At 38.4% G+C, this 144,179-nt stretch overlaps 5 protein-coding genes across 10 annotated transcripts; 3 read left to right on the forward strand and 2 right to left on the reverse strand.

Annotated features, from left to right (window-relative positions):
- Window positions 1-12,887: 12,887 nt before the first annotated feature.
- Window positions 12,888-14,450, forward strand: LOC140158025 (uncharacterized). Its single transcript, XM_072181274.1, has 2 exons — window positions 12,888-13,251; window positions 13,627-14,450. Exons 1-2 carry the CDS (start codon window positions 12,888-12,890, stop codon window positions 14,448-14,450), a joined length of 1,188 nt encoding a protein of 395 aa, XP_072037375.1.
- Window positions 14,451-23,056: 8,606 nt separating this feature from the next.
- Window positions 23,057-77,141, forward strand: LOC140157511 (DNA polymerase theta-like). Of its 6 annotated transcripts, XM_072180731.1 has the most exons (30): window positions 23,057-23,247; window positions 24,684-24,970; window positions 26,225-27,392; window positions 28,035-28,487; window positions 29,453-29,823; window positions 30,606-30,762; window positions 34,134-34,260; window positions 38,092-38,465; window positions 39,623-39,775; window positions 40,304-40,516; window positions 41,464-41,606; window positions 42,449-42,662; window positions 43,130-43,281; window positions 44,474-44,792; window positions 45,626-45,869; window positions 46,835-49,668; window positions 50,241-51,236; window positions 52,582-52,713; window positions 53,880-54,046; window positions 56,879-57,032; window positions 57,636-57,796; window positions 58,835-59,014; window positions 65,460-65,666; window positions 66,268-66,358; window positions 67,731-68,006; window positions 69,803-69,987; window positions 71,184-71,295; window positions 72,529-72,653; window positions 75,286-75,424; window positions 76,788-77,141. In XM_072180731.1, exons 1-30 carry the CDS (start codon window positions 23,151-23,153, stop codon window positions 77,024-77,026), a joined length of 10,470 nt encoding a protein of 3,489 aa, XP_072036832.1. In that variant the 5' UTR covers window positions 23,057-23,150; the 3' UTR covers window positions 77,027-77,141. The 6 variants fall into 6 exon arrangements, with proteins under 6 accessions (XP_072036832.1, XP_072036829.1, XP_072036827.1 ...); XM_072180728.1 differs by lacking the exons at window positions 71,184-71,295; window positions 72,529-72,653; window positions 75,286-75,424; window positions 76,788-77,141 and having other exon boundaries at window positions 69,681-69,870; XM_072180726.1 differs by lacking the exons at window positions 69,803-69,987; window positions 71,184-71,295; window positions 72,529-72,653; window positions 75,286-75,424; window positions 76,788-77,141 and adding an exon at window positions 69,448-69,606.
- Window positions 77,142-84,698: 7,557 nt separating this feature from the next.
- Window positions 84,699-112,390, reverse strand: LOC140157523 (lysine-specific histone demethylase 1A-like). The gene is made up of 13 exons (XM_072180748.1): window positions 111,867-112,390; window positions 110,506-110,683; window positions 108,786-108,919; window positions 107,631-107,709; window positions 105,722-106,098; window positions 97,381-97,523; window positions 96,330-96,420; window positions 94,902-95,036; window positions 93,788-93,861; window positions 92,677-92,921; window positions 91,371-91,558; window positions 90,157-90,399; window positions 84,699-86,189 (listed from the first exon to the last, which is right to left on the reverse strand). The coding sequence occupies exons 1-13, from the start codon at window positions 112,257-112,259 to the stop codon at window positions 85,788-85,790; spliced, it is 2,682 nt and encodes an 893-aa protein (XP_072036849.1). The 5' UTR covers window positions 112,260-112,390; the 3' UTR covers window positions 84,699-85,787.
- A 4,045-nt stretch (window positions 112,391-116,435) lies between these two features.
- Window positions 116,436-123,572, forward strand: LOC140158026 (uncharacterized). Its single transcript, XM_072181275.1, has 5 exons — window positions 116,436-116,495; window positions 118,916-119,062; window positions 120,104-120,772; window positions 121,853-122,264; window positions 122,889-123,572. The coding sequence occupies exons 1-5, from the start codon at window positions 116,436-116,438 to the stop codon at window positions 122,996-122,998; spliced, it is 1,398 nt and encodes a 465-aa protein (XP_072037376.1). The 3' UTR covers window positions 122,999-123,572.
- Window positions 123,573-140,025: 16,453 nt separating this feature from the next.
- LOC140158027 (beta-1,3-galactosyltransferase 2-like) lies at window positions 140,026-141,711 on the reverse strand. The gene has a single exon (XM_072181276.1). It carries the CDS (start codon window positions 141,709-141,711, stop codon window positions 140,026-140,028), a length of 1,686 nt encoding a protein of 561 aa, XP_072037377.1.
- Window positions 141,712-144,179: the final 2,468 nt, after the last annotated feature.

Genomic DNA, 144,179 nt, shown 5'->3' on the forward strand with positions numbered 1-144,179 from the left:
TTGTTCATGTATATCTCTCACAATATCATTAACTTTTCACTCAACAACTCTATCTTCCTATACAATTGATTTGTACAGGAACCAAATTTTGTGTAAAATTTGTCATGGCTGGAACTTGTTTGTGTATACCAAATATACAATAAATCTCGTAAGCTGCACATACATGTATTTAGTTTTGGGAGCAACTGAACTCTGTTTAGCTTTTATTTGAAAAAAAATCTTATTTTCGTGAAAAGTTCGTGAAAAACATTTTCAAATACAAAACTCATGAGTGTTGTACGAACTAAACGTAAATTTTTTATATTTTACATAAAATATTATTATATTATAATTGACTTAATTATGTTCAATTTGAGCAGTGTACTGTTAGGGATATCATTTTGGTGTTCAGGCTAGCTACATAATGTACAGGAAACGTACTTATTATATATTTATTTTGCCTTATCGACTAACGAATGTTCAGAATTGATTAGCTTGTTTATAACCAGTATTGAAGAAGTTATTGAAGTAGCTTTCTATTGTTGATAGTGACAATACCAGCATTGATGAAGTAGGTATCTACGAAGTAGAGCTTTCTGCTGCCGATACTGGTATTTGCTGATTACACAGCCGTGACGTTAGTCACGGCTGTGTCTTTTTTCTTACAGGTTCTTTCTTCTTCTTTACACAGCCGTGACGTTAGTCACGGCTGTGTCTTTTTTCTTACAGGTTCTTTCTTCTTTCTTTCTTCTTTCTTTACACAGCCGTGACGTTAGTCACGGCTGTGTCTTTTTTCTTACAGGTTCTTTCTTCTTCTTCTTCTGCCGACCACTACATTTGCTCTAGCACTTACATGCTTGTACCGATTTTGACCTAACTTGGTCACAACCATCATTGACCATGCCCCTACATGTCATATGAAATTCGTGGGGTCAAAGGTCAAGCAGGGGTCATAGGGGTCAAAAACGTGATTTCAACTCAAAATGCTTCTTCTCTCACAGATTACGTAGGAGAGTGACACCACTCTCACACATGCATTGTTATTATCCAGTGTCTATGGGGTCCTCACAGATTTGGGGTCAAAGGTCATTAAGGGGTCACTTCCGGTAAAAAACGAAAAACCTTCAAACATTTTTATTTGCTAAGGAAAACATAGGACAGTAACGGTATGTTCACAAATAAATTGTAGTTACTCTGTGCATATGTGGTATTTTTTTATTTAGGGTCAAATGTCATTAAGGGGCTACTTCCGGTATAAAACGAAATTCCTTTAAAATGCTTCTTCTCCCACAAATTACGTATGACAGTGACGCCACTTGCACACATGCATTGTTATTACCCATTGTCTATGGGGTCCTCACAAATTTGGAATCAAAGGTCATTAAGGGGTCACTTCCGGTATAAAACGAAAAACCTTCAAAAATTTTTATTTGCTAAGAAAAACATTGGAGGGTGATGGTATATTCACACGTGAATTGTGTTTACCTATTGTACATGTGGTATTTTTTCATTTGGGTCAAAGGTCATTAAGGGGTCACTTCCGGTCTGAGACGAAAAACCTTCAAAATGCCCCTTTCTGCCACAAATAACATAGCAAAGTGGTGCCACTTGGACCCATACATTGACATTAGCCAATGTCTATGGGCGTTTTATATATTTTGAGGTCAAAGGTCATTAAGGCGTCAAAACACGGCTGTGTTCGTGGTCTTAGACCACAGCTAAGTCTAGTTCTTTCTTCTTCTTCTTTCTGCCGACCACTACATTTGCCCTAGCACTTACATGCTTACACCGATTTTAACCTAACTTGGTCACAACAATCATTGACCATGCCCCTACATGTCATATGAAACTCGTGGGGTCAAAGGTCACGCAGGGGTCATAGGGGTCAAAAATGTGATTTCAACTCAAAATGCTTCTTCTCTCACAGATTACGTAGGACAGTGACACCACTTGCACACATGCATTGTTATTATCTTGTGTCTATGGGGTCCTCACAGATTTGGGGTCAAAGGTCATTAAGGGGTCACTTCCGGTATAAAACGAAAAAACTTCAAATTTTTTATTTGCTAAGAAAAACATAGGACAGTAACGGTATGTTCACACATAAATTGTAGTTACCCTGTGTATATGTGGTATTTTTTTTATTTAGGGTCAAAGGTCATTAAGTGGCCACTTCCGGTATGAAACGAAATACCATGAAAATGATTCTTCTCTCATAAATTACGTAGGACAGTAACACCACTTGCACACATGAATTGTTATTACCCAGTGTCTATGGGGTCCTCACAGATTTGGGGTCAAAGGTCATTAAGGGGTCACTTCCGGTATAAAACGAAAAACCTTCAAAAAATTTTATTTGCTAAGAAAAACATAGGACAGTAACGGTATGTTCACACATGAATTGTGGTTACCCAATTCATATGTGGTATTTTCTTCTTTGGGGTAAAAGGTCATTAAGGGGTCACTTCCGGTCTGAGACGAAAAACCCTTAAAAATGCCCCTTCTGCCATAAATAACATAGCAAAGTTGTGCCACGTGCACCCATGCATTGACATTAGCCAATGTCTATGGGCGTTTTCATATATTTTGGTGTTAAAGGTCATTAGGGGTCACAACACGGCTGTGTTCGTGGTCTTAGACCACAGCTAAGTCTAGTTCTTTCTTCTTTCTGCCGACCACTACATTTGCTCTAGCACTTACATGCTTGTACCGATTTTGACCTAACTTGGTCACAACCATCATTGACCATGCCCCTACATGTCATATGAAACTCGTGGGGTCAAAGGTCAAGCAGGGGTCATAGGGGTCAAAAACGTGATTTCAACTCAAAATGCTTCTTCTCCCACAGATTACGTAGGAGAGTGACACCACTTGCACACATGCATTGTTATTATCCAGTGTCTATGGGGTCCTCACAGATTTGGGGTCAAAGGTCATTAAGGGGTCACTTCCGGTATAAAACGAAAAACCTTCAAAATTTTTTTATTTGCTAAGAAAAACATAGGACAGTAACGGTATGTTCACACATACATTGTAGTTACCCTGTGTATATGTGGTATTTTTTATTAAGTGTCAAAGGTCATTAAGGGGCCACTTCCGGTACAAAACGAAATACCTTTTAAATGCTTCTTCTCCCACAAATTACGTAGGACAGTAACACCACTTGCATACATGCATTGTTATTACCCAGTGTCTATGGAGTCCTCACAGATTTGGGGTCAAAGGTCATTAAGGGGTCACTTCCGGTATAAAACGAAAAACCTTCAATTTTTTTTTATTTGCTAAGAAAAACATAGGACAGTAACGGTATGTTCACACATGAATTATGGGTACCCAATTCATATGTGGTATTTTTTTATTTGGGGTCAAATGTCATTAAGGGGTCACTTCCGGTTTGAGACGAAAAACCTTCAAAATGCCCCTTCTGCCACAAGTAACATAGCAAAGTGGTGCCACATGCACCCATGCATTGACATTAGCCAATGTCTTTGGCCGTTTTCATATATTTTGTGGTCAAAGGTCATTAGGGGTAACAACACGGCTGTGTTCGTGGGTTAGACCACAGCTTAGTCTAGTTACACAGCCGTGACGTTAGTCACGGCTGTGTCTTTTTTCTTACAGGTTCTTTCTTTCTTTCTTCTGCCGACCATTACATTTGCTCTAGCACTCACATGCTTACACCGATTTGGACCTAACTTGGTCACAACCATCATTGACCATGCCCCTACATGTCACATGAAACTCGTGGGGTCAAAGGTCACGCTGGGGTCATAGCGGTCAAAAACGTGATTTCAACTCAAAATGCTTCTTCTCCTACAGATTACGTATGACGGTGACCCCACTTGCACACGTGCATTGCTATTACCCAGTGTCTATGGGGTCCTCACAGATTCGGGGTCAAAGGTCATTAAGGGGTCACTTCCGGTATAAAACGAAAAACCTTCAAAAATTTTTATTTGCTAAGAAAAACATAGGACAGTAACGGTATGTTCACACATAAATTGTAGTTACCCTGTGTATATGTGGTATTTTTTATTTAGGGTCAAAGGTCATTAAGGGGCCACTTCCGGTATAAAACGAAATACCTTTAAAATGCTTCTTCTCCCACAAATTGCGTAGGATAGTGACAACACTTGCACACATGCATTGATATTACCCAGTGTCTATGGGGTCCTCACAGATTTGGGGTCAAAGGTTATTAAGGGGTCACTTCCGGTATAAAACGAAAAACCTTCAAAAAATTTTATTTGCTAAGAAAAACATAGGAGAGTAACGGTATGTTCACACATGAATTGTGGTAACCCAATTCATATGTGGTATTTTTATTTGGGGTCAAAGGTCATTAAGGGGTCACTTCCGTGCTGAGACGAAAAATGCACCTTCTGTCACAAATAACATAGCAAAGTGGTGCCACGTGCACCCATATATTGACATTAGCAAATGTCTATGGGCGTGTTTATATATTTTGGGGTCAAAGGTCATTAAGGGGTCACAACACGGCTGTGTTGGTGGTCTTAGACCACAGCTAAGTCTAGTTCTTTCTTCTGCCGACCACTTCATTTGCTCTAGCACTTACATGCTTACACCGACTTTAACCTAACTTGGTCACAACCATTATTGACCATGCCCCTACATGTCATATGAAACTCGTGGGGTCAAAGGTCACGCAGGGGTCATAGGGGTCAAAAACGTGATTTCAACTCAAAATGCTTCTTCTCTCACAGATTACGTAGGACAGTGACACCACTTGTACACATGCATTGTTATTATCTTGTGTCTATGGGGTCCTCACAGATTTGGGGTCAAAGGTCATTAAGGGGTCACTTCGTATAAAACGAAAAAACTTCAAATTTTTTATTTGCTAAGAAAAACATAGGACAGTAACGGTATGTTCACACATAAATTGTAGTTACCCTGTGTATATGTGGTATTTTTTAATTTAGGGTCAAAGGTCATTTAGGGGCCACTTCCGGTATAAAACGAAATACCTTTAAAATGCTTCTTCTCCCACAAATTACGTAGGACAGTGACCCCACTTGCACACATGAATTGTTATTACCCAGTGTCTATGGGGTCCTCACAGATTTGGGGTCAAAGGTCATTAAGGGGTCACTTCCGGTATAAAACGAAAAACCTTCAAAAAATTTATTTGCTAAGAAAAACATAGGACAGTAACGGTATGTTCACACATAAATTATAGTTACCCTGTGTATATGTGGTATTTTTTTATTTAGGGTCAAAGGTCATTAAGGGCCACTTCCGGTATAAAACGAAATACCTTTAAAATGCTTCTTCTCCCACAAATTACGTAGGACAGTGACACCACTTGCACACATGCATTGTTATTACCCAGTGTCTATGGGGTCCTCACAGATTTGGGATCAAAGGTCATTAAGGGGTCACTTCCGGTGTAACACGAAAAACCTTCACAATTTCTTATTTGCTAAGAAAAACATAGGACAGTAACGGTATGTTCACACATGAATTGTGGTTACCCAATTCATATGTGGTGTTTTTTTATTTCGGGTCAAAGGTCATTAAGGGGTCACTTCCGGCCTGAGACGAAAAACCTTCAAAATGCCCCTTCTGCCACAAATAACATAGCAAAGTGATGCCACATGCACCCATGCATTGACATTAGCCAATGTCTATGGGGTTTTCATATATTTTGGGGTCAAAGGTCATTGGGGGTTACAACACGGCTGTGTTCGTGGTCTTAGGCCACAGCTAAGTCTAGTTTAGCTTTCTACTGTTGATACCAGTAATCGATGAAGTAGCTATCTACTGCTGATGATGGTATTGATGAAGTAGCAAGTACTGCTGATACTGGTATTTGCTGATTTAGCTTTTTACTGTTGATACCAGTATTGATGAAGTAGCTATCTACTGCTGATGATGGTATTGATGAAGTAGCAATCTACTGCTGATACTGGTATTTGCTGATTTAGCTTTCTACTGTTGATACCAGTATCGATGAAGTAGCTATCTACTGCTGATGATGGTATTGATGAAGTAGCAATCTACTGCTGATACTGGTATTTGCTGATTTAGCTTTCTACTGTTGATACCAGTATTGATGAAGTAGCTATCTACTGCTAATGATGGTATTAATGAAGTAGCAATCTACTGCTGATACTGGTATTTGCTGATGTAGCTTTCTATTGTTGATACCAGTATTGATGAAGTAGCTATCTACTGCTGATGATGGTATTGATGAAGTAGCTATCTACTGCTGATACTGGTATTTGCTGATTTAGCTTTCTACTGTTGATACCAGTATCGATGAAGTAGCTATCTACTGCTGATGATGGTATTGATGAAGTAGCAATCTACTGCTGATACTGGTATTTGCTGATTTAGCTTTCTACTGTTGATACCAGTATTGATGAAGTAGCTATCTACTGCTAATGATGGTATTAATGAAGTAGCAATCTACTGCTGATACTGGTATTTGCTGATGTAGCTTTCTATTGTTGATACCAGTATTGATGAAGTAGCTATCTACTGCTGATGATGGTATTGATGAAGTAGCAATCTACTGCTGATACTGGTATTTGCTGATTTAGCTTTCTACTGTTGATACCAGTATTGATGAAGTAGCTATCTACTGCTAATGATGGTATTAATGAAGTAGCAATCTACTGCTGATACTGGTATTTGCTGATGTAGCTTTCTATTGTTGATACCAGTATTGATGAAGTAGCTATCTACTGCTGATGATGGTATTGATGAAGTAGCTATCTACTGCTGATACTGGTATTTGCTGATTTAGCTTTCTACTGTTGATACCAGTATTGATGCAGTAGCTATCTACTGCTGATGATGGTATTGATGAAGTAGCAATCTACTGCTGATACTGGTATTTGCTAATTTAGCTTTCTATTGTTGATACCAGTATTGATGAAGTAGCTATCTACTGCTGATGACGGTATTGATGAAGTAGCAATACTGGTATTTGCTGATTTAGCTTTCTACTGTTGATACCAGTATTGATGAAGTAGCTATCTACTGCTGATACCGGTATTGATGTTGATGATGGTATTGATGAAGTAGCTATCTATTGCTGATACTGGTATTTGCTGATTTAGCTTTCTACTGCTGATACCAGAATTGATTAAGTAGCTATCTACTGCTGATGATGGTATTGATGAAGTAGCTATCTACTGCTGATACCGGTATTGCCGTTGATGATGGTATTGATGAAGTAGCTATCTACTGCTGATACCGGTATTGCTGTTGATGATGGTATTGATGAAGTAGCTTTCTACTGCTGATACCAGAATTGATGAAGTAGCTATCTACTGCTGATGATGGTATTGATGAAGTAGCTATTTACTGCTGATACTGGTATTTGCTGATTTAGCTTTCTACTGTTGATGATGGTATTGATGAAGTAGCTATCTACTGCTGATGATGGTATTGATGACGTAGCTATGTAAGGCCAAAAAAAAAATATTGTTGTGTTGCCCTCAAGTGGAAAAATGGGAAAGTTGGGTCGGGCGGTCGGATTTCTTTTTTTTTTTTTTTTTTTTTTAACCTTCAGATTTTAAAAAATCCCCTAAAATATTAAATAATGCTTCTTCAATTAGGGGACATTTGTCAATTTTGACTTCTGGATACCTGTTAAACATCAATTAAAGACTAGTCTTTCAATATAATATTAATTTTAAGTGAAAAACATTGATTTTTTTATCTTTTTTGTAAAAATCATCATTCAAAAAAAAAAAAAAAAATTGCGACCCTGATTTTTCAGGATTTAGGACCGGACGGTTGAGGGCAACACAACAATTTTTTTTTTTTGGCCTAATGCAGTACTGCTGATACTGATATTGATAAAGTAGCTATATCATGTTGAATTCAGTATTTTGGAGGAAGAAGCTAAACATTACCTTTTTATTCTGTATTTTTATTGCAGATAGCAATGACTAAGTGACATTCCTCATGAAATAATCATGTGAATTTAGACTTGTTGAAAGGGATTCAATCATGTTTTGCCGTTGTTCATCACTGTTTAACAACTCGCATTACTTCGCTTTACCTGCCTTGTAACCACACAGACGATGTTGATGTATCATTATTAAATGGTGATGAACAACGGCGAAACATGATTGAATACCTAATTAATGCACTTGTAATAATGACATACTAAGTAGTTTTAGTACAATTGTAGATTTTTCTATAAAAAAGACTTCATGCTGAAATAATTATAATATATATATTTTGATTCTATTTAAATGGTGCTGATCATAGTGTACATGTTTTACAATCTAAGTTTTAGTATACAGCCGTACATGTTAAAGTTTAATATATTATGTGTAATAAATTTGACTGCAATATACTTGCCGTAATAGTCTACTTTGAAGTTACTTGTTGATCAACATTTTTGTTCTCATGTATAAGAACTTAAAACTGCAATTAAAATCAAGAAAATATTTGACCTGAGTTTGCAGTGTATTCATTGTGGGTGCCAGTCAGCGGAACAACAATGCAATTGCTCCTCCCCCACAACCCCCGGAAATAACTTGCAATATGCTACCCCTACCCCTAAGAATTTTGAGGGTGTGAAAAAAGTAATGGATTTTGTTTAAAAAATAAGTCCTTCAAAACTGGGAGGTATAAGGCTAAACAAAGAACATGTTGCTCTTACCAATACATTTCTCTAGAGCAACATGTTTTTTGTTTAGGCCTAAGTATCTCCATTTTGAAGGACTTATTTTTTTAACAGAAATGTTCGCTCAAATTTGAGGGTTTGGGGCAGAAATATGCCTGTAGGCCTACAGTGCTATGGGGAAAATTTTTAAGTTGATGATTATGCATTTTTTATGTCAGATTCAGTTTCTACACAAAATGTCACCCTAGAAAATGTTCCTTTAAGTAGGATATCTTTCACTTTAAGTTTCCACCATTCTGTCCACCAAACGCAAGTCAAAGCTTGAACGCTGTCCTAAGTGGTAGCAGAAAAAATAAAATTAAACCGCTTTTATGAGCTGGGACAATTGCGCGCAAAAATATTTCAATTGCATAATGATGCAATTTTACCAAATTGGCTTTATTTTTCTTCTCTTCTAATTATTAATGGGAACCTTCCCCCTAGTAAAATGTAGGACCACCCCCTTCTCCCACTGAATAATGGGATTATTTTACAATTGTGCAATGTGCACCCTGCGATGCCTCATTCCAGTACAGTATTTAGCAAGACATGTGAAGTAGGCATCTACTGCTGATAGCTGCTGATGCCAGTATTGATGAATTTTTGCTATCTACTGCTGATACGGTATTGATGAAGTAGCCATCTGATGCCAGTATTGATGAAGATGAAGGAGTTTACTACTGCTGATACTGGTATTGATGAAGGAGCTATCTACTGTTAGCTACTGTTGATACCGATCTTGAAGTAACTATCTATAATACAGCTTATGCCGGTACGTAGCTGTACGTATACTGATGAAGTAGCTACCGGTATCTACTGCTGACACGGTATTATTGAAGTAGGTATATAGGCCTACTGCTGATGATGGTAATTGTTGATGTATACTGTGCCAATAAAGTATCCTTAGGCCTACACTAGGAAAAATAATCACAATCTCAAAACTGAACAATATTGGGGTAAATTTGTTTTTTTAATAGACGTAGGCCTACTACCTAATTCTGCACATTATGACACCACATTGAATCCCATGTGACCACAAGAAGTAAAGTTAGGCCTACAAGCAATTGAATAGACAATGGGGGGGGAGGCCGCACTTTAGAAGTGCAGGTAGGCCTATGTGCCTACCAGCAGTCCAATTCCAAAGTAGGGGCCTATCGGTACAAAACGTTCTAAAAAGGGGAGACACTGAAGGGTCACTGGGTATAAAATGGAAAGGGGATATAAAATGTCAAAAAATGGGTCATCGGGTAGAAATATTTTTGGAAAAAAATTGAGCGAAATTCTATTTCTTGTCCCAAATTTACAATAAAAATTTGCTGAAATAACAGAATTTGAAAGTTTGTGCATTAGGCCTATTTTGTGACGTTATGATAGAAAAAAAGGGGTCATAATTGGGTAGCCGGACACTGGGGGGGTATCGGTATTACTAGGAGGTACACTTCATATCATTGGTGGGCCTATTTTATGAAGTAGGGATCCCAAAACCTTTTTTGATCCTATGCAGAATGATGCACTAAAGCAGTCTATCTCACTTCCCTGACTAAAGAAACTTAAAAGTGGATATCCCTGCATGACTTTGGCAATAATTGATATAGGCCTCATTTTTTCATTTCGGCAACAGGATAATAATTTTCTTTTACGGATTTTTTTCATTTCGGCAACAGGATAATATTTTCTTTTACGGATTTTTTCATTTCGGCAACAGGATAATATTTTCTTTTACGGATTTTTTCATTTCGGCAACAGGAGAATATTTTCTTTTACGGATTTTTTCATTTCGGCAACAGGATAATATTTTCTTTCATTAAAATACCAAATGGAATGAGGAGTACTTCCAAAGGGCCAATGATAATGATAATTTCCATGCCATATTATCATATCCCATGAAGTTTCCCACTTTTCCTGTAGGAATGCTGTTTGTTTTTGAGCTTTTTTGAGCCGTACTGAATTTGGGACCAACTTCCAGGGGCTGGACCATTTCCTTTTAAAGGAAATTTTTATTATTTATTGCCGATCAGCTCAGCTGATCGATGGAGGTCATCTTTGCGTCACGGTCGTACGGTGCTGGCGGTTCGTTCAAAAAAACAAAGGTAATTTAATGTATTCTCAGCAATATACTAAACCAAATCAAATAATCAACCTTTATTAGGAGGAAGATAAAGGCAACAAAGTGAAAATAGTGTAGATTAGAATACGTTTACTCATTCCACGAGTGAGTTGAAACCCCCGGGATGAAATCGAAAATCTGTCATGGCTTCATTACTGTGAGTACTCTTATATTATTTACTACCATAATCCTGACTGTGGACAGCTTCAGAAATAAGATAGATAATAGCTACCATGACGAAGCTTGCATTGATTACATCATGTGTACCAACTCTACGATGACGAGCTCATCACCGTGCTTGTTTGATCTATGGCATGCGAGTTGCGGTTCGACTATGTTTGCTAATATCAAAGTGAATTTTGCCTACAAATATCTCCCGGCAGTACCCTCGGTGCTACGTAAGAGTTACAAACTGCTATTTCCATGTAACCTAAAATTTGATGGCAATAACTGTAAACTGTTTCTTGTGTATTATTGCATTATGATCATCTCCCAATCTGGAGACACTGAAGTTAATCCAGGACCAAGCACACACGGCAGCCTTGGTGACTCAAGTGAAAATCCTTTATTTCCATGTCAAATATGCCATCAACCATGTACGTGGGAGGACAAGGCAGTGCAGTGTGATGAATGTGATGAATGGTATCACTCAAGTTGTATGAATATGAACACCCTTGTTTATGAAGCCCTTGGTAGCAGTAAGGTATCTTGGGTTTGTTGCAGCTGTAACATGCCAAATTTTTCTAAATCATTCTGTACTCTAGACTCTATTAACATGTCTAATAGCTTCAGCAGTTTGGATGACGGCGAATATTCCACCACCCCTAGCCTCTTCATCACCTGCTGCCACCAGCATCCCCCAAGCTAGGGTGAAGGATAACAGTCCTAAGAAGTCCAAACCTACCAATAGACATCACCTGAAAGTTGTTATTATAAATTTCCAAGGTATACGGAGTAAAAAGCTGCTCTGCAAACATTCTTGGACATTAATCAGCCTGATGTGGTAATTGGTACGGAGACCCATATTGATAGTACCATCCTGTCAAGTGAGATATTTCCGCCTGACTACAACGTAACAAGGAAAGATCGTGACTTACATGGAGGGGGTGTGCTAATTGCTCTTAAGGGTGACCTTATAGGCACGCACAGACCTGACTTGGACACAAACTCAGAAATATTATGGACTCAGCTAGATATAATGGGGTCCAAACCCCTGCTTATTGGGGCATTCTACCGGCCACAGATTACTACTCTCCCAGAATATGAATATCTAAAGCAGCTTCGCAACTCACTGGATAAAATAAAACTGTCCAAAGGTCAACAGGTGTGGCTCGGAGGCGACTTCAACCTTCCAGGTATTAACTGGACCAGTGTTTCTACCACACCAGGGGGCTACAAACCAGGCTTGTCACGTGAATTTATTGACATTGTGAATGATAAGTGTTTTGAGCAGATGGTTACTAAGCCTACCAGGATCAACAATATTCTTGACCTGTTTCTCACCACACACTCTACCCTGGTGGAGAAATCAACCGTCCTGCCAGGTATGAGCGACCACGACGGGATACCGTTCATCATTGTCAACACAAGACCACGCAAGACCAAGCAAAAACCAAGGAGAATTTTCCTGTACAGGAAAGCAAATGTCTCCAGCTTGAAGGATGCGATCACTAAATTGTCTGACAACATCACCAGGGAGTTCGATAACAGTGACTGCTCAGTTGACGTTATGTGGAATGACTTCAAAGAAGGACTGACGGCTGCTATGAACAAGTCCGTTCCCTCTAAGTGAATCACCAAGGGTAAACAATCTCCATGGATTAATCAAGACATCAAGAGACTGCATAGAGCGCAAGCAACGGGCTTATAATCGTTATAATAAAACCAAAGACCCAGAAGACCATGCAAGATTTCAAAATCTTCGGAAGGAGGCTACAAGGAAGACAAGAAGGCATCATAGAAGTTATGCTAAGCACCCGTGTTCTGAAACTTCAAAAAGTTTTTGGGGATTCATCAAGAGCCTAAAACAAGACTCCTTTGGTATTTGCTCCCTCAGAGACAAAGGTGAACTCAGTATCTGATAGTACCCAAAAGGCTGAAATACTCAACACTCAATTTCGCGAAGTCTTTACTCAGGAAGATATGACCAGCATGCCTTCAATGGACTCTGAACCTTCCCCAGCTATGCCTGAAATTAAGATCAGTATTAAAGGTGTTCACGAACTTCTTGCCAACCTAAAGCCCAATAAAGCAACAGGTCCAGACGATCTACCTGCTCGCATTCTCAAAGAATATGCTCAAGAGATTGCACCCGCCCTTGCCTGCATTTTTCAGAGATCAATTGACACGGGAAGTTTGCCGGAAGATTGGAGAAGAGGAAACATCAGCCCCATCTTCAAAAAAGGAGATAGGACGAAAGCCTCCAACTACCGCCCTGTGTCCTTGACATCGATATGCAGCAAGACATTAGAACATATCCTTCATTCATGCATAATGGATCACCTTGACCAGCATGGTATTTTGTGTGATGAACAGCACGGCTTCCAGAAAACATTCTTGCGAGTCACAGCTCATTCAGACAGTTCACGACCTGGCTCAAGCGCTTGACAAGAGGAAACAGGTGGGACGAGTGATTATGGATTTCTCGAAAGCGTTCGATAAAGTTGCCCACAACAGATTACTCATGAAAATCAACCATTATGGTATCAGAGGAACACTTTCAAATGGTTATCATCCTTTTAAAAGAGCGCCATCAAAGAGTGGTTGTTGACGGTCATCACGCGGAATGGATCCATGTCGACTCAGGGGTTCCCCAGGGCACTGTTCTGGGTCCCCTGCTCTTCCTACTTTTCATAAACGATTTGCCTCATAACATCTCGTCATCTGTCAGACTTTTTCGCAGACGACTGCATTCTTTATAGAACTGTCGGTGGACCAGAGGACGCAGAGCAGCTGCAACAAGACCTCAACACGCTAAGAGCATGGGAAACTAGGTGGCAGATGGCCTTCAATACGGAGAAATGCTTCGTCATGAAAGTGATTCATGTTAAGAACCCATCTACCCATAAGTACATGTTGGGAGGATCCATCCTTCAGGAGACTTCAAACCACACCTACTTGGGAGTTGATATTACGTCTGACCTCAAATGGAACCATCACGTGGACAAGATCACTGCCTCTGCCAATCGTAGCCTAGGCTTCTTACGACGCTTAACATCTCCATCTGTTCAAGAAGAACCAAGGCCAGGGCTTTCACCACATTCAGTAAGACCTCATCTGGAATATAGTGCCGCTGTTTGGGATGCATATACACAAGATCAGATTACTCAGTTAGAAGCCATCCAACGCAGGGGAGCCAGATTTGTCTTCAATGACTACCAGTATACAAGCAGTCCTACATCTATGATCACCGCCTTAAAGTGGGATCCGCTCTCTTTGAGGAGGAAGGAGCGTCGCCTGAATGTGCTGTATGACGCAGTACACGGTCACCTATCCATCCCGGCAAGAACCATCTTACGCCCGACCACACGCTCATCTAGATTTGTCAACATAAACAACACCTACCACCGTCAGATATCTACGAAGAAAGACTGCTACAAGTTTTCTTTTTTCCCAAGGACCATAGTCGATTGGAACCAATTACCTTTTCACATCACATCAGCAACTGACCAAGAAGTATTCAAGCAACAACTCCATGAACACTTAAGAAACTAAATCATAACTTGCGCACTCACTAAACCCTGCTCGGATTACTCCACCTGCATACAGCAACAAGGAGTGTTGGGCAGTATATCAGCAGATGCAGATGCAGATGGCTGTCGAATTCGACAGTCTAATTATGTCCACCATACACTCCATACCCGGGCTCCATACAGGCTTACAGTGGAACATACAGCAAGAAAATGTAAGATATACTTTGATCAGCTCGTAATAGGCGGGACTCATGACATCGTGGAAGAATATAAACCTGAAATGCCATAAAATTAAAAAAAAGCCTGTTTTAGTGTTTACAATTACATGTAATGTAACAAGTAAAGTTGTTTTCTTTAAACTTCCGTGGTCCGGGTACGCGCTGGTGAATTGTGATCGCGTAGAAGTGACAAGTCGCCTACTACGCGCCGCGCCGAAGACCAATGGGTCAGCCGGCTTGTTGTCAAGTGCATTGATCAGCCAATCAGAGTGATTGTTTATTGCTTTTGTGTTTACGCTCGTGTACGCGATACGCACAGGCACGACCACGGAAGTTTAAAGAAAACAACTTTAGGTACATGTAACCCAGGCAAACCTTAGTTAACACATTTGCTAGTCAGCCAAATTCGCCGACAATGTCAATGCATATTTACATAGAAATTTAAAACAAGTGCCCGAAGAAAGAAACCTACATAAATATGTTCTCTATACTTCACTTGACCCAAATATATGATTTTTTATGGTGATAAGTCACCCGCACATGGAATTTTAGAGGATTTGGATAGCAGTTCCATTAAAAAAGCTGCTATCATAATGAGACTAAGATCTAGAAACACCCCCGAAATGCCATTTTGGGGAATTTTGCTAGCTGAAACTTTTTGATGAAAGTCAATTTTTGACAAGATGTAACTTTGCTACGGAAAGTGCTATGAAAAAATGGTTTTCAGTTTTGGCTTTGTTTACTCAAGGGCTTTGATTTGATATATAAAATGATGCAGTTTGATGGCAAATTTGAATTCACCTAGCATACCTATAACAAGTGTGGGCGAGATGGCCGAGCGGTTAAGGCATTGTGCTGCCGGCCGGGAGATACGATCGACGGGGGTTCGAGCCTTGGGCTTGCCTTAGGTGAAAATTCTCTTCCCTCCCAAAAAGTTCCTATATGGTCGGGAATCCTTCAATTAAGTTCAGTAATTTAATTTCAGAATTTAATTGAAGAATTTTTTCTAGCCCCCATACACTGCCTAGCACGTGCAGATATAGGTAGTTATGTGCGATGTCCGTGATTCGGAAGTCACGTAAAGCCGTTGGTCCCGTGTACAGGAGGATTCATCCCTGTGCACGTTAAAGTGTCAGAGCTATTCGAAAAGAGAAGGGGGATCAGCCCCGGTTCTGATATCTGCACTCAACCCTCTAGGTTCAAGAGGACAAGATGGGCGCGATACAACTGTACATAGGTTGTCTACCCATAAAATCCTGTAGAATGTAGAACATGAAGGTGTACAAATTGAAGTTGTAGGCTTTCAAAAAAGGGAATGATCACAAAATTTTTCACACGGAAATTAATTTGTTTAAAAAGGTAATTATTTAACTTAAAAAATGAGGGGTCAACCATGTTTGTAGCTCAAATATCAACAAAGTTATGGGCAAATGTCTGTTTTTAAAATTCTGCATTTTTCTGCGGCCATCATTGACAATCCCTTGCAATGACTTACTGTACAAAAAAGCAAGTAATGCATCATTTTTCACCACGGCAATCCGTTTTACACAAAGGCAATTTTATTTTATGAAATTTATGTTCTATCACTGCATGATGACTTGATTGACTTCTGTATTGATTGAGGATAAAGTACCAGCACTTTTTCGAGTACGTCTCCAAGTTTCTGGTGTCCAAATTTCACAATTTTGTATTTTCCTATGATGGGGATTAGTGGATTACACAGTTAAGCCATTTACTGTGGTCGCAACTTTTTGAGCTTTTTGAGTTGAACGTCGCCCTCTATAATAAGCAATGTGGACATATTAAACCTAGGCGTAGGCTTTACTCGAGAACTCTAGCTTCGAATTTGCACACGATAGTTTCGCATTCGAAGCTAGACTAGAGTGCTTTGCTATGGTTTTTCGGTCGGACAGCGGTGCAATTTTTTGCACCGGAGGTTATTTATTCTGGTAATGTTGAAATTTGGAAGAACACGTTATTTCGATGAGTCAACTCGACAACTATATCTTTTGAGCAAGATTTGCCTATTTTGGGCAGTCTAAATTTTTGCTGAAGTGTAATTTTAGCAACATTTTTGATGCAATCGCCTTGTGATCGGCTGTGTTTACTTCTGAACATCCATTGCTTTACACAGTGTCATGCTCCCGGTCCCCGCACTCCGTGCATCCGCGGGTATTCATGCTTGTCGGTGAACTTTAAAAACACCCCCTTTTGCACCTCATTTCGCGAAGTTTTTTGGGGAAAAAGACCCCCGATTTCACGAATTATTTGCCCTTCAACAATACCCCTATTTTCGCTAAAACGCGAACGATATCTCTAATATACCCTTTTCTGCCAGAAACGCGTAGGCTGCTCGATGAATATACCCTTTTTGTTTAATTTCGCGAACACATGGTTTGAAAAAAACACCCCTTTTTGTGTGTTTCGCGAATCGCGTTCTTCATCTGAAAACACCCCTTATTTCGCGAAATTTTCGACAAGCATGAATACCCGCGGATGCACGGAGTGCGGGGACCGGGGTCATGCTTCAGTGAAGCCGACTACATTTTGAATGCTACGGTCTCTAGCCTAGAATGTGAAGCTATCGGTGATGAGCAAATTCTTGGCCAGACTTTCCGAGCAACCTAGCCTACATGTATGACTGAGATACAGGCTACCTAGGGACTAGGGCAGTACTAGGGTACATTCAAAAGTTGCACATAATTTTATGACATTTAATATAAATTCTTATTCAATGGGTGCGTCTTGTAAAGAATTCACGTAATTTGATTGGTTTTCTGGTGTATAATATCTCACAATAGTTGATAGTGTGATGTGCCCTGAGTAATTTGATTTAATTTAATTATTTAACTTTGTTTACAAGCTGAAAGTATTTCATGAGATGGGAAACCCCTTGTATTTTGGAATTCCCCAAATTATTGTAAACAAAGTCAGAGCTATGTTTGGAACTTGGAAAGCCCTAGTTCATTATTGCACCATCAGGAAAAACCCCCAGGAAGTGATGTAATGTGAATGTGTATAATTAATCTTGGGAAATCCCAAGATTGCAGCAATGTTGTGAAAATGTGATTGAAGTAATGGTTTATTAATAGATGATGGGTTTTTTGCATGAGTACTGATATAAAAAGCTGAAGGCTTTTGTTGGGACTTTACAGAATGCCATGGGAGATTGAAAACTCCACATGTGTGTGATGGTCTTCGTGCTTCAAAAAGAAGTACATTTTAACCAGTTTATATAGCCAATAATTGAGCTAATTTTAATACAGCAACGAAGAAGACAGCGAGCACACAAAAGTGCTCTTCCTCATCAAAGGATTAAAAGTTCTTCTGTCAAATTGCTGGAGTTTGCTGGGTTTGTGAAGGCCACGCATCTGTCAAGAAACAGTGGAGCTGTGTTAAAGAAACCGGTTCCCTGGGAAAAGAGTGATTGGTGAAAGAAACACCATTTTTGGAGAAAGCAGCGCAAGGAGATATATTTGAGGAGAAAGCAGCGCAAGGAGATATATTTGTGGAGATAACAGCGCAAAGGAGATTGGAGAAAGCATCATCATTTTCGTATGAGGATTTTATATGCAAGGATTTATAAGCTTAAGTGTACACTGGACTTCGTGAGGACAAGCGAATAAGGATATATTACATCAGTCGTCCAGAACATTGCAAGAACTCTAGGATCACCAACAAGAAGACAGCTGGTTAAGTAGTCATAGAGTAAAACTGTCATTGTGTGATTTTATTGTATATGCGATATTGTTATTATATACGTACCAATCATACTCTGTTTTCAATTAAAGACTTAGATTTTGTTAGCTTAAATAAACAGTGTATTTGTGTTGTGCATTCGTGTGAGTTCGGGTAAAAGGTGATTTAGGCCTTGAGTCAAGTACGACTCGTAACAATAGTGATATTAGTCAGGGCTCGCGCCGCCACGCAACGGCGGCACGCTTGTTGCTCCTCAATGATCGCGCGATAATGCGTTCGCGTAATACACGTGCGAGAATTAAGAACGCGATTCGGCGGCTTAGATGTTCGTGATGGTTTCGTTCATTTAAAACAACAGGGATGTCCTCACAAAAGTAACTATATTTTTTTATGAAAAAAGGCAGTTTTTCTTGCAAAAATTACATTAAAACTGAATAAGAATGAGAATAAAAGATAGGATTTTGTCTTTTGCCTATCCAATATTGTGTCATAATGGATAGGCTGGCCAATATTTTGAGTAGTGGATGCCGGCGCAGCCGGTATCCACTACGATAAAAATATTGGCCAGCCCATCCATCATGACACGATATTGGATAGGCAAAAGACAACATCCTATCATTTATTCTCTAAATAAAAAGCATGTTTCACGTCCGGATTTTTGAAAAAAAGGAGGAGGAGGGGGCTTTTTATTTTTTATTTTTCATTTGCCAAATCGGTGTAAATACCAGAGCTGTTTTAGCGTACACAATAATGCCTGGAAAAAGGAGGAGGCCTCTTTTTATTTGTTGTTCTGAGAGTTAGGCTCCCTCTCATTATCTCAAAACCTTCCAAAAGTGTTTCTTGTATATTTTTAAAATATGTGATGCAATCAAGCAAAATGAGTCGGATGTTGGGAATATTGATTTTGAGCTGTAATCAATAAAAGTATTCAACTTCCTTTGTATTTTATTGTTCTGAGCAAAACTAAAATGGCCCTATCTCTGGAACCATACGCTTAATTATGATGGGGGTTTCAGCAAAATAAAGCTCTGAGTATGGATCATATAATGAGATTGAAAACTGAATTTTGATTTTGATCGACATGAGACTCATTTTGCTTGATCCCATCACATATGTGACCCCTCGGCACAACTGAGCCTGGATGTCGCCAGTGCAACTATTGAGATATGCTCCATCGAACTTAACAATAAACAATAGGAAACAAAGGATTTATTGACTGTTTTATTGATTTTCCACTACTTAAATGTCAAGTACTATAGACATGATATACAGCATTTTAAAGCTAATTTCAAGCAGAATATTTTGGTTGAATATCTCAAAAATGATGATTGGCGACTTCAGGGCTCAGTTGTGCCGAGGGGTCACATATTAGCAAGGCTATATTCTTCCTAGACATATGTTTTGAAAAGTTATAACTGAATTTCAAAAAATAAAAAAATAATTACAAGAAGAAACCTCAAAAAAGGAAGCGGGAGGGGACGTGAAACATGTTTATTTTTTTATTTGGCCTTAGCAACTTTTTTCCTCCATGCCCTACACAAAAACCATTTGAATTCCTCATCAAATTTCCTTCAAAAATATGTTAACTTAAAGGAGGATTTTGTGATCCTAGCATTCTTTTTTTATGACATTTTTTCAGTACCGTATATATCCACGAAAAAAGCTTATTCCAATATTTCAGTTGAATCCGATTTTGCGTTTGCGAGTTATGCATGATTTTAAAGTTAGGCATGGTCATAAATTTTGAAATGTAATAAATTCATCTAAAATTGCTTTCATTTAAAAAAAGAGAATCATTTAACTTAAAAAATGAGGGGTCAATCATGTATGTAGGCCTACAATTGGCAATGTTATGAGGAAAAGTATGCCCGCCTGAATGTCCCAAATTTTGTGTCCCAGCATTATCAATGGCTTCCTATGTCTTAACATTTATTTTATGGCTAAATTTTTGAGCATGAAGGGCCATTTAAATACAAAAATGTGCTAGCTAATGTTTCATGAAATGTGGCTTTTACTATGGTGTGTCAAATAGTATTCAAATTCCAAATTTTCTTCATTTTTCTATTGGATTTACAGTTAAGACATGATCTTGGTGCAAAAGAAGCATAATGAAGCCAGAGGTTTCCAGTGATATAAAAATCTCAACTTTTTTAGAGAAAAGTTGGGGGATGAGGCTGTGGATCACGAAATGCCTTTTAAACAGAACTAGTGTTACAACTCCTTCAGAACATCAGCTTAAATGCATACGGTAACGGTACTTGGTACAGTAACGTATCATACATAGGAAAAGCCTAGAACCCATTGCATCCCATATCGAAAAAACACAACTTTGCGGATACATATCCGCTACTCACCGGGTAAGCACCGGCTGAAATGACATGCAAATTAGGTAGATACCTGGTAAGCACCCGATACCTTTTAGTGGATGCCTCCATGGTATCTGGTCACTTGTGAATAGCCATCGGGTAAGTACCAGATAAGTATCGGGTGCCTATCGGGTGCCTACATGGTATTGTGAATAGCTATCTGGTAAGTACCGGATAAGTACCGGGTGCCTATCGGGTGCCTCCACGGTATTGTGAATAGCAATGGGATAAGTACCGGGTGCCTTTCGGGTGCCTTTTGTGGAAAACTTTTGAGAACCGTTAGTGTACGCTTACCGGATAACTATCCGATGGCTCATTTGGCACATTTCAATTGGCATCAATGGTTTTCAACAAACCGCACTTGGTCGGCATATATTTAGGGGCTGTGCAATAATTATGAGCCCCGAACGGCTCGCCAAAAATCGCTTGCCCCCCTCTCGGTCCACTAAAATTCAGTTGCCCCCCGTGCATGCCAAATTTTTGTGATCCCAATTTACAAACCTTAAATGGTCTAGATACATGTTGCGAGCACTGCGAGCAGGAAAATTTGCATATTTAAGCGTTTCTGTACTGTTTTCCTAAGCCTTTTTAGAGCGTTTTCTTTAAAAGGTGCCCTGTGAATGTGTGCCAAAATCGCTTTTCCCCCCCTCCCGGATGGCAAAAATTGCTTGTCCCCCCCTTCGGCTCGCATAAAATTTCTTGGCCCCCACAATTTTACCCTCCCCCAGGGGCTGAGGGCTCATAATTATTGCACAGCCCCTTAGGCAACATTCTTGTGGAAGTTCATGTAAATGAGGCAATACATTGATTGAGTATAACATGGATACAACAAACCGCGAACATGTGAGCTTTATTATCACGCAGTGCAGTTTTTACTGTAATACGACGGTACATTGGAATTTACTTTAACACAAAATCTGTAAAACACAATGAATTCCTGAACACTAAATGATTTTGAGTCCCAAGCATAAATTGTAGGCCTACATAATGACATGATAACACAAAGTAAAATGCAAAACTAAAATCCAATTAGGCCTGGACAATTTTGTTTTAAAGGTTTCAGACTCCTATAAGTGCCAACCCGGGCCCAGAGGTACACCACCCGGGGCACTCAACACAAATGACCATATGGGTATGCTCCCCGGAAAGACCCCCCCCTTTTGGGTTTCGCAGCTCGAAAGACCCCTATTATTTGACCAAAATAAAGCTCTGAAAGACCCTTGATTTTGATAATTTCAGCTCTAAAAGACCCAAAATTGCTTATTCCTCATATTTCTTGTTTTTTCAAGCGATTTTCAACCAAAAAGCCAAGAAATACCCTTGATTTTGACTTTTCACAGCTCCAAAAGACCCCATTTTACTTGTTCACAGCCGGTTCGCAGCTCGAAAGACCCCCTTTTAGTGCACGCCATCAGCTCCCAAAGACCCACCACCTCAAAATTCCGGGGGAGCTACCCACCAAAATATTTTGATGTGCCCCCCGGGTACACCACATGCTATACTTTGCGGCATTGTACAATATTATACCTCCGATCTCCAACCTTTTAGACATGTATCAGTAATAGCCAATGATATGAATCCAATTTGCAGTGGCTAGAAGCAAGGTTATCACAGAAAACTAATTTTGGATACTTGCAAGTGCATACTGCAAAATTCAGCAGCCTTTGCACACATTATGTACATGCAGTTGATAAGCTTATAACATTTACTGCTTGAAATGCAACTCTGCAAATCTTTAATTTACCTGTGCATCTACATGTGCATATAGTCATTGTAGTCATCTGTAGTATAAAATTCTCCATAAAGAATGAATGATTTGTGTGAAGAGACCAAAACACCACCATCAAGAGAACAGCTTGTTGCATGAATCCAACAGCAAATTTGAAATGGCAGTTGGTGATCATGTGACCTTAGTGGATACCTTTTGGATGCCTTTTTTTATTGACTAAGTTAGTGGATACCTTTTGGATGCCTCCTTTTATTGACTAAGTTAGTGGATACCTTTCGGATGCCTCCTTTTTCTTGACTAAGTTAGCGGGTGCCCTTTCGGATGCCTCCTTTTATTGACTAAGTTAGCGGGTGCCTTTTTGGATAACTTGTTAAGGCACTGGATACCTACCCGGTAGCTCCCAACTCTGACTTTGAGGCATCCGAAAACTAATCCGCTAGCGGGTGCCATTGGATGTCTTTAAAAATGACATCCACAAGGTATCGGATACCTTGCGGATCAGCACCGGGTAGGCACCCGCTACCTTATTTTTTTTTGATATGGGATTGCAGCACACTTGCAAGGCTTGAATAGCATTATATAGTTTAAATATCATTGTTTTACTTTTTGTAGATTTGTATGGCTTTTTATAACTGTACAGTCTCTGGGCACTATGATAGAAAGTTTTCAACCAAGGTGATAGCTATCAGCTAGGCAAGTCTCCAGCCATTATGAATAGGCTGACAAACACCTGGAGACAACAGAAGCCATTGGCAGGACGTGAGAATGTCAAAGCAACCATAGGACTACAGGCTTGTAATTCTCATGGTAAGTACAGACTGCATGTGGGGCCAGGGCCGTCGCTAGGGGGGTATGGGGGGGGGGCAAAACATGCTGTACACCTCTCGAATCATATTGGTCTAGCGACGCCCTGTGTGGGGCTGTAAATCAGCAGCAGAAAAAAACTCCCGCTGCTCTATTGGCCGATGGACCTTTCAAGTAGGGTCAGACATTTTTGTTTTGCTTGTTTTCAAATCATTAGGTGGATGCACCCTATTTAACGTTAGCTTTGGATATTTAATTATTTAATTTATTTTCCACCCGACTTATGCGAGTGAAAAATCAATAAAACAAATCAATAAAATCAAATGCCCAAAGCTAATATTAAATACATGTACGGCTCCTAATCTACAAAAATCACTAAAATCTGTAAAAATGTGGCATGTGTTTGTTCTTTACTCGCTTGCCTCGCTTTTTGTTCAGTCAAATCAATCTACTTTCCTTAAACAAGAACTAGGCCAGTCAGCAAAAGCAACTTTTCAAGCAGGATCGGATGGTCAGAATTTTTTTAATGACCCAAAAATATCATCGAAAGCTTGATAAATCTTTCAAAATTTGGGTTTTTTTGCATAATTTGAGTAATGTTCTGAATTTTTTTCAAAAATTTTCAATCTAAATCAATAAATTTTTGCCAAAAAATAAAAAATGGCTGATTTTACATGATTTTAGGTTTGTTAAGGGCTGGGGTATGAACGTTTGGACAGTATTTATTGTGGGACATTAGAGCACATCAGACATATCGAATTGCATTCTGAATACGAAGAATGTCATTCTGATATCAAATAATTTTGATTTTTTGAAATTCGCAATTTAATACACATTTTATGGCAAATCATTAAAATTGATATTTTTGATATTTAACAGTACTTGAAGTAAAGTTTATAAATCTGATGATTTATACTTAAAGTGTATGTAGGTGGGATGAAAAGCCGACGATCAATTGAAAATTTTGACCTTTCGTCTTGAAGATATGGATTTTTTTCCCAAAACACCAACAAAAATTAGGTCTTTTTGGGAAAAAAATCCATATCTTCAATATGAAAGGTCAAAATTTTCAATTGACCGTCACTTTTCCTCCCTGCTACATACACTTTAAGAATATATCATTAGATTTATATAATTTACTTCGAGGACTGTTATATATCAAAAATTTGAAAAATATCAAATTTTTATAATTTGTCATAAAATTTGTATTATATTGTGATTTTCAAAAATGAAAATTATTTGATATCAGAAAGACATGCTTCAGTATTCAGAATGCAATTCGATAGGTCTGAGGTGCTCTCATGTCCCAAAAAATACTGTCGAAACACAATAAACGCTCATTTTAGATCCCTTAAGTAAACAATAAATAAATGAAAAACCTCCAAAACTCAAAATCTTGGTCCGACAGGCACATATATTTTTTTCGCATTGCCTTTCAGATGTTATCAACAGAACTACAACAAAGCGTCTGGGTCAACATGCAATCACCAGGGTATACAGTGTCCCCAGCCCCTCATCCAGGGCAACTTCATCAACCACCCCTTCTAAGAACATGGTTGAAGCCAAGAAAAGAAAAGTACTGAGTCCCAAACAGAATAATGGTGGACAAGATCATAATAATGGAGGGGAGTTGAGGAGGTCACCAAGATTTAAAGGAGGGGGAGGTGATGGTGGAAATGAGAGCGGTGTTAGAAGGCCAGGGATGAGAAGAAGGAGTCCACGATTGGTAAGATGAGAGTTAATCTATTCTATACTGCGCAGTGCGTACAAAAAGTATCCGTACACTTAAAACAATTAGGCAATATCTTATAGACATTATAAGGTAAATTACCAAATAAAATGATCAATTAGATTGGTAATTTTAATCTGCATATTTTGATACCTCATTCTGCACAAGGTGACTTTATTCCCCCAAGTTTACCAATTTGAAATGAATGGAAAAGGAGAGCATTGCAAAAAAGTAACAAATTTGAAATATTTCCTCCTTCAGAGCGATTCTTATCAACTTTTGTAACGGCTCATTGCAGCGTGACAGATCGACACTCGCACCTTGTGCTCATAATTGGTGTGTTTCGAGAGAAACGTTTATGTAAACTTTTGTAAATTATGCTGATGCTCTCATTTTCATTCAAATTGGTTTGAAGTTGGGAACATAAAGTTGCACCATGCCAAATGAGGTATCAAAATACGCAGAACAAACTTCTCCATCTTTTGACTACCGGACTGATGGTGCAGGGGCTGCAAGAGGGCATTTTCTCACTTCCCCCCCAGTTAAAATAAGAAATAGTAAGTTGTGATACCTAGGCAACAAAGCATTTTAGGTATTGCAAAATCAGACTTGCTCCCTAATAATTTCATGCCCTGCTCTTTTGAAGTCCTGGTGCAGCCACTGTGTATCAGTGGTATGTGGATGCAGACATTCTCAATTATTCCTCTTTCTCTGTTCATCCGGATCTGCTCTGATAGGGGTGGGCAATCAACTGTTTATTCTGTTATTTGCTGCTGAAGTTGGTGAATAATGTTACCTCTTTGGGAAAGATTTGGAGGATGGTGATTAAAAAATATCAACAAAATTTGACTGAAGTTCTAATAGAAAGGTTGGCACATGACAAGATATTAAAGTGAAGAAAAACGGAAGAGGAAAGGCTGGAATAACCTTATGTTGATGTGGGGTAAAAGGTATACAAAATTGAGGATGAAACTGGCGCAGGATATGTATGTTATGAGCATGGTAGGGTAGGCGAATAATTACGGGTTTCTAGAAGAACAGATGCCCAGGTCCTAACACAGGTTGTATTGCATCATTGTGGTAATTTTATTCTGCAGGAAAAACCTTGTGGCCCGGTGAACATGTTTAAAACAATACTGCCAAGAGGTTACATGGGAGGTTTTGCATTAAACATGTTCAGGGGCCAATGACTCATATCATAGGAGGTTCTTCCTGCCCAACGACGATTGTATTATTTTTTTGTAATTTCAGATACAAGATAGCAACAAAACACCACCTCCGGTAACCAGAGTGATGACGACCCCTGATCACGGTCGACCAAATTCATCATTCAATTCCTCATTTGGTACCGACATTGACATGAATGAAGACTTCTTACTTGCTTTAGAACAAGTAGAAGCTGACTACCAAGGACAGAATGTCAAAGGTCAAACACAAAATGTCAAAGGTCAAACACAGAATGTCAAAGTGCAAGTTAAAACCACAAGTGTTGAGTCTGATAAACAAGCTACTGGAAATGTGCCTTGCAATGAAATGCCAAAAACCAAACCAGGATTTGTGAAATTTGTGAAACATGTGCCAGAATCTTCCAAAGAAAATGCAGTTGACAGAAAGGGTGGTGTGAAAGCCAGTGAAAATGCAATTAATAAAAGAACAGAGACACAGTCAAGTAATTCCATGGAAATTTCAACAAATAAATTACAAAAGAGCTCCCTCAGTTGTTCTGCAAGTGCAAGTTCTGCAATTTCTAGAACATGTTCAAACCAGGAAACAAGAAAACAATCATTGCAAACATCTGTGAATCAGTCAGTGAAAACTTCTCTCTCAGCCAATCAAGCGAGAGGATCTCATAATTTAGCCAATCAAGAGAAAGGACCTCAAAATTTAGCCAATCACACAAAGACTACAAATTTGAACACCAATACAATAACCAATGATCATCCAGCAATCAATCCAAATGCAAATGTGCACAGAACAAGCAGAATGTCAAAATCTAATACCATTGTGTCTTCATCAAAACCTTGCAATATAAATACAAATTCGCCTAAATGTACTACAAATAAGACACAGACTTCGAATAGACATGCTACAAATCAAATATCCAATACTATTCAGTTTTGCAATTCAAACCGGGAAAAGTGCAATGATAATAAGATCTCAGGGAAAAGGTCTTCACCAAGAGGTATGAACAAGGCCACTCATGAGCTACATGTGGCAAGGTTGACAGGTGCTCAATCAGAAGAAACTCAAGATGGAGCAAATCCAGGGAGAAGTCCACCGCCTGTTACAAGGACTAGGACCTTGTTGGTGGATGTGTCACCCGGTGAGGAGGTAAAGGGAAGTGACTCGTTGGGAGAAGTGTTGTGTGAAGATTCACAGTCACCTGGGTGTAGCGAGAAGGACATGACTTCAAAGAAAGGTAAGGGTTTGATGCCAGAGGAGTGGGGTTTGGGGAATTTGCTCACTAATTTGCCCCTAAAAAATTTGAGCTTTACGCTCCCCACTTGCTTACCCGCAGTCAAAATAAGAAATAATGAACTCAAAATGTTAAATTTTTAGGCCAAAATATGCCACATTGTAGGCAAAGATCCACCCCCCCCCCCCGAAACAAATTACTGGTGCTAGGATAATGGTATTGAAAGTAATTGCAATTCAATATACATGTACATACATCTTAACTTCAAATGTGTGCCTCGACTATAAACTCTTATCGAAGTATGTTACACAATCAGATAAATATTCTATGGAGGGAAACTGCTTCATACTTCCGTTTTTATAAAAGTCTTAGATAACTGAAAACATTACCAAATTGATGCTTTAAAAGTGTAGAGTATGTAAGAAGCTGCTGCTTTCAGTAGTCAAAAATGTATTCATCATTCGCCATGTGTAACATTGTTAATCAGATATGATCAATTACATTTTTCCTTAACAAAGTACATATTCAGGAAAGGGGAGTAGCTACCTGTAAAGTGTGCTGAGGCTTGTGGATCAACGTTTAGGCGTGCCTGTGCGTAGCGCACTATAAATCACTGCACTTTTTTTTTTTCTTTTTTTTTTTTAGCTTCAAATGTGCAAGCAAGACATGGACAACAAAAACAGCAGCCAACAAGACATGGGCAGCAAGGACAGCAACCAACAAGACATGGGCAGCAAGGACAGCATCAAGCAAGACAAGGAGAGCTGCAAGCAAGACATGGCCAACAAGGACAACATCAAACAAGACAAGGACAACAGCAAGCAAGACATGGACAGCAAGGACAACAGCAAGCAAGACAAGGACAACAGCAAGCAAGACATGGACAGCAAGGACAACAGCAAGCAAGACAAGGACAACAGCAAGCAAGACAAGGACAGCAAGGACAACAGCAAGCAAGACAAGGAAAACAGCAAGCAAGACCAGGACAGCAGCAAACAAGACAAGGACAGCAGCACTGTGTTGAATACATACAACAGGAAGATCTTGTCACGCAGCAAGTTGATATGCAGGAAGATGATGACATTCACAGTTCACAAGGTATAGAAGAATTGGGCTATTCCAAATAAAATCCACACTACCCCTGTGAAAAATTTAGCTAAAGTCTTCCACAGAGGGAGTATCAGTTCTGAAATACTCACACCAGTTGTGGAATATAATTTATAGGTAAAGCCGTAATACAAGGGGAGTATTGGTTTCAAAGTGATTAATCCTGACCAATTACATTATTTTGAAAACACACTCCCTCTGTGTAAGTTATTTCCAAAATCTTTCACAGGAGTAGTGTGGATTTCAACTGGAATGGCCCATTGTAGCATCATATGTCAGTGTCATTGGCTCATAAATTGTGATTATACTGGATAATAATAAGTGTTTAGAAAGTATGCAAATTGTTTTGGTCACAAGTGAAGAAAAGTGGTATACCGTAAAGATGGCACACATTGGTCCCTTTGCCTTATAGCAAATCTCACTTACAAATAGAGAGCTCTAAAAATGCCAACAAGAATATTAAGGGTCCGTGTCCTTATTAGATGGTGGGATTTTACGGGAGGTCACTTTTAGTTTGTGCCTGAAATTCAAGTTATGTCAAGGGAGTCCATATGCTTCTGATTCCAGTGCACACTCCACAGAGAGGTTTAAGTGAAACTCTACGGTATTTGAAGTGGTAGTTCATATTAGGCTGTGGGGTATTTATTACTATCTTCACCACAAAATATGATGGTAAACAATAACATAGCTTGTTTTTGAATACCAGAGTTGTGCGCCGTGTGCGGTATAACTAAACATAGTCAAAACATTATGCCAATTTTATACCAAGTATATGAAAATGCAAATATGAAAAATACAAAACGCATCCCTATCATGTTTTCATTTTTTTGGTGTTTTCAGATTTTTGGGTCGGTCTGTTTATCCCACCTTGATGTTACCACAATGCATTCTGTTCTGAATTATCAATATATATATGTTATTGATTTTCTGTTGTTTTCTTTTGTTTCACTCTCCAGGTTTTGAAACAAGTCATCTCTCCCCGCCACAAAACAAATCCCAAACCTCCCCATCCTTCAATAAATCTCTGATGTCCCCTTCTCACACCTCCCCTGACCCCTTAGCCCTAGCCTCCTGGGGTCTCCCTGACCCCATCCTTAATCAGTACCATAAGCACAATGTCACCCATATGTTCCCATGGCAGGGGGAGTGTCTGAGGACAGGACGTGTCTTGGATGGCGGAAACCTGGTGTATTCTGCTCCGACTAGCGCGGGGAAGACATTGGTTGCTGAGCTGTTGGTGATGAAGAGAGTGATAGAGACGAAGAAGAAGGCAATGTTTATTCTGCCATTTGTGTCCGTTTCCAGGGAAAAGATGTTCTATTTACAGGTAAAATAGCTGCTATGTGTTATATGTGTACAATATAGAATGCAGAATTGTCAAATATCAGTAGGGCAGCTATTGCAAATATTACAGACCTTACACTAACCCCTCTGAAATGTAAGAAATGTTACAAGCAACAGAATGTTGTTGATACCAAGGCAAATTCAAACCAGGTCATTTGAACTTGAAATTTGAACATGAAATTTGAACTTGGAATTTGAACTTGACTTTTCATGACCAATTCCTCAGTTTCTCTATCAGAAAGTTTTACGGAAATTCCTTCTCATAAGGTAATAGACATTTAGCATAAGAATAGATACAGCTTGGAGGTTAATCCATCTCCTTTGTTATGCAATATGCATACAGGTCAGAGGTTAATCCATCTCCTTTCTTATACAATATGCATATTGTATCGTCAAACTGACTCCGGTAGAGAAACCTAGGATCCATTGTATACAAGTAATCATTGTTATTTTTAAACAAATTATATGGGTGACAACATAATAGGTATCTGGTATTGGTAGACCCTGAAACATCCACAATGAGTTTTACAGGATCAGACTTAGGAATTTTTGTTTAATAAAAATATTTATGCCATGCTGCTCTGTAGTGAACCATGAGGATCTTTCTACAAAAGCTAACATATAAAGCAAGAAAACCATGAAGCATCATGAAAAACAATTAGATATTATGAAAGTGAAATTAAACATGTCAGAGAAAGCAAATAATCATATCCTATTGTCATTATTCAAGTAAAATGAAATAAACCATCTTATACATTTCTACAGAGTCTCCTTCAAGATGCCGGTATTTGTGTGGATGGATACATGGGTAAGCAGGGAGCTGCAGGTGGATTCAGTGCAGTTGATGTGGCAATATGTACCATAGAAAGGGCTAATAGCTTGATCAATAGATTACTGGAGGAGTCTAAGTTACACCAATTAGGTAAGGGCAAAGATATATCGTCACTGGGCGGGAAAAACCTCATATGTACTTTTGGCCCTTGAACATGGATAAAGCCTTGTAGGTGTAGACTTTATATTGAAGAGGTTGCTCATCCATGTTCAAGGGCCAAAAGTACATGCAGAAAACACCTCATATTTACATTTGACTCTTGAAAATGGATAAAGCCTTGTAGGTGTAGACTTTATATTGAAGGGTTTGCTTCATCCATGTTCAAGGGCAAAAAGTACATTATGAGGATTTTCCTGCCCAGTGACGATATACTTCAAAGGCATATTATGCTTAAAGAAAACCACTGACTGTTGCTGTTTGTTTGAAGAGGGTTGGTGCTTTCAGCTGCTATGGCTATTTGCACCAGCTGCTATACAATTGTCTTGTGTACAATACCTTTGTTCCAATACAATACGTTATACACTTCGCTGCACCTTAGTTATTTCCTATGGCTTAACAGCTTGACGCTACACTGTACATGTTTCCGCTCGGATACTTGTGCGTTGATTTCATTTCATTTCCTTGTAGACTTGCTTCACAAACGGTGTCTTTTCACTGGTGTTAGGCAATAGGAACAAATTAGTTCGATCTTTCGATCGACCATCGATGCTTGGTCGATCCTTATTATTTATGAAATCAATTAATTTACTATTGTTAATTGTGATAAAATAGTAATTTGTGCCTGAAGGGATATTGACCAATTTAAATTTGGCGTTAATTCTGATTAACTAGTTGATAGTTCATTAATAACAAGCATCGAAGCAGCATCGACGGTCGATCCAAAGATCGAACATATTTGTTTCTGGTGCCTTAGTGTTCCACACCGAATCGGCAGAAGAAGTAGCTAGACTGTGGCCAAAACGCTACATGGTCCTCCGACAATGTAAAATACTTGCTTCTACGACTGTTCTTCATTGCTCAAATTAGTGTTACTCATCGGACACCATGTGAAGATCTGAGTTCCCCGCGAACAATTTACTATGCCGGTTCTACGGACCTTGCCGGACAAAACAGAATATAGTACATATACAGTATTAAAACAAAAATATGAATTCTACAAAGAGCACAAAAGCAAAATAAAAAAGCAGTCAAAAAGACATAATGCAAAAGACACTTAATCACTTGGAGGGATATTCAGGCCATTGGGTTGATTACTCTTCAAAATATTAATGCAAAAGCGTTCTATGCTTAAAGGACGGAATTTAGATTGGGTATTAAGACATTCTGTAACAGTCGGTTTAAGACTATAGAGAGTTCCCGTGTTTTCAAGCGGAACGGACTACAATAGTGTTTATAACGTGATTCGCACCGCCGTATTCCTCATTCCTTTGATTTGGTCAATGACCCTATTGGTGCTACATTCTACAAAATAACATTTGCTAATTATTGCGCGAGTGTTGGTATTCTGAAAATTGTAAACGGAGTTTAGGTTTCCCTCCAAGATGGCTGGTAACCCAAAACACGGAACTCTCTATTGACATGTGGTTTATCTGTATGCTTAGCATGATGTTTGATGATAGACCTATGATTTCTCATTCTTTCATGCGCATCATTACCAGTCTCACCAACATATTGAATACCACAGTATGCACATTAAATAAGGTAAACTACATACATGTATACATTAGTAGAGGTACAATCAACAGATAGGCGGATCAAATAAATCTTTTTAGTCATGTTACTGGTGAACGTTTTAGTAGTCTGAATATCTTTACATGTAGTTTACACCTTGGTCTTCCACATGGTTTACACCCACAATTCTCCTCTACTACAACCCTAGTACCACTCTTCTTATTAACCTCAGCATGAACCAAAATATCTCTTAGATTTTGGGGGTCTTTTGAAGGACAAAACCGGAGGTTCAGGGCAGATGTTTTTGAACCTATAATGTGATTCAATGATAGACCAGTGTTTACTCATGATAGATTGATTTGAAGGGGTGGCAGATCAAGATGGAATGTTGTGACAAGAGGAACGCAAGAAGATCTCTTGTTCGGCTTTGTCAATCTGTTTTTGGACGATGTTAGTGTCATACCTACACTGTTGAGGGTGTTGGGTAAGATCAAGACAATGATTAGAATACGCAGAGTTGTCTGAGCAGAGCCGGCGAAGACGACGAGCTTGACTATAGGTGGTGTTTCTAGTATTGTGTTTAGGATGGCAACTTGATGGAACTAAGAACATTTGGGAGTCTGTGGACTTGGTATGGAGATCAGTTTGATTTTGATATCCAGGAAATTGATGGCAGTCTGGGAGACCTCATTGGTGAATTTAATCGAACTGTGCATCTGATTAGTATGTTCAATGAAAGACTTGAGGCCAAATCATGAAAATATAATCAATATCTAAATCATATATAGGTTTGAAAGGTGATCTGCAACAGTAGACAGTACAGTAGGAATTGCCACGTAATATTATATAGGCCTATTTGGAAGGACATTGAAAAACTGTGATGTAGCAAAGTAACACTTGATTGGTAGCTTTCGACTTTATTGAGTCTTCTTCAGCCTATACAAGCCTGTACAAAAACACAAAATATCTTATGATGGCATACCTTATGATATACCATAAGATAGCAATATTTCTATAAAAAACAACCCAATTAAACATGATCAAGAGAAATGTGAAAGAGTATAAACAATAACATACCTATCAAAATGATGATGATGATGAAAAAAACCTGAGCGATGGCTGCGATGGTGGATGCTGTGTGTATTATATAGCATGAAACAGAAAAAAGCTTGGGAAAGCAAACATTAAACCATGCGTATGTATGTAATGAGATGCAAGTAAATTCTGTGTTTAAGTCTAGACTCGCTGACAAGAAGGTAAGGGGTGGGTGCGTACCCTCTTGGGTCAGGCCCTTGGTTGGTAGGGGCCCGATGAAAGGAAAAGGAAAGGGCAGTGAAAAGACAATGAATGAGCACAATTTCTTATTGCTGCTGCACTACTTCTTAACTCTAAGTGAACAGACTGCATGGTAAAATGTGACTTATTCAAGGAGAATGAGTCACATGTCGACCCTGGTCGAAAATGAGTTTTTCATATATTTCTGAAGAGGACATTTCGAGCCTTCAGAAACTGAAAAACCCATGTTGATACGACTTTTCGTTGTGAAGTTACGTCAATTTATCAATCGCTGAAAACAAAATAAAACAAAAGTATTTTAACGCTTTCTTTGCCAAAATCAATGTTAACGACATCATTTTCCCTTGATTGTGTCACACATAATCCGGGGGTCGCTTTTTTTGCCCTCCATGATTGACACACAAACATGGCGAGGTCAGTATTTTTTGGGTCAAATCTCTTTGTTAATACCAAACTTATACAAGTTGTTTTTTCTTTCCTCTTGCATAAACTAGGTATCATAGTGGTTGATGAGTTGCATATGGTTGGTGATTCTAACAGGGGTTATCTTCTGGAGTTACTGCTGACTAAGATACGCTATGTGACTAGCCAACTGAAACAGCAGAGTAAACAAGATAGCAAGTAAGTGGGGTGTATTGGGGTATTCCAGTTGAAATCCATATACCCTCTATGAAAGACATGACCTTAATCTTCTACCCAGGGAGTGTGAATTTCAAATGGGATTATTTGAATGGTTGACTCCGACTCCATTTTGAAATCTACACCCCCTGTGTGGGAGATTAAGGTAATTCTTCTTCCATACTGGGTGTATGGATTTCAACTGGAATAGCTCATTATTAGCTCATTGCGTAAACGCAATGCACTATAGGCATAGTCCATATTTCTGTATGTTTTTTTCTTTCTCTTGCTACATCGTTTGAGCAATGGATCTGGTAATTTGAGGGCGGCGATCTTTGCATGATTGTTCATGATTGTTACTTATTTAGCTAGGAAAATTCGGACGGAAAGTATCATTTTTGGAGCATTTTCTTACGAAAAGTTTTACCTAATTCATGGAATAGTCTCCTATGTAGACTGTTTGTGGTGCTTTTCATATTACAAACACTGTACAAACTCCTTGATCGTGCGAATTTGTAAGAGAGATTGTTGAACTTTACTGTTTCAGTGCGGCTACAATGTCTGCTTTTCAGTGTTGCTTTTAGCACCAATTGGGCTTGTGCTGTCTTATAGGCCCTTACTTCTGTGCACGAGCCATGAGCAAATAGTGTCTCAAATTCTCCCAAATCTGAACTAATTGGGCTACCAAATTGTTGGTTGGCAACCCTATCTGTGAACAAACATCTCACTCATTTACACTTTATATCACACATCTTGACCCAATTAGTTATGTAAACATTTAATCAAGGTGAAATGTCCTTTTGACTGGCACTGGCCTAGTATATCAGTATATGACCATGACAACCCCTCTCTGACATTACAAAACAGATAAACAGAAAGTCTGAACAGGGAAGTGCTGGGGGGTAAACACTAGGCTAGTGGCCTTTCCCTGTTCTGAAGATTGAAGGAGCACTTGTTTGAAATATGAAGTCAGGAAAATTAGATGTGTGTGCAAAATTTTATTTATTTATTTCATTTACCATGAAAGTGTTGTAGTTTTTAAGTTTCAAGTTTTATTTGGAAATTGCTTTTTACATCAGTGGCACTCATCTATCCGATGGTGCATCCAAGACATTAAATATACAAACAACGCTGATCGCTGATTATGAGCCAGCACGTCGACAACTTGTGTAAATCCGCTCTTCATGGCATAAGAAAGATCGGTAAAATCCGCCATTATCTTGATCAGGATTCAACAGTCAAGCTAATCCACGCGTTTGTTACATCTAGGCTAGATTGCTGCAACTCACTGCTCTTTGGATTACCAGAACGGAAATCGCGAAAATTCAGCGAGTGCAGAATACGGACGCTGCGTCTTGTTGTTCGATTACCTCGTCGTGAGCATATCACACCTGTGCTTGAAAAGTTGCACTGGCTACCAATTCAACAGCGGATAGCGCTCAAGATATTGCTTCTCTGCTACAAAGCCCTTCACGGATTGGCCCCTGAGTTTATTACTGACCTTGTCCACCAACACGCACTCCACCAGAACGCTAAGATCTGCTTCTGAATGTTGTTTGGTAACAACGAATCCATCTACAAAATCGTATGGTGCTAGGTCCTTCTCATTCGCTGCTGCTAATTTATGGAACCAGATTCCAAAAGCAATCCGTCAATCTTCATCTGTCGACGTTTTCAAGTCCAAGCTCAAGACGCATCTTTTTACCATGTATTTTCATCAGGATCAGTAATGCTGTATTTTTGTGTATCTATTCGCTTTGTGCAATTATTTAAACCCAGCCCACTTACCATCTTTGGGAGCAAAATGCTGTTGCCTTGATCTTGCTGAAGAGTGCACGTGCTAGTAACCTCTCCTCTCCTGGGTTATTTCTCGCCTTATGTGCCGGTCACATTCGCTTAAACCCCATGCTTTATATTATTGTTTATTTGTTACTTTATAATGTGCAATTAACACCCAGCCCAACTTACCATTCAATGGGAGCAAGATGCTGTTGCCTTTATCTTGCTGAGAGTGCACGTGCTAGTAACCTCTCCTCTCCTGGGTTATTTCTCGCCTCATGTGCCGGTCACATTTCGCTTACTTCCATACTTTGTATTATTGTTCATGTATAATGTTATATTGTGCATTTAATAACACCCAGCCCAACTTACCATTCAATGGGAGCAAGATGCTGTTGATCTTCGCTGAGAGTGCAAGTGCTGGTAACCCCTCCTCTCCTGGGTTATCATGCTTTTTCATGTGCCGGTCACATCACCAAATGTGTTTTGTATGATATCATATTTTGTATTTTAATTTGTACATTTTATATTACTTGCTACTTGTATTGATTTTAAAAAACAATTTGCCTATTCTCATGTTATAGTAATATTATTGTATTTTGTATATATTATCATGTTGTATCATGTGTAAGTTTAAGTTATTTTTGGTAGTTTTTAAGGTTTTGCATTGTTTTATCTGTAAAGCGCCCTGAGGCTTTTCTGCATAGGGCGCTATATTAAATCTTTGTTTATTATTATTATTATTAAACAAAACTGTATTAAACAAAATAAAATGAAAGGATACTCGACAAGCAAAGGGTACAAATAAATAAATGCCTTGAATAAATAAATATCTTGAGAACTGCAAGTATATTTTCAAAATGCTGATTTGTGCTTGATCACAGCACTATGGTGATTTTGAGGTTTGAGAATACTGAAATGTGTTTTTTCAAAGTTGGTAGCCCTGTATACATAGCTATACATGGCTATACATGGCTATACATGGCTATACATGGCTATGACATGGTTACATATGGCTATACATAGCTATGCATGGCTATACATTGCCATACATAGCTATCCATGGCTATACATAGCTATGCATGGCTATACATAGCTATGCATGACTATACATAACTATGCATGGCTATACATAGCTATGCATGCCATTTACCATGAAAGTGTTGTAGTTTTTAAGTTACAAGTATTTATTTGGAAAATGCTTTTACATCAGTGGCACTCATCTATCCGATGGTGCATCCAAGACATTAAATATACAAACAAAACTGTATTAAACAAAATAAAATCAAAGGATACTCGACAAGCAAATGGTACAAATAAATAAATGCCTTGAATAAATAAATATCTTGAGAACCGTAAGTATATTTTCAAAATGCTGATTTGTGCTTGATCACAGCACTATGGTGATTTTGAGAATACTGAAATGTGTTTTTCAAAGTTGGCAGCCCTGTATACATAGCTATACATGGCTATACATGGCCATGACATGGTTACATATGGCTATACATGGCCATACATAGCTATCCATGGCTATACATAGCTATCCATGGCTATACATAGCTATGCATGGCTATACATAGCTATGCATGGCTATACATAGCTATGCATGGCTATACATAGCTATGCATGGCTATACATAATTATGCATGGCTATACTATGCATGACTATACATAGCTATGCATGGCTATACATAACTATGCATGGCTATACATGGCTATGCATGGCTATACATATCTATGCATGGCTATACATAGCTACGCATGGTATTCCTGACCATAACCCATAACAAATGAGCTACAGCACCAGTGGTGCTCTTGTGTGGATGTTAGCCCAATTTGTGTCCCTTAGGCCAAACAATAAATTGCTTGATTGTCATTGAGTACCTTGTGGAAGACAGGGTTGGTCGATCGCCTAGAATTGGTTCAGTTGTTTTTGATCACATGAGCAAGAAAAATAATGTGTTAACATGCATTAAGTTCCTTCTTTTAATGACGTGTTAGAATACTTTTAACAACTTAGCCATTTTCTTTTTTCAACTATTCTCTTTTCCCCAGCGAATCTGCGTCACAACTAGATAATCCAATTCAAATAGTTGGAATGAGTGCTACCCTTCCCAATTTAGACCTGCTGGCAACATGGCTGGACGCTGACCTCTACACCACAGACTTCCGTCCAGTACCGCTGACTGAAACCATCAAGATAGGACCGGTGATTTACGACCACACCATGAAGAAGATGCGAGATTTTGTGCCCATGGTAGAGGCCAAGGGCGATGAGGAGGGGATTTTAGCACTCTGTCTGGAGACTATTGCCGAAGGATGCTCCGTACTAGTGTTCTGTCCGACAAAGAATTGGTGCGAGAAACTGAGTGAGAATATGGCCAGAGAGATAGCCAGAATGAATGGGGTGTTGCCTGCAAAACAGACAGGTATGCATTATTTTTAAGACCATTTATACCATTTTCCATTTTCATTGGGCGCAGTTTGAAATCGCTAGTGTTTGCTCAAAGTGCTAGCGTATACATCCACATGTTTAAAGACACCGCATAAATGTATGCGCGAAACAGTTGCCTCAACGCATTGACGTCATTACCACATCTGGGTGAAAAATGGTATTGTAAGGATCAGTATTCCATTCACAGATTTTCAGCTTGGGCCAATTTTGTAAGTTTGCCCCAAAATGATCCACAAAGTTCCAAATTATTCTATTATTTTCGTTTTTCTTTCTCAAACTCTCAGGGTGTCTATTCTGCCGGAAAATCTGAATTATTCCCTCACGCTACAGTGCGGTGGCCACATCCTTCCCCAGATTCTTGACAAACAGAATCCCACAGAAATAGTTGCTATCTACTCGTACATGTACCCTACCACACTTTTCCTTATTATTTCTTACTGAAAGTAGGCGAGTATCAGACCTGGAAGGTTTTCTTATACAACTGGTAACAAATTGCGAGTTGTACTTCTGTTTTCCCTACAAATCTCAAATTGTTCCCCCAGATGGTACAGTCTGCACACTGAACCATTGCATCATCCTTGAATCCTGTTGAAAGTTTTTCTTTTTTCATCCCCTCTTTTTTTACAAAACACAAGATACTTCCCCAAAGAGGTAAAATTATTCCCTCCCCTTTGGGGGCGAATAACAGAAGAATAGACACCCCTGCTTTGAAGTTGAAGTTCTTCTGCGCTGATTTCTCAACTTGCTTTAGAGGAAACACTGGTAGGGATACATATATTAGAGTAGGTTAAAAACAAGCCAAAAAACGTGTTTGTGTCCTGTAGCTGTAGGTGTTCCAAAAATGGAAAATGCATCTTTTTTCTAAGTATGTCTGTATGTTCTTTGTGAATGGGGGCACAATGGGCCATTCACAAAGGATAATACAACTGGCCTGTACAGGTACAGGTGGCGGCAAACAAAGAACATCAATTTAGTCAGACTAAATATCTCAAACTACCAACTCAACAAAATGAGTATAAAGTCGTGGCGACTTTACGCTGAGTTCGTGGTAGCAGGTCACATATGACGTCAGACGGCACCACCAGTCTTTTCAATTCAGTTTCAGATTATATTGATCTATTGTCTTCACAGGTTTTGTTTCTGCATCTAAAGTAGTGGATCCTGTTGTAACACTCAACAGGCAAGGATTGATGGATACAATAGAACAGCTCAAACGTACACCATCAGGACTGGATTCAGTGCTCAAGAAAACTCTACCGTATGGCGTGGCTTATCATCATGCAGGTAAACACACTTTGAACCAAGTTGTATATATAGTGGGGTGCAGGGCTGCACATGTAGCTTAACACCTGCCAGCTACATACAGATACACTTTGCCCTCACTTCCCTCAGCCAAAATAAAAAGATGGGCAGAGAGTGCTCTGTAGCCAATATCACAGTGGCTTGTTGCATGCTGTACTGTAGTGAGTAGTGATGTTATTCTCTAAAACGGGTTAATTCCTTTTTTGGGAGATTCCTGGTAGTCCTTCACAAAGATTGCACCAAAAATGCACATAAGCTGCTTGTTTGATATTTGACCATTGACAATTCTATCAGGAGGTAGTTGAAGACATGACCTTAATCTCCCACAGGGGGTGTAGGTTTGAGAAATTTTCGCCTCCTCTGGAAGATTAAAGTAATGTCATCCATTGGGGGTGTATGGATTTCAACTGGATCAGCTCTCTACAGTGACATCTAGAGCAAACAACTGATTCATCTGGAACAAACAAGCTAAGTTATTGAAGTATTTCTTGGTTTTTATTTCATTTGAAGGTCTCACATTTGATGAGAGAGATATCGTAGAGGGCGCCTTCCGTCTGAACACCATTCGGATTCTAGTAGCCACATCCACATTGTCATCAGGAGTGAATCTTCCAGCAAGGCGTGTCATCATCCGTAGCATCATGTTCAACCGTAAAGTACTGGATCCTCTAACATACAAACAGATGGCCGGTAGGGCTGGGAGGAAAGGCGTGGATACACTTGGTAAAGTTATACTAAGTTCAGACTTTTGATCCAAACACAAAGAATTTGTTACTATCTCAGAATTTAGATGGTACTTCATTTTCATCAGCGAGAAGTCAAAAGATCATGACCGGATGATACAGAGCACAGTCTCACTTGCGCTGATGAAAGGTAGAATACCATATGAAAATTTTGAGGCAGTAATAAATTCTTTCTGTTTGAAACAAAACTTTTAAACTTCAAATGATTACACCAACACAGATGAACTTTTATGAACAAAAATTGTAGTACTTAAGGCCTAAAAATAAATTGTTTGATTGGCGTAACATAAAAAAAGAATAGGGTAGGTAGGTAAGGATTCTTTTTTACTTTTAAAGCTGTAAATTGTGTTTGATAAAGGCCTTGGAACCTTTTTTCTTCTTTTTTAAAAATTTATTTCTTCTTTTATTTTTTTCCATTTATTTATTTATTTATTTTTTGCAAAAAAAAATGTCAGGGTTGGGCCTACTTTTAGGGTAGGTTGGGTTATGCCAATCAAACAATTTTTTTAGGCCTCACTGTTGGCGAGTTAGCTGTTTCGCACACGTATATCTATGCGGCATCTGAAATTGTCTGTGTGTGTATGCCATCACTAAAAATGAATGCTTGCACCCAAATAAATGTGCTGTGAATCGCTGATAGTAAAAATACTATAAAAATTGTATGGGCCATTTTGATGTAATTTGTCAGTTGATTCTTGCTATTTGATTGATGCCATTGCACCACATAATGATTTATTACAAGGCCAATGGAAATTACTTACATGTTTCCTGTCAGCACTCGCATCGATTTTTCTTCATTGCGAAAACTTGAAGCAAGAATTGAAGAAGTAAAATCTATATTTTTATCATATCGTTCCGGCCTTGCCCTTATTGCTGAAGTGATACATTTACGGTTTCTCAGCTTTTTCCATGTTTTTTTCTTGTTAGGTGAAAGCATCTTGATATGTAAACTGAATGAGAAAGCCAAAGCCACTAATCTGCTCAAGACAGAGCTGCCTCCTGTACATAGCTGCTTAGTAAGAAATGAAGGAGATGATCTCAGTAGCAGCATGAAGAGGGCTATATTAGAGGTAAGGAGTGGGGGTGCCAGGGGGAGGGGGATGGTGGAACTCCCCCAGTGGGCTTTGAGTTGTTAAGGGGTTATGTAACAGTCTTTACTTGGATCTCTTGGGTGTGTGTATAGTCATTGATTGTTTTCAGTCCTTATCAATCAATTTTTTGATAGCTGTTTGGGGGATTGTTATTCAAAGAGGGTGGTATTGTCTGCCCTTTGTTACATCACTGATGCTAACAATGCTCCCCGTGGTATTGTTTTACTATGTTTTGTATTTCAGCTACAATGCCAAGGGAGACTGGTGTAATAGGTAATGTTTTAATCATATTTGTGACTCCTCGCCACAACTGAGCCCGGATGTCGCCAGTGCCACTATTGAGATATGCTCCATCGAACTTAACAATAAACAATAGGAAAGAAAGGATTTATTGACTGTTTTATTGATTTTTCACTACTTAAATGTCAAGTACTATAGACATGATATACATCATTTTAAAGCTAATTTCAAGCAGAATATTTTGGTTGAATATCTCAAAAATGATGATTGGCGACATCCGGGCTCAGTTGTGACGAGGAGTCACATTTTAGCTTGCATATTTGGGAATAAGGCGATGAAAAAAAAGCCTGTTTTACTGGCAGACGGACTTTTCAAATTGGGACGGTCAGTCATTTTTTTTCAGTAATTACAGTAAAATTTCACCAAAATCCAAAAAAAATCTGATTTTAGCAACAAAAATATCTCCAAACTGCAAATTCTGGGTCGGTTGGGCCCGTAGAACAGGTTTTTTGTCACCTATGGAGATGACATTTATCTCAAAGCATTTTATGCCTCGCTCAACTAAACTTGTTTCATACCAGGTGATTGCAAGTGGTGTTGCTTCAAGTCCTGCAGACGTGGAACGATATGCTGCCAGTACTCTCCTAGCCTCCAGTATGACCTCTGACCCTCAGAACCATGGCAACAACACTGAGTCGGAAGATGCACCTACAGATACTTCAGCAGCTATATCTGGATGTGTCAAGTTTCTGCAGGAAAGAGAGTTTATTAGACTACAGACAGTTAAGACTGGAGGTATGTAATATTGCTAGGCCCTTGCTGGGTTGCTAAACCGGCAAGTTTGTAGCCCAATGGGCAACTTTGAACTATTGCCCTGTGACTTGAAAATGCCCACCACAGTTTCGCGACTTTGGGGCGACTATAGAGTTTGAACAGGAAAAAAATGCATTTTGGATCCTTGTCAGTGATTTTTTTGAAAGTGAATGTTTTTAAGATGATTTTTGAATAACATTTCCAAAAGTTATAACATTTTAGAAAAATTATGTTTCAAAATGTAATGAGACAAGTAGTAGGACATCTCAATATTCAGCAATCAACTGAAATCAAGGTTGCTAACAATTTTTCTGCCAATTTCATGTGTCTGTATACGTATAAAGTGAAATAGTAAGGCCAAAAAACCCCAGATTTGTGTTGAATGACTTTCCTCGCTTTGTCTGACTTCTTTCATAACCTAAAAAAATTCTTCAAATTCTTCTTGGCAGACACGGCGCATAAGATGTACAAACCATCTCAGCTGGGAAGTGCCACCTTAGCTTCAGCCTTGACTCCTGATGAAGCACTGGTCGTGTTCACTGAGTTACAGAGAGCACGGAAAAGCTTTGTTCTAGAAAATGAGCTACATATTATATATCAGGTAAGCTGAAAATAATCAAAAAAGGAGATCTGAACTTGCCCCAATCATCCTTTACTTAGCCATTGAGGACAATTTTTGGGTATTGTATTCAACCTAATTAGCACCCAGGGCGGTGATGGAAGCGATATCGTCAATTTTGAGGTCGCCATTGGATTAACACATAATCATGAAATCTTCACAAACAATTCTAAATTTGTTATGTACAGTGTGTGGTATCAAAGCAAAATTATCTTACTCTAAAACCGTCGGGGTTCGACAAAGTACCCCACTGCAAGTATGTTAATTTTCCATTTGTAATTGCTAACCGTGTATTTTGAATGGGGCTGTCAGCCCTGTATCTTCGCCAGCCTCGTACGTCACATGTTGCGCCTTCCTATGCAGCCTGTTAGCACCCTTATCATGATAAGCGCCCCCTACAAAACGTTCCAAGTGACAATAATGTCTAAGCGTCCCTTTTCAATACACCTGTATAACTGAAATGTCGAGACTGACAGAAGTAAAATACTAATCTAAACATTGCAGCTAGGATTATTTTGGAGGCGCTTTACCTTACTTGTCTCACCCTGTCCAGCTGTTATAGTATATTGGGCAAGGTCCTTCCAGGTGGTGGCCGCCGTGCATTCTCTAAAGTCAGTAAATTTTCGTCGTCAACCGTGTAATTGAATAGGATTATTTTGAAATTTTAAAACGCTTGAAATATCACCAAAAAATAGGCCTATGTTGATAAATAATATAAATACAAGCTAAAACCGTTGGGGTTCGATAATGAACCCCACAAAACTTACCGACTATATTGGAAAATGCCATACGGCCAGGCGGTTTCACAAGTTGCCGGCTCGATCATGTCATCCGCCGCCTGGGTCCTTCTGTTTATTGCATAAAAAAAAGGTCATGCCTGGGTCTTACTATGTGACACACCTTGATCAGCGAATGAGGTGCTGATGTGATGACGTGATTCAATTAGCCAATCAGAACCACACTTTGTATACTCTTTACACAGCGCCAAATCAACAGACCTCTGAAGAACCTTGCCAAAAACTATAAGTAATAATTAAATCTTAAGTCCTGAGAGGAGTTGGACTATGACTGCGCCCTTGTTAAAGCAAAATGATTCTGATGTATATGTGGCAGGGAAAATAAATTTGTTGTAAGTGTGTTGGTACAACATTATTTTTTATTTTTTCCCTTCAAGGTGACACCCATCTACAGCTATGGTTTTTATCCTAACTGGTATCAATTTGTCTGCCAGTGGGAAAACCTCTCCACCGACAAACGTCGTGTCGCAGAATTAGTCGGTGTGGAGGAACGGTTTCTAGTGCGTGCAGCTCGCGGTAATATTCCCAAACATACCGCAAAGCAGCAGCACACATTGGCTATCCATAATCGTTTCTACACGGCATTGATATTGAATGATTTGGTGAATGAGATGCCATTGAATGCAGTGGCAAGGAAGTACGAATGTGCCAGAGGTCAGCTACAGTCGTTACAGCAAAATGCTGCTACATTTGCTGGTAAGTCCATATCTCACTTACACACCCCCCCCAAAACACACCCCTTACTGGTATTGACTGGCAAACAAGGACCGGCAAAAGAGGACTTATAAACTTGGATGCATTTAAACGAGCTCTTGTACATACACCTGGAACTCTGTGCCAAACTGTGGACTCGCATAAAGATTTACAATCCATGATTCAAGGCCCAACCATACACCGGCAATGTCTTTTATGTGCACACACACCCCGTGTGTGTTTACCGCCAACCGAGGACAGTGTGTATTGCTATCTAACCGCGGACGTGCGTATCATGTTTTCATCGCCTAACCGTGGACTAAAACGTATGGTCCGCGGTTTTGAGCAAATATCACTATAATGCATTTAGCATGCATTTGAGGTCTTTTGCAGTAGTTTGAGACTGAGGACTGTCCTTGGTTGGAGGTAAGTCCGCAGTTTAGGCTGAAAGATCTTGTGTGTGTCCTCGTTTGCACCTCGACCCACTTTGTGTTTGCATTCTGTGCATTCACACTGAGACATTCACACTACCCCAATTAAAAGCGAGAAAAGCTTGTAAGTGTTTTTTTTTTCATACACCCCACACAAAGTAAGGTCCATCTATGTAAAAGATATCCTCTCCTTGCAAACGCTATCCTCACTTTGACCTAGATTTACAGCGCACCTACCTTTGATGGTGTGTATGCAAGTTAAGCACTTCGGTTTGATGGCGTTTCGAATGCACACACACTGAAGCTTTCCATTTATAATAAAAAATGTCCAATAGAACTGATTTTTATTCTGATATTTTATGGCTTGTAATTCTTGATTACATTTATTTCCATCTTTCTTCCCAGGCATGGTGACAGTATTCTGTGGCAAATTGGGCTGGTACAACCTGGAGCTTCTGTTAGCGCAGTTTCAGAACCGACTCAACTTTGGCGTGCAGCGAGAACTATGTGATCTAGTGCGTGTCTCTCTTCTGAATGCTTACCGTGCTAGACTGTTGTATAATAATGGGTATCATAATGTGTCTGATGTAGCCAATGCTAAGACTACCGAGATTGAGAACCTACTTAGGATTGCTGTACCATTTCAGAGGTAAGCTTACCATGCTAGACTGTTATATAATAATGGGTATCATAGTGTGTCTGATGTAGCCAATGCTAAGACTACTGACATTGAGAACCTACTGAGGATTGCTGTTCCATTTCAAAGGTATGAGTTGATTTAATGATGATGATGTAAACACATTCCCTTAATTGTATAATCATCTATGAGTTGCTTTTAGCTATAACTATGCGACCCTCGATGATATCTAATGCGGCCTAGCTGTGAAGCCTTTTCATACAAAAAGTATCATAATGAATATGCAGATCGACAAACTGTGTGCAGTTTGCACTGTTGTCCTGAGATGGGGCGGGGGGAGATGAATGGCTAAATTGTGCCTCTAGAGCAGCACCTGGTGGCCACCCCTGTGTTTTACAGTTTATGTTGTCAAGAAATAATATAGGATACATTCAGTAAAAAGTTCCCGGTTTGCATCTACAGCTACATTTATATTGAACACTAAAATAAATCTCTTTATGAAATGTACTTCCAATTCCAAGTCAGAAAATGGAATTGATACGTACTATATAGATTTCTATGACTACTGGACTTACTTTTTACAAGTCACAATATTTCGTCAGGCCAACTGAAGTTCTAGCGACAAAAGAGTGTTGACCTTTGAAGTGGATGTTGTTGTGTCACAGGTCACAGTTGAGTCACATATCTGAGGTATATTCTTAATCGCTGAACTGTAGACCTCCGCCAAGTTATGACAGCCCGAAATATTGCCACTCATAAAAAGTAAGTCCAGTAGATCAGATTATAATGTCAAATTCATTGTCATTATTTCCTGGATGAAAGATATTCAGTTAAAAATTCACGTATGCCTGTTTGACCGCAAAAGCGATAAAATTAAAATACTGTGAAAATTTCCCGCTTTACAGTAGTGTCAAGATATCACAATAGGCAATGTTTCTCACCAATTTATAATGCATTATTTTGTTCTGTTTATTTAGTTCCAGAAGAGCTGTTGATGAACACCAGTATGAAGCTGAGGAACGCCAGCAAACGCGATGCATCTGGGCCACAGGTCGCAAGGGTCTGACCGAAGCAGAGGCTGCTAGCATTATTGTCAGTGAAGCTCAACAAATCTTGCAAAATGACCTGGGAGTAACTGGAGTTCAATGGGGATCAGCAAACCACAGAATGGATGGAACCAATGGACAGCAGCGATCATCTAGTAATGGAGCCAGTGGACAACAGGGAACAATTAGCAACAAGACAAATACATACAGAAGCGAAATTGGACGATCCGATGGTAGATCTGGGCAGATAGGACAGAATGAGACGCAATCCAATGGAGGACATTATGTAAGAACTGACAAGGAGAGGAACACTGCGGTCAATAACAGGAACATTTCTGCATCACATAAACAAGATGCTGGTGTTATTGGTGGTGTCAACAACAATCATAATCCAATGTCTACTCATGCAAACAACAGACAGAGAAGCCATGTTGATAAACAACCCAATGATGGTGTAAAACCTGTACAAGATACAAATAGTGATGGAAATAAGACGAAACAACTAATAAGACCTAATGAGACATCAGTACCTACCAACATAACTCAGTCAAACTCTTCCTCACACGAGGGGAACACTCACCAAAGTAATAGATGTATGAATATGCAGACATCATTGGTTGCAGAAGAGACTGGAATAAATCATGTGCAGAGGTTGTCTGCCCATAATAGCAATAGAGAGACACTTGTGGAAGAGATGAGAACAAACCATGTGCAGAGGTCATCTGTACTTAATAGCAATAGTGAGACATTTGTGGAAAAGATGAGAACAAACCATGCACAAAGGTCATCCACACTTAAAAGCAATATTAGCAATAGTTTGCAACAAGTAGAACCAAATGGAGGCAGGACAGGTGCTGTGGATGAAAGAGTTTGCAACAGATCTAGTTCTACAAGAAATAATACTGTGAAGAAGCAGATTGTTATCCAGGCAGATGTACATGCAGTTAGAAGTCAGTCTAGTCATGCTCTAAGTGGAAACAATGTCAACACACATGTACTAAAGAGTGCTACTAGTAAACTACCACAGGTTGAGGCGATATCAAATGGCGGTGAAGTAACTTCGGTGGAAAGTCATTACAGTGAAGCAACTGTCAAGAGCAAACAGATGAATGGAAGAGAGCAGGGTACTTCATTGCATGATTGTAATGTTGGAACTTCCAAGAAAGGAACTGCTATTGGCAGCACACTTGCGAGTGGAAATGGAGAAACAAGTTGTAGATCCCATGATTCCAATACCATAACATTCAAAAGTGCACCACCCATCAAGAGTGTTACTCCAACTATTTTGGCAAAAGATCTTGGACAGACAAAGAGTAAAGACACATCGCCAGAGTTGTTTTCTGTCCCTGAAGATTTTGATCTCCAAGACATTGAGGCAGGTGACCGAGCGATTGATTGCAGTACACCAAATGATGTTGGTGTTAATAAAAACCATTTTGCAATTTTAAGTGATGTTGGAAACAAAGCTATTCATGATGACAAAGGAATATCTGAAACGGAGAGGTGTAAATCTGGGGCACCATGTCACCATGGTGATGAAGACACTGTTGCATCTCCATTATCACCAAGTGGTCAATCAGACTTCAGCCCATCATTTCCTTCAATGGACACGCAAATGTTGAGGATAGTAGATGAAGTGTGCGCACAGAATGAGGTAATCGCGAGGACGGCATCGCCAGATTTACAAAGAACTTCCAAACAATCTGATATTGTAAGTGTAACCAAAATTAAAGTATTGTCCCGCGACTCTGGCACTCTTAAAGAGCATGAAATTGATCTGGAGACTTGCCCATTGGAACCATCTGAAATGCTGCACACAGATAATGAGCAAAATTTAGATGATGCTGTTGCCATGGATATGAGTGACTCATTTGATTTCCCTGTTGATGATGATGCAAATCTGCCTCAGAATCAACCAATATCTGATGGACAAGATTCGGCTTCAGGACCTCAGACTATAAATAGACAAGAGATGTCACAATTAGCACTGCCTACTCAGAATCGGCCAATACCAGATTCATCCGCCAGACCACAGACCATAGATGGACAAGAGAGATCACCATTTTCACCGGCTTATTCTCAGTTGGAAGCCGATATGCAGCTAGCAGCTGAGTGGACAGATTCATTTAGTTGTGAAGAGAGCAGTCCGCAGCCACAGCAAGCAGCAGCAGCAAGGAATAACATGTGTGATTTGCATACTCTGTCTTCAGTGCCTAAGTCTCATGCAGCTCAAAATGCTAGTAAAAACCCCAATGGAATTACTTCTAATACATCAAAGCCTGTAAGACCAGTACAGACTGCCAGTAGTGAACATTTGCAGACTGCAACATCTAGGAAAGTCCCCAACGTGGAGCATGTTTCTGAACAGCTTAACACCAATAGTGCACACATGTCTAAGTCTCATGCAGCTCATAGTACTAGCAAAAGGCCAGATGCAATTACCTCCAAAGCATTAAAGTGTGTCAGACCTGCTGAAACTGTTAGAATACCTGCTCAAACGGCTAGTGGTCATTTGCAGACCGCAACATCTCACACAGCTCAAAGTGCTAGCAAAAAGCCTGGTGAAATGACCAGTGGAATCACCTCCAGAACATCAAAGTCTTTTATACCTGCTCAGTCTGTACCAAGTAGCAGGCCAACCAATCCGATGCCATTAAGAAGCAGACAAAAGAGCTCCAATTGTGAGGCACGTAGCATGCTGCAGGATCAGTTTAGTCCAGGGACTATGGCTATGCTGGATATGTTTGCAGGCGAAGATGATTCAGGTAGGCATGACCATACAAGAATTTGAATCTTGCTCTAATCCTCTAAAATATTGGAATTTATTTCATATTTGGTCACATGATACTGATTTTGGGGAGTAGGGCTAGATCTAGGTTACTGCTATGACGACATTGATTTACATAAATTGCTCACTTCGGTACAGAATTTGGGATTGGAGACCCTGTTTTGTGTAATCCAATGGGAAAATGACAAAAATGTGAAATTTAAACCCCCAGTGCCTGGTTTGGGGGGGGGAGGCATGCATGTTCTGGAGGCATAATGAGACAAGTCACAATGCCATAATATTTGATACCTGTATACTTGTATCAATGATGGAGTGATAGCGGATTTTTTGCTGTGGTTCTTCGTGGTGATAAAGCCCTACATTAATATAAGTCATTGACAGCATTGGGTCACAAAATTTGGGACAATTCAGGCAAACTAAATTTGCTCATAACATTGCTAATTTGTGCCCTACAGATGTGATTGACCTCTCGTTTTCCTTTTTAATATAAATAATTTCAATAAAAAATATTGTAACCTCAAATTTTGTTATATCATCCCTTATTTTCAGGTGTGCAATATAGGACTGTAGTGGCTGCTGAACCGCAAGAGACAGAGATGCACCAACATAAGACAATGGTGACAAGCTCTACATCATTAGGAAAGCCAACTGAAAGAGGTAGTGCGCACATAGCAACTAATGCAAAAATGGCAGGCAGTGGTAGAACAATACCAGGAAAAAGCGCAAGAAAACGCAGGAGTGATGAACTCAGTACAAACGGAGGAGTGGATTCTTTGGAAGGAGTATCACCACCAAAGATAAGCAAAGATTCTGAAGGACCTGTGAAAAGAGTATCACCTAGAAGACTGAGCAAAGAAAGGACGTCTGAAGGAGGGGAGGAGAGGAGGACAAGTGATGGAGATTTTGTGCCGCCGACTCCACCTAAAGAGAAACCTAATACCCCAAAGTTGTTGAAAGGGACAATTAAAAAGACTGCAAAAACACCACAAACAAAGGCGTTATCTGTTGCGGATGGTAGCAAGAGATCATCGCAGAGATTACGGACACAAGCGCAAAGAGCTGGCGCATCACAAGTGGGGAAAAGTACTGGCAAAAAAGAAAAGTACAAGACTGCAGCAAATTTAGTGAATGGAACATCAAGGGCAAGGACAGCCAAAAAGATCCTTCATTTGAGTCCACCAGAAGATTCCCAGGGTTTATTTTCTGAGAGAAACCCAGATGAGTCCCAACTTACCGATATGAATAAAGCTTTTGATGCTTCGGATCTTGATCTACGCCTCGACACGTCAAGTGATTCAGCTTCGTCACCGCCGATGGATAAACCCAGTCCCATAAGGCATCAGATTTCACCCATGCCTCAGTCATCTCCCATGATTCCATGCACCGATGGAGCCTTCACTATTATAGATGTGTGTTCTACCAGGGAGCTATTTGAGACATTTTTAGAAGAGTGGAAGTGTAAAGTGGAGTACTCGTTGTCGATGGCCTGTGAGACTTATCAACCACCAGTGGAAGGTGGTGGTATTGGAGGAAAGTTTCGGAAAGGTAAGTGAAGGGTCAAGATTTTTAATTTTTTTTTTTTTTTTAAATGTCAGACACTGTTCTCCCATGATGTCCAGAGTAGGTAGGGTAGGGTGTACACCCTACCCTGTACAGACAGCATAGTTGTTAACCCATGCTTTAGAAAGGGTGAGTTTGAAGGGTCCACAAAATACCTAAAAGGGTGGGTTTGACAAATTTCTGGTTAAAATGTGTGTCCAAATATAAAGTGTGGTCACTGATAAAAAGGGTGGGTTTAGAAGTTGACAATTGCAATCTCAAAGCTTACTGTAATTTCCGATTGAATGTCACTAAAATATTGAAATCCCATTCTGTTTAGTCATCTAAAACTTCAATTTAATTCTCTTTGGATGCAAATATGCACCTCCTGGACCACTATAACCACTTATCTATGATCAGTAACCATGCTTAGAAAGGGTGGGTTTCGGAGTTTTGGTATAAAGGGTTTGAAATAAAAAGGGTGGGTTTGAAATAAGAAGGGTGAGTTTGTATCACTACTGCCAACTATGGACAGCCAGGTATTGCCACTGAATGGTGATGGTATTGGAGGAGAGTTTCAAAAAGGGTAAGGATCAAGCTTTGTTGTTGTTTTTTTCAATGGAAATTATACAATTTTCTTGTCTGAAATTGGTGGGAAAGTAGGATCTATTCATCAATTCAAAATTGATATTGTTACATGTTGGCTTATTATTTATGGTCCATACCAGAGTGGCTTGGATTTGTTAGAGGAGGTATGTGCTCATGTAGGGTTGGGAACTTACGTTTCGTCAGTCGCAACACATAGTGGCGTACAGCGATTTTGATCATTGTTATGAAATTTGGCCCAACGGATTTAAATATCAAGTTCTTCAAGTACACCAACTAAAAAAGCTAAACTATACTTAATATAATGTTAATTAGTTAATTGACCTATGTTAACAATCCCATAAGGATCCAATATCTTCCATTTCACAAACTGACGTACGAACGACATACGCCACTATGTGAAAGGGCAAAAATCGAATTTGATGACATTTAGGCACATCGTATCGTACATCAATAAAGTGGTGTATGCTTCAGAAACGAGCCAAAACCCCTGAAACTTCCATTTCACATAATGACGGATGATGTGGCCTAAGGTACAAAAGAGGAGCAAGGGTGAAATTAAGAGCTTTTCTTCCAAAACTCAAAAAGTGAGAATCAGTACTGACTTTGGGTTTACCAGGATTCACTTTTTCCTTCATGTTTTTAGCAGTTACAGGTTGGTGCAAATCATTAAGGGTCTTCTGCCTTTGTAGAAAATTTTCTTGTGCATCATTATCATTTTCAGTTTCGTCTTGTATTATCACAGGTAACTCAAAGAAGTCTGGTAAAGCAGATGGTCTATTGATTGAGGATGAATGCTTGCTGGTGACAGGATTGGCTGTGTGCTGGGGAGATAAGGACGCATACTTTATATCATTCCAAGAAAAGCCAGCTCAAGGTGTGTTATTAAATTAAGCCGTTTGGTTAACAGTGTCTGAAATAAGGCAAGCCGTCTGGCCAAAATCCTGTGAAAACAACTGAGCCTGCTAATTCACTACCCATATCAGCAAGACGGACTCAATGTCGACTTCAAAATCAATCCATGACATTACCTGTTGATGCAATGGGTAGCGCTAACTTGCACCATTGGCTCATAGACATCTTTTGGCTTTGTCGCACAAAAGTATCACTTGATAGATAGTCATTTGAACCTTATTTCTATTGTTTTGGATCCATAACTCGAAAACATGGCAATATAGTGTATCTCTTCTCTAATTGAGAGTAACGCCATGTTAGATACGTTGCAGTGGCAGATTCGAATTGCATGCACTAACTTAATCCAGCGGGGAGTAAACACACGCGTAGAAGGGCGAGTTGTGTATAATTATGCTGATGATGCAACCAAGTAAATGCATTGATTCCAATCTGCCACTGCGAAATGAAAAAGTTGAGATGAGACACACTATGCACTATAGCTGTGATGATGTCTTACAAAGTGTTGCACAATGTGGACCATTGTAACATAACATTTTTTGAACTATGATGAAATTTGTTTGCTAAATCAGTCTTGTCATTAAGTAATTATTAAAGGAGGAATTGCACCCAGGACCTCATTTTCGGTTTATTGCAGATGTTGAAAGAATTCACTGTCAGCTTCAAAATGACACCTCCACCAGCTTCATCGGACATCTGGAAGTGAAGTTATAGTTCATCAAAGGTCAAATTCCTAGTATATTCAACATAGAAAACCAATTACTGTTTTTGATTGTATCTCAAAATGGAAAATGCCGCCTTTACGACCAGTTTGTGGTGGATGGGCACATAATATGCTTTTTGCGAATAGCACAAAATTGCAATACAGTTGAAACAAATTATTTAAAGGCTTGGTTGCAAACTGGCATTGAAAATGGCAGAGTCTGGGCTTCATATGCATATCCATGTGTTCAGGAATCTGAATTTACCCCCCGGTAAAAATAAATTGTTAAAATGTTCATTTTTGGAAAAAAATGCAAATTCTTTTGATTTGTGACTCCCTCTAAAATGCTCTCACCCCAGAAAAAATGGCTATACTGCCACTCTCTGCTAATTTGAAATGTGTATATCTTTCGTCTTTATTTCAATCAGATCCAGATGAGAGCCTAGCCCAGCCACTACCTGATCCTGACCTATCCATTAATGAGAGACTTCGTTGTATTAAGACCATTGTTGAAATGGAATATTGTGAGAATGGTAGCCATGGCAACAGGAAGAATCAAGCTACCATAAAGAGTGTATTTGATTTGAAACAACAGGTAATTTGTTGAAGATTACAATAGAGTACTGTAAAAGTGGAAATTTTTGCGGTACATTAATTTTCACGCTATTTCGCGCTTAACACATACAGGGTGATTTAAAATGAACTGTACCCAAATTTTTTATATAATATATTCGCGGAGATTGTACATATCAAAAAACTATCATAGAAAGCAGTGATAAGTGTTTTACAGTAGAAATTTTGAATTTTGATAATAAGTGGTTTTCAATTTATCATCCCATTTTTAGACCAACACATGGAACTAAGTTTATCCGTGTTCTCTACTGCAGTAACAAAATTGGTGTGTTTTATAAACATGTAGTTTTCTTCAAAACAATTTGAGGTAAAGACATGATTTTTTTCACCAATAATAGGAAACATACTATCCTGTTACAGCTTACAAACACAAATTATTTAAATGTCGGTAAGTATTTTATTTTAATTTTTGAATTTGGGTACAGTTCATTTTATATCACCCTGTATACCGGGAAAACAAAACACACAAATGTGTTTTTTTAATGTATAGGTCTATGTAAGAAAACACAAAATCGTGAAATTAAAAACAAGCAATGTACTGTAAAAGTCAATATTTTTGCGAGAAGATATTTTCGCGATTTTGACGATTTTGTCAATAGCGCGAGAATTAAATTTCACGGTTTTGATATTGATACAATAGAAACCTAATGCAAAAGGTTATTTTCATGAGTTTTTATTTTCGCGATTTTATGTCCACTCGCGAAATTCGCGAAAATAAAAACCTCGCGAAAATTTCTACTTTTACAGTAGTTCAAAATTGGCAAAGCGCGAAAAATTACACACGCAAAAATTACCACTTTTATAGAAGTTGAAATTTAATACCATGTAGCTTACAAGAATTAGTCTATGTGCAAGACAATATCTGCATTTAAAGTGAAAAAAATGGTTAATAGTCTGAGGGGTCATTAGGCTAATGAAAGTCAATGTTATGTTTAGCGTAACCTGCCCGCGTTTGGATTTTATGGCCGCGTTTGTGATGCCAAAATCCCAAAATACACAATTAGTTTCCAATGGGAACACAAGCACACATGCCAATGATAAATCAACCTATTCCAAAATAATAAAAAAAAGAACCAAAAACCAGATTCTGTCATCAAATTGAACTATTATTGGCCATTACCCCAAGGAGGGCTGATTTGGACCAATAATGTGGACAGCAATTTAACAATTTATGGCATTTTTACTAGTAAGATCCAGAGCTGGTATAAATACCTGGATGGTGACATATATAAATACAAATTTAGGCTCCTCCATAATTTATAGGTTGGTTCATGCCTTCAAAAAAGGCCTATGGTTGATTAGGGTTTTGTTTTCACAGAATATGGATGGTATATAGTGCGCCAAGTGTTGATGAAATGGCAGCTATTTTGTAAATAATGAAACCCTGCAAAATAATGAATAATGAATTGTGGTTTGAAAAAAATGTTACGCTAAACATAACATTGACTTTCATTAGCCTTAGTCAGAATAAGGCGTCCGTCTAGAGATCGGAAGGTCGTGGGTTCGATTCCCATGCCGGCACATTCCCTTGCTTTTTTTTGGGTTGGGTTGTGTGCCGGTCGGGATTTGTGTTTATTTGTTGTCATGTTTAATTGTAACACTTTGGGTTGGTTAAACTGTTCATTCTTTCTTATTAAATATATTCAGTTTCCTCTTGTAGCGAGCAATCGTTCCCCATTGTGTTTATTTGTTCTTGTGCAGGATGCGTATCCCCATTACCTACTTTACTTATAATTATACTGGGGAAACGATTAAGCATCAATAATGATCTCCTGCACATGCGTATTTGCGTATTACTTGTGTGTGTGTATTGTATACCATGACTGCTAAAACATTAGACCCAGCTTTAACCACCGTTTATCAGTGGGAGCTGGTAGCCTAATGGATAAGGCGTCCGTCTAGAGATCGGAAGGTCGTGGGTTCGATTCCCATGCCGGCACATTCCCTTGCTTTTTTTTCAAGTTGGGTTGTGTGCCGGTCGGGATTTGTGTTTATTTGTTGTCATGTTTAATTGTAACTCTTTGGGTTGGTTAAACTGTTCATTCTTTCTTATTAAATATATTCAGTTTCCTCTTGTAGCGAGCAATCGTTCCCCATTGTGTTTATTTGTTCTTGTGCAGGATGCGTATCCCCATTACCTACTTTACATTCCTACACCTCACTGGCGGCCATAGCTGGGGGCCTTCCATCCATTTTTACGCGATGCCAGTATCATAGGCGTGCAGCGTTTACCGCTCATGTGACGTGGCGCAAGTGATACACGCTCTGATGCGCTCGCAATAGTGGGCTTCTTGGATCGCAATCCAAATGAACTAAGCTAGTTTGGCGTGGATGGTCCCAGCTATGGCCGACTTAATTCTGACCATCACTTGGCTCGTCTGATTCGTCTATAGTACTAGGAGGAGCTGTCAGGGACACTCTAAAGTTGCTCATTGATTGTTTGACCCTGGTGCTAAAGCAATGTGTGCATATCTAACAATCATGTATTGTGTATCCTTTCTTTCAGTACAAAGCCTTGTCTCGTTCATGTGGTATAGTACTAGGAGGTGCTGTGAGGGACACTCTAAAGTTGCTCATTGATTGTTTGACCCTGGTGCTAAAGCAATGTGTGCATATCTAACAATCATGTATTGTGTATCCTTTCTTTTAGTACAAAGCCTTGTCTCGTTCATGTGGTATAGTACTAGGAGGAGCTGTCAGGGACACTCTAAAGTTGCTCATTGATTGTTTGACCCTGGTGCTAAAGCAATGTGTGCATATCTAACAATCATGTATTGTGTATCCTTTCTTTTAGTACAAAGCCTTGTCTCGTTCATGTGGTATAGTACTAGGAGGACCTGTGAGGGATCCTAAAGTTGCCCATTGGCTGTTTGACCCTGGTGCTAAGGAGAAGAATCTTCAGGGGTTAGTGACACAATATCTGCCCCAGGAAACACATCTCTTGGAAGGTAAGGGAATAAATCAAAAGTCTTGACACAGATTTATCAGGGTCGTTCATTATTCATATTAGTAGAACGTTTTTTGGTGTGTTTTTTTTTCAGATCCAAATTTGGTGCTTGGAAACACTGGGTTATTCCAGTTGTAATCCATACACTCCCTATGGAAGACATGACTTTAGTCATCCACACATAGGGTGTAAATTTTAACTGGGTCTTCCTGAATGGGTGACTCCATTTGAAATCTACATCCCCTGTGTGAGAGATTAAGGTCATATCTTCAATAGGGGGTGTATGGATGTCAACTGGACTAGCCCATTTCAATTCATGTCATGAATCATGGCCGCTCTAGTGTTTCTAGATGTTTGCAAAATTAGGAAAACTTTGTCTGGTTGTGATAATGACACCAAACTACCTGGTTGTCATTTATTTAAGAGTTGGTCATAAGAAGATTTCTGGATAAGAAGTAGGGGTCAAAAACACCATGAACAAGGACGACAGGGCTTACTGGTCAAACTGTTTGATCAACTTGTAAATAAACTGCTGATTTCAGGTTTTTTGAGTGGTACTAAGTTAAATATTTGATTTGTGTATTTCTTGTTCATTTGATAAAAGACATAGGTGGCGGAGTTGGTGTCGGTGGTCTTGGACTTACAGCTCAAAATCCAGGCTCAGGACGTCTTCGTGCATCTACTGAATCAGTGCTTGTTCACATGTTGATGATGCCATTGAAGAATCAATTGAAAGAAGATGGGCTACTCAAGTCATATGTAGAGGTATGTGCAATGGGGATATGATTGTGTACTATGTGGTATGCAAACATCATAATTTATGTGTGGGTATGCATGCATCTACTGAATCAGTGCTCGTTCACATGTTGATGACACCATTGAATAACCAATTGATAGAAGACGGGCTACTCAAGTCATATGTAGAGGTATGTGCCATGGGGATATGATTGTGTACTATGTGGTATGCAAACATCATAATTTATGTGTGGGTATGCATGCATCTACTGAATCGGTGCTTTTTCACATGTTGATATGACGCCATTGAAGAACCAAGCGAAAGAAGAAGATGGGCTACTCAAGTCATATGCTGAGTTATGTGCAATTTGAACATAAACGATTATGCACTATGTGGGTAACAATCAGCGGCAGTACCAGGTATTTTTTTCGGGGCGGGGGACAAACATCTAAAAATCAAGCATTTTGGCATGAAAAGTGAATTTTTTAAGGTTGGAGGATAACACTCTCCAATGTATGTTGAAAAATAATCTTAACCATTAACTATTCATATATGTGATGCGATCAAGATAAATGAGTCTTTGTCACTAATATTGATTTTTAGACACAGCCAATAATAGTGTTCAACTTCCTTTGTGTGTATTGTTCTGATCAACACTAAAATGGCTATATCTCTGGAACAGTATTGCCAATTGTGATGGCGTTTTCATCAAAATAATGGTCTAACATGGCATATACATAATAAACTGATATATGAATCTAGATTTTGCTCTACAAACGATGCATTTTGCTTGATCGGATCACATATGTAGCATCCCACAATAATTTATGAATGAAACGTTGCTCAAGGTTATTCTAATATAGAGTCGGCAATGGGCTATCCATACACCCCATGGAAGACATGACCTGAATTTCGAAGTCACCCATTCAGGTAATCGCACATTAAGTCATGTCTTCCATTGGGGTTGTGTGGATTTCAACTGGAATCACCCATTATAGCAATGTCGTGAGCATGGGACCTCTCCTACTTCTTGCTTATCAATTTTCTTTCTTTTTGTGGCAACCTAGGTCGAAATGCCTAGCCAGGTGACAATAGCAAGAATGGAGCTCAATGGGTTTGGTTTTAGTTCAGACGAATGCCAGACACAGACGACCATCATGCAAGCTAAATTGTCTGCATTAGAAGAGCAAGCTTATCAAATGGCTGGACATGGGTTTGTGTTGACATCACCAGATGAAATTGCTCAGGTAAGTCTGAAATATCTGCCTCTAAGAATTATATTAAATATGTTTAACCCGAACCGAACTGAATGTCGCTAAAGCTCACTATGAAAAGCACTGTGCATGCATAGATTCCATGTGATGCGATGACGCAAGCAGCCCAAGTCATATATACCCAGGGAATGGCTGGCCGGGCCAGCAAAACCGCCTTGGGTACAAGCCGGTGATCTTGTGCGTGGCATGCGAGAGATCAGAGGGCCAAATCATGGGGGTGCCAAGCGATTTCTTTGTTCATCTTCGATCCTTTTTCGTTTGTTCTTTCCCTTCCATGAGCAAAAAACCATGGGTTTGGTTAGGGTTAAAGTGAGACTTCTTATCTTATTTTAGATTGATATGTGCAGCACCTGCACCAAAATATAATTTGTATATGGTCAATTCCAGCCAAAGCGGGCCAAAATTCTCTCTGGGGGCCATTTTGAAAATGTTTTCCTTTTCAATTCTAGACTTATCAAATGAGACGATCATGTCTAGTGAATCATCAGGTGGAAGTGCCATCGGATTGAAAAATAACTTTTCTTGCTAGACCAAATAAAGTGTTAAATGCGCATATATGCATGTTACCCACGAATTCAAGCATTTTTCACCTGTTGTACGCCATAAAATTGCACTTTCTTTAATATCTTTCAATATTTTATGTGTGACTCATATACACTAGAAACCGTGAAGACTTTGAGCGTAAAATAGAATTTTATTACATATATCTACAAAGAAATATTTTGGTTATTACAAATTTTAAGAAAGAACCAGGTGTACAGTTAAGATTGTGTCAATTCTTGAACTCTTTCCAAAGTGGCTGTCATTTAACATTACTGTATTATTTCGCAAGATTAGAATAAATGCTTCATATAAATATAAAGTTAGATTTTGTATCTCGTCACAGGATGAGGATCTCGGATGGATTCGTGGGTAACAGCGTCTGGAAAATAGCAATTCCTATTAACTTTTTTTAATAAAAATAAAAAATACTTTTCCGTATGTCAATAATTCAGGCTGCAATGGCACTAAAATGAATTTTAATCAAAATACAGACTACATGGAATATTTAGAATGGATCATTATGGCATTTTGGGTATAAAAGTTTTGAGAATAATGAAGTTGCCAAATTGAAATAGACAGAGCAAACAGTTTTATATTATTATTTTAGTAAAATCATTCCATATTTTCATGCAGCAATATTCTATTAACTCGTGTTTGACAGTTCCTATGAACTAAAACACTATCAATACATTGTTAACTATAATTTAAGTAGGGATTCGTGGGTAACCTAAATGTTCGTGGGTAACACATATTTGAAGGTATGTATTGGTAAGCGGCAAAATAGAAACTATTACAGAAGGTTGGAAACCACCATGCGGTTATTCCTCCATTGTGTTTCAATGATTCCCGTTTCTCTAACTAATTGCATTTACCCAAAAAATGGTAATTTAGGATAATCAATCAAAACTTCATGATGCAGCTTCAGTATACCTTCAAGTGGACGCTATTAAACAGGACTGTTTTGGAACCTATTTCGCATGTTTTCAAAATGTTAAGATGCATAAGAAACATATAATTTACGAGGTAAATCCTTGGATTCGTGGGTAACGCCGAATTTGTGGGTAAAGCTATAAGTACTATAGTACCGTTTGGGGTTTGCGTTTCTTAGGTGTATAAACTGTAAGTACTGTCAAAATTATAGCATACCCATGGCTTGAATATGTGCTGATTTAAACTTTAAATAAACAATCTCCTTATTTTTCAAGGTTAGCATCTATTCGGGATTCGTGGGTAACAAAAGTTTAAACCGTCAGAGATTCTTTTTTAAAGCGGTGAACGTATTTTTACGATTTACAATTTTAAGCGCTTGTCAAACTAAATTCAGTGTCCAAAGTCATTAAATGTTAATTTAAGTTATGGCGATTATATTTGCTGGACTCGTGGGTAACAGTTGATACGTGGGTAACGTCAAATTTGATTTTATGGAATTTTATGGGTAAAACGTATTTGCATAAAATAATCACTTGGACCTCAGAATTATAGAACGAAACTTCGTTTCATGATATAGTCATTTATGGCATATTCACTCAACATTTTTCAGAACGATCATTTTATTTTTTTTATTTTGGTAACAAAATTATTAGCCAAATTGACTTAATGGCCTCTAGAGTCCACAAACTTTGGTGGAATTCAATCGTTTTACATATGATGAGAGATCATGCAAACGTCTTTCTAACGGTAATAATTTCATTTTGATTGAAGGACATTCAATGACATATATGGTGCTTTATCTTTGAATTGTGGGTAACTCCAAATCATTTAAACTATCATAACTTGTCCCCTGGTATGACTTGCTAGTAAAGGCCTATATGCACAAAGAGAGCACATTGGACGTGACATGATATGCTCCATCAATAACGTGATTTCCTTTATTAATGACATTTTAAAGTGGAAAGTTAACATAGAGAGAATTTTGTCCGCTTTCGCTGGAATTGACCATATATATTCTGACTGACACCCACTTGATGAATTCATGTGAGCATAAATTGGGACTTAAAGGAGTATTTCGTGATCCTAGCATCCTCTTTTTATGACATTTTTCAGTACATATCCACGAAAAAAGCCTATTCCTAAAATTTCAGTTGATTCAGATTTTGCATTTGCGAGTTATGCATGATTATGTGTATAACACTGCTCCATAGACAATGTGTTGTAATGTTGTGTTGTGTTGAAATTCAAATTTCACGATATCTTTGCAAAACGAATTAATCTGCAAGAAATATTTTGTACATAAACATTATGTAGCCAGAGGTTTCCAGTGATATAAAAATCTCAACTTTTTTGAGAAAAGTGGGGGATGAGGCTGTGGATCACGAAATGCCCCTTTAATTGATATTCATATTTATAGAAACCAAATAATTTTCACCTGTTACTATAATACGTTTACGGGACCTTTGGACGTCCAACCGATCGATTTGAACGTACCATTGGGCTGGAGAGGAGGCATCTCTGTAGAAAATAAATCAATATGATCTTCATCAAGTGAGGATCAGCCAAGCACGAAAAGTTTCTTGTTTAGCGTAACTAGCATTATCTTTTAAGTATTTTTACCGTAGGCCTATAATCATAATACAGGCCTGCCTCAAGTGTAATGTGCGAGTAGGATGATTTCTTTGATATTCTTCTTCATATGATTAATATTATACCTACTAGTATTTCTTTTCCTTTAATACCTTTACATTATAGGCTTATAACTTGTATTGGTGAAAATATAGTCTAAAACAAAATTAGATTTCCCTCCACTTTTGCTTTTTCAAAGAAAGTTTTCAAGCTGGAAATAATGTCACAGATATTTTTGTTGCCATGTTTAAAGATACGAAATACCTGTGTGATGGTTGATGAAGGCTCTGATATCAACTATAATGGTATGGGAAATATATCAATTGTGTGAAGAATACTTTGTGGGAACAACTTATATTTAATATAGTATATGATTCTGAATTATAAAGTATTTGTTAGTACTTTTGTGATTTTTCCAATTGGTGTTAAACATGTTTAATGCACGCCTGCATTTGTAATGCTTTTTGGGGGAGTAAACAAAATATTCTGTGTGCGTGGCCTGAACTAAAGGTCTGTAGTGCAAATCTGTCTATTTATCCAGCGTTTAGAGAATGTGTACTCAACCGTTGCTGTCAAAAGACCTTTGATTCTGGATACTTGTCCGAGTGTTTAATGACATTGTACCATATATGCCTACTGCGGATGCGGTGGAATATTATAATTCTCCACTGACGTATATAGAACATCATTTACAAACTTTAGTACTTCTCGGACCTAAAGATTATAAGAGATTATACATTTGGATGATATTGTATTCATACTTGCATCTACCAGCATCTTATGCGACGTCGCCCGAAGCTAGCCTTCCGGATATGCTTCTCGTGTGGTGTGTGTAAATAAATGAATTAGGTATGAAGCATGCATGCAAGGTTAACATCGTCACACGTCTGCGCATGTCCGTAGGTGCTAGGCCAAGTATAAACTTTCATTTAACATTTTAACCAAGCACATGCACCTCAAATCTAACCTTCTACCTCTCTTCCGGCAAACATAGTCCAAGGGTCCCTTAAACGTACTATAGTTGAACCAAGTATTCACCATCAAAGTGGTTTCATAACTCCCTGGTAACTGGATCAAGCACCTTCTGCAATGAAAGTACATGTGGTATAGATTTTGTAGCAATCATTTTGATCATGGTTTAGGACTTTCAAAAATGTGATCCAATTGACATAGTGATAATACACATAACACTTCAATGTTGAATAGTTTATATGTTGTCCTGCTGATGACACCATTGAGGAGGATAAGGGGGTAGGACTTCTCACAGACTTCTATTACCGTACTGACACGAGTATAGTCCCACCTTCGAGTAAAGTCCCACCCCCAAATTTTCGAAAAATTTCATAAATTAAAAAAAAAAAAAAAAAGTTATTTATTTTTTCGGCTTTGGAGTGTCCCAGGACCTAGACCTAAATGCTAGGATCATTCATGGTTGACCTAAAAAAAAAAATATAAAAAAAAATTCAAGATGTTTTGTATTTTTAATATGAAAATTGATCATTTGTATTCATGTCATACTGTATTAATGATTTCAAAATGCATTCAAATTCAATGCATTTTGAAATCATTAATAGAGTATGACATGAAAACAAATGATCAATTTTCATATTAAAAATACAAAGCATCTTGATTTTTTTTTTTTAGGTCAACCATGAATGACCCTAGCATTTAGGTCTAGGTCCAGGGACACTACAAAACCGAAGAAATAAAAACTTACAAAAATAAAAAATTTAAAAAAATTTTTTTTTTTTTTTTTTTTTTTTTTGAAATTCGAGTATAATACCACCCCCCAATTTTGAAAAATGTTCACCCAAAAACGGGGTGGGACTATACTCGCGTCAGTACGGTATTTAAATTATCCTGTCAAACTATTCTTATTCATATCTCAGAAACTAATTTAATTCCAAAGAAGTTTTCAGCAGATTTGCAATGAAATACATGTTTACGCACAAGTCAAAATTGACTTTGGTTGCATTTTTGTGACAGATTTAAAAGTATGTCATAAGGCAATGAAAACAACCAAAACCCTGTTCTATGGGCAGACAAACCTCTCAAGTTATTAGTAGGTCGGTCATGTGTGTATTTATTTCGGTCACATTTTAATTGGTAAAAATGTGCAAATGTTTTTGTTTCACTTCGCTTGTATGTTTTCATTCAAAATCAATCCACTTTTCAAAAAATTACTTATTTTACATGCATATATGTGACCGTACACGGCGAATGAGCCGTAAATTCTTCCCCCGGTCAATTTTGTTTTATTTCGTGTTTAGAAAATATAAATCATAAGCTTTAAAATGGTATATCATTTGACTTCAAACGATATCCAGAAGCGGGGTTATGGTTTGTTGAGCTCTGTTCCTTCAACAAAATTGTACTTTTTTTTCGGTTCTATATGTGTGCCTCTTTTTCCAACTTTCTGGTAATAAATATCAAACAGTCAAATTGGCGGTCGTTTCAAATCATCCCCAAGTCAACAAGGTTCAAGAAAGTTCTCTCATTGTTAATTGTTGGTTATACATACCTATACAAAATACAATGCCTGGTAACCATCACTTGAACAGGTTTTAGTCAAAGCAAACAAAGACCAGAGCTATTAAAAATGCTATAGCCATATAAGGCAGAAGCTTATTATCCACTTCAACAATATGATTATTGATTGGTGTTTGACTATCAAAATGAGATAGATGTCGCGCCAGCTTGTGTTACCGATGAATTAGACTGTCATGCACATTTTACACTGTAACTCAGAATACAATTTAGGGAATTTACGGCTTGAAAGTCCTTGAATTTGAAAACACCTTTCCAGGGCCTTGAAAGTCCTAGAAATTTGCACAAGGTCCTTAAAAGTCCTTGAAAATTGAAATTTTACCCAAAGTATAATTTTGACCAAATTTGGGGAGTGGAGAGGAGCTGTCACTTTGGTTAATAAGTGCCACATGGAGAGCCGCATCATGATTTTTGTGTTGTGGTAAGTCCTTGAAAATCATGCTTTTGGACCTTGAAAGTCCTGGAAAAGTCCTTGAATTTTAAAGGCTTCAAGGTGCGGGAACCCTGTTGTTTCTGTGAGATCAAATTGAGGGCAGCTAACCAATCACACAGTTAGAGGTAGTGAATACAAATCATACTAGCATGAGAGTACGATACCAGCTACCAAGAGTCTACAACCAAGTGTTGGGGTCAAGTGTCCAAAAGGTCATTGATCCCAAACTTGGGTTGCCAGTCTCCCGATGAAGGTCGAAGTTACGACCGAAAATTTGAGGTATGTCTAATCTTGTGTTGAAATCATAAATTACAAATCATACTCTTTATCAATCAGGTTTTGTATGCAGAATTGAAACTACCCCCTAATGGTGATCCAAAACAAGCCAACGCTACATTCCGCAAAACTCTAGGTACTCGTGGTCGTCTCAAGCTTCCCAAACACTTCAGCACTTCCAAGGATGCCCTGGAAAAACTGAAACCATTTCATCAGCTTCCTGGGGTCATTCTGGAGTGGAGAAGGATCAGTGCTGCTGTCACTAAGGTAAACCTACCATGGGATATTCCAGTTGATATTCATACACCGAAAGACATGACATTAATCTCTCACACAGGGGTCACCCATTTAGGTAACTCCATTTGAAATTCTCACTCCCTTTGACTAGAAGATGTAGTTCATGTCTTTCATAGGGGTGTGTTTGGATTTCAATGGGAATAGCCCAATTTTGATTTAAAAAATGCAATAATTGCTTAGATTTTTCTAAAAAGTTACAATTATGATAGATGAATCAAAAGTATGTAAAGAAGATGTGGATTGATATCATCAAAGACTGGACTGGGTTTAACTTTGACCAGGTCATACGAACAGCTGTAAAGCCATTGCCACATGGCCCCCTAGCTATCTGACATAGATGTAGATACATTATAAGTAGATAGAATTCAAAGTATGTGATAATTTCATATCTTATTTTTACAAGTTTTAAGAAAGATGAACAATAAACTTTTGGAAGCTACTAATAGATGACACTATCTAATATCTTAAAAATGTTGACAATTCTAGCAAAGGCAGCATGTCTTAGTTTTACCCTGCTCATCAAGTTAAAAAATAGCAACATGTTCATATTTGTTTCTGTTCAATCTCTTAGACTGTTTTTCCACTGCAAAAGGAGAAAGTTTACCATGATGGCTTGGGTATGGATAGAATTTATGGTGTATGTCAAATGCACACTGCCACAGGTATGTATGAAAGGTTACAAAGTGCAAGCATCAAAGCAAGTATATAAAAGTGCTATTTGTGTTTGAACTCTTCATCAAGCCCTGAAAACGTCTATACTATAATGAAAGACAAAGATAAAGACAATTTATCGCGTCTGACGTCATCTGTCAATCAAACTCGAGCATGTTTTGTTTACAAGTGTCGTGATGATGACTTGCTGAACGCAGATTTATAACCGGGCGCCTTATTGTTAATTTTGCACCTTTCGACATGCAAACCATCTCAAAAGTTAGGTCTTTATAGTAGGAAACTTTCTTTGGTGAAGGCACCATGTCCACAATGCCTAGAAAAGCTGCTTTTTGCCTTGTAAAAGTACGTAATTTTTCACCATTTGCTGCTATTCCTTTTCTCCGATCAGCACCAGATAGATCGGTCTTCCTTTTCTGGCGCTGATTAACCTGTGTAAACCAATCAAGGATCGTAATTGACAGTGACATCAGACGCGATAAATTGTTTTTATCTCTGTCTTTAATTATAGGGCAATACAAAGAGGTGAGGCCAGGCGCAACCTCCCTCATGTATTACACTGGTATTGTGCACACTGACATATTGGATCATGGGCGTTGCTATTGAAGAAAAATGCTGCTGTCACAGGGGAGGCTATGTAAAACTTAAAGATAAAATAAAGTGTTATTATTCGCTATGTAAATATTATGTGTATTGCTTTAAAGTTTTACAACTTTTATTAGCTTTATACAACCTTCAAAAGGTTTGGGAAAATAATAATACACTATAAAATCATAAATACTATAACAACCCAATACAAATACTATTTCAATTACTAATCAAAGATAAAGGCCTAGAAAGCATATTGCTATAAAGACTTATGGTAATGCTGTAAAGGTCACTGTCCTCAGATTGTTGTGAGAAGTCACCAGTCTATCGTCCTTTGTTCTCACTAGTCTGGTACACACCTTGGTCTGGGGCGGACATTTTAAAAATGAATTTAGAAGAGCAGCAACGACATCACTTGCATTACATTCCAGATGTTAAATCTACATCATATGCAAAATTTGAGGAAATTCGCATTTGCGAGTCCGTTTTATTTTAGGGCCATTTGTCTATAACTGGTCTTTACATGTATCCCTATGGAGAGAGTGCCCGTTGAGGGCGCTATAACCCCCATTTTAGGAACAAAAATGTGATTTAAAAAAACCGGACTCGTGCGAATTTTCTTAAATTTTCAGAGTATGTAGTATGAACATGTAGAAATATAATCAAGTAGTTGCCTTACCTGCTCTTCTCCGAAAAAATAAAAAGTCCTATACCTCAATGATAATGAAACCTGTTTGATTTCTTCACCAATCATTCATTGATCTTTGTTCTCTGTAGGTCGAGTTGCAATGTCTGATCCCAATCTTCAAGCTATTCCAAGAGACTTTGAGATTCAGATGCCTTCCATTATTGGAGAGTCTCCACCACAAGGTGCTGCACCATCTATTTCCTGTCTCAATGCACCTAGTCCCTTCACCAGGGGCAAGGGACGACGGGGTGCTGCCGCAAGAAATGCTGGCAGAGGAGGGGTACAACAGAAAGTTCAGATGGGTCAAGGGTCACAGGAGCCGTCTTTTGCTGTCAGCGTTCGTCATGCTTTCTGTCCCTATCCAGGTGAGATGTGAATTAAACACTGTAGACTCCAGTGCAACAGGCTGTTCCATTTGAAATTCATACACCCCCTGTGGAAGATATGACCTTAATCTCCCACACAGGGAGTGTGATTAGTCACCATGATAATCAATAACTTTCTGTAAACCATAATGATCATCATAGGGAGTAATGTATGAACCAAAAGAATTTGACTTAGTTAAAGGAGTCTAGGCTCCAAATAACAAAGTGCATATTGCCATGGTAAATCCGCCATTTTGGTTTGTCATAGTTGGAAACCAAAATAATTACCTCTTACAATTTATTGGCAGAAGTCTGAAACAACGGTAATATGGCTCCTTAAGGGGTACTACACCCCTGGCCAATTTTTTGCTTATTTTTGCATTTTTCTCAAAAATTATAGCACATTGGTTGGTGACAAGTAAGATATGTATATTATAGGGGCAAGGACTACAACTACTGTACTGAAAATTCAGCGACTCAAAGCAAGTAGTTATTGATGTATTGATCAAATATTGGTTTTCCCTCATTTTTGACTGTAACTCCACAACTGTTGTCTGTGCTGAAATAAAATTTCCAGTGCAGTAGTTATAGTCCTTGCCCCTATAATATACACATCTTGCTTGTCCCCAATGCGCTATAATTTTTGAGAAAAAATGCAAAAATAGACACAAAATTGGGCAGGTGTGTAGTACCCCCTTAAGGTTACCCATTACAAATGCTTGTACATGTTGCGCTAAGCACTTGTTATCGGCAAAACGCATTACACGCAGAACATAAACAGTGTGCACTTTAAAACTCAGTTTGCCAGATTCTTTAAAGTCTTAATGTATAGATATGAAAATGCATCATATTGGGCTATTCCAGTTGAAATACATACACACCCTGTGGAAGACATGACCTTAATCTTCCACACAGGGAGTGTGAATTTCAAATGGAATCACCCATTCAGGGTCGTCTGCTCCAAAACAAGTTATTCTAATTGAAATCCATACACCCCCTATGGAAAATATGACCTTAATCTCCCACACAGGGAGGGTGAATTTCAATTGGGGGTTACCTGAATTGGGTGACTCCATTTGAAATCTACACCCCCTTTGTGGTAGATTAAGGTCATGTCTTTTATAAGGAGTGTATGAATGTCATCCGGAATAGCTCATTTTGATCATAATCTGTTTATTCCCATCAGGTGGTATGTTGCTAGCAATAAATTATTCTCAATTAGAGCTCTGTAACTTGTCCATCTAGCCAAAGACAGTTTAAAAGCTTACAAGTATACTCAAATCATATTTTGCTCATCATGATCTGTTTTTTCCTACCAGGTGGTATGTTAATAGCAGCAGATTATTCTCAATTAGAGCTCCGTATACTAGCTCATCTAGCCAAAGACAGTAAGCTTACAAGTAGACTCAAATCATAATCATGATCTGATTATTCCTACCAGGTGGTATGTTAATAGCTGCAGATTATTCTCAATTAGAGCTCCGTATACTAGCTCATCTAGCCAAAGACAGTAAGCTTACAAGTAGACTCAAATCATAATCATGATCTGATTATTCCTACCAGGTGGTATGTTAATAGCTGCAGATTATTCTCAATTAGAGCTCCGTGATACTAGCCCATCTAGCCAAAGACAGTAAGCTCAAATCATAATCATGATCTGATTATTCCTACCAGGTGGTATGTTAATAGCTGCAGATTATTCTCAATTAGAGCTCCGTATACTAGCCCATCTAGCCAAAGACAGTAAGCTTACAAGTAGACTCAAATCATAATCATGATCTGATTATTCCTACCAGGTGGTATGTTAATAGCTGCAGATTATTCTCAATTAGAGCTCCGTATACTTGCCCATCTAGCCAAAGACAGCAAGCTTACAAGTATACTCAACTCAGGAGGAGATGTGTTCAAACAGATAGCAGCTAAATGGAAGAATACAACAGCGGACGAGATAACAGCTGAACAAAGACAACAGGCTAAACAGGTGCGTAGAAAAAAACTATGATTTGGTTCACCTCAAGTTTGGTAGTGACGTATGTGCGTATTTTGTTGGCCTAAGCTGTGAATTGCGCGCGTCAAGTTAATCACGCAAAGTGTACACGCACAAGAGCGATTTGTCGGCACACTTGCAGCGCAATCGCGAAAAAGTATTGACGTCACCGAACTTGAAGTGAACCAAATTATAGCAAACTGTTCTTTTGTTTTCTTCAAAAATCAAACTAAAAATGACGAAGAGTTTTACGATTCATAGGCACCATATCCAAATTTGTTTGATTTTTGGACAGACTGTCGATGCTGATTAGATGCCGTTATTAATGAAATATCAACTAATTTATCGTAATTAGCACAATTAATAGTTAATTTGTATTGATCAATATCATTACATGTTAAGATTCATTATGTTATCACAATTAAAGATAGTCAATTAATTGATTTTATAAATAATAAGGATCGACCAAGCATTGATGGTGGGTCGAGGAATTATACTATGGTCGATCGAAAGATGAAACTAATTTGGTCCTATTGCCTTATTTCTCACAACATTTAATTGCTTACCAAGAGGGGAAGCTTTCATCCAGTTTACTCAGGGATGTCGTCAGCTCAACATCTGACACGTGGGGCGCTGTTGCCCTTTTCTGAACCATTGACACCAGACGGTGTCAGTCAGCTCAGAGATACACTGTTGTATCTCCTTTTGTCTCTGTTCAAAGTGCTCTTATTTATCATGTGGCATGCCTCGCTTACTTCTCGTCCGAACTTAGACTCATCTTGGTCGATTAATTGTGATCGTAGGGATATTATGTTCGGAATTCCAGGCATGCTGGGCTACAGGAGAATAAGTTGGAGAAGCATTAAATTCGTCGGCAGAGTGCTACACTATCGTAAGTGCAATAGAATGTTATAGCTGCCATTTGCAACATTTCAATAAATGTACTTATTTTTCACCAATAACACTAGAATAACACCCAACTACATGTAAAGGTGATATCTTGGGGTTAGCTTAGTGGCCATCAGGCAAGTAAAACAGAACATCAACACTTTACAATGAGCATGATGAGGGGATTGTGCTGCAAACAATATGTGTTTTACAAAAGGCAGCTATTACATTTTACTGCACTTACGATAGTGTAGCACTCTGCCGACGTAATGTCATTTATCTAAACATTTTATATTCTGTAGGTGTGCTATGGTATGATATATGGTATTGGTGCTAAAGCTCTTGGTGAGACACTGGGAGTGAGTGAAGAAGATGGAGCAGCATTTATGGAGACATTCAAGATGCAATACAAAGGTAAGTGTCTTTGTTGTAATGTATGTAAAGAGGGGAGTAAGTAAAGAAGATGGATGTACGTATGGTACTCTGTCGTGGGTAAAATAGAAAATTGAATATATTCATCAGGACTGTTCAGATAAACTGTATTTTTTACTAGTTAAGACTAAGTCTGCACAAAAAGTAATGCAGCTTTTTTAAATACGTTTATAGCTTCAGAACTAGTAATTGTTTTCACAATATTTCAACATAAAAAGAAGGATGATTTATTTACGTGCATTGTGATACCCATTTGTCCAATTTCGTTCAATATTAACAATACAGCAGTGTTTTGAAAGAAAAATACCTGAATTTAAAAGTTTCAGCTATTTGTATTGATTTGAAGTAAGCGCGAAGATAATGGCTACAGTGCTGGCATAATAACCATTGATCGCTGTAAACTGCAACTTCTAGATGCTGGTATTTTTCTTTAAAACACTACTGTGTTGTTAATATTGAACGACATTTGACAAATGGGGAATCAAAATGCGTGTAAATAAATCCTCCTCTCTATGTTGAAATATTGTGGGAACATTTATTAGTTCTGAAGCTATAGGTGTATTTATAACAGCTGCGTTACTTTTTGTGCGAACTTTATAATAACACACTTAGGTGCAGACGTTTCGATAACTATTAGTTATCTTTCTGAATACCACTGTTGATGTGATGATCGTTGACATGGCCGTCGCTAGAGGGGGGTATGGGGGGGGTGTGACACCCCCCAATACACAATTTTGTCCGCCAAATTTGACTGCTGTCGGCAAAATCATGTGACTGTCGGCAAATGTAGTCAAAGGTATGTGTGATTGTCGGCAAATTGTGAGAGCCATATAACAGATTAATCATGTGTTACGTAATTGTGTTGTTGTAACGTAATAGACATACTGTGAATGGTATAGTAGTTACTAGTTTAAAAAAAAATTTTGAAATTTTTTTAAACTCCAACCCAAAAATTTCCGTCGGCAAACCATACTGTACACCCCCCGAATCATATTGGTCTAGCGACGCCCCTGTCGTTGAACATCAGTCGTTGCTTACTGTTTGGCAACAGAGTTGCTAAACACTTTCTCCATCAATAGGTCATGGGAAAAGAGAGTGATATAAGATGGATAAAGGAGGCCATCACCATCAGAAAGCAAGGTACTTCAATGAACCAACATGCATGGGGAAGTCAAATTTTTGATGACCTGTTTGTTTTGTTTTGTTTGTTTTAAGGTATGAAAACTTACATGACAAATACCATCAAGAAATGTCGAGAGGATGGCTATGTGACAACCATCATGGGAAGGAGACGTAATTTGCCTGCTATTCACAACACCAATGCAGGGGCACGCAATCATGTGAGTATATTATTATATCATATAGTATGGCTATGTGACCACCATCATGGGAAGGAGACGTAACTTGCCTGCTATTCACGACACCAATGCAGGGGCACGCAATCATGTGAGTAGTATTAGGTTAATCAGGTGTACCGTATTGGGCAATTCCATTTGAAATCCATACACCCTGCTATGGAAGACATGACCTTAATCTCCTTAATTTTTTTTAACCGATGAAGTAAACATGCATCACCTCTTCCACAGGTTCAATCCCTTACACAGCGCAAGCCATCACATGCATGAACACGCATTGAATCTGTGACTGACTTCATTTGCGCAAACAAGTGGCTTATCCTACAGTATATTAGTACTCGAGAATCCTTGGTTTAGTTTAAAAAATGGGGATTTTTATTGAGGGGGCATTAATTTTAGTGAATAGAGGGTATGCAATACAACATCACTCATGACTGAGTCATCCTCATTTAGATAAAATTTTGTCCTCCGTAAGGTACCATGGGTAATTCGTATGATACTATATAAAACAGGTGATAGGTATGAATGGTTATTGAATCGATCTAGAGACCTGGTCCTCTTTCATCTTAAGCTATCTTAAAGTGTCCTCCAACATGGCTGTCATTTCAATTGTTATACCGGTCTGGTTGGTTTAATTGTTAATTTTCAGGCATTCTCAAATAGATTCTGCGAAGTACCACATTACAACATGAAAACATATCCAAATATATCTTTGAACAAGTTCATTAGGAATGTTGATATCAACTGTGAATTTTGTTCATTTTGAACAATTCCAAGTAAAACGAAGTTGGTTTACTCACGTTTTAGTGACGTTTCACCACTACACTAGTGGCTTCTTCAGACTGGCAACTCATCACATCTGACTGCTTGCTTTTATAGGCAACAGGAAGCACCGTGAGAGGCGTGATGAGTTGGTCAAAGATGTTGTTGAGTGAGTAGGCCCCTCGTCCTTGTTTAGAGTGTCTTGTCCTTTTCGGCGGATCCAGATGGCTTCTTTCAGCCACCTGGTGGTCTTGTCTGCTTCACGATCAATTACTTTTGAGTCCTCCCAGTTGATGGAGTGATTTGTAGAGGCTACATGATCAGTGATGGCGGATTTGTGAATGTCTGTGACAGATGATTGGCGTTTTGCTCGAGTAAATGGTTTTGATTCAAATTTCTCCACCTCTTTCTGATGCTCTTTTAGTCGGATACCAAAGGGGTGACCAGTTTCACCAATGTAGGAACATGGGCAGTCACCGCAGGGTATTTCATAAATGGCTTCCGCTTTCTGTTGAGGGAGAAGTTTATCCTTTGGATGGGCGAGCATATTGCGGATGGTGCGATGCGGCTTCATGGCTGTGGAAAATCCGTGTTTTTAAACACCCTGGACACACGCCGGATACGCCCTCTATATAGGGAACCACAACCATGCCTTTGGTTTTTTCGCTATCATCTTTTCGTTTGGAGGAAAGTTTTGTCTTAGGAGTGGATCTGTCTTTTTTGACTTTATTGATTGACCAATCTGGGTAACCGCATGTGGTCAACGCTTCATGGATGTTACCCTCCTCTTTTTGTCTGTCCGCTTCCTCGGTAACCAACGCGTCACTCCTGTCTAGCAGCGTTCTAACAACACCCAGCTTTTGATGTAAAGGGTGGTGGGAGGAGAACTGAAGATATTGGTCAGTGTGCGTTTTCTTGCGGTAAATACAGAGTTTCACTGATCCATCCGGCTTTCTAGTAATTAAGGTGTCGAGGAAAGGAATCGAACCTTCTTGTTCTTGCTCGTAAGTAAACTTGACACTGTTGGTAGGGTCGATGGAATTTAAGTGTTCTGTAAGGTTGTCTACTTCTCCTTTGCGTACTATTTCCAACACGTCGTCTACGGTGCTTCCTGTTGCCTATAAAAGCAAGCAGTCAGATGTGATGAGTTGCCAGTCTGAAGAAGCCACTAGTGTAGTGGTGAAACGTCACTAAAGCGTGAGTAAACCAACTTCGTTTTACTTGGAATTGTTCAAAATGAACAAAATTCACAATATCCAAATATAGTATAGCGTCTCATGGGTGGTGTCCAGGGTCCCGCCTTATAGGGCCCCTAGTTGGGGCCAGGGGCAAAGGCCCTGGCAGGGGTTCAGGAGGCGGAGCCCTGGGAAGCTTGTGGGTTTTGGCCATTGAAAGCGGTATAGGAAGGATCTCCTGGCATGTTTATAATAATTGGCACCCAGCACAAGAAATCTGTGAGTAAATGGAATAGTGTGGAACAAGACCTGTTTCTTGAAGAAAGTGTGTGAAAAGCAGAAGAAGCCCTGTTCCACACTATTTCACTTACACTTTGGAAATAATGACCTGTGTAAGGATCTTAAATTTCTTTTGCTGGCTTCCAATTATTCGCCTGTGAATGTGGTCCTGAAAGCTGTTCCGTGTCAGTGCACTTTACTGTTGTGTCAGTTAGACAACTGCTTGGTTACTGACATGTGTTTAGAGTAGGATATTGAAGTAATCCTGTGTGTAATTTTTGTTCATTTTTATGGACAGGATTTTAAGATATGACCTTGTGAAAAATTTTCTTTTTGAGGCCAGTTTGTATACAGATCCATGCAGCTATAGGAATATATTTATTTCCCTCTTTGCTTTCCAGGCTGAGAGACAAGCAGTGAACACAACCATCCAAGGCTCTGCAGCAGACCTAGTCAAGACCGCTATGAATAATATTGACAAGAGGCTTGCAGAAGAGTTTCCCAACACAAGGCACACTCACAGACATAAAGATGACTCAGGTATTGTTAAATGCATTTAATTTGAAAGATGGGTTATTTTAAACATTAAAAGGAGATTGCCAAAATAAATATCTGTAATGTTTCTGTGATTTCTTGTTATTTGTGTTAGGGGTGTGTGGGGGTGTGTTTACCGATAAACGAGGACACGCACATGACATTTCATATTTAAACCGTGGACTACTCTGCAAAGAGGACCGTCCTCGGTTTTGGAGTTCTGCAAACGACCACAATTGCAGGTATAATGCATTTGCGAGATACGTCCTCTATCGTGCATTAAATACAGTAAGCCAAAAAATTAAGGTACCAGTTACGTTCATCCCCTGTATATCCTAAACAAAGGCAGATATGTCATAATTGGAACCAACAGCCAATAGCTGCATCTTTTAGCTCAAATTTAAGACCTCATTTGTTGACATTGTTCAAGAAATAAAGACACGACGATCCAAAAACCCAAGGAAGATGCAAATTTAAAAGTTGCAGTTTGCCACATTGCATGCTCGATTGATTTGTACACAAAGCGTTCGCGAACAAGATAACTAGCGCTGTGCTTTCATTGATTAGCATGAAAAACTAGCGTCATGCTTTCATTGATTAGAACACAAAAGTGCAACTTTTTATTTCTTATCTTCATCAGGTTTTGGACTACCATTTCTTTAATTCTCAACCAATATCAACAAATAAGGTCTTAAATTAGAGCTAAAGAGTACAGGCATCAGCTGCTTGTTTTAATTGTGACACATTTGTTTTTATTTAGGATATACAGCGGTGAACACAACTGCTACCTTAATTCTTTTGCTTACTGTATACCGTCCACAGTTGCTAGGTAAAATTGCATTTTATACACATACACCCCCACACAAAAATGGCGAAAAACATATTACTCAGTATGTCAATTGAATGCGGATTCAGACATCTGCATTTGCATAGTCGTAAACTTTGTCCAAGTTTAGAGGCGTACACCCGTAGTAGGGGTACCGATGTGTGTGTGTGTGGGGGGGGGGTGGTATAACGCAGTTTATAATTATCATCAGTGGACTAAAATCTGTATCATGAATTTTTTTTTTCTTTATGACATGGCATAACTTTGAGAGATGAAAGGTGGTCGCTATTCTTGTCAAAAATAATTTTGAAGCTGCTGACGCGGATGCACCCATAAAGCGATTAACCTCCCTGCTGAAGCTGGCCCTTTGACCTAATGGCTGGAATTTGGACAGGTAGAGAATTCCATAATTGGGCTGTAGATGGTAGAAATGATCTTTCATGGCTGACAAGGTTTAATCTTGTGACTGCCTAGTACTGCTACATCATGAAAGTTTTTGAACTAAAGTGGAGTAATTGTATTGTAATGAATTGTATATTTCAGGTTCATCACAAAGAACAAGAAGTAGGAGGACCCAACAATCATCCATGCCTCCCTCTGGAGCATTCTTGGTGTTGCAGCTACACGATGAGTTGATTTATGAAGTACATCAGGAGGATGTGATTCAAGTAGCACAGCTTGTTAAGATGGAAATGGAAACAGCTATTAAGCTATCTGTGAGACTGCCTGTGAAAGTCAATATGGGACCTACATGGGGTAGTATGGAGACTATGGATTTGTAGGGGTCACACTTCCAGTGGGTCTTTGGACAAACTGTAGGCATAATCTGCCTGTGATGCCAATGTAAGACTTTGGATTTGTAGGAATCTCCCTCTCACACTTCCAGTGAGTCTGTGGGTGTGGTGTATGCCGTAGAATTCCGTCTTCAGCATATGCCTCTAAATGAGGGTTTTTCTGACAAACAGACGAATGGCAGACACCCTCCACAAAAATATTACAATAGATTGGTCTTAAAATAGTACATGTTTGTACAGCTGCCAGTATACTAATATTAACTGTCTATGAGTGTGATGGTCGAAATATAATCACGAGGTGAAAGATGGATTGTTCCATTCCACGAGCCAGAACGGCGAGTGGAATGGAACAATACATCTTTCACCGAGTGATTATATTTCGACCATTACACAAATTTAAGACAGTTAATATTTGTTTTATATCACTCATACGTAAATTATATTACTAAAATACTATTTAAGGTAGGAAATACATTTTTTCATCAACATAACACCATGTTTTGCCGTGATATACTTCACATTTTGGGATCCACCCCATAACTAAATCGGTAGTCTAAGAGTCCTCGCACGGCTTGGCGCAGGCGCACTACGGCAGACACTGTGATGGTAAAGACTATCACACGGAGAGGGTGATAGTAAAAATGATAAATGGTAAGCAACCAATGAACTGTCTAGAATTTATGTATGAGTGATATAATATCAGTAATGTAGTTGCTCAAACTCCAAATATTGTTTTTGTGGAGTGTGTCTGCCTTTTTGTAAAAAAACACCAAAACCTTGTTTAGAGGCATAATAGCTTGTAGATGGAATTATACGGTATATGGAGACTGTACAAACACTTCTAATAACTGCCTGTGAAAGTCAATATTGGATCTACCTGGGGTAGTATGGACACTTTGGACTTAAAGGAATCTCCCTCTTACACTTCTAGGGAATCTTTGAAGGACAAACTGCAGGCAGTATAATGGAGACAGTACACTTTTAATAACTGCCACTGAAAGTCAATGTAGAACCTACCTGGGGCAGTGTGGAGATGACTTTGGTCTTATAGGGGGTGCTCCAGGTCAAATTTTCAGTGATATGGGACAAGCTGTTGAGTATGGACCTTATTCAGTGCATACATTTCTGTGCAATTAAAAATGTCAAATTGTCATTACCACATAGAAGCAGCTAAACTAGACTGTTGCCCTCAGTCAACCTGATCGGTCAACGTTCAGTTGACAATGGAGAAACTTGTAAAAAGTGTCAGACTTTTCCCCAGAATCTGGGGAACTGCGCATGTGTCCAAATTGACTGTTTGACCGCCTTTGTTTTTGATCACATATATTTAGAACACCAAAGCCTATAACACAACGGCATGATAAAGACACCGGAAGTTGCACATGACCAAAATCGCGCGAAAGTATTTTCATGAGTCCAACATGATACAAAAAAGTTTCTCAGTTCGCACTAACATGCATCTCACAATATACATGTGCAGTAGGTAGACGACAAAGGATAGGACAATCCCAGTTGAGATGCATACACCCAGCGTTCGAAATAGGGCCGGTCAGCCAGCCATTGGCCTGTAACTTTTTGGCCTGGCCGGTAACTTTCCTGACTGGCATCTAGTTGCCGGCCCGGCTGGCCGGTAATTTTTTAAGGTCAAGCCCGGCTGGCCTGTAACTTTTCGAGGCATATTTCGAACACTGCATACACTCTCTATGGAAGACATGACCTTAATCTCCCACACAGGTGGTGTAGATTTCAAATGGAATCACCCATTCAGGTAGCCCCCTCTGAAATTCACACTCCCTGTTGGGAAGATTAAGGTCATGTCTTCAATAGAGGATTTATGGATTTCAATTGGAATATAATAGCCTATGATAATGTGATAGACTGAAACTGAATATTCTATTGGATAAAATATGGTACTTATTTCTTCAATTTTAGTATGTATTTGAATATTATTGGCCAAGTAGGTTTTAGACTGAAACTGAATAATCCATGCAAGAATGTAGTACTTATTTCTTTAATTTTTGTACAAATTTGAATATTATTAGCCTATAGGTTTTAGACAAACTGAATAATCAATTGGACAAAATGTAGTACTTATTTCATTTCAATTTTGTATGAATTTGAATATTATTAGCCTAAGGTTAATCTATTGGGCAACATGTGGTACTTATTTCTTCAATTTTTGTATGAATTTGAATATTATTAGCCTATAGGTTTTAGACAAACTGAATAATCTATTGGACAAAATGTAGTACTTATTTCAATTTTATATGTATTTGAATATTATTAGCCAAGTAGATTTTTAGACTAACTGAATAATCTATCTGATAAATGTAGTACTTCTTTCATTTCAATTTTAGTATGTATTTGAATATCATTAGCCAAGTAGTAAAGCCCGAAGTTTTACGTTTTATGGAAAACAGAAATTTCACAGAAGTAGAAAACAGAAAATGGCATTTTGCAAACAGGCAAAATTTAAGCTTATTTGGATCTAATTTCCAATATACATTCAACAGAATGCACAAACCCATTAAATATTTCACTGAAATTGATCATTACTTGCCTGTAGGGGTCATATATTTGCAGTTTCATGACATTTTTTCTTTGGCTATGCCAGTGATTTTGAATGTGAATGGCCATTTTTGATTCAATGTTTCTATATAATTTCTATATGGAAACATACTGTTTTCATTTTTTTCAGTGTTTTTAAATATGAAAAAAAATCAGATTTCCCTAGAGTGGGTAAATTTTTATGGTTATTTTTAGAAAATGGAAAATAACACAGAATTGAACATTTACAAAACGGAGAACTTTGGTCTTTACTAAGTAGGTTTTGATATTTTGTTTAGAAGTCAAAGGCTGGTTCTTATGGCTATAAACACTTAATATTTGTGTATGCAGTGGGCTTTTTAATTTGAAAACAATGCATCCTTGAGGAAGATTTTGGAATCCTGACAAAATTCAGCCATTCCAGGGCCCCGATTCACAAACCTTACGGTGGATCTGATGATTGATTTACCACACATAATCCCCTATTCAATCAATCATAAGATCGATCGTAAGTCTTTGTGAAACAGGCACCAGATCCAACAATTTCCATCCGAAAACAATGTGGAAGATTTTGGATTTCCAAACAAAATTTCCTAAATAGAGCCCAAATTGGGGGATTTCAACAATTTTCACCTGGATTTTAACATAAACCTAACAAAATGTGACACTTTTGGGCAGGTTATCAATTTTTGAGGTTTTTACATATCTTACATAAAAGATACTTTGCTCCACAACGCCGTTTTCCCCAATGAAATCGGACATTCCTAAGTGAAGATATTAAGTTAAGTAAGTTATGGTATTAAAAATTGGAAATTGAGATATCGGCCTTTAAAAATATTATTGACAACGTTGAGAGTAGGAATTACCTTGAAAAATGTCTCAAAAATACAAGATGCCAGTTATATTCGGTCTGAAACTATCAGACAATATTTGTAACATTAATAACATCACAGATTCGTAACAAACCCAAATTGTGAAAAAATCACCCGGGCAGATTTTTGGCTATTTCTCCATTTACGATCCTGCCCAAAAGTGTCACCTTTTGACATGACACGTCACAAATAATCCATGGGATTTATCATTTAGCTCAACTGGAATTGAGATAACAGTGTCATCTTCCACAGGGGGTGTGGACTTCAAAATGGAATAGCCCGATCATATTTTTTTCTTTGCAGAACTTTTCTCAATATTTTGTAATCACATGAAGTTTCAAAATAAATATTTCTGGTGCTAAATAATTGCAGATTTGTGAAGTGAGGCTGGGTGTTAGTGTTTTTGTGTAGTTTTTTCACACTTCTAAACTATTTTAAAACACAAATGAAGTGAAATTTCCCCTTTAATTTATAATAGCCTATTTAAGCTATTTTTAGGCCTATCCATGTTTTGGCTATGACCTTAAAAAAATCTGCTCGTTTTATATAGCTAGACCATCTAAGGTTTGTAATTTTTGTTCCTCAAAATATGACATTTGCAAAGGTGAAGATGTTTTGGCAGTTTGAGAGGTGGGTTACAACAGCTTGGACTTTCCTTTGAATGAAAAAATTAAGACAGACATTAATTACGTGAGTTTATGTTATTTATTTAAATTACTGCTTTCATACAGAAAGAAATGAGAAAACAAAAATTATACAACATTATCTACCAAATTATTTACTTGTTGAAGTTCCAAATTCATATCTTTATGTACAAAGTACTCAATATTTTGAGTTTCAACATTTCGAAAATCGTAATTTTTGTAAATTATTTTTCTTGACCAGTCATCACTCATTACTAAGAACCATACAAGTAGCCAAGGTTTTAAAATGTTGCAGACTCCAAAAAGTGTGAGTTCTTTGTACATATGGATGTTTTTGGAAAAAACTATTCATTAAACACTGATCTATCCAAATTACCTTTCAGAATTATCTACCAAAATTGTAGCTACATTTAGAAGCTAAGCTAAAAGATGATTGCTGTAAACACAACATAATGGGTTATTCCTGTTGAAATCCATACCTCCTGTGTAGGAGATTAAGGTTGTGTCTTCCATAGGAAGTGTATGGATTTCATTTGGAATAACATAATGTAGCTCCAACCTTTGGCATTTGCTACTTGCAAGTTTGATGGTAAAGAGCCTTGATCATGTAGTGTACATGAATCAGGATTTGAACCAGACAGAATTCTTTCTTTCATGTCTATTACCAATTTGAGGCCCTACCCAATATGGCGTAACCATGCAAGGAGTGAATTTGACTTACGACTGCCTCCTGCATATTAGACGGCAATAGGTGAACGAACATGAATGTGCTACCGGAATGAGCGACATCAATTTGGTGCTATTCATCAGTGCCGATTGTTCCAGCTGCATCGCACATTTACGTACTGCATTCACATTCGTTCACCTTACCGTCAACCATTTGTGATTACAAAACACAGGGGACACTACTGTATCATGAAAACACAATAAAACACAATAAAACATTATAAACAGAGATTTTAAACAGTTCTCTCAACAACAATTTGGCTTACTTGATATTTCATCCCACATCCATGGGATTTCATCAGATACTGAGGTGGAGCGGTAAACATCTAGTCATGTGACCCGCGGGTAACCCAGGGTCAGATGACTTGATGATTGGCATGTAGATGCCAGATAGCGCAATAAAACATTCTTCCCCACAATTATGCCTACATCACTGTACTAGCAGGAAATATTCGTAGGATTCATTTTTTGCAGTTCTAGCTGTCCTGAACAGGGGAAAGAAGACCCACATAATGCAGACAAGCACATTTTAACATGAAATTACAATGGAACATAATCATGCAAGTCTGAGAAAAACCTGACTTATCTGCCTAATGTGCTATTGTGCGATACATGTTTTTGCTTTCCCCCGTATACTGATATAATAAGCATCATTAATTTGATCTCGTGAGCTAGTTTGTAATGTTAGAGCATTTCTATGTTCCAGTGTACGATGCGTAAACCTCTTCCCTTGCTTTTCCTGCAGTGGCATAGATTTCTTTTTGACATCAGGGATACTCAATCCAGCACTTTTTGTCGACAGAATAAGTTTAGGGTACAAATGCGTGCAAAAATTTTTTCCATATTAAAGCCAAATTGGTGAAATACTGTGCAAAAGTGGAAAAAATTGCACAAAGCGCACAAAAATTGACACTTTTAATCTAAAATGGCCAAATATGAGGTTAATTTTGTCAGAAACCCACATACAGGCATCAACAGGGGTATGATTGTATTATCTGTGATAATGAAAATATTATCTGTGATAATGAAAATATTATCTGTGATAATGAAAATATTATCTGTGATAATGAAAATATTATCTGTGATAATGAAAATATTATCTGTGATAATAAAATTCTCATAGAAATTTCCCGCTATACAATTCTTTTTCAATACTAAATAGTAACACTACTTCCTTTTACTACAATACAAATTGGGTGACTCCAGTTGAAATCCATACACCCTCTATGGAAGACATGACCTTAATCTCCCACACAGGGAGTGTGAATTTCAAACAGGGTTACCAGAATGAGGAACTCCATTTTGTAACATATACTCCCTGTACGGATGATTAAAGTCATGTCTTCCATCCAGGGGGGAGTATGGATTTCAACTGGAATTCTATAATAAATAAAACATGAAACATAGTACACCACTTGTATACTTGTACGAAACAAGACAGAGTGAAACCATGCCGTGTTAAGAGACTTATCTTAATTTAACACTTAAACTGCATATGATCCATAATTTTGTACTATTGTGCATTTTCAGGTGGCTTTGGGGGGTTGTATGTAATTGTCTGGCTTTTCGGGGCCAAAAATATATGGAAGTACCCCCCCTGTACCTCATCCTCACCTACTCTCCCTATCTTTCAATGTTGGAGAGTTACACAGACCTGTTGACAACATGGATTTGTCCAACATTGGATTGGGCGAACGGAGGCATAGATATACCAAAAGAAGGACAAAGTGTGCCAAAATATTTCCAGGATTGTAGGCATGCTTGTTTCACCTGAATTTTGGTAGTGACATAGAAACATATTTTGATCATTGCAGTATCAAATTGTGTGCGCTAAACCTAATCCTACAGAAGTATACACATGCAGAAAAAGGCGCTTTGTTGGCACAGTTGTGGCGCACCAGACGTCACTGCCAAACTTGAGGTGATATAAATGAATTAAATGCTTTCCTGGTAGAGAGTTGATATGAAAAATACTGCCAGCAACTTATACTTCTTAGTATACAACCATAAAACACTTCCTATGCACACCCCACATCTGGGGAATTCCCTTCCCTGCACATACCAAGATGTCGAGATGCACGAGAATGCTATTAAATTATTCACAACACAAGTTTTAGGTGGATTCCAAAACTGTTATGAGGAGTAATCATTTGACAGCAATAAAATGTAGAAACGAATGCTTTTTAAAAAAACATACACAAACATAACTCCGTTTTCATAACATACAGTTTTTCAGATTTCTCAAATCTTTTTACAGGATCTACAAAATACTAAACCTTCACAATAAAACATTCAAATAATACACATTTTTGACACAATCTGATCCACTCAGACCAAAATTGGAAATATTGAAAATTGAGATATTGTCATACTATCTTCCTCAGGGAGCGCGGTGGCCAAGCGGAACAGGCTCGAATCATAATCGGAAGATTGCGGGTTCGAAACCCGGCGATGCCATCGTGTTGTGCCCTTGAGTAAGGTACTTTATCTCGATTACTCCTCTCCACCCAGGTGTATAAATGGGTACTGGCATTCTTAAATGCTGGGAAGGTAACAAACTCGCTGTGGAGGAGGTGTGGTGATCCCCCTACAGCAACATCTCACGGTGAAGTCTGGCCTAATCGCTAATGAAAGAGAGATGGGCACTCTGTCCTGTAAAATACAGGTTCGACTCATTACTTTTTTACCTTCCTTAGTACCTATGCTTACTAATCTTGAAATCCGCCAGTCCCTGGCATACTTGACTGCAAAGTTCTGATCTTTTCCATTTTTTTATGTTTTTTTTTTTATAGTTTTTGCTCCATATTTTGCTTATATCTCAAAATTTCATTATTGCTAACTTTAGTCTGATTTGGATCAGATTGTGTCACATTTACACATGATGGTGCACTTTATACAACATACCCTATATCCACTACATGAAAATACAAGAAAGCTTGCTTCTTTTGTACATCTCTCCACTCCAAGGAGGAAGGTCTATCCTTGGCTGCAATTTCTTCACAAGCTGTTTTAACCTTTGACCCCCACCTGGCTTTTCATTTAAGACAAGAATGTGCATCATAATATGTAATAGTTCTGGAGTGCATTTCACTTAAATTTGTGATGCATCGTAAGTCCATTGACCGTAGGTATCATTGAAGAACAGAGGCCAATTACTTGTATTATCCACTGAATTAGTAACCCCGGTTAAAGAAGGTTTAAAATAAATAAATCGCCAATCACTTAAGAGTTATGGTGGGCTTGGGACTGATAACGGATTTAGGACTTACAATGTGTCGTAAATGTTAGTGAAATGCACCCAAATGTATTTGGAATAAACCCAGATGTCTCAGAAATGCACCCAAATGTATTAGGAATGATGTTGGTAAATATCTCATTTAAGACAAACCATCACGATATGCTAATTAGGGTCAGGGGCTACTAACCCTTACCCTAACAATAACCCTAATCCTAACCCCCGTAACCCTAATTGGCATATCGTGATGGTCTGTCTTAAATGAGACATGCATCCAAATGTATTTGGAATACACCCAGATGTCTCCAAAATGCACCCAAACAAATTAGAAATGCACCCAGATGTCTCACAAATGCACCCAAATGTATTGGGAATACACCCAGATGTCTCCAAAATGCACCCAAACAAATTAGAAATGCACCCAGATGTCTCACAAATGCACCCAAATGTATTGGGAATACACCCAGATGTCTCACAAAAATGCACTCAAATGTAATATGAATACACCCAGATGGCTAAGAAAAGCACCCAAACCTGGTTTGATTTCAATATAGTATACAATAAATACATAGAGCCCCTGATGATCGCTTAGCAATACCATCATCCCTGAACGGGTTGACTCTGCTGTGGATGTGATGGTGGCTGGTGGTGCACCTGGTTGTGTAGACTGCCTATAAGCAAGATACCTGATGTGGGTTAAGAGTTAATGTGCCTTAAGTATACCATCATCCCTGAACAGGTTGACTCTGCTGTGGCTGTGATGGTGGGGGTGCACCTGGTTGTGCAGCCTGACTACTAGCAGGCACCTGATGTGCTACAGGTGGCATCTGCCTTGGCAGTGAGTACGATGATCCCAAAAACTGATCCGCTATCCTACCAGCTTCCCTCAATCCACTCAGGAGGGCACCGTGTACTGTGGCAGGGTAGTTACGTATCGTGTGTTCGCCGGCAAAGAACAGTCTTGGCATGTTGCTGGGCTGGGGTGGCGCCCCAGGGATGACTGGCGTGGGCGTGACAGGTGTTGCCATTAGGTCGTAGTCGTTACCTGAGGACCCTGCAGCGACGTAAGAGTAGGACCCCCTGGACCATGGGTCTGCACGCCATCTTGTGACTACTGCATCTTTGGGCTGTGAAGAAATGAAATAGAACAAATGGTTAAATTACTTACTCAAAAACAAACAGATAAAACAAAACAATGTCATCATTGCGCAACTATTGAGAACCATTTTCCATAATATTTCAAAAGACAACATGTTTAGATTTTCAGGGGTGTGAAATCTCCGCGTTAACGCGGAAATCCACGTTTTTGATACTCCCAAATCGGCGGAAATCCATGCATTTCCTTGTTTTTCCAATTTTTCAAATCCGCGAGTTTGGCAATTGCTCGCCGTATTCCTTTTTAAAAGGAATTCTTTTTCTCAACATCCTCAACTCCAGTAAAGAAAGAAACCCATCACTCTATGTAGAACACACTATACAAACACATATTGTGACGCTGGAGATGAGAGTAGAAAACATGTGATGCATATCCCACATATTGTTCACTTTTTCTTTGAATCCATGCTTGTACTCATTGTTGTGTTTGGAACTGTTCCCATCGGAATAATATTAAAATGACGGCGACCAGTTTCCCTGTGTAGGGAACTGAGCTGAAACTAAACTGATATTTTCAATCCAATCCATCCATCTAAAGTGTGACGACATGTTTATTAAAAATCACAGGGAACCAAGAGAGGATTTATCATGACTACCATGGCCAGGATTGTAATTTTGTTGCGCAATACTCACATCTGTGCTATGAAATGTAAGTTTATAATCTTCTCATATTTATGAGAAGATTATAAACGTAAGCTTTCTATACGTGCTTCGAACGCACTAACGGATACTTAGTCTTTTTTCCGCGTTTTATTCACACCCCTGATTTTTCACAATATCCTCCGAACTGATGATCAGTTATTCACCTCTAATCATATCTCTCTTTTTTTACATCGCCATTTATTCATATCTGTAAGTCTTATATTGAACTTTCAACAGCACTGTTACCAAATATCCCTCTACGAACAGACAAGCATCGTCCTACAATGACATCATCGCTGACATTCTCCATGATCTGAGCGGCTTCACCAGCAACCAGGACAAGAAGTACAGGGGTACAGTATAGATTCCAGAATAAGAACAACTTACCTGAGGTACTGCACTATTGCCAAATATCCCTCTGAGTACAGACAAGCATCGTCCTACGATAACATCATCACTTACATTCATCATGACCTGAGCAGCTTCACCAGCAACCAGGACAACAAGTACAGGGGCACGGTATAGATTCCAGAATAAGAAAAACTTACCTGAGGTACCGCACTGTTGCCAAATATCCCTCTGAGTACAGACAAGCATCGTCCTACGATAACATCACCACTAACATTCATCATGACCAGACGTAGCTTCACCAGCAACCAGGACAAGAAGTACAGGGGCACGGTATAGATTCCAGAATAAGAACAACTTACCTGAGGTACTGCACTATTGCCAAATATCCCTCTGAGTACAGACAAACATCGTCCTACGATGACATCATTGCTAACATTCTCCATGATCTGAGCGGCTTCACCAGCAACCAAAGCAAGGAGTACAGTGGCCCGGTATAGATTCCAGAATAAGAACAACTTACCTGAGGTACTGCACTGTTGCCAAATATCCCTATGAGTACAGACAAGCATTGTCCTACGATGACATCATCACTAACATTCTCCATAATCTGAGCGGCTTCACCAGCAACCAGGGCAAGGAGTACAGGGGCCCGGCCCGGTATAGATTCCAGAATAAGAAAAACTTACCTGAGGTACTGCACTATTGCCAAATATCCCTCTGAGTACAGACAAGCATCGTCCCACGATGACATCATCACTAACATTCTCCATAATCTGAGCGGCTTCACCAGCAACCAAGGCAAGGAGTACAGTGGCCCGGTATAGATTCCAGAATAAGAACAACTTACCTGAGGTACTGCACTATTGCCAAATATCCCTCTGAGTACAGACAAACATCGTCCTACGATGACATCATTGCTAACATTCTCCATGATCTGAGCGGCTTCACCAGCAACCAAAGCAAGGAGTACAGTGGCCCGGTATAGATTCCAGAATAAGAACAACTTACCTGAGGTACTGCACTGTTGCCAAATATCCCTATGAGTACAGACAAGCATTGTCCTACGATGACATCATCACTAACATTCTCCATAATCTGAGCGGCTTCACCAGCAACCAGGGCAAGGAGTACAGGGGCCCGGCCGGTATAGATTCCAGAATAAGAAAAACTTACCTGAGGTACTGCACTATTGCCAAATATCCCTCTGAGTACAGACAAGCATCGTCCCACGATGACATCATCACTAACATTCTCCATAATCTGAGCGGCTTCACCAGCAACCAAGGCAAGGAGTACAGTGGCCCGGTATAGATTCCAGAATAAGAACAACTTACCTGAGGTACTGCACTATTGCCAAATATCCCTCTGAGTACAGACAAACATCGTCCTACGATGACATCATTGCTAACATTCTCCATGATCTGAGCGGCTTCACCAGCAACCAAAGCAAGGAGTACAGTGGCCCGTATAGATTCCAGAATAAGAACAACTTACCTGAGGTACTGCACTGTTGCCAAATATCCCTATGAGTACAGACAAGCATTGTCCTACGATGACATCATCACTAACATTCTCCATAATCTGAGCGGCTTCACCAGCAACCAGGGCAAGGAGTACAGGGGCCCGCCCGGTATAGATTCCAGAATAAGAAAAACTTACCTGAGGTACTGCACTATTGCCAAATATCCCTCTGAGTACAGACAAGCATCGTCCCACGATGACATCATCACTAACATTCTCCATAATCTGAGCGGCTTCACCAGCAACCAAGGCAAGGAGTACAGTGGCCCGGTATAGATTCCAGAATAAGAACAACTTACCTGAGGTACTGCACTATTGCCAAATATCCCTCTGAGTACAGATAAGCATCGTCCTACGATGACATCATCGCTCACATTCTCCATGATCTGAGCAGCTTCACCAGCAACCAGGACAAGAAGTACAGGGGCATGGTATAGATTCCAGAATAAGAACAACTTACCTGAGGTACTGCACTATTGCCAAATATCCCTCTGAGTACAGATAAGCATCGTCCTACGATGACATCATCGCTCACATTCTCCATGATCTGAGTGGCTTCACCAGCAACCAGGACAAGAAGTACAGGGGCACGGCATAGATTCCAGAATAAGAACAACTTACCTGAGGTACTGCACTATTGCCAAATATCCTCTGAGTACAGATAAGCATCGTCCTACGATGACATCATCGCTCACATTCTCCATGATCTGAGCGGCTTCACCAGCAACCAGGACAAGAAGTACATGGACACGGTATAGATTCCAGAATAAGAACAACTTACCTGAGGTACTGCACTATTGCCAAATATCCCTCTGAGTACAGATAAGCATCGTCCTACGATGACATCATCGCTCACATTCTCCATGATCTGAGCGGCTTCACCAGCAACCAGGACAAGAAGTACAGGGGCACGGTATAGATTCCAGAATAAGAACAACTTACCTGAGGTACTGCACTATTGCCAAATATCCCTCTGAGTACAGATAAGCATCGCCCCACGATGACATCATCGCTCACATTCTCCATGATCTGGGCGGCTTCACCAGCAACCAAGGCAAGAAGTACAGGGGCACGGTATAGATTCCAGAATAAGAACCACTTACCTGAGGTACTGCACTGTTGCCAAATATTCCTCTGAGTACAGACAAGCATCATCCTACAATGACATCATCGCTGACATTCTCCATGATCTGAGCGGCTTCACCAGCAACCCAGGCAAGGAATAGAGGGGCACGGTATAGATTCCAGAATAAGAACAACTTACCTGAGGCACTGCACTGTTGCCAAATATCCCTCTGAGTACAGACAAGCATCGTCCTACGATAATATCATCACTTACATTCATCATGACCCAAGTTGCTTCACCAGCAACCAGGGCAAGAAGTACAGGGGCACGGTATAGATTCCAGAATAAGAACAACTTACCTGAGGTACTGCACTATTGCCAAATATCCCTCTGAGTACAGACAAGCATCGTCCTACGATAACATCATCGCTGACATTCTCCATGATCTGGGCGGCTTCACCAGCAACCAAGGCAAGGAGTACAGGGGCACGGTATAGATTCCAGAATAAGAACAACTCTCCCCTACTAGCAGTGGTGGATCCTACATGGCCAAACAAGTTGACTGACTGGTCCCAGAAGATCTTATCAAAGCATAACACCACCTGGGGAATAAATGAATAGTTTTTTGAATATTATTATAATGTTTTATACCCGTTATATAACCTGACATTTAAATGTTTTCTGTAAAACGTTTTGTGTTTCATGGATATCTCTTAAAACTTGAAAGAAGGGACATACCAAATAAAGTGGTATTTGTCTGGAACACTACCATCATTGCATAATTCACAAAACGTCTCCTCTGAATTTACATTATTCCATCTGCCAGTTACAGTTCCGAGAGGGTGATCGGAACATCATAATTTTGCCATGGCTCGTAACCCAAAGTTTGTAATCAATAATAAGCGCTTTCAATTCCTTTCCATGAGTATGTGTACCCTATAGTTTATCAAGTGGCAGGACCAGGGGTTAAGTTTGGTTTATCCTTCATGTAATATTACATGGACTGGACATACACACCCTATCTTAATCTCCCACACAGGGGGTGTAGATTTCAAATGGAGTCACCTATTCAGGTAACCTTATTTGAATTTCAAAATCCCTGTGTGGAAGATTAAGGTCTTATTTTCCATAAAGGGTGTAAGGATTTCAACTAACTGCAATACCGTAAAAACTTGATAGTTACCATAATGTGCTTACTATCGAGCGCTTTGGAAAACATGAAATCAAAGTCTGGCGCCTTACCAACTGAGCTAATGGGGTTGAGACACAAATTTGCAGGTTTATTTGTTCGCATATAACTGTGTGTATCAATGATTTGCTCAAAACTCTTTACACTTTTGTGGATGGGGCACTTCATGTTTGCATGATTTAAAAGCACTCGATAGTAAGCACATATGCTAACTATTGAGTTTTTACGGTAGCCCAATTATTCCAGCACAGAAATCTTCTATTGAAGGATTATACAGCTTTATTCTGTAAGCGGCTTAATTCCTTAATGGAGTCTTTACACTAGTCTAACTCATGAATATCTTGCACCAAGGATACACTGCAAGTTTGCCCTCATGTCTCTTACCTTATTGAGATTTCCATATCCCATTCTGTGTACAGCACTTGTTTTCCATTCCGGTAGTGGCGGTATGAATTGCACTGCAGGTGGTGTTTGTTTCAATACTCCCAATGGTAACGTACAGATGACGGCATCGGCCTTGTAGGTGTAGTTGCCCGCCTGCCCCTTGGCATTCTGGGTGATTATTTCCGCACCTGAAATGGGTAAGGAGAAGTGGGTGTTAGCCAGACAGGCATTGGGCCACAGAGGGTATTCAATACGATGTCAGTCATGACAGAGTCACCCTCATTTAAATATAATTCTGTCCTCCATAAAGGTATCACTGGGGCAATTTGTATGATAATACAATAAAACAAGTGATAGGTATATGATATTTTGTGGAATCAATCTGGAGACCTGTCCTTCTGTCATCTTAAGCTATCTTAGAACTGTCCTCCAACATGGCTGCCAATTCAACTATTATCCCATTCTGGTTGGTTTATTGCATACACCTTATACCAGTTGAAATCCATACATCCCCTATGGAAGACATGACCTAAATCTCCTACACAGGGGATTTTAAATGGTGTCACCCATTCAGGTAACCCTATTTGAAATTCACACTCCCTGTGTGGAAGATTAAGGTCATGTCTTCCATAGGGGGTGTATAGATTTCAACTTGAATAGCTCATTCATGGAAGTAGACTTGAGAAGGCAGGCTCTGCCATGTTGGCTCTAATGGTAAAAGGGTGCATCATATAGTTACTTCACTAACAATATCCTTCCTTTCGCCATAGCTTTAGTCAACTTATTTCAATGACCCTCAATGGTAATAAGATGTAACTTGTATAGACAATTAGGAAGGTACTTTCATTTGCCAAAGTATGTGCCATACAGTTAACCAACCTGTGCAAAAGAAAGTAACATTGCTTTTATCTCCTGTATGATACAACCTTTCACATGTGAATCAAATAGAAAAGTTGGCAGAAGGAAGTAAATTGCTATTAATGTAAACCCTTTACCCTATTAGGGCCAAGTAAGGGTAACAAAGATAAGTTTAAGGGTTGTTTTGCCGTGCACACAGCAAAATAGATTTCAGTGCTATACCATTTTTTACCGTGATGTGGCAGTGACGTCAGTGTTCGCTCAAAGTGCTGGCGTACACACGCTTAAAGATGTCGCATAGATGTACGCACGAAACAGCGTTGACGTTACTGCCACATCAGGGTGAAAAATGGTATAGCCTATTAGAGCTCTCTGTCTTATTTGACGTTTCCAAGAACTTAATTTCAGATAATTTTTCATGTCCCTAATTGTAACAAAGTGCACTGACCTGATGAGTTGTACTTGACTTGTCTGACCACTGTATTGAGCTTGATGTCCAGTCCCTCGGACAGTGCCACCGGTACGCACGAATACCCATTGCGCACCGTCAGATGGCTGCCTGTGAATTCAAAGTCATCGTCCTGATCCCAGTGCTTGAGTGAGAGTGTGGAGAGAGGTGTGGCGTTGGCAAATTCCAGGTTGGCAAAATGCCAATCCAGGATCTGGCGGTCCCTGGATGACAGGTAGACATCGCTGTGTATGGGAAATGGTGAAAAAGATCGCAATAATAGATTTGTTACAATAAAGGTTAATACTCTGCATGCTGGCCCCGGGATGCTGGCCATAGGCTTCAACATAAAAAGTCCTAGTTTTGAGATATTTTCTCAACATACCAAGCGCTATCTTAAGAACCACTGAACCAATACTAGGCTTGTTTGTACTCATTTTAATGCATTGTTCATGCTGATTCCAAATATGGTCATGAAAATTAACAATTATGAAATTTGTGAATTGCAAAAAAAAATTGAAACTTGTCGACACCCCCATGGAGAGAGTTATCATCCATTGGAAATAGCACATGAGTAAGGCAAAACATCCAAACATACCTTCAATTGTTGAGGAAAACCATAATACAAACCCCCAATGCGTTGGGCATATGGGAAAGAAATATTGAGGATTTTAAAAGACAATTTTACACTATAATGATGTATATTCATACGTAGCGGTAAACGTAAAATAATAGAAAACAAAATTAAACTTCTACCCTACTCAAATTTAGTACACTCACCAGAGCACTTTTACCGCTTGTTTATGAGCAATAACATCAGCTGGAGACGCTGGTTAACCCCGTGAATACACTCCAGTGAAAGCGCTCGGTGAGTGTACCAAATCTGAGTAGTATAGAAGTTTAATTTTGCTTTCTAATTTTACACTAGGTTATCATTTGATATCCTCAAACGTTTGGGGATTTGACCACCAAGCCCTCAATCGACCAATTCTTACCACCTGAGAGTCTCTTTCATATGGGAAAGGACAGCTACAATCACCAAGCCCAGCTTAAGGGTAGACAAGGTACTGGCCGTGATATGTGATGATACTGTGTTTGTTTTAAGACTCACCTGGGAGGATTTGTTTCCAATTCTTGGATCTTCTCTTCTACTTCCTTTAATTTCTCTCTCAGTTCATCATGTTGCTAGATATTGAAAAGTATATAATAACAATAATAAGAGTTGACAAGTCAAGAGATAAAACAAATGTCTTACTGTACATAATTCAATTTCAGAGCAGTTAAACTAAGGGGGTGTACAGTACTACAGTTTGTTAGCATTTCAAAATAATACTATGTCATGTAAGGTAAATACCAGATAAATGTATGACAACTTTCATTGACACATGTTACAAGTAATGGTACAATTCTGTTTTCAATACGATTCTGGTTTACCCGGTGCACCCTATTTTTCAGGGTTAGGGCTGGGGTTAGAGTTATACTTGTATGCAGGGTATACCAGAATTATTCCATCCAGTTAGCTCAATCGGTGGCGCTTAGAGAATAAGCGATAGGAATTTTTATTTTGCCTATCCTCTCCGTGTGATAGAGCGACAGGCAGGTCCAATATTTTGAGTAGTGGATGCCGGCGCAGCGGTATCCACTACGATAAAAATATTGGACCTGCCTGTCGCTCATCATAGGTAGAGGATAGGCAAAATAAAATTCCTATCGCTTATTCTCATTCTTAGTCAGTTAAATATTATTTTAATAACTGTAAACAAATTTTTTAAGCAAAAACTAAGTTGCCGTCATAAAAATTCCCCTCATTATAAAATGAACGAAACTTGTTTACAACTTCATGTATTCTTTTATGCAGATTGCTAGCGCGTTCGCAGATTCCGCACTAGTCTACGATCCAGCGCGATACATACGCTGCATACCTCTACACGCATGTTACGATTATCAAGACGCATGATGGCGTGGGGTCGTCTCACGGCCTGATAGACGGCACCGAAATCATGAGATTGTCCAATCAGAAATGTGTCTACGAACTAGACCACTCCCACTGACTAAAAATAGCCTGTCCTGTATATTGAGCTAGCCCGAAATTCCTGTGGACTTAGACCTTACTGCTAATTGACCTGGTCTATGTGAAACTCTGGCACCTGATCCTGGGTGTGAAAGTTATTCTATATGCAGGTTGATTAGGGTTCACTGTGCCGAGCTGCGTCTGATGTACTTACCCTGCATGTTTCATTGATATCCCTCATTTTGCTTCTTATAAGGAACTCTGCTACAATTTCTCTGGGAGGCTTCACCTCGGACGCATCTTTGTGTTGTTTGTGCAACTCCTTCAATCTCTCCTGAAGTTGAATCATCTAGAAAAGAAAATAACAATAAAAAATTGACCAATTTATTATTTTTTTCCATTGTTGCTATTATATTATCATTATTGTTACTAATATTATTAGCTTAGAATGTATGTTAGGATGAAATTTGGTTTTTCGTGAAGATAATTTGTTGGTATTTGGGAGAAACTGCTCTTTCTTTGCCTTACATATTCCATTCCATCGGTGGAGGACCAACAAGCCAAAAATATGACTTACATGTACAGACTTGATCAACACTGATTAATATTATAATTTGTGATTTGTGGAAAACCAGTAAACTCAAGTATGTAATCTTACCATGAAATTGTATAATAGGTTTGCTCTTTGCAAGGCTATATTAGGCCAAGTAAAATAAAAAAACATGTATATCGTCCCCTCCCTCACCGATTTTTGGAGATTTTCAAATATTTTTGTTATTTTTCCTATTTGCTTCCTTACTTTCTTTCTAAAATTGTTGTAATGAAAAAACATGTTTAGAAGTTCTTGGTTATCATTTATAAACACATTGCAAACACTTTCTTCAAGTTTAGGGGTAGGGCTTTGGGGAAATAACAAACATATTAGAGAGCCTCCCCGATTTTATGTGTTGACAAACACTTTACAATTGCAATTTTACACAGAAATGAATGGTAAAAAAATAACATAATAACAAATAATAAGGACCTCCCTCACCGATTTTTGAAAAAGTCCGGACGATATACATGTTATTTTTTTTTACTTGGCCTTATATGTATATATCAAGACACCAAAATATTGTATAATTGGCAAAACTGAAGGATTTCAGCATATCTCTTTATGATTTTTTAGCTCAATCAGTAAAGCCCTCGACTCTGGTTGAAGGTAACATGCCTGCACAAGTTTGAGGCCCATATTGTCAATTTCTGTTGTGGAAAATTAAGCTTGAAATTCCCATGGACAAGGAACTGACTGCTTACTGTACCCTTACAAAACCTGCAGAGCTGATTTTTGTATTTTTATTTATTTTAAGCATTTATATGGCACTCTACAATGCACAGCCAGATCCAGGCCTTGCCTTTTAAGGAGTGTGAGTGCGATTGCACCCCTCCGCACGCCTGAATGATCGTAAGGACTGATCCTGGCTGCAATAGTTATTCTATTTATGTAGTATAGAGTTGCATCCCTGGTGATCACTGAATGATGCTGAAATGGTTTAGAAGGCATATTTGGTGTTATAGTGGTCAGCAGTTTTCTATAAAAGCACAATAATCTTTATTATATATTTTTTTACATTCACTGCTCAGTGGATATAGAATATCTTACCCTTCCTTGGATGTCATTCTTCTGGTCCTGTAGGTCAATAATAGTACGCAAATAATCTGTCTTCTTCTCTTTCACTTGCTTCTCTTGCAATCTGAGGGGAAAATATAACAATATCAAGGTAATCAATTTACATGGCTACGTCATCAGACCAGATCTAGAATATAATCATTTCAAAAATAATCTTTATTATTGTGATCATGTCATATAAAAATTGCTGAATCCAAGTACCGTATTCATTCCAATAAGCGCCCATGCCCAAATAAGCGCCCACCCAGGGTATTGTCAATTTGCTAAAGGGTACCATTAATATTGAAGTGACAGATAGAGGTTGATACAGTGAAATAGCTGGGAGATTAGAAGTCCTGTGTAAACTTGCAATATTTAGTTACATTTTCTGCATTTATAACATACATAAATGTGTCTCTAATAAACACCTTTTACGAAAAAGTTACTTTGTTAAGCGCACTGGGCGCTTATTGGAATGAATACGGTATACACTTCTCTCTGTCTGCACTGTTTTACTATGTCAACAGAGAGGGTGACATTACTGATTTTCAAAGTGGAGAGTCGTTTTGGTGTTTGGCGAATCGCCTCAAAGCCATCAATCAGGGGGAAAAAACAGATGTGGAAGTGACCGTATAACTGACTGGAGCTTGTCACGGGGTCACAAAGACTAACAATCGATATTATAGGGTTTACGTGTGGCAAATCAATCGTAAGTTCATTTGTAAGGATTTGTGAAATGGGTCCCATTTGTAGTCATACTGTGTAGCCTATATTAGGGTGTATTGGGTGACCTATGGGAAAATCAGATCCTAATTGTAAGACTATCCATGTGGTGTCTGTGATTAAAAAGTGAAATTTACACCTACTCATGTTACTCTCTTGCCATTTTCCGGGAAACAAGAAAAAGCAATATGTGGCTTTAAGCACTCCACATATGGTTTATACAACTGGTTAAATTTGCACTCCAGTGCTGTTAATTTTTTACAACAGGTAGCTAAACGCAAATCGGAATGGCATTTATCGCACTTCTGAACTGGTCACTTACTTGATAACCAGCTCCAATGCCTGTCCAAGGGATACTTGTTTACCATTGAGGAAATTGAAATCCAGATGATGTGACATAAATGATGTTGCTTCCAGAAGACGATTGAATTCTCTCTCCACCATCTCATCTTTATCTTTGGCAATCTGTAACAAAATACCATCAACTAAACTGATAAAGGTATGTACAAATAAAAACACTGGGGTTGCAACATTCCATATACAAAAGAGTACGTACATCACTGCGCATAACAAAGAGAATCAAACAAGTACATGCATCAGGTACCCCACGAAAAATCCAAAATTATATAAGTTACTAAAGTGTCCAGGGCACAAATTATCTTTCCATAGTTAACATTTGAATAGGGAGCCCTGTTTAAGTAACCGTATATGTGGTGTCCCGTACAGCCATATTAGGGCTCCTATGTCTCCTATTCAAATGTTAACTACAGAAAAAATATTGCGTCCAGGGGCATTATCTAGGTCAAATAGGGTAAATAAACAATTTGCTTTGTGCCACACTAACAGACCATAGACGCAATTTAAAATACTTTTATGGCGTGATGCACTGATTGAATCAAGGAGCACCTTGATCATAATTTATCATACATGTAAGACTTGACGCTAAATCGTTTTGGTTTCTTTTTCTGTGTGCTATCAGCAAGGACCCGCTAATACCACAATTATTAATGCCCCATAGCTGATCATGGTGCTAATATACAGGGCAGTTTAGGGAATCCGGAAACTCCTTCTCCATATCTGTAGTTGAAACTGAATCCTGTGATCAGTACAAAGCACCTACATGTACACATACTGATGCAACAAACTGAACATGCACTTCTTTCATTTTATGACAAAATATCAATGATACCATCAATACGAACAGCCCTGATGAGGCCTATTCAATTACTGCAACCTTCACCATCTTCACCACAATCTATATATGTTACGGTTATTAATTATACCAGGGGTATGATTCTTCATGATTTCTCCCGATTTCCTGGATTTTTTTTTTGGCCAAAATTAACGCAATTTTATTGATTTTCAGCCCGTTTTGGGACATTTTAACCCTTCATGCCGTTTTTCAGGATATTTCACAAGCTTTGAATCACACCCCTGTTATGTACATACAAGGCTATTATAAATACTTATTAGCTACAATGTACATGTAAGTCACATGCTAAAACAGTTCAAAATGCACCAATTTCAAAAGCAAGCAAGCAATTTAGTTGTCCATAATGTCAGTAAGCAGATGTAGGCCTACTCTGGGATAGATTATATAAAATGTGTTCCTTAAATTACAACCCGTTGTAAAATAATGAATCCTCTCATTCCTAGTCAACTTGATATCAGACGGATATTAAGATAATATAGAAATCATGCTAAAACATGCACACAGAATAATAATAATCAAGATAGATACAATCTATTGCACTGGCTGCTCTGGGTAAAGATTGAAGTTCATTCAGATAGATACAATGATCAGCGATTGGTGATAATATGTGACGTGTCATGTCAATATCAGACACTTTTGGACAGGTTATAAATTTTGAAGTTTTTACATATATCTTAAATATCTTAAGATATTTTGCTCCATAACACCATTTTCCCCAATGAAATCGGACATTCCTAAGTAAAGATAATGAGTTCGTAAGTTATGGTAATATAAAATTGGAAATTGAGTTATCGGCCTTTAAAAATATTATTGACAATGTTGAGAGTAGGAATTACCTTGAAAAATGTCTCAAAAAATTCAAGATGCCAGTTATAAGTCCGGTCTGAAACTATCAGACAATATTTTTAACATTAATAACATCACAAATTAGCAACAAACCCAAATTGTGAAAAAAACACCCGGCAATTTTTGGCTATTTCTCCATTTACGATCCTGCCCAAAAGTGTCTGCTTTTGACATGACACGTCACATATATGAAGAACATAACATTTAGGTATATGTTAAACGTGGGGTACATCAGAGGAGAGTGTCCAGTTCAATTGAAAATCATGTTCATTAATTCCACAGTAGATCATGCAATGGATCTTGTGAATGCACATTAAGCTAACCCCCAAACAAAAATTCCATTTTGTTCAAAATGCGATACCATATTTAAAAGCTGTACACACAACTTTTTTCCTTTATAGCCATATCAATCAGGAATAATATTCTTATTTCATTGTGCAACCCAAATTAGAGAGTATTTATGGATCGTTATAAAAAAGTGTATGAATGGCTGTTGACTTCCTGGTTATATCTGTCTCAAGCCTACTTTGTTTACTAGGTGATGAGTTGCTGAACGCGGCGTGAAAACCAGGCACCTTATTGTTCATTCTGCACCAACAAATATACTTGTAAACCATCTCAAAAGTTAGGTCTTTATAGTTTTAAACATGTAGTAGGAAACCTTCTTCCCCAAAGGCACCATGTCAACAATGCCTAGAAAAAGATCTTTTTGTCTTGTACAAAATGTAATAGTATGTCATTTTTTGCCATTTTCTGTGATTCCTTTTCCTCGATCATCACCAGACGAATCAACCTTCCTTTTACGCAAAATTAACCAATTAAAGACTGTGGAGTGTGATTGACACTGACATCAGACGCAAACTAGTCTTTATAATTCTGTCTTTATTTATACTGTAGAGCAATGTGACCTCCCAGTATGGAAAAACACTGCATCTTCTTTGTTATAATATGCTTGCAGCCTCAGCATTTTTCTTTGGGAGGCCAGAAATACTGAATTTATTATCTTGAATCGTAGATTCATAAAAGTTATGATATATAATAATGTCAGGCAACATTTAGATTAACATTGGTGATGAAATGAACTACATTCTACAAGCATTCTCCCATACACGCACATACAAATATATGCAGTATGCATTAAGTTCCAAGCCCTTTATTCTCAAACATTCAAATGTAGAGCTGTCTTGTGTCCGTAAAACTTAATTACATGTCGTCATTCTCTTGGTCGAACCAAGGGCGCAATTTCGCAAAGCAACAAGAAACCATTCTGTGTTTCCCCTTTGCCGAGCTGGGGCCCATTTCACTAAGCTTTTAACACTTCGTAAAAAAGTAACCGTTCGTATAGTTACGAACACCTAATACCAGACGTAACTTTATGAAGGGTCCCTGTAGTAGGTCCTTATGAAGGGTGCAGTTCATAAGTTTGTTTAGTGAAATGGAACTTATGATTCATCGTAAGTTACGAATGATTTCGAGACTTACGAAGCTTCGTAAAGTTTAGTGAAATGGACCCCTGGTTGCTATATGCACACGCTTGAAATTGTCAGCAAAGGGGACAACATACATGTGTGTCTGACTGCTGGTATGGGCTATTCCAGTTGAAATCCATACACCCCTAAGGAAAACATGACCTTAATCTTCCACATATGCATGCACAGGGAGTGTTAATTTCAAATAGAGTTACCTGAATGAGTGACTCCATTTGAAATCTACACCCCTGTGTGGGAGATTAAGGTCATATCTTCCACAGGGGGTGTATGGATTTTAAATGGAATAGCCCAATGTGTGTGCAAGAACATCTTATGTGAAATAGTGTTGATACATGTAGGTGTGTCATATAGCGTCAGGGTTGCCAAACCTACAATTTGGTAGCCCAATTGGGCAACTTTTGCAGATTTTCCCCTCGACTTCCAACAATTTCCTGTCCCATAGAAAACAATGGTTTAGAAAAAATTGGTTGACTTTTCAACATGGGCTCCCGGTAGTTTCCTGTCCCATAGACACCAGTGATTAAGAGAAAAATTAGGCGACTTTTCGATTATCAGCGATTTGGGCTGAAATTTTTTGGCAACCCTGTACACATGTATCATGCTGTGTTTGAGCCTCAGCGTGATATGTTTTGCCTCGGATAGTGCACCCAAAGTATCTGAGCAATAAATGTGCGATTGGTTATTTTATGGCATTATCTTTTGAGATATCATGCTTTAAAATATGTTTGATATCATGCTTTTAATGTTTGAGCCTCAGCATGAATGGGTAATGAGAAAAAACAGCTCGTTCGACCACAACATGACTTGTGTGAGCCTGTATGGATTTCCATGGAAGTCTAGGCTATAGCATCTAATTTAAAGTTGGTTATAGAACATTATGAGTATAACATGAAGAAACTTGTAAGATGGTGCTTAAATGCATTCATTGTGCAGCATAACCAGCACATTGGGAGATGTTAGTTTTCTCAGCTGCATTAATATTCCTGCTAACCAATGTAACTCATCCCAAATATTATGCCCTTCCATCAAAACAAGCAAGTATCTAGAAGTAAATACCACTTTCGAGCAGAGCAGAACTGTAACTTAGTCATTTACTTAGATTGGACCTCTGTATTCCATTTTGATATAAATTGGTTCATTGTATTCATTAATCATACCATGGATGGCTGGACTTAGGTCATGGGGATCAACAATAGGTGCAGCAATGTGTTGTGAATAGACAGGAAAGCACACAAGCACATACATGCTGATAAATTGCATTCAAGCCGAGAGGTTATGATAGCGCAAGCAATCCAATTCCAATAGAGGTTATCCATGTTCTATAAGAATAAGATGCATATCCTATCAACGACTGCTATACCTTGTTTAGGACTTTCAAAAGAAGTACATGCTTGTGCAACCATGACTGTTTCAAAATAGCCCGCAAAAGTCATGCAGGTAACTCCGAGGTCGTGCATTGAATTGGTTTAAATGAGGAATACTACGGGAACCAGCGCCTTTTGTTAGAAGTCACACATGAGTGAAGTGGATAACCTCTATCTATGTACTATTAATCTATGTGTATGATTGTAAATATGCAAATGACAGCTATTGCTGTACATAAGATCTTATTGCACTCACATAAGTTATCCATGTTTCCTACCAACTTTTCAAATTATGTAACCAACCACCTTATTTTAAGTTTTCACAGCAATTACGCTAAGTCACTTCTAGTCAGTATACCAAAATTTGCCACCCATTTTTCACATCCGTCTATTCAAGTTGAAATCCATACACTCCCTATGGAAGACATTACCTTAATCTTCCACACAAGGCGTGTGAATTTCAAATGAAGTTACCTCAATGGGTGACACCCCATGTGTGCGCGATATTATATGTCATGTCTTCCACAGGGGGTGTATCACTGCTAACACACAGTGTCTTAAATTGGAAAAATCGTCCTTCTTTTAATCTTCCAGTTTGAATGGGGAATTAGCATTGGCTGACAATAAAAAACACTCAAAAGTAGGACCAAAACACTCAAAAGTAAGACCAAAATAAGCTGAACCACTCAAAAACTAGCTCAAAGTAAGACCATTTCAAGCCAAATTTACTGAATCCACTTCACTTGAGTGCCCTCTTGAGTGAAGTACTTCTTCCTATTGTGACTGTATTGACTGATCCAACATTCAAGTGCATTCATCCAACTTTCAGCTTGTTTTGGTCTTAATTTGAGCTTGCTTTGGTCCTTCTTTTGAGTGTGTTCTATTGTCAGCCACACCTAATTCCCCATTCAACCAGGGTATTAAAAGAAGGACGATTTTTCCAATTTAAGACACTTGGGGTTTCCAGTGTATGCATTTCAACTGGAATATATACTGTTTTGTACCCGCTTCAATGGTTAATAGCCCTAGCATTCAGCTCCCATTTCATTTTATGTATCAAATTCTCCCTTCAAATTTGACATTGAAAACAATACCACTGTCCGCTCAAGTAAAATGCAGTAACCTGTTACACAGATACTGCTTTTTACCTCTCGGAAATAGACCACACATGCAAAGCAAAAGCCAAAATGCCACCAATTTTTAAATTAACACTAAGGGATCATCCATCAACACATGTTTTAGATTAAATACAGAATAATAGATCATGTGAGATGATCCCTTGTGCATAAGTCTGACCTTGGTACTAATCCGACCAGAGCCGTCGTCCGCGTACTGCACAAGACACAAACAAAGAGGTTGAAAATTAGTACAGACCAAAGAGATTACACCCAAAGAGTACCCACTCAAATTGCCACATGTGTAATGCTGCATGATAAATCCGCCATTGTGTTTTGTCACGTAATGAGTAGGGCTGGCGTTGGCACTGTTTTTTAATGTCGACATGTCGATATAATTTGTATACCGGCGTCGATAGTGTGTTGACATAAAAAAAATCTTAAAAAAAAGGTTTTTTTTTTTTTTTTTTTAGAATTTTTTTTTTTCATGTCATCATGTCGGGATACGTGCCGATGTCGATGCCGGCCTTAGTAATGAGTTCAAATAGTGTAACACCTCAAGTGCTTTTTGGCAACAGCCCTAAAAAGAACAATAACTTGCATCTTCAAGCTTGAGTGTTACAAAGATTTATGCACTTTAAGTTTTGGCACAACTCATTACAAGCATAACGCAAGAAACAATGCACTTTGAATTGAAGTTTAACAGGCACATTGCGAATTTACCCCGAGGTATACTATTTGTCCTCTATGAGTGACACACACACTTGTTGGAGTCGGTACTCTTTGGTTTTATCTCATTGGTACAAACACACACACACTTACTGCAAAACAACCTTTGGTTCACATGTCATTTTGTGAACTTAAAAATTCATGTGACAAGAAGATGTTGCTTCTAACTCGCACACAATTAATGTTAAATAGACAATCTCTCATGTGAGATGCTTGTCAGGTTATGTAATAAACAATAGAATTTTAAAATATAACTTAAAGCCATATTATAACATTTTCAAACAAAATAGATTAGCATTTGTTTGCCACAAAATGTTAGCTTTTACTGTCAGATATATCCCTTTATTTTTGAGCCGAACAACTACGGCAAAGCAAAGAAAATTGAATTTACTACCAGCGCACATGTAATGCCAATACGCACTACTCCTTCGGTCATGTTGTGGTACGACCCTTTGTTGTGTATATCACCGTCCGCATGCCGTGTACGTACTGTGTGTTATGAACATCGTGTATGCGTTCGACTAATAATTCCATCGTAATAATAAAGCGCCGAATTTTATTCAAAATCTCGGATTTTGACAAAACTACAGCACCTAGAGTCTTGATTTTTGCAGGGTATATTGGTAGAATAAAGTACAATTTAATCGTAAAAAAGGAATTTTGAAAAATTCAGTGAGGGCTTCTTCCTCAGCAAATGTTATAATATGGCTTTAAGGCAGGTAGGATGGAATTATGGAATTGAATCTGACAGCGCAACAACTTGGCAACTTAACATTAATTAACCCACTGAGCACTACCTGCCGATCTGACATTGCCGCTGATTGGTCAATTACGTGATATCATCACTTTAATCACCAATCAGAATGAAGCTTTGCAAATAATTCACCCCAATTTTTTTGCGGGGTGAAATTATGCTAACAATGTTGCTGATTGGTCCAATCGATAATGAAAGCTTCTTTTTGGCCAATCGGCAGGTAGCTCTCATGGGTTTAAGAAACATACATACATGTACAAACAAAACAAGATGGGGAGTAACAAAAATAACTAAACTAAGAAGCAAGATATTCCTTTTAGACATATCTGACTATTGCTATCTGATGTTCTCCACACTCAAAATAATACACAATGTTCGTTTTTAATAAGTACACTAATCTTTAAACTGGAATCTTGCATCCTAATTTAATATGTTGTTATTAGGGGTAGGCCCTCATTAATGTTCATTCGTGCAAAGGTTTCTTTTCAAAGGGATGTTATCACTTGAATACGATATCTATGTACAATATACATGTATGTTTGCTATGTACTTTTGTTTTTGTTAAGAAAAGCACTATTGACAAGCAGTCATGATAGTTAAATAACATTATTAAAACTGAATTTAAAGAAAAGCTTTATACAAAAAATAACTGAAAACAAACAGTGGTGTAGCCAGGGGGCAAGGGAGAACCCCTGTGGAACACCCCTCCAGGCTCCCCCTTTGTTGGATGCTGGCTGCTGTCTGTTGTAATTTCTCATTTTTAGACATTTTTTGTCCATTCTTGCCCCCTCTGGAAAATCCTGGCTACACCACTGAAAACAATCATCCAAAGAGAATGCTAAAAACAAGAACTTTGTTGGGCAGGAAAAAACCTACGTACGTAAAAAATGTAACTGTCAAGAGGTTACGTACAAGGTTTTGCTTTAAACATGTTCAGGGGCCAATGACATATACTTATGGCCCTTGAACATGTTTAAAACAAAACTGTCAAGAGAGATTTTGCTTTAAACATGTTCAGGGGCCAATGACACATGAGGTTTTTTCCTGCCCAGCAACACATCCCTTCCCATGGGAAAATGCTGTACCTACAAGTACACAGTACACAGCTGATACAGCCTTTCTCCATGTGAGGGCAGACTATGCAATACTTACTGTTGTACCTCCACTCTCATAGAGCGGACATTTCTGCTTGATCTTTGCGAGTTCCATGTTAACCTGCTTACTGACCAGTGTCATTGGGTTACCGCCCAACCCAGTTACCACCATGGCGCCTAGATCAGCCACGTAGTTCCCCTTGCGGTAAGTTGTGACACGCCCACCGACACGGTCCCTGGCCTCGAGTATGGTCACGTCCATGCCGAATGACTGGAGCTGTCTCGCAGCAGCCAGACCAGCGATTCCGGCACCGATGATGAGTACTTTACCCATGGTTTTGGTTGGTAGTGGTATGATGCGCTTGTAGACGCCAAAGTTGATGTAGCCATGTCTTTCTAGGTAAGCGTGCACTCTGCCTACTAATTGCACATCACCTGAGAGATAACAAATATATACGTGTAAGAAATTAACCCTATGAGAACTACCTGCCGATTGGCCAAAATGAATATTGTGTCCAATTTTGAACCAATCAAGGAGGGTATTAATAAGATCATCTGCAAATGCAAGTTTGATCATAAATAGTTTAAAGTCTGGTCATAATTGGCAATTGAAATGAGCATTTCAAGTTATCAACCAATCAGAAATGCTGTTAGATGACCAGTAGTGTCCAGGGGTTAAGATATACTGTATAGTTCAGGCACAAGTACAAGTCAAATACAAGTCAAGTACATATACCTCCCCATTATTTGTGATTAATTACCATAGCAATGGGTTTACACTATTTTTGACTGTATTGCCCTGCATTATATAAGCAGGATGCACTAATCACCTGTGTATGTGTGCAATGATAGAATTGACTATGATACCGCTCTAAGACACTAATCTTACAGGTGCGAGTGATCAGCATGATGTCAAAATCATATAGAATTACGATCCAGGTCTTTATCACTGACGGCATCGTCTAGGTCTAGTGCGGGGCAAAACATTCAAAAATAGTGTAAACCTATTGCTATGTTTTAATTAATCTTGTTACATCACTACTTATACGGCGAATTTCACCATATATGCTTGGCACACTTTGATCAAAATTGTATGCATTTTATTTTGCATTGTGTGTGACTGTCGATAGCGTGTGACAAGCACCACATAAAAGATTAAAGATGCAAATTATTGTTCAATTTTGGGCTTTTGACAATAAATATCCACAGCAGCTAAAGGGAGTATCCCATCATGTATTGCAGTCTATCTGCTTGCTCCATAGCAAATGTATACAAAATATAAACAAGAGCTGCTTAGATATTGAGAGCTATGGATAGTTTCACAATACTTTAGAGATCATATTTTTTCAAACAAAAGTCTAAGCTTCCCTGATATAAGCAAGTAATTGAAAGTTGAAGTGAGGGATCTTGTGTACACTTTCTATGGCATGTGCAGTTCTACTATGGTACTGCAGAGCATGATGGGATACACCTATCAGCTGCTGTGATAAATATCAGACATACACTATTTTGGTCTCCTTGCACAACAAACCAATATGGCAGTTAAATTATTCATCATTGGGCAGGAAAATCCTATACTTGTGGCCCTTGAACATGTTTTAAAAAACAAAACTGCCAAGAGGTTACATAGGAGGTTTTGCCTAAGCATGTTCAGAGGCCAATGTCATGAGGTTTTTCCTGCAGTCCGTTCTCTTTGAGTCTAATCTCTGCAATGCAGGGCTCAAAATAGACCAGGGCTAAGTGCAATTTGCCCCTGAAAATCTTTAAATAGCCCTAGGAAATTAAATTACGGGGGCGATTCTTAATAGAAAGTAGACCCTTAAAGTCAATTTTGAGGCTTGTGGCTCAAAATAGATGGGGCATATATGGGTATGTAGCCCTGAAATCCTGTAAGTGTATGTAGCTCCCCCCCCCCCCCCTGAAATGAAGCATTTTGAGGCCGGCTTCATTGGTAAATTCTGACTTACTGTTGTATGGAGCTTCAATCTGTGGCAATGCATTCTCAAATGTGATCTGTAACTTGGGGTTCTCCATCCACAGTTGCAACTGAAAGTATGTAAAATAGCCAACACATTATAGGGTGTATAATGTAAAATAGCCAACACATTATAGTAACAGGGTGTATCTATTTACGCCACAAACAATACTTCCTTTCTTTCATAGTCTTTGAATTTTATGACTGATTTAAATTTTAAAATCATTCAAAATACTGGATTACCTTCTCTTTACACAAGTCCTCAGGCTTTTCTGTAGTAATATACTAATTGATCCATTTTTGTATCGATCACTTTTGACATGTTTTCATAATCATCTTGGTAATGGTATGCCTAATCACATACACCAGGCACAAAAAGAAACTCGTCAGTTATATTCATCCTTGCTGTTCGATAACTTGATCATTCTGGATTATACTGAAATATACATTTTGTTAATTGGACTTTTCTTTCTCATTTGACACCCTGTTCGTGAACATTGAGCAAGAAATTGACCAAGATATGCGCCTCAAACTCTCAAACCCCAAAATGAAAAGTTGCAATTTTAACGATTCAATTGTGCCTGTTACACTGTGTGCTTTATTGATTGGCCCGTGGTGCTTGTGTGCAATACAACAATGCGTTCCCATTGAAAAATCGTTGAAAATGCAACTTTTGATTTTGGGGTTTGAGGCTTTGGAGGCGCATATCTTGGTCAATACTTGTTCGTTTTTCACGAACAGGGTGTCAAAATGAGAAAGCAAAAGTCCAATTAACAAAATGTATATTTCAGAATAATCCAAAATTATCAAGTTATTGAACAGCAAGGATGAATATAACTGACGAGTTTCTTTTTGTGCCTGGTATACATGTGTAGATGCAGAAAACATATAGTATTGAGGGATTGGGATCTACATGCTGGTTTGCTGGATGTATCTGCAACTTTGCTATATTTTTTGCAGTGCAGATTGCCTTTGCAGGGTACTAGTATCTCTCACATGTATACAATACCTGTACAATATTGTTGCAGCATCAATGTTTGCAATTTAAAAAGAGTCATCTTTTTTTGCGGAATAAAATTTTCACAGAATTATAGGAAAAATAAACTCCTTTATTTCTTCAAACCAGTCTTATTACTTTGATGCTCACCAATCTATTTCTGATGTAGAGGAATAACTTCTGTGTCTGTGCTGGACTCTGTATGATATCAGGGAAACATGCTGCCTCTTGTGATGTCATCTTGTCATGTGGTAAACGACCTGAAAACGCAGCACCTTCAAGGCCTGAAATATAAAACAATGTACATGTATTAGCAATGATTTGTCGTTTGAACATTGTATAACATGAGCAATAGACCTAGTAATTGGAATGAATGACTCAATCAATCAATTAATCAATCAATCAAATGGACAACTGACGTGAAATGAAAATCAAATCATTGATCAATCAAGCAATCATTGAAAATGAGTTGACTGACTGCAAACTTATTGAAGGACTAAAGAACATTTGCACTCGAGTAGCCAATTTAATATTCTTTATAAACGTGAATGATACTTGGACTTCAATACATGGGATCATCCACAGACCCTAATCAAACACAGATACCCACTCAAGAAGAAGATCATTATGATTCATGATAAATCAATAAATAAACAATTAATCAATAAATCAACCAATTACTCAATGTAATAAAATGAATGAATGACCCTGCTTACTGACTTAAAGTTAATGTACAGTATGACTAAACCAACCAGTGACAGGACCAGTGAATGACTGAATGGACTATATTCCAGTTGAAATCCACACATGCGTGTCCCAAACCAATCAAACAAACAGCCTACATGTCTCTTGTGAGACCCCTTACCGAGTACTCAAGCTCGGTATGGGACCCCCATCAGAAAGATCTCATTAATAAAATCGAAATGATCCAAAAACGGGCTGCCCGGTTCACAACAAACACATATGACAGAACAACCAGCATTACCAAAGTCATCAAGAACTTAAACTGGGACACTCTACAAAATAGAAGAACTGCCAACAGATTATGTGTTCTCCACAAAGCCAGACAGGGCCTCCTGGCCCTGCCGGTTGAACACCTACTTAAACCAAGCCTGCGTCAATCTCGGCATACTCACTCTGATTCATACCAGATCATCACTTGTGCAAAGGATTGTTATAAATATTCATACTTCCCCAAAACTGTAATAGACTGGAACCAACTACCACAATCAATCATCAACATTCAAGACTCAACCAGCTTCAAAACAGCTGTGCAAGAATTCCTCAAGCAAGACTAATCACCACGGGCGCACACCAATTCCTGCTCGTATTGTTCCGCACGGAGCGTTGTGCAGTATCCACACAGATACAGATCAAGCACTCAATTTAAAAAGATCATGATCAAACTCAATTGCTCAAACCACAGCCACACAAGGTTGACGTATGACCTTCGGCCTTCGCTCCAGCGCTCAATTTACCATGCGCACCAGTGCCTCTGAGCAGGGGTAGCGCTAGGTTGCTTTTTGGGGGTCCCGGACCCACCAAAATAGAGTTCGGACCCCCTGTTTTTAAATTTTCTGCAAGTTCAGGGGTCCCTGCAGACCCCCAGTTTTTCAATCTAGCGCTATTGCAGACATATGGTACTATTTATGCTGCATTTGTGCAACTCGGACTCACCAAACTCTACTCCGGACCCCCTACTTTTTCATTTTCTGCAAGTTCGGGGGTCCCTGCGGACACTGGAGTGTTTAGTTCTACTGCTACCCCTGCCTCTGAGTATGTATGTGAAATTTCCTCTGTGCATAACTACTTTTCAGCCTTCTTTCAGGAATAATGTAGATTTTATTTTCAAAATCGACTCCCTGCTTACCTCCTTTTGGTTCTTCAATATCGCTTTCATCCATATCAGGTACATCTTCCGGTACTGGTCTGGTACTAATGCCAGTGCCAGCAGGACCAAGTCTCTTGGATTGTCTATCTTCTTCTGAGAAGTATTGTTCTTCATCTGATAAGTTGGCTAATTTGTCATCCATTTCTTTGTATTCCACCTGAAGGAGCAAAAATGTAAATTTTAATTTGCAACTTGTAAGAGCACCTACATTGTATAATCTAGTGAAAGTGGTGATAAGGCCTAAAAAAATTGTTTGATTGGCGTAACCAGACCCACCCTAAAAATAGACCCCACCCTAAACTTTTTTTCATATTTTTTTTCTAAAAATGAATAAAAAAATTAAAAAAGATTAAAATTTTAGAAAAAAAGGAAAAATTCACGATTTTGAGCTTAAAATGTGTATATTATAAAAAAAATAAAAAAATAAAAAAAAAATTGCCGACCGACCTACCCCAATTTTTTTTTCATGTTACGCCAATCAAACAATTTTTTTTTTAGGCCTAAGGTGTGTGAATCAACTGACAGTGACAGGCTCATCCGCCAACCACTTTACCCCTGCCCTGCCCCCCGTCCCCCCCAAAAAAATTGAGATACTGGTACTAGTATTACAGAAAGGCTTTCTATTTTTCCAATCCCAGACCCAGTACCATATAAAAATAAAAAAAGATAATGGACGTTTTTTTTAAATACATTTTTTTAACCATTTTGAGATTGTAAAAAGCATAAATTTACCAGGGTTGCTACATGTACACGTATGTAGTTTTACCATCTACCGATTCATACCAATTTTGGGCAGTTTCTACTGTCAGTACTGTACAATGTGCTCCCAATTATTAAATTAATGTTCATTTATTTCTAGGTGAAAAAAATTGGAACCCGAATTGACAAGGCTAACAGTAAACCACAGCAAAAAAAAAAGAAGTTTGTAGCAGATGGCACAGAAGAACATACATTTGTAAACACATAGTACCGGTAAACTGTTTCCATATGAAAATGTATTTTAATTTTGATCATTTTTTGTTTATTTTATTTGAAACATGAACAGATAAAAAAATAAATAAGCAGCCAAAATAAAAATAGTGGCCACAATACAACCCAATTAATTTAGCGCATGCATATAGCAAATAGCTGAAAAGTTTATAGTTTTTTACTAAGTTTTTTTCTAACTCGCCGGTTTTCAATTTTCTTCTTTTCTTGACAATCTTGACTTGGAAACTAAACATATCATATAACATGTATGTTTCCAAAAATATTAATTACCGTACCGTACTGAAAATAAATTACCGTGTTAAATTTAACCAAGATTCATTGCCTTAGAAATTAATTATTTAAATTGATACCTTTGCTCGCTTTCTCTTGCTCGTTTCTCTTCGTGAACTAGCATCATCCATTTTGCCAGAACTACCAAGTAAAGTTGGTTGTTTATGATGATGACCATGATGGTGCCCAGATTTATGGTGATGTCCATGACTGTGGCCATGCATACTTTGTCCACTTGCATGACTGGCACTTGCAACTGTTCCTTGATGAATGTTTGGTCCCATTAAAGCTCTAGTTAAAGCTATAGGCTGCAATTGTGGTGCACTCCCCATTGACAATGGCATTGATGCTACAGGCATGGCCATTGGCATTGCAGGGGCCAATTGTTGTTGTTGTGGTGGCGAGTTCCTATCTCGCTTCCCTTTTGTTTCATCGCCATTACCATTACTCTTTTCCTTGTCCTTTCGATCCATGACTTTTTCCACTTTCACAAAAACCTTTAATATTCACGAAATGAAAGATAAATATATTTTAAAACAATACCAAAATGTATTATTTTCATACACAATGCGCAAGGTCGACAAAGGCAGACTTCCTTTGCTGCATCTGGAGTAATTAGTGTTTCTAGTTATTTTTTCTTCATTAGAAAAATCTCAAATTTTTTTTCTTTTCTTTTAAGATCATAACAAGAACAATAAAATGTTTAGTAAACGTTATTGTATTACAGCATTAAATTGTTAAACTGCATTTACTTTATTTAATTCAAGACATTTATACCGAAAGCGTTGGTTTTATTTTAGGATTTTACGCTTCTACATTAGAAACATTTAAAAGGTTTTATATGTTTTACCAATATATTGATGCTAATCAATACATGGGCAAGAAACTGATGTGTTTTTCAGGAAAACAAGATTTAAGTCTTTCCTTTTGGGTCAAACCAACAAATCTGGGGAATCTGATACCATTTGAATATCAGTAAACATTTGATTGGCTTTCAATTAAAAATATTAAGATCAAGAACAGCTCTCATCAATTCGAGAAAAGTGGGACAATGATCGACAGTGATCGATTTATCCCAAGTTATTAGTCCCTAAAAACTCAGAAGTTCTTTATAAAAAATTATATTTTCTTATCATTTCATACATTTATGCTTATAAAAATAGGTCTATATTCATTATTTAATTCGCTTTTTCCAACTTTGTCATGAATTTCCTCAAAAGAATCCAGAAATATTCTAAAAATAAAGCAAAAACTGTAAAAACATGAAAAAATTAGATATTCAAAGTTGCTCCCTGCAGGTTGTTTTGAGGTCAAAGTTGAAATCAATCATCATGCGGCATCCTGCGCTGATCTGATTAGATTTTGATCCTCCATCTTTGTTGTGATTCAGATGATTTCAGGCGATGTCTGGGTGCAAATAAAAGTTATTTGTTATCTACATTTTCCAAAGATTCTGCATGTTTGCTGCGACAGGTTTTGGGAGCCTTTAGACAGAGATGCACGGGATGCAAGCCGTCGCGACTATGCAGAGTGGATTGCAGACGGCATGGACACTTTCAACAGCAAATTGCAAGGTTATTTTTTTATTTTTTATCAACATGTCTGAGTCTGTGCAGTCCATTAGCCTCTTGCTGCTGCACTGTCATAAATGCGAATCAGAATGCAGTTAGATGGCCCTTTGTTTAATTCAATGCAAATGGGGAAATGCTTTGGGGAAACTGGACAAGTAGTTGCAGACTTTGACATACTTTGACACTTTCACTTGTTTGTTAATTTTTTTCATGTTTTTAATTTTATTTTTGCTTTACCATGACCATGTTTACCTAAAAAATACTCATCATTTTTGTATTCATGAATTGTAAATGTTGCCTTGTTACTGTTATAGTAGTATGATTGACTTTCATCAAAAACGTTCAGCCAACATTTGACAATTTTTGATGCATCAATTTAGCATTGCAAATGCAAAACAAAACAGCATGACACTAGTAGTAGTCTCATGATAGATCAGCTTTTCAATCTGCTATGATTAAAATCCCTCTAAAATTCCATGTGATTCTCACATCACCATGTCACGAAAGTAAATTTATATTGATTCAAGTGAAGTACCGGTACCGTACATCATATTTATAAATGTAGGCCTACAGTTTGTCCACTCTGAAGTACTTGGGGGTGAACAACTGAACATGTGAATGACCCCCTAAATTTAAAAAATATCAATTTTTCACCCTCTATATTGGGATATATGTAATGTGCAAACTCTGACCCTCTAATTTTGGACCTTACTCCTACCCTGACTACACTGCAAAATATTTTTCACCCCCGAGATTTAATTTTCACCCCATGTGTATTTGGATTTTCTGCAAGCTTGGGAGTGAAAAACACGGGAAAACAACCCCCGACTTTCGGGCCTTAATGCTACCCCTGCTTACAAAGTGACAATGCTCGCTTATTACAGCGTGTTAACAGTGCGTAGTGCTGCATCTGGGCATATCTGAGTAAACAGGCACACAATCCTTCAAAGTAAGTGCTTTCCAGCGGTAGCGCTAGAACTAAACACTCCAGTGTCCACAGGGACCCCCGAACTTGCAGAAAATTAAAAAGTAGGGGGTCCGGAGTAGAGAGTTTGGTGGGTCTGAGTTACACAAATGCAGCATAAATAGTATGTCTGCAATAGCACTAGATTGAAAAACTGGGGGTCTGTAGGGACCCCTGCTGAACTTGCAGAGAATTTAAAAACAGGGGGTCCGAACTCTATTTTGGTGGGTCCGGGACCCCAAAAAGCAACCTAACGCTACCCCTGGTGCTTTCCCTATCCAGACCAGTGCTAAATAGAGAAACCAATATTTTATTTTAACCCTAACGCTCTAAAATCTTACAAAATCTGCTACGTTATGCCATTGCCCTAAGTCATATGCACCAAGTCGCTGTCCAGGCCAGCGAAAACCCTGTGGCATGAGGTTGGTGATTTCAGAATAATATAGCATCACAGGCATTAATTTTGCCTGTCCCACGAGTAAACTGGGTTAACTGCCTGTTCAAAATGACTGGTAAATGGGTCGCTAGCTACATACATGTAACCTTGGCCTCCCTGGCCCAGGCATCCATCTTTTACGCATGTGGCTCATTCTTGTATTATGGGGTCCAATGGTGTCCGGTTATGACCGACACATAATTTGCCCTGAATTTTGAAAACTGTAACAGGTATTTGGCCTATTTGTAATTTTTTATACAAAACAAGTGGGTTATTACTAAAACTTTCAAAAAAGAAATTGTTAACAGCTATTTTTAATTTTTATTACATGTAAGGTCTCGAAAATCATGGACACCACTTGTGACAAAAAAGATCATCTACATCTGGTTGCCTGTTAGTTTCATTTATATATGACCATTGCTTATTTTTTTGGTCTTATTGAGTGAATAGGATGTATACTAAAATTGTATTATGAAAGAAATGTTAGCGACAAAACATCTGTTAACAAAGACAGCGCTTACGCAAAGTACATATGTTGGTGTCCGCGTTATGCGCGACGTTATGACCGACATGTAAAAATGCAAAATGTGCTATATTTTTTGAAAATGGGGTAATTTGTAAACAACAAATACTTCAAATGATATTTTATGACATGTTTAAAATATATGACTGACAAATGGAAATTGCAAAATAAGTTGAATTAAAGTTAAAGCTGGATATTGTACGACAAACTGGACACCGAGTTATGACCGACACATGAAAATGAATAATATGTCATAATTTTTTAAAAATTGGGTATCTGATAAACAATGAATACTTAAAACAACAGTGTGATATGTTTAGATAAATTTGCAGGTCAAATACACTTTTCAAAGTATGACATAATTACAGATAGCTTGTTATTGTCAGTCATAACTGGACACCAAATATTTTGGTGTCCAGTTATGTGACACCACTGGGCACCTTAAATTCTCTCATGTGCACAAAATTGATGTTATAGAAAGTCATCCACTTATCTATTATGCCACACTTGTGCTGGCCCCACATAAAAATGGCAACTTTTAATCTAAACTGACAGAAATTGTACAAAACAGACCCAATAATTAACTTTTGGGTCAATTTTTGACCATGTATTTTGACCAAAATGCAAATATGCTGTTTTGAAGGTTACAGCAACTTCTTATAATGTTATTTTATTTTTACATTATAAAAGCTCCTAAACTTTTAGCCATTTTGGCATTTATATTTTTTGTTTAGCAGGGGTTAAAACATGTTTGGTGTCCGGTTATGCGCGACATTTTAGAGTGATTTCTCCACAGTTATGTGCTTCGTACAGATTTCTGGGCAATCATCGCTGAAAATATTTTGCAGATTTTGAAAGAGTATATAATTCCACTCAATTTAAGCTAACTTTTGACATTAATATTCAATTTTGAAAATTTGACTGTATGTCACACCATTGGACCCCATAATACAAGAATGAGCCATGTACATATCACATTATGTAACTTTTTTTCATCCTATAGATTCCTGTCAGGCACACATTCACATTGGAGCAGAAGAGGATATTAATGCGGCATTATGAGACTGGGATGACAGGACAGAGTCTGGCATATCACAGCAGGATAATGCTAAACCCTCCCCCCACCCCCCGGCCCCAGGCATCCATCTTTTATACATGTCCACCACATTCTGTAATTTTTCTCAACCTATAGATTCCTGTCAGGCACAATTAACGGTTAGGCCCTTCGCACTTGATTATTAGTTTCCTGTTAAAGCTTTTGAAAAATGGACGAGGTGACTTTTAATTATTAATTATTAATTATCTTTTATTTTCTTTATTTAGTTGGAACAATTACAAGCAACTATTGACTCGTTTTGACTAGAGCGGGCATTTAATTATTTCACAACAATATTTGATTTTATAAATAAGTGAAGGTGGAGTTGTACTCTTTGTTTATTCATCATTATTGTTGATATTATTAAAGTCAGAAAATGGCAACTAGAAGTAGTTGAAATTTATTTTAAAGGAGAAAATTAGAAATAAAAATAAAATAATTAATTATTTTGAGATTTTCAATTTTGGACGCGGGCGGTAAACAGGAAACTAATAATCAAGTGCGAAGGGCCTTATTTGTCTAACCGTTTAAACGGACCACAATCCGGTCAGTTAACCAGAACCGTGTAAACGATATAAAAAAAAAAAAATCTTAAAAAAAAATATTTTAAATTTTAAAGTTTTCGGCGACTTTGGAGAACCACTGGACCTACTGTATTGTCTGTAATAAACACTCCCCTCTGATAAATGCCCCCCTGACAGAAATGCAAACATTTCCATGCCAATATTGTTTGACTTTGAGTAAGCTTAAAACTTGCATCAGTCCAGTGGCAGCGCCACAGGGGGGGGGGGCAAATGCCTCCCCAGTCAGAACTCTTATTAAAAATTACGAAAATTTCCACTTTTTGCGGTAATTTTTGCGCAAAATTTGTTGAATTTGTCCCCCCTCAAATTCACTTTGCTCCCCCTAATGCCCCCCCCCCCGAAAAAAATTTCCTGGCACCGCTACTCCCAGGGGGGCCACTCATGTAAAAAGTTGTAGGCATGCGTGTGAACAAAAACGCGGCATATGGGTGTTTTTTTCTTCTGCAACACGGGCCGCACGGGCCCGTGTTAAGGGTCTCAAAATCATTGATTATAGCAAATAAGGGTGTCATTTTTGACACCATGTGTCCGTGCTAAGGGTAGTTAAATCTAATCACATTCCTACCCCTACAATCGTCATAATAAAATATACTGCCCTAATAATGCAGGCGATAATTAGGGCCTATGTTGAATAATGATAACTGAGTAGGCCTAAGCATACCAAATCCAGTTAGGAAGTATAATAATAAAGGAAATAAGAAACCTTGAAAGTTGATGTCTTTTACTTTTTTCTTCAAAATTGATCATGCATCCTTGCTAAGGGTTGGATTTAATCCACTTGTAACTTTGTCCTTGTTAAGGGTATGGTTAACAAACTATTATCCTTGTTAAGGGTCATTTTGAAGACACAATGGTTGTCCTTGTTAAGGGTGCTTTTCTGAAGTGCATTCACACGCATGCTTACAACTTTTATATATGAGTGGCCCCCCTGGGCCGCCACTGCATCACTAAATTCAATTGCATGGACAAAACCTACTACAAGTACGACTCAAACTTCCATTTCATTGCCTAATTATGGTAGAATTTCACCAGATTATTGCTTGATGATGTACTTACAGGTGTAAATTTGTTGCATTTACCACGAAAATATAATTAACACGCTATTCTGTGGGCGCCGCCATTATTAGGTACTTGTGTAAATCCCTCCTTTCTACAGGAGCACCATCGGGAAATTTAACCCAGGCATGAGAATTTTCAGTTTAAAAACTGAATTCAGGTTTTTTATAGTCAAAATTTCCGCAACTTTATTTAATTTCAGCCTGTTTTTGGTACTTTTTGCCCAATTTCACGCGCATTTTCAGTTTTTTCAGTTTTTTTTAGGAAAGTGCAGTCTCATGCCTGTTAACCTGATTTTAAAGTTTTTTTCACTTTTTTCAATTCATTTCCAATAAAAGCGCCCCCTTTTGGAAAAATACAATGCCTCTGGGGCATTTATTACACACAATACGGTAGGTCCAGTCGAAAAAAACTTTCGAAAACTTAAAAATTAAAAAAAAAACGGGTTAAACGGTTAGTGATTTTCCTAAACGGATAGTGCATTTTACGGTCGGTTAAACGTGAAACGTGTAAACGTAGACACCCTTACTTAACATTGGAGCAGAAGAGGATATTGATGCGACATTATGAGACGGGGATGACAGGGCAGAGTCTGGCATCACAGCACGATAATGCTAAACCCTGCCACCCTCCCTCCCCTGGCCCAGGCATCCATCTTTTACACACATGTCTATCACATTATGTAATGTTTCTCATCCTCCAATAGATTCCTGTCAGGCACACATTCACATTGGAGCAGAAGAGGATCTTGATGCGGCATTATGAAACTGGGATGACAGGACAGAGTCTGGCATATCACAGCAGGATAATGCTAAACCCTGCCCCCGCCCCCTGGCCCAGGCATCCATCTTTTACACACATGTCTATCACATTTTGTAATGTTTCTCATCCTCCAATAGATTCCTGTCAGGCACACATTCACATTGGAGCAGAAGAGGATCTTGATGCGACATTATGAGACGGGGATGACAGGACAGAGTCTGGCATATCACAGCAGGATAATGCAGTGTGCACAGGAGGCAGGAGTAGACTTTGATATAGTCAGGGTGAGTGCACTCATCATTATTATCATCATAAATACCGTTCAACAAAGTGCTATCATTTATGACAATCTGACGCCAAAGTTTTGGCCATTGCAAGTGTTTCTGAGCTTTTGAGGTCTTTTTGTAAAAACAAAACCCATTTTGTTTTTGACTTGAATCTTCTTGGGTTTTTTTTTTCACTTCGTGAGATATAGTCTAGAGGTAGTCATTGTGACGTCAGCGCCGCCATCTTGTGGGTACGGAGTGCCTTGTTGTTAAGATCACTGCGTTGACGCTTGCCTGAAGAGGTGCGTCACACGGTGCGACGCCGCGTAATCGGGGGCGTAATGTCTAACGCATGACATGCAGAACGGCAGTACCCACAAGATGGCGGATCCCACGGAAAAGGCTGACGGCCTCTATTCTTGAAGTGGTTTGTGGGCTAGTGTGTTAGTAGGTGTTAAAGCCAGGAAATCACCTTCCCTATTTTTATTATCTGGCTCCATTTATTTAAGAGGTTAATTATCTATGTTCTGGCTTCAGTGAGCACACTAGCACCGTGTTTCTTATTATTATAAAGCAAATTTCAGGAGAAACTTGTGTACACTATGAAATACTTTATTATGTTGGTATGCAGTGTAAGCACAGCTGGGGCTATTCCCTAGCTATTAAATTCAAAACAAGGGTTCACATGCAGCGTTCGAAATAGGGCCGTTCAGCCGGCCATTGGCCTGTAACTGTTTGGCCTGGCCGGTAACTTTTCTGACTGGCATCTAGTTGCCGACCCGGCTGGCCGGTAACTTTTTAAGGTCAAGCCCGGCTGACCTGTAACTTTTTGAGGCATATTTCGAACACTTTTCACATGGGCATGTATCTCCAGGTTGTACATGTACCTCTTCTGTTAATGGTAGCTGACAGTGTAGAATCGTATATGGAGAGGGAAAGTAAGAGGTTATGAATTTATGATCTATGACTATGAATGAAGGTATGCCAAAGCTGTGCATTACATGTATATGATATCTTATTACAACAGTCTTTTTTCCCTCATTTTGATCATTCCTACAGAACTGGATTGGTAACATGCGTCGGAAGAAACGTATGGAAGAAGCCCAGATGGTCATGCCAATGCATAACTACATGGCAATACCTCACACCCAAAGCCCAGAGAATGTGGCTAAACGTGTTAGACTCATGTCTTCGTTGCCCAGACCCGGTGGGCCATACTTTGTCAACGTGCACTCGCCGACCGGGATCCCGATGATAAGAGGTGGCCAGGGTGTTCCACCACCACACATGGGCGTTCCGGGTGTTCCTCTAGAGGCTCATCTACCTCCAAGGAACACACCGTTATCGCCCAGAGATCAAAATATCGCCCATGTTGGGACAATTCCTCAGATGCAAGCAAATCGTGCAATGGCGGTGGCCAAACGGGAGGCTGGAGAGGACAGGAACGGCGGTGAAGGAGGCGATTCTAGTGTTACACCGATAGAAGGTCAACAGCATCAGCAACATCAACAGCAGCAGCAGCAGCAGCAACCTCAGCAAGCAGACACTCCAAAGGCGACGCCAGCTTCTTCCGCATCTGGTGAGAACTCGGCTAGTCAAGATGGGCAACTGTTCCCTGATGATACTGCTCCTGTTGTTGCAGAAAAAGGGCAGGAGGGAATGAGTGCAGAAGAGCTAGAATGGAAACAGCATGAAGTTAATAGGATACTAGATAATATCCAGCAATCAGTAAGTATAGTATTGGGGACCTGATCTGATCCACTCAGGCCAAAGTCGGAAATTTTGAAAAATGAGTCAATACCATTACTAACTTGCCCAGTACCTACTCTTATTTATGTTGAATCCCAAGCTCTCTTGAATACTTGGATGTAAAGTTATGAACCTTTATATACCGGTACATCCATTTTCTTTAATGTTTTTATTGTTTTATTGTCCTTTTTGCCTATATATCTCAGTTTCAATTTTGCCGACCTTAGCCTGATTGGATCATATCTGGTCACATTTGAGACCTGTCATGCTGTTCTCACCAAATGAGTGGAAAGTTGCCAAGGAAGAAAAGGAGTATGGTTCCTTGAACATGCCAGAAAACAATTAGAAAACAATTAATCATTCTTCTTTGAAACATTAACTTTTGAATACCAAGTGAGGGAGTAATCATGGCAAGTTGTATCATTCTGAAGCTCGTGATCCAGAACTTAAGAATCATGACATAACTCAAAAATAAAGATTTGAAACTTTGCTCTCAATTTGTGGGAACAGGTCTCGTTGTTACTCTCAGTGAGTCGGTGATGTCATCACGTTGAGGCAGCTCTTTTTCGTGGGCATCTATGTGGGGACTTCAAGCTTTGAACAAACACGTGTAATTTCGACCTCCTCGTTTGTTTACAAACAGAGAGGTAGACAAAGGGCCTGTCAAAACTGTTCCGCTTGTCCAAATACTCAAGTATCAAAAGGATGGTCCACAATAGAGTGATTCATGCAACATGAATAGGGGATTAAAAAACTGTGAAGTAGGACCATGTGCTTCTTTTGTCCAATTTGGCATCAAGATTTCGAATGGAAACAGTTCAGACCCAGAACACGATCATGTCAGAAATTAATATTTTGTTCTGGGTCTGATTATTCGCACACTGACGTCAGTCACACAACTCCCCCAGAATACAAAGGGTCACAGAGAAAGAGGGCAGGGTGAAAACTAACATTTGTGGAGGAATAAAATGGTTTTTTTTCTTTTTGAAGTTTTACAATAATTTCTTGCTCTAGGCTAAGTCTCAAAAAATTACCTTCTTTCTTTTTGTATATATTCAGATGCATCAACTAGAGAACCTAGGCTGTGAATGTCTCATGGCTACCGTCTCTCCCATAGACAATGGCACCTATGTAGCAGGCACAGAGAAAGCAATAAAATACTTCACCGACATCCAGAAGATACAGCCCATGTCAGAGTACGTCCACGGTAGCATGTCACCGAGGATGATGGACAATATGTCGGTATTTAGCGACGACGTCAGCGATGCAGCTGACGAGCGCCCTCATTCGGAGGATACGAGCACGAAAGATGGGCATGGAGAAAACCAGAACAAAGCAAGCGAGAGGCAGGCAAATGGGCAGGGTTCTTCTTCTGAAGATATAATGGAAGAAGAGGCAGGTCAAAGGTCACAGGATGGTGAGCAAAATGGGGCAGTTGTGAAGAAAAAAGATCAATCAGTAATTCATGCAGGTAAGAGGCAGGCTGTGAAAAATGTTTATTTCTGACAAGATGAACACAATTTTATTCCAAAACAGCAAAATTCACTGTAATTACTTACGTAAATTTTTAACATGGGAGTAGCACCAAATCCCAGAATTGCCATCCAAATTTCAAAATATCCCTGGAATAAGCTTCCTGGATTCCACATTGGGCTGTTCTAGTTGAAATCTATATACCCCCTATGGAAGACATGACATTTAATTTTCTACACAAGGAGTGTGAATTTCAAATGGGGTTACCTGAATGGGTGACTCCCTGTGTGGGAGGTAATGTCTTTCATAGGGGGTGTATGGATTTCATCTGGAATAGCCCTATTGTAATATTAAATTATATGTGAATGATGAAGGGGATTAATGAAAATTTGGCTGAAGCTGGATTTGAACCGGCGACCTATGGTTTGGGAGACCAGTGCTCTCAGATCATCAGATGTAGTAGAACACTGGCCTCGCAAAAGGTCGCTGGTTCGAATTCGCTTCAGCCACTTCTTTTACTTGGTCAGTTTCTCTGTTTACCCGGTACTAAATTATATGTGTCTGCAGCAAGACCATTCCACTAACTTCTCATACATTCCATTGTTTTATCTCATGTCCGCAGGTGAAGAGGTATTTATTGTGAACAAAGAGCATTACATCATAGGAACGGGCATGCTGCTACCTACGCCTCATAAGAAGATAGAACTCAAGAACTTCTGTCCCGCATCTTGATGGAGACTCTCGATCTCATGAACGATTCCTAGCTTCTACAAAAATATTCCATTTTCTACCATGGTTTGTTCCAAAACTTTTCAAATTCTTTCCTTTTTTCTCTTCTCTATTGTATTTTCTCTCTTTCAATATTTAATATTTATTGTCCATTGATACTTATAAAAATCACAAGGAGGAATCCAACTGTGTTTTTTTTGTGTTTTTAAAATTACAGGATGAATGCAGTATTCATTTTGTCCTGTTTGTAATGGACTGTTGCAGTTGAAATCCTTACACCCCCTGTGGAAGGCATGACCTTTATAATGTTCCACACACGGGGTGTGAATTTCAAATGGGGTTGCCTGAATGGGTGACTCCATGTGAAATCTACACTTCTCTGTGTGGGAGGTTAAGGTCATGTCTTCCGGTCTGCAGGGGGTGTATGGATGACAACTGAAATAGCCCAATATATCACAGCCAGACTGCATGTTGTCGTTGGGCAGGAAAAACCTCCTATTTTGTGGCCCCTGAACATGTTTAAAACAAAACTGCCAACCGGTTACATTGGAGGTTTTGCTGTATACATGTTCAGGGGCACATGGGACGTGTAGGTGTTGCAGACCATCCATAAATTTCTCCCTGGTGTCCACAATAAGTAAACACCGCACAAAAATAAAGTCCACACTTTTTTTTGAGTGGTCATAATTCTTAACATGAAGTATGCGAGATACCCATCCAGGTTAGTTATTGCCTAAGGTAACAGTGGTACCATTGTAGGTACTACAGGGTTACCATTGTAGGTACTCCAGGGTTACCATTGTAGGTACTCCAGGAAGTAAACCGAAGAGGGGAGTCTGGCTGTGATTATTTTTAATATGCATGCCAAAACTTTCCACATAAATATATGAAAACAGTAACTTGCCCAGTATATTATATACAATGTATGAAAAGATTTCACAATTATTATTGCATCTAGCTCAAGAATGTTACATAGACATTGCATAATGTTGCCTGTGCCATGGTATGTTATGGTTTTTTTTATGGTGTACCTCTGTGAGGTCTCATATATTACTAGTTATTTATTGAATCGTGCTATTCCAGCTGAAATCCTGACACCCCTGTTGAAATATAACCTTACTCTTCCACACAGGGAGTGTGAATTTCAAATGGGGTTACCTGAATGAGTGACTGCATTTGAAATCGATACCCCCTCTGTGTGGGAGATTAAGGACACATTTTTGCATAGGGGTGATGTATGGATTTCAACTAAAGTCTGCACAAAAAGTAACTCAGCTGTTATTAATACGCCTATAGATTCAGAACTAATAATTGTTTTCATAATATTTCAACATAGAGAAAAGGATGGTATATTTACACGCATTTTGATACCCCATTCGTCAAATGTCGTTCAATATTAACAACACAGTAGTGCTTTTACAGAAAAATACCAGAATTTAAAAGTTGCAGTTTACAGCGATCAATGGTTATAATCCCAGCACTGTAAACACGTAAAGCCCGCCATTATCTTTGCGCTTACTTCAAATCAATACAACTTTTAAATTGGGGTATTTTTCTTTCAAAACACTGCTGTATTGTCAATATTGAACGAAATTGGACAAATGGGGTATCAAAATGCGCGTAAATAAATCATCCTTCTTTTTATGTTGAAATATTGTGAAAACAATTGTTAGTTCTGAATCTATAGGTGTATTTATAACAGCTGAGTTACTTTTTGTGCAGACTTTAGAATAGCCCATTGCATTGAAACTGATGTTCAACATTTTGTTGGAATTAAGGGACCGTTCACAAACACTTGTAAGGGGGGGCCTGATGCAAAAAAAAATTATCGCGAACATTTTTCGGGGCCCCCCCTTTACAGACCTCGAAAATTTCAGGGCCCCCCTTTTTGACATGAAAATTATCGGTCAACCCCATAGAAAAGCATATAAACTCAATTTTCCCAGAAAAATTTGTGGCCATTTTTTTCAGGGCCCCCCCCCCCCTTATGAGGGTCAACAATTTTCAGGGCCCCCCTTTTTGCACCAGGCCCCCCCCCTTACAAGTGTTTGTGAATGGTCCCTAAGATTACATGTAGTATGATTTGTATGTGATGTAATCAGGCAAGATAGCCATTCCGGACCGCACTGCAAAGCTCTGCACTGCTCCTAGTCCATGGGCCCGAGGCCAGATTGCTACGCCACTGATTGGAAGTCAGTTTGACCGAAATTCCTTCCGACAATACAATGTGCGTACTTATGCATTTTGCATAACAAAGGAGATGGATTAACCTCCGAGCTGTATCTATTGTTATGCAATTCGTTTATTACCATATTGGACGGAATTTTGGTGAAACTGTCTTTTGGTAGAAAAAACGAGGATCCACATATTAAATGCTTCATTTTTTGCCTGATCACATCACCTACATGTAACAACAGGCTCTTTGGGTACAAGTTTAGATGAATCATGAATTCAACACTGTCCTAAAGAGATATGTAGTCCTAGATTTTCCCCAATGTAGTAAATAAATATTAGAACATAAAAGAAAGGAATAATTGCCCCCAAACTGCCCAAAGCTGTAAATCATGTATCAACTTAAAATTATATATTATAAAAACACTGCCTCTCCTTTTTCACTAAATATTACTCTTCAATATGAATATGTGCAAACCACCTACATGTACATTATATGAAGCCCACTTTTTAATTGTAATAATATATAGTATCATATCATCACAGTATGTTTGTGAAACAGGCAAAACTATAAAATGTAAGATATTTTCTCTTTAGAAATGAATTCCTTACGAGAATGATTCTATATAATTGCTTTCCCAAAACAAGCAAAAGAGGACGTCATAAAAATCAGCTTGCCAAATAGCTGAACTCATTCTCCTGTTTTTAAACAGTAGAATGTGATGATATTAAGTTATGAATGGGCTATTGGGCTATTCTGGTTGATTACCATACACCCACTATGGAAAACATGACCTTAATTTTCTACACAAGGGGATGTAGATTACAAATGGAGTCATCCATTCAGGTAACCCTATTAGAAATTCACACTCCCTGTGTGGAGAATTAAAGTCATATCTTCCCTAGGGGGTGTACATGGGTTTCACCAGGAATAGCCCAAATATTCCCTCCGTATCTTTGGAAAATAATAATTGTACAGGGTATTTGTTTGTTCTTGCCAAAACCTAAAACAATATATAAAATTTATTATAGCAACTGTATATCTTGAGCAGGGTTTACTTTTACACACAAATCTTGCATATTTACTTTCCGTACCACTTCACAGGCAAAGTGAAAAGTCCCAATGCGTAAAAATCCTTAAAACATACACGTTCATATATTCAATGATTTGATTTTGAAAAAACCCAATATTTTCACTTGGTTGTGATAGACGACGAAAAAAAAATACCCTTCTTATTATGAGGAAGTAAGAAAGAACAATGGGATTATGTCCGTAGCTAGTGGGGGCAGTAATAATAAATAGTATTTACTAGCGAAAATGTTAGATCACATTGTTAAAATAAAAAATGCCCTATGGGCAATGTTTTTTACCCATTCAGATGAAAAATTCACAATTGTAAGGTACAAAAAAAATGGAATATACCCCTTCAGCAAAATACTTAAAGAAAACCCTGTTCTTGAGGAATTTTTCAATCGTTGATGCCCCAAAATTCTCGCATTCTAACAATTCCTGCGATGTGTTCTTGCCATTTCATGAAATATGTCTGTTCAATTTTTAACGTAATCATTCCCAATACTCTCACTGTTTAAGATCTTAATAATGTTGTAAAGATTATAATATACTATTTACATGTATATTGCCTGTTTAGCCAGGAATAATGTGTAATTATTAAAAACCTCCGCATCCAAGTAATGTAACTAGTAATTATACACCTGAGTCACGCTAAAGTTACACAATACCTTCATTGTACAAAATGACGCCATCCGAGATGGGCTTCTGCGTCATTGGATGTGCTACTTTCGTAACCAGTTACTAATACGGACGCCCTGAAATTTTGCCATAATGCTACTTGTGGTAGTGTCAGCTCTCTTCATATGTTTAGACATGATAAACAGCAGTGTAAGAAGAAATTCAGCAAAAATCCATATAGACACATAACCAAAGCTCGACATAATAAAAAGATAGGCAGGTCACTTTCAGGCAGGTCAGGTTGCTTTTAGGGACAGCTTGTCCAGCGGACTAGTTGCTGAATTTCACATACTGGATACCATGCAGCATGTTCAAAGGCTGCCTTGCCTTTTCTGTGAAAATCCAAGGCAATTTTCAACTTGCCCTAAAAAAGTTGCCGTGCCCCTTCAGATCATTAATTCGAGGGCTGAGCAGTACCCAGAAGAAGAAGAAGAACCACTCAGGTAACCACATTTGAAATTCATACTCCCTGTGTAGAAGATTAAGGTCATGTCTTCCACCTGGGGGTTTATGGATTTCAACCGGAATAGCCCTTTGGCCTCTATATATTCGCTGTCGTAGTACACATTAGTAACCATTGGTTACTGCTCCAAGCCTGCTCAAACACCTGTTCCGAATTTTGATATGCCATAGGCTTTGTGTTGTGATCATTTCGATCAGATGGGCTTCTCGTCATTGGATGTGCTACTTTTCGTAACCAGTTACTAATCTGGACGCCCTGAAATTTTGCCATAAGGCTACTTGTGGTAGTGTCAGCTCTCTTCATATGTTTAGACATGATAAACAGCAGTGTAAGAAGAAATTCAGCAAAAATCCATATAGACACATAACCAAAGCTCGACATAACAAAAAGATAGGCAGGTCACTTTCAGGCAGGTCAGGTTGCTTTTAGGGACAGCTTGTCCAGCGGACTAGTTGCTGAATTTCACATACTGGATACCATGCAGCATGTTCAGCGAATTAGGTTACAATTTTTCATGACAAGATTCAATTAGCCAATCAGAACCCCCTGTTTACGCAAGCAGCACATGTGCTACATTTGGTCAAAAGGTGTCAGATTTCTCTGATAAACATTGTAAATGTATGTTGCAATATTCCCCAACATGATCCATTTGATAAAAGTGTACATGGCTGCGAGTTTAAAAATACATTCTTGACATTTTGTATTATGTATAACCTGTTAATCATGTAACAGTTTAAAATCTTAATTGGGCTTTAATCCATTTGAAGATCACACTCCTCCGGGAAAGATATTTAAATATCTTCCATAGGGGGGAGTATGAATTTCAAATAGAATTAGCATATTTGAAACACATCCTCCCTCTGTGGAAGATTCAGGTTAAATCTCTCCTAGAGGGTGCATGAAACTCAAATGTAGCTGTCTAATATGTTCAGTCCATTTGAAATTCATACTGACTCTTCCTGTGGAAGATATTTCCAAAATCTTCCACAGGGGGAGTTTGGACTTTAAATGAATTAGCCCATTCGGGTATTCGTCTCTCTTTGAATAGTATTCAAAATTAATATTGCAGTAAGTAAAATGTATTAAACATATATGTGGAAGTAGTTAAACAACCCTATTGCCATAAATTTCAAACTATGATATGTAATAGCAGATTTAGCATGTAAAAACATGTTTTTAGATTATCCCCAAATGACTTACGACAATCATAAATATTCTGATATCAGCTGATTATTAGCAATTTCAAATAATTATGGACTATTTAAATATTATAAAATACATGTACCTATAATCCTATCAATGATGTTGTAATTGTTAAGAGTTTTAACTTGCCATTCAGCTGTTCCAGTTTAAATCCATACACCCCCTATGGAGTTTTTCTCGCAAAAATTACATTAAAACTGAATAAGAATGAGAATAAAAGATAGGGTTTTGTCTTTTGCCTATCCAATATCGTGTCATAATGGATGGGCTGGCCAATATTTTTATTGTAGTTTTTATATACCGCATCCACTACTCAAAATATTGGCCAGCCCATCCATTATGACACGAAGCTGGATAGTCAAAAGACAAAATCCTATCATTTATTCTCTAAATCTCCCACACATTGAGTGAATTTCAAATGGGGGTTACCTGAATGGGCGACTTCATTTAAAATCTAAACTCCATGAGTGGAAGATAAAGATCATGTCTTCCATAGGGGTTGTATGGATTTCATATGGAATAGTCTAAAGATTTTGAACTTGCCATTTTCCCGATATATGGACACGCTTTTATATCATGCTGCAGTTAAAGTATATATTAAGAAGTTTTATTCTTATGTTATTTATTATTTGTGTTATTATATTCAAGGTTACAGATACTATATAAACTTGTCATAGTATCTGCAATTATTGTTATATATCATCCTGGAATGTTCTCAACTTTTCATCTAAATGACAATCCAAGCATTTCAAGATATATTCTAATTGTTTTTAAAAGAAAGTTTGAAATGGACATATTTATGTCAGTCACTAAATAAATTCATCAGGTTTGTTGATAAACATTATAAAAGATTTCATTGGAACAAAACCAAAATTGAACTCACTATTGACGGTTTCGCCTATCATGGTCGGTAGGCATCATCAGAATCAGGAGACGAGGTCCTAACGTCATGAACAGAGACGAGGGGGCCCACTTCCTTAGTCATGTGTATGATCCTCTCTGGCTGATAAAACACCCTCTTCAGTCGGGATATGTCCAACCGGAAGTAAGAATCTACAACCATCATACTGATGATGCCTACCAACCATGATAGGCGAAACCATCAATAGTGAGTTCACAATTTTGGTTTTGTTCCATTGAAATCTTTTATAATATTTATGTCAGTGTAAAATGGTCTATTATTGATGGTAAATCAACATTGCATTTGTATAAAAACATATAGGTCTAATGTACTAAGGTATGCACACTGTTTCTCAACTGACCCAAGAAATTTGATTAATTACATGACACACTGTAGATGAGTAGGCACATTACTCGCAGGTGTAGTATGGTATGACCATTAATATTATAAAAATAGGGTCAGAATTTCGGTGAGAATCTGAGAATCGATTCTGGTAAACAGATTTGTGTGAATCAAAGTTAATTCTCAAAATTTATTCTGCAAGAATAAAATTGATTCTCATAGAATCAAGATTGATTCTCACAAAATCAAGATTGATTCTCACAGAATCAAGATTGATTCTCACAGAATCAAGATTGATTCTCACAGAATCAAGATTGATTCTCACATAATCAAGATGAGAATCAAGATTGATTTTTGAAGAATCAAGATTGATTCTCACACTGCGAAACAAGATTCTGGCCTTGTAAAAACAGGACATGGTTCATTCTCAAGCTTAATTGCGAGTATTGAGGCTTCCTAGAATTGTTATCCCACAGTTAATGCTGTACTTGGCTCATATAGTTCTAATTACTTTGATGAAGTATTGTTTAGTTGTGCCTAGAATATGCTGTATGATTTCTGCATATTTTCAACTGGTCAAATCATAAACTGTAATATCATGCAGGGTCAAAGGGTGATTTTCAATCATTTAGTGGGCTATTCCAGATGAATCCATATACCCCTATGGAAGACATGTATGTCCTTAATCTCCCACACGGAGTGTAGATTACAAATGGAGTCACCTGTTCGGGTAACCCCATCCAATATTCACACTCCCTGTGTGGGATTAAGGTCATATCCTTCATAGGGGGTGATGGATTTCAACTGGAATAGCCCAGTCTGTAGGGTATACCTATGCAAGATTGGTGCAAAGCAGATAGTGGAAACATGAAGTATGTTTTGATGGCGTATGATGACAAATGTCCAGTGGCGTACCGGCCAAAATTTCCAAGGGACAAGGCGAAATTTCTTCCACTGCCCAGCTCCTACATGTATAGTGACTTGACCAGGGCACGTGCTCATGGAGCATACAAAAATGTGCATTTTAATGCTTGAATGGGCCAAAATGAGCTTAATTTTGGGCTGATACAGGCCAAGAAGGTAGATGCTCATTGCAAATGTTGTCAGATATTTTGGAATTTAGAGCCGGGGGCAAGGGGGAACTTGTCCTACCGTTTCCTCCGGTCTGTACGCCATTGCAAATGTCACATGCACAAGAATGTGTTTGAAAACTTTGAGTGCCTGAGCCAGAAGTACGGGGGGAAACTTGATTCTCGGATGATTGGGGGCTGTTCAAGTTGAAATCCATGTCTATCGGTGTGTATGGATTTCAACTGGAAGAGTCCATTTTATTTCACAGTATAACATCGTATATGTAGTATACAAAAGAAAAAACCAATAGATATGCAAGCCACGCATGATCATTGAACACACTGTCGCCAATGTGTCATTAATTTTGATATTTTTGTTTCCACGCACAACATCTTTCTGAACTATAAGTAAATTAGGTAGTTCTTGGCCAAGCTCAAATGTACCTGTTGCATCTATGTAGTGTACTAAGCGTGTATGCAGTGTAAGGTGTGTACATGGAATTTTCTGGACCATGTTACACTCATGTGTTTGTATCGTGGAGCTACAACCATGCCGTATTCCATCTTGGCCAAGAATTGCCTAATATACCTATAATTTATACGAAGATTTCCGATCAGCTGTTAAAAAGGTCTTCTTGGGGAAGAATTATTAACACCCTGGGAAATTACACATCAAGTTGACTGTAGTCATGTGTACTACCAGGTGCCCGAGAATCAATTTTCCACCTTTATAAATCTGTTTTGTTTATATACAAGTCTTGTCGGTTTTATTGTGTTGTACCTGTACATTGTGTACATACTCATTTAAAAATTTGTTTTATACAAAACAGTAAGACATTATTATTGTATTCATCCAGGGTCTGAATTTCAGTATGAATGAGCTGTTCCATTTGAAATCCTCCCTCCCCCTACCTGCGGATTTTTTTTAGATGGTCATTCCATCATTTTTGTTCAGATCCAGCTAAAAATTGAAAAAAATGTTGGAAATCCAGTGGGAATTTACCCAATATGGGCTATTCCAGTTTAAATCCTACACCCCCCTATGGAAGGCATGACCTTAATATGCCACGCAAGGGGTGTAGATTTCAAATGGAGTCAACCACTCAGGTAACCACATTTGAAATTCACACTCCCTGTGTAGAGGATTAGGGTCATGTCTTCCATAGGGGGTGTGTGGATTTCAACTGGAATAGCCCTTTGGCCTCTATTCGCTGTCGTAGTACATGTTAGTAACCATTGGTTACTGCTCCAAGCCTGGGCTCATACACCTGTTCCGAATTTTGATATGCCATAGGCTTTGTGTTGTGATCATTTCGATCAGTGGTTCTTAACAAAGAAAGCGTGATCCAGTTGACCTAGCAACGGTTATATCTAAAGTGCACTACGACAGCGATTTTACTTCCACACATTCTCAAATGTTTGAATATGAATGGAATTCTAAAATCTTCTGGGGTCCAGGGGGTGCGGTCTTTAAATGGAACAGCCCAGTTCATTTATTGTTCAAATGGATTTTCACAAAATTTGTGTATTAATGCTCACATTACCTCAGTCTTATGACTTTTATTGTGTATAGATCAATTGTGATTATATTTGCTTATACATGAAACATACATGTATTGTTTTATTTGGAATCATGTTCTAATGAAATGTAAGCAATATGTGTGATGAAGTATTTCAAGGAGTATTGCAAAGAGTTATGATGCAAAATGTGAAAAAGCCAAATGCTGCCTTGCATATGTTTTGTATTCATTTTGTTATCAGGGGTGTGAGAGTTCCTCTTTTCAGCTGATTTCCTCTTTTTTGTTGCCAAAATGTATGTGTTTTCTTTTATTTTTAGCCCATATTTGGCATTTTTACCCTGATTTTACGCTGTTTTTCAGCGTTTTTTAGTCATTTACCTATTTTCAGGTCTGTGGCCTCTCACACCCCTGTGTTATTTTATGTAATGAGATCAGTTATGATAAAGATAGAAATAACGCAAGGCAGCAATTATATAATATTGGCTTTGAGTATGTAAGAATATACCGCATGAGACATGAAAATACCGAACAAGTCTGAAGGACAAGTTCAGTATTTTCATGGCGAGTGCAGTATTATTCCTGTATCACTCGAAACAAAAGCCATCCAATGATTATTATATAATAGTTAACTTTTTTCGGATGGTTTCTGAGTATCAAAGTATTAACATGTTGACGCTATTTGGAAACTAGTCATTTTCATCATGTTTACCAGTGATATAAAACAACACAAATGCGTAACTCATTCATTTATGCCTGCTTTGGTCTCTTGACTTGTGTGCGCCAACGCTAATGTGTGTGCCTGTGCAGTACCAAATATCTTGCATGGTATTACTGGGCAGTGTCGAAAATGTGTGGTATGGCTAAAGGCTTTATATTATATAATGATGGCGTATATCGCATTTTGCATCTGAGCTCTTCTGTTGTGGAGAGGGGGGGGGAAGAATGTGATTACAAAGTTTGAATTGAATGGAATATTTTATATCATGTTAGAATAGACGAGGGACGCATGGGATATATGGTGTAGTAATGTTTCTCCAGATTTTTGTTACAGGTCTAGCATATCGCAAAAGGACTTTTAGTAACCTAAATGTTTGAAGATATAAACAAACTTGTAGCGATCAGATATATCTGTCACAATATTTTTTTTTTTCAATTGAAAGATCTGTCCTAATTTGCACAATCAGAAAATGCAGTAAATTTTCAAAATTCCATTTCTACATATTACTTTGAAGCTGCCCTTGGCTCAAGCAGGGCCGGATTTACCTTGTTGGGGGCCCTGGGCCTGGCCAAAATTTGGAGGCCCACAAACTCACTGTGAGGAAGGCATTTGCACTGAAGTTGCCAAGTTTTGGTTTTACGTATAAGATCAACAGTGCATGGCAGCAGAGGCATTAAAATGTAGAGGTGAACAGGCATGTTTTGTTCAGACTTCGCTAGGACAGTTGCGCATGAAAAAATGTAAATTTTAGACTTTTAGCCCAAAAGGAAGGTGATTTTTGCTATTTCAAGAGTCAGTGCATGCAAAATTGTGCAATTTTACCCTATTTTGACCCAAAATATGGGGTAAAAAAAGGAAGATGCACAGAGCTATTTGGGGGCCCCAAATTTTGGGAAACCCTGGGCCCAAAGGTAAATCGGGCCCTGGGCTCATGTCATAAAACCAGTGTACCTTGTGTAAAATATCAAATGATTCAAATGGTGCTGTGATATTTCTATGCAAAGAAGAAAAGAGGTGCTTGATTGGGCTGTTCCAGTTAAAATCAAAACACCCTTTATGGAAGACAGAGACTTGACCTTAATCTTCTACACAGGGAGTGTGACTTTCAAATTGGTTTACCAGAATGGGTGACTCCATTTGACATTATACTCTACACACCTTTAAGGTTATGTCTTCCATGGGGGGTGTATGGATTTCAGCTGGCATAGTCCATTATCAAAGATACTGGTTATTTGCTCTGGTATCAGCAGCCCTTACTGTGGATATGCTAGACCTATCCTCAAGTTCCACATCATGTGTAATAAGTCCATAATATGGTAAAAGTGAGTCTTCAATATCATGGGCTGCCCTGATGCACATGTTTTGGTTTGTTCGCTCTATTTTGTTCATTATAATTTTGTCATCTAATCACAAAACAAATGAAATGTTAATAAATGCACCCAACTCCACTAATTACTTATACTAACTTACATGTGATAAGACGTTCCTTCTCACCCTCTATAGGCCTGACCCTGTGCTTGTAATGTGCATAATTGACTGTATTGGCATTCCATGGGCAATAGTCATCCTATATTTAGCAAAGTATAAAAAGGTTCCATGTTCGATTTAGCACCAATGAATGCACCATCAATCAACCATGGAAAGGCATGGGTTTCTGTCTGTGGTGTTGTGCCAGAACAGGCACTAGGATCCACAACACACTCATCTATCAGGGCACAATTCTTTAACCCGAATACATTTGTACATTCATTGGCTGACCTTTGAAAATTTGGGTACAAAAACTCATACTCTGCAACTTTAGGTTAAATTGTGCACTATGATTGTTTGATTGAGGTTATTAAACTATGCCATTGGGATGAGGCCATTGTAGTTCATAGTAAGGTGATAAACAATGCCAAGTAATGTCTTTCCAGTTGAAAAGATACATTCAAAATATACCTGTGTATTTACTTCTTGTAAAATTGCATCCAAGAATATATGAATATGTAAAGTTTATCACCAAATCTATAATATTAAGACTCCAAGATTTGTAAATCTTGAACTTGATCATTATTGTGACAGTTTAATTATGATATTTGGATATATGAATATAGCTAACATTTTAACCCAAGTGCTGAAATAGCGATAAAATATTGTACAATTTAAAAAATTCCCTTTTTAATGTGATACATTGAGCATTATGCTATAAGCATTAATTATACAAAAGTCATTCTCTAGCGATACCATCTCTTTGTAATATTTGAAATTGCTTATGAATATAAATATAAATAAGTGATAGATTGAAATTGCATTTTAAAATATTTCTCCCAGCACCCAATAGATTGTGGAACTATACTACTTACATGCGTAAAAGTGTCTCTCAGAAAACAATATGTGACCGTCCACGGCGAATGAGCCGTAAATTCCTCCCCCGGTCAATTTTGTTTTATTTCGTGTTTAAAAAATAAACATCATAAACTTAAAAATGGTATATCATTTGACTTCAAACGATATCCAGAAGCGGAGTTATGGTTAGTTAAACTTTGCTCCTTCAACAAAATTATAGCTTTTTCGTTTCTATGTGTCTCTTTTTCCACATTGCTTTCCACACAGTCATAATTGGCGGTCATTTCAAATCATCCCCAAGTCAACGAGGTTTAAGAAGGTTCTCTCATTGTTAATTGTTGGTTATGCATACCTATACAAATAACCCACCACTTGAAAAGGATTTAGCAAAAGCAAACAAAGACCAGAGGTATTAAAAGTTCTATAGCCATCTAAGGTAGAAGCTTATTATCAACTTCAATAATAGGATTATTGATTGGTGTTGTGACTATCCAAATAAGACAGATGTCGCGGCAGCTTAAGTGACCGATGAATACGACCTTCGTACACATTTTACACCATAACTCAGAATACAATTTAGGGAATTTACGGCTCGTTTGTGCTGCCGGGTCACATATGCTGTTCCATTTGAAATCAGTACACCCCCTGTGGAAGATTCAACTGCCATCTCATGATTTCAGTTGACATTCCAGCTGAAAATGTTCAAAATTTATCAAATCAAATTTTGCAAAATTTGGCTGATAAATTGACAATTTTGATTGGAATTCCAATTGGAATTCCAAAATTGTCCATACCCTTTCCACGTTTATGGATGAAAATGGTTGCATCTGGAAATTTTTAAATTGTTGAATTCAGCTGGAATTCAAAATCAACCAGTGGGAGTGTGGTTTTAAAATGGAAAACCCAATGTGCACAAATATTGGCACATGTTTTGCAGATGGGAAATATATATTTAAACCTGATTAATATATATTTAAACCTGATTAATATATATTTAAACCTGATTATCAGCTCAAAAGTCCCAACATTACAAATATATTATAAAGTCTCTTTATAAGTCTTCAGTTTTGAATTTGACTTGTAAAATAGTCCATTTTTGTTTTTTTTGTTTTTGTTTTATTTGTTTGTTTTTGTTATTCAGTTACAAAATGTCTTGATATATCAAGTGGGAACAGGAATGTGCATCATGCCACAAACATAATAAACATGTTATTACAAGGCAAACAGGATGTGCCCGTGCAGAACATACCTTGTATTGTTTTTTGTTATTCAGTTACAAAATGTCTTGGTATCCCAAGTGGGAACAGGAACTTCATTATGCCACAAATATAATAAACATGTTATTACAAGGCAAACAGGATGTGCCCAGTGCAGAACATACCTTGTATTAACTGTCACATCATATCATGTCACTAATATGGGGTTGCAATTTGAAACATTTTTTGGACAAGACATGACCTTAATCTTTCACACAGAGAGTGTGAATTTCATATAGGGTTACCTAAATGGGTGGCTCCATTTGTAATCTGCACACACACTGTGTGATAGATTTAAAAAGTCATGTCTTCCATGTATAAATGTCAACTAGAACAGCACAATTAAGTTAAAAAATCAGAAAAATATGAAATTGGAATTCTGAAGAAAATCTGTGGAAATGATGATTGCTCCTGGCAGGAATTTGTATTCAATTTAATGGTAATGTTTTTATTTTATCATTTATTAATTATTATTAGGCCAAGTAAAATAAATAACATGTATATCGCCCCCGCTCTCACCGATTTTTGGAGATTTTCAATATATTTGTTATTTTTCTTATACTCGGTTTCTACAATTGTTGTGATGAAAATATATCTTAAGATGTTCTTGGTCATCATTTATAAACACATTGCAAACGCTTTCTTTAAGCTAGGCTTAGGGGTGTGGCTTTGGGGAAATAATAAGAACATCAGGAGCATCCCTGTTTTTATGATTTGTTGACAAAGCTTTTGCTATTGCGATTTCACACATAAATGAATAGTAAATTTGTAACAAATTAACAAAAAATAATAGCCTCCCTCACCAAATGTTGAGAAAGTCCAGACGATATACATGTTATTTATTTTACTTGGTCTTATAATTGTAATTATTATTATTTTTCAAAACCAGTTTTGTAGATTTTTGTCTGTTGGCCATATTTATTGGTAATTATGACAGTATTCAGTCACACACAAACCCCATCACGTAACACCAAGATTAACTGTGTTCATATTTTTTATTTTCCAAGCATATTATAAGCACACTCTTGTAATTTGGAGTTTTATTTCAATATTTTGTAATGTTATTTGTGTATTATTTATTCAATATGTCAGGGTTATAACCCAGTTAAGTCAATTAAAAGCAGGTTTTTAAAACCATTACAATAACCTTTTCAGTGTAAAATTATTGATGTAAGGCTCTGTTATATTATATTTTATATAGGCCAATGTGATGCACGAAGTTGCTTCTAGTTGGGTTGTATTATAGGTGCCCCGGGGAGGCACTCGAATATGAAAGTGACGTACCTGTGCCCACTACGGCACTAGGTGTCTATCGCGTCGGTGTAGAAATTTTCAGGAAAAATGTTTTTTTTTTCTGTGTTCGCAATGTCAAAAATGGGGTGATTTTGTATGGAGCGCCCAAAATTTCACATTGACAATCAAAAATAGATTTTTACCCAATTTTACAGTACAAAATATAATCAAAACTCATTTATTTTTCAATTTTGAGGACTAATTGTTCAAGAAAGGGGGTCATTCAGTGTAGGTTACTGTAAAAACGGGGTCATTGGGTGTAGGATTTGCCAAAAATACTGGGGTCTTAAAGTAGGGGAGGGCGGGGATATTCAACACTACGGCCATCAGAGACTTTGGTGATGGCAAAATTAGGTGACATATGTCATTATACACTTCTCATATTAGCTACGCGACATATAGGAAAGTGTTAATCGAACTGAAGCAAAAAAAAAAAAATTACACCAAAACGTAATTATTTCTTTTTGCATTAATATAGTTGCATTATCATCGATACATAAATACAGATGGTTTTAATGGAAATCTGTATTAACAGGGGATTTGCCAAAGATTGCCGCATTGGTGACAAGTAAGATATGTATATTATAGGGGCAAGGACTACAACTACTGCACTGAAAATTCAGCAACTCAAGGCAAGTAGTTATTGATTTATTGATCAAATATTGGTTTTCCCTCATTTTTGACTGTAACTCCACAACTGTTGTATGTGTTGAAATAAAATTTCCAGTGCAGTAGTTGTAGTCCTTGCCCCTATAATATACATATCTTATTTGTCACCAATGCGCTATAATTTTTGAGAAAACTGCAAAAATAGGCACAAAATTGGGCAGGGGTGTAGTACTCCCTTAATGCAGTTATAAACTCAGCATTCGATTTGTATTTTGCATGCCCTGAAGAAAATGCAAAGATGTGCACAAGGATCCTAGCATCCTCTTTTTATGACATTTTTCAAAAGATATCCACGAAAAAAGCGTATTTCCAAAATTTCAGTTGATTCCGATTTTGCGTTATGATTATCTGTATGTAGTACCCTGCTCCTTTTTGAAAAAAGTGGGGGATAAGGCTGTTGATCACGAAATGCCCTTTAAAAGAGTAAATCAGAAGGAACTGACACATAGGTCACTCAACATTCTTCATTACGTTGGCATGGCCTGACATTCCCACACCAACAATTTAAGGTTGGCACAATAACCATGACAACATTGGTCCATTGTTGGTTTGGCATGCGTCGGCTTACCGACCACGACTATACCAACCACTGCCAACGTTGGGCCTTGATAAAGTTACATTTCGTTTTTTGAAAGCTACCACTTTGAACACTTTTAAGAGCGTACTTTTTCATGAGTTTACGGGGGTAAATGACACTATACCAGAAATCATTAAAAACAAATAAAGGTAGAAAAATATTCTTCATGTTTTATTCCTCAAACAAGTTTTTAAAAAAGTCGTGATACTCTCCGCTCTATTCGTCACTGGCATTTTTGTGCGCCCTTGAAATAGTTTTCCCACAGATTGTTCAATGTACTACCAGAGAACCCGTGTATCGTCCAAATACTCTCGCGTAACTGACACGCGTCAATTTTGCCAAGTGTCGACCCTTGGTGCTCATTCATGAAGCCATCGTGGTGTATTGGTTTTATCCCAATCTTTTTAGCAAGAATACCTTGATAAACGTCATCATTATTAATCAACGGCACAGAAAAACTGGCATTGAATAAAGCAGGTACGATGTCACCAGATATGACGTAACTCCCCCCATTTAAGAAAGGTGGAAAATATTTACCCGGATAATCTTCTTCGGATACATAATATTTCGATTGTTTGTCTCTTATTACCAAACCCAGCTGTAAACATCCCAGATATAATCTTTCTTTTGGAATGTGAAATGTTTCACTGATGTAGACCTTTGTGATTATGGTGCCATTAACATACGTATTTTGACTTCTCGCATCACCCCTATGATTAGAGTCAACGTTGTAATGATCACGGTTGAAGTCGATGTTTGAATCAAGTAGTTTCAAATGAGCAACGATAACGTCAATGTTAACAAACATGTCATCGTCCCTTTGTACATAAACTTTGCTTTCTGGCAATGTTCAGTCACCCATTTCAATCCACCGATTACTTTTAGAGTCAAATGTAGATGGGATTCCTGAAAATCGAAAATTATCATATCCTTGTAAATTGTAGCTTCATTTTGTACATTTGTATTGATTGTTTCGGTTTGGGATAAGCCAAGCACAAACAGGAGCCGTACGTGTTTGTTTTGTATAATTGTCTCTTTTCCATAGGTTTTACGTATTACTAGACGGCGATCGAAGTGCTCCGGTTTTGAACTGATCAACATTATCATGAAAACCTCCTGATTGGAGCGACCACCACCACTTCTACATGTATTTTCAGGATTAGTTGCATAGCTTAACACACCTTGAATCAAATTTATACTTGAAACGTTAGATGGTAGAAGTGCATTCAAATCTGGATCGAAACAGAGTCGTTGGATTTGCTTTGACATATAGAAAGTAGAATTGTATCTAGTAGTATGTGCGGTAGATAGCAGTTGTGGCGAGTAAAAACCAGTTGTTATTGTCTGATGTTTCACTGAGCATATATCTTCAGATTTTGGCCAAATTGGAATCACCGATTCATCTTGCCTTATGGACCAATTGCCATCCCTTGCGGCAACTCCTATAAAAACATCCATAAGTGGAAGAATTGCATAATGTTGAGCAATAAACCGGGCATGTAAATCTTTCGCTGCTCCAAATGTAAGCACAAACCCAGTTTCCATGGAACAAAATGTTGGTAGGTTAGAAGACGGATAGTCTTTTGCAGCTAAGAACCATCGACTTTTTCTGTCGCGAATTGGTGTTTTACCCTTTCTCACTGTGCCAATCCAAAACTTGTCCTGCAATGTGGTATTTAGCAGTACAGATTGGAGGTTTTGAAGCAGCAAAGAGAGATTGATGTAAAAATCATCAAATGCAACAACCACAACTGGATTCGAAGTATGATGGCCAACAATCAAGTCTACTCCGAGGAGAAATTTTAAGACATCACTCTTAGACCTGTCTTTGTGTTCATCCTCTGGAAACTCACCTATAAGAATGTCCTCATGTTCTTGAAATTCTTTTACAACATGATGTTGAAATTCGGGATCTCCTTTTCCGGTGATAAACAAAAGAGCAATTTGAGCATTCAGAGTGCTGTTCGCTACTAATTCGTTACCCCATGTTTTTCGTATAGTCTCACGTTGGCGAAAGTGGCTCCACTTCGACAGCACGAATATTACAATATCTGTTTCTGAAAAACCCTTTCGAAATGATAAATAATAATTAGATATTTCACCTTTGCTACGACAATCGTCAAGTTCAAAGTGTAGACTACCATTTTTCGCAATTATTTGTTCCTCTGCTGTCATATTGTTACCAAATATGGATGTACATGTGTCATTAGTCATGTTAGTAGTGTCAGTTATTCGACTCATGTTAACAACAGTCGTGGCGATGGGTAGCAGCCTTGGCGTAGTCTGTCCGTAATTACGTATTCGTACTTGAAAAGATTGAACTCTTTTGCTTTCAAAATCTGCATATGAACCGTATGGTTTGATAAAATATCTATCAACATGAATTAGAAGTTTAACCAGAACAACTGCGTAGAGAATTGCGGCCACCCATATCACCGTCTTCTTTTTCACGTCCATGATGATCCTATCGATGAAGCGTCAAAAGAAAAATTCTACCCGAAGTAATTATTGGAAATAGTTTTCTATTTTATACTTCATCAGCGAGATTCGACGAGTGGTAGTTTAACGTTGTTCATGTTGATGGTAGTACCGCTGACAGTAACTCGCTTGTGCAACGGAGCGCATCACTTAACTAGCTGGGCCATGTTAGCTAATGTTAAGGCCGTATAAAATTAATATTTTGGTTCTCGTCCAGAGGATTTTCATGAATTGATGAGGGAGGGAGGTGTTTTTTTTTTTTTTTTTTCAGTGTAAAATCAGCATTGTCTGTAGTTTTCGGTCTTTTCCAACAGTGCTCGAGGAAACGATGAGGCACGTTTTTTTTTCTCAAATGTGAGATTCTGAGGGATAAACCCCCTAGAGTACCACAAAAAGACTTGGAAGTGGTCCTTGTTCTCTAATAAACTTATTTATATGTATGAAAAATTCATAAATCATTCCAAAGTCTAAAATAATTGAAAAATCTAAAAATAAAAAATAAATCTGACAAATCCCAGAAATTGAGGAGGAAGGAGACGAGAACCAAAACATTAATTTTATACGGCCTAATGTGGAAATGTACATGTTAAAGTTGATCCAAGAAATATTTGAAGAAAATAGAATACTATGCATTTAAAAAGTGCTATGCACTAAGCAGTATTGTTTAAACCACTTTCCCATTTTCATTTTCTGCCCCATAATTACAACTAGACGATTGAAACATGCACCACTATAAGCTGGACCCAGCTAGGTGTATCACCCAGCTTTTTAAGACTTTTAGGAGTAGAACCCCTGTTTCTTTTTTTCTTTCTATTGTATTCTTCACCTTTTACAATTGACGCCACCCGGGGTCACACCTTTTTTTAGTTTTCAAGATGTTCATTTGAAATATCACCCAAAAATGGGTGCACCTTTATATAACTTTAGACCTATTAGGATTAGCCTCTAGGGAAAGTATTCTTCCCCTTTTTCTCTTTCATTTGACACAACCGGGGGTCATACTTTGTTTAGATTTCGAGATATTTAATTTGCCTATAATAATAACCAAAATATGAATACTTGACCCTGGTTTTATGTGGAGTGTCAACCCCGGGTGGTAAAAATATTTTGTTTCATATTATATTCTTTACTTATTCTCTTTTATTTTTATTTGACACCAATACCTTCTTGGTATTTCGAGATTTTTCGTAAATTTTAAAGTAAGTAAGATAGGTTGGACCTCATGGTCCAGCAAAAAGGGTCAAAATGAGTTGTAAATTAAGTAGCAAATCCGATTTCAAATAGCTATGTGGTGAAGTTTCCGAATTTATTTATTAATTTATTTATAACATTCGGCCGAAGCCAGGCTAAGCCCAATAGTGCCCAGAGGCTACTAAATCGGATATGACGGGACATTATGGGAAGAGGTCCGATATTAGATGCAGGAGGAAAACCGGAGCACCCGGCGAGGACGAGCATGGATCGGCAACCAAACTCACATGTGGCACCGCGGTGAATTGTACCCCGGCCGCACTTTTGGCCTCCGCAACAGAAAATCTTTTTCAACATTTGAATGGTGGGTTTATAATGATAAATATAAAAACGTTAAAAAATACTGCCAAAAAGCACTGGATTTGCAGGTATTTGGCAGTGGTGGCGAAAGCGTTAAAATGTTGAATGTCGTGGACGATTATTCCTTTGTTCCGTTTGTACTGAACTAATCAAAATTTCAATTTCAAAATTTCAGTTTCAGACTATTTTAGCCCCAAATGAAGATGTGTCATTAGAATAAGTTAGAGGACATCTCCCATTCACCCGTGTATGGTGAATTGAGTACGTAATAATCACACACTCAAGGGTATAGGCCAATTGCACGTATTCACTCCTTTCGAAAGCCGTGCTAAATCTTGCTAAACAAATTATATTTAGGCCAAAATAACACAATTAATATTGATTGGAATATGTTATCTTCATATTACACGCAAAAAAATTTAAAAATTTAAAAACCCGAAATATGTACCTGATGTAATTTCAACCAGGCATTTCACTGTTTCGTAGTGAATGTGGATGTGGATGACGGCGTGCTGCCATTCATACTACAGTTCATTCACAACTTTCTCTATATGTACCATGCAATATTCATGAATATTGGTCATGATGCCTATATTTGGCAAACCATTTAAATATTATAAGTGCGCTAGAAATCCTCTGTCATTTTTTGACACGGAAAACAGCCAGCTACTCTTTTGATGTTTACTAAGGTATGGAAAGTGTGGCCTTTGCATAATAAATACACTATAATTTGGTTCACCTCAAGTTCGGTAGTGACGTCAATGCTTTTTTCGCGATTGCGTCGCAAGCGTGCCGACAAATCGCTCTTGTGCGTGTGAGTGTACACTTTGCGTGATTAACTTGGCTCGCGCGATTCACGGCTTAGGCCAACGAAATACGCACATACGTCACTACCA

This window comes from Amphiura filiformis, chromosome 7 (genome assembly GCF_039555335.1).
Source record: "Amphiura filiformis chromosome 7, Afil_fr2py, whole genome shotgun sequence".
Taxonomy (NCBI): Eukaryota; Metazoa; Echinodermata; class Ophiuroidea; order Amphilepidida; family Amphiuridae; genus Amphiura; species Amphiura filiformis.

Bases quoted from the DNA above. Each gene is read 5' to 3' on its own strand.
- LOC140158027 (XM_072181276.1), bottom strand. From the start codon at position 141,711: ATGGACGTGAAAAAGAAGACGGTGATATGGGTGGCCGCAATTCTCTAC.
- LOC140158025 (XM_072181274.1), top strand. From the start codon at position 12,888: ATGCCTTCAATGGACTCTGAACCTTCCCCAGCTATGCCTGAAATTAAG. The intron at 13,252-13,626 runs GTATTTTGTGTG...GTCATCTGTCAG, and splicing joins GGATCACCTTGACCAGCATG to ACTTTTTCGCAGACGACTGC.
- LOC140157511 (XM_072180731.1), top strand. From the start codon at position 23,151: ATGAATAGGCTGACAAACACCTGGAGACAACAGAAGCCATTGGCAGGA. The intron at 29,824-30,605 runs GTAAAATAGCTG...ACATTTCTACAG, and splicing joins AAAAGATGTTCTATTTACAG to AGTCTCCTTCAAGATGCCGG. The intron at 39,776-40,303 runs GTAAACACACTT...TTTCATTTGAAG, and splicing joins CGTGGCTTATCATCATGCAG to GTCTCACATTTGATGAGAGA.
- LOC140157523 (XM_072180748.1), bottom strand. From the start codon at position 112,259: ATGGATCGAAAGGACAAGGAAAAGAGTAATGGTAATGGCGATGAAACA. The intron at 110,684-111,866 runs GTATCAATTTAA...TTGCTCCTTCAG, and splicing joins GCAAGAGAAAGCGAGCAAAG to GTGGAATACAAAGAAATGGA. The intron at 106,099-107,630 runs GTAAGTCAGAAT...GTTATCTCTCAG, and splicing joins GATTGAAGCTCCATACAACA to GTGATGTGCAATTAGTAGGC.
- LOC140158026 (XM_072181275.1), top strand. From the start codon at position 116,436: ATGTCCACCACATTCTGTAATTTTTCTCAACCTATAGATTCCTGTCAG. The intron at 119,063-120,103 runs GTGAGTGCACTC...TCATTCCTACAG, and splicing joins TAGACTTTGATATAGTCAGG to AACTGGATTGGTAACATGCG. The intron at 122,265-122,888 runs GTAAGAGGCAGG...TCATGTCCGCAG, and splicing joins TCAATCAGTAATTCATGCAG to GTGAAGAGGTATTTATTGTG.